The following is a 144,179-nucleotide window of genomic DNA, read 5'->3' as shown; positions in this document are numbered from 1 at the left end:
GATAGTCATGAAAATAAAGAAAACTCTTTGAATGAGAAGGTGTGTCCAAACTTTTGGTCTGTACTGTATATATGTTACTTCAGCCACTGCATTACAATATGGGTATATGTATTTTTATCTTTGGTACTGGATGCCATGTTTTGTTATTCCATTAAGATGCGGGTCTTTATTTAGGAATTTCTGGGTTCCATTTTCATTCTCATTGTGATCCGGGTTTGCATTAATATATAGGGATGAATTCTAGTCCCTCATAGGGTTTCTATTATATACAGTATTCTAACATCTTGTATAATGGTGGCTTGAGTAAAGATTGTTATTTTTTTATATATATATATATATATATATATATATCTTTGGATGTGCACTTTTTAGATAGTGCTTCTTTTCTACTACATGTTTATGATTGTTTGCATGGGCTATTAGTATTGCACTCCTTCATACTATTACTGTGCCCCGCTCTCTTTGTGTAGTGCAATAATTGTGCACTGTATACATCTGTTATTCATCTGGCCATCTATTGCTGATTTCTACCTATATAAACCCTTCAGTCATGCACATTGTGGTCTGAGCAAGATTATTTAATCTGTTCCCTGGTTTTGCTATGGCAATTTTTTTACATGGACCATTTACAAGTTTGTTCTCAGATCAACTTGTATTCTGATACTACCATCTGATGCCACTATTGTGCCACTATTTCACTAATGGAGTCCTAGCTAGGTGTTTTAGTCTTCAAATGGAGGTGTGGGTTCAAACCAGTGTCAGAATACCTTTGGCCCATAATTCAGCAAATTCTGTACATCATGTCATATATAACACTGCCTTTGATCATTTTGAGCATAATAACAGAGCACGTTTTCTTTGCATGTATGTGGGCTGTTTTGCAACCAAAGGAATGTGCAAAGCCTGAAAGCAAATGCATTCTCTAATCCATTATGAGAGAGTATTTGGGTTTAACAAGACACAGAACAGTTATCATTCTGAGAAATGTCACAAAGTCAGCAAAATGTTTTGCTCTGTAACTGGAGGCTACATGTTTCTATTAGCAGTATTGTACCGTTCATTACCTCTAACTAAAGAGTGTGTAGAAAAATACATAGAGTCTGCATCCTGTTCTCAACTGAGATGCAGATAGAATTGTATCCATTGTGTTCAGCCAAGACAATCCTCTGTATGGGTGCTAATACATGTCTGATCCACAGGTACTACAGCGTGGTTATCGCCAACTGTGGGCTGCACATGTACTTGGAATCTGAAACTATGCCAAATGTTATGGTTCTGGATCTGCTGTGCCTACTGAACAGTTTTTTTGGGCTTGTTGCTACTACTAAAGACATTATCTTGGCAGCCCCCTGGTCTTCACCCTTTAACCCCTATACAGGAATCTGAACTCTGCTGCAGGGGAACCACCAGGTCTTTATCTCCTGAAATAGTCGTAGCACAGAGGCTGCTGACCCATAGGGTTCAAGAGACACCAGTGAAAAGCATATGGAGTTCTTGCAATCCAAAATCAGTCCAAGGGTTAGGACAGGCAGCTCAGGCCCAGTACGATAAACAGGCAGAGGTCAGGTCAGGCAGCAAAGGGTCAAATCCAGAGACAGGCAGAGTTTGGCACAAAGACAGGCAAAATAAGGCAATGGCACACCTTAGAAGGACATTAGGCAACTAGAATCTTTTGCTCAAGCACCTGTGGGAAACAGGGGAAGGTACCTAATATAAGATAAGGTCGCAGTCATTAGCTTGGGAAAACTGGGTTGTCTCACTTCAGCAAATGGCATTTGTCATGTAAAGAAAGTTAATACAAGGCACTTACTAATGTATCGTAATTGTCCATACACTGCTCATTTCCAGGGGTTATGATCACCTTTGCACACTATAGTAAAAAGCGCTGACCTCTCTGGTGGCTGGAATCGTGGGAGCATGCATAGGCACACATGCACAGCAGCTCCCATCCCAGCCACCTCATATCTGTGCTGCAGTGATGGCCATAGCCCCTGAAAATAAGTTTATAATGCGATAGAAAAATGAATCAAGCCAGCAAAGGAAGCAATATGGACAATCGCAATACATTAGTAAGTGCCTTGTATTAACTTTATCTACATGATAAATGTCATTTACTGAAGTGACAACTCCTTTAAGTGCAGGGACTTTAACCCTTTAAGAGCCAGAAGAGGAGGGCATACCCTATAGGTGAAGAGGGGCATAGCAGGCACTTTGCAGGACTCAGTCTGTGTGGAGTGGATGGACCTGGGCTGCTCTGGTGTCGTGCCCACTGGAAGGAAGCAAGGACACAGACCGCTAGATCATGGGAATGGTAGGTGATTGCTCAGGTGGCCATGTACACTTGGAGAAGAGCTGCAGCGGTGGGCATGGACCTCTGGCTTAACACCAAGTACAGGAGCAGCCCTGAAATTGCATCCTAATGTTGTCACGGTCCCTCAGGTGACTGATGTCAGGAAATCAAGGAGACTGGCTGAGCGTGTAGGAATCTAACAGATTCCTGGATTTCTCTTGATGCAGTGTTGATAGGGTTAATGACCACCTTTTTCTCAGCTGTTTAGTGGTCATCACTTCTACCCCTTATAGTCTGACCCCAACCTTCTGACTATGCGGTAGATAGCTTCCTTTGGGTTTGGCTGAGCTGGTGGGAGTTTGTCTCTGGAGTTCCTGCTCCTCCGTCTCTGCAGAAGTTAAGTGTCGCGTTTGTTTGTGTTTGTTATATTCCCTGTTTGTATCTGGGCCTGAGACAGAGACTTCCATTCGTCCATCTGTGGAGGAATGGGTTGTCTCTGGTCCTAACCTTTTTCCAGGGCCTTATAGGGAAATAAGGGCCTAGTTATCCAGCATATGACTGTTCCTACCTTCAGGTTGTTAGGGCCCGGATTAGGGTTGGTTAGGTGGTGACCTGTTTCTTCCCTAGTTTCCAGGCCCAATTACTGTTCCCCTTCCCTCCTGTGTTCAGTGTGAAGTTTTCCCCCCACACTGAGTGTGACAAATGTAGCCAAATAAATTACAGAAAGCATCAGAAAGGTTTGTGCAGCTGCTGATGTAGTTAGATCACAATGGATTATTTAGACAGGAACAAAGTTGTACAGCGCAGCCGTGTAAACTTGTTTAAGGGTGACCATACAGGTAGTGGTGTGTGCCATGTGGCCAGGAACTGCATGACAAAAACCTGCATACAGTTTAACCAAATTGTGTTTTTTGACCACACAAAAAATATATGTGAAGTCCATCAAACCAGTGGTATGTGTATTGTAAGGGTATTTTTAAGTACTGATTGGTTCTGTTTACTACTCTGTATAATACTCCCCCAAAACTAAAAACCCACTAGCCAATAGCTGCTGGTGGGGGTCTTGTGGGGCAAAATTAACTCACTTACACCAAAACAAATCAAAATACCCACTACTAATAAATCACTAACAGATATTAAATAATAATAACTTTATTAATTTACATCAAAATAGTGAAAATGTAAAATCAATCACAACAGCGGCATACACATATAGAAAAAGGAGGATACAATGGTTCTATTATGTGATCTTATGAATCAAACAAGCATAATTCAACTTAATAAAGTGCTCATCATCACATCTCATGGGTACACAATAATAAAGTGCATGGTGCTGGCTAGTACAAACTGCATATGTCCCAGGGCAGCAATACATAAAAACTAATCGTGGAATCACATATTATAAACACAGAAAGATCCCATAGTTGTGAAATACAGACCAGTATGCCTCCACCAAGGCATGATGAATGGAGAGCACATGTGTGTCAGGCTCTGCTTCACTTTGTGAGCCCTGTTCTCTAGATAGGAGCAGGTCTCAGAGGTGGGACCCACATCAATCAGACATTGGTGGCACATCCTAGCAATATACCATCAGGTTCCCAGATGGGACAACCCCCTTTAACCCCTTAAGGACCTAGGACGTACCGGTACGCCCTATTTCCCGAGTCCTTAAGGACCCAGGACGTACCGGTACGTCCTGACTTAAAATCTGTATTCCGGCGCCCCAGGGGTTAATTGGAACGGGATTTCGGCTGAAATCATTCAGCCGGCATCCCGTAACAATGCAGGGGGGGGTCATTTGACCCCCCCGTATCGGCGATCGCAGCAAACCGCAGGTCAATTCAGACCTGCGGTTTGCTGCGCTTTTTGCAGTTTCTGATCGCCGCGGTCCCTGACCGCGGGGATCAGAAACTTTAGAGTGGCTAAAATCATTATTTTTCACCCCCCCCTGCACCCCTGCACGATTTTATGCCGGAGGGTGGTGCGGGGGGGGTGTCGCAGGCGGTGGGGGCGTTGCGGGAGGCGGGCGGTGCGGCAGGCGGGATCGCGATCCCCCGCCCGCCTCCCCATGAACGATCGTTGGCTTCTAGTGGGTATACCAGGGTGCCAGCACATTGCTGGCACCCTGGTATAAACGGCTGACATCTGTGAAGATGTCAGCCGTTTAACCCTTTCCATACCGCGGTCCGTACGGACCGCTGTATGGAAAAAGTTAACTGTCATCGGTCAGGGAGCTCCCTCCCTCTCCATCGGGGGGCTGCTGTGCCTTTGCAGCCCCCCGATGGAGAGGGAGAGAGCCCCCAGAGAGCCCCCCTCAGCCCCGTCCTTACCCTTCCCCGTCTGCGAAGTTCTGAGCAGACGGGGAGGGTTCCCATGGCAACAGGACGCCTGCTCAGGCGTCCTGCTGTCCATGGTGCTGAACAGATCTATGCTAAAAGCACAGATCTGTTCAGTGTAAGTAAAATACAGTACAGAACAATATATATTGTTCTGTACTGTATTATACAGACACCAGACCCACTGGATCTTCAAGAACCAAGTGGGTCTGGGTCACAAAAATGTAAAAAAAAGTGAAAAAAGTTAAGATAAAAAAAAAAACATTTATCACTGAATAAAAATTAAAAAAATAAAATAAACTACACATATTAGGTATCGCCGCGTCCGTAACGACCTGATCTATAAAATGGTCATGTTACTTTCCCACGGTGAACGCCATAAAAATAAAAAAATAAAAACTATGAGAAAATTGAAATTTTGCCCACCTTACTTCCCAAAAAAAGTAATAAAAGTGATCAAAAAAGTCGCATGTACGCCAAAATAGTACCAATCAAACCGTCATCTCATCCCGCAAAAAATGAGACCCTACTCAAGATAATCGCCCAAAAGCTGAAAAAACTATGGCTCTTAGACTATGGAGACACTAAAACATGATTTTTTTTTTTTCAAAAATGAACTCATTCTGTAAAACTTACATAAATAAAAAAAAAGTATACATATTAGGTATCGCCGCGTCCGTATCGACCGGCTCTATAAAAATATCACATGACCTAACCCCTCAGATGACCACCGTAAAAAAATAAAAATAAAAACAGTGTAAAAAAAGCCATTTTTTGCCATCTTACGTCACAAAAAGTGTAATAGCAAGCGATCAAAAAATCATATGCACCCCAAAATAGTGCCAATCAAACCGTCATCTCATCCCGCAAAAAATGAGACCCTACTCAAGATAATCGCCCAAAAACTGAAAAAACTATGGCTCTTAGAATATGGAGACACTAAAACATTTTTTTGGTTTTAAAAATGAAGTTATTGTATAAAACTTACATAAATAAAAAAAAATGTATACATATTAGGTATCGCCGCGTCCGCGACAACCTGCTCTATAAAAATACCACATAATCTAACCTGTCAGATGAATGTTGTAAATAACAAAAAAAAAAAAACGTGCCAAAAAAGCTATTTCTTGTTACCTTGCTGCACAAAAAGTGTAATATAGAGCAACCAAAAATCATATGTACCCTAAACTAGTACCAACAAAACTGCCACCCTATCCCGTAGTTTCTAAAATGGGGTCACTTTTTTGGAGTTTCTACTCTAGGGGTGCATCAGGGGGGCTTCAAATGGGACATGGTGTCAAAAAAAACAGTCCAGCAAAACCTGCCTTCCAAAAACCGTATGGAATTCCTTTCCTTCTGCGCCCTGCCGTGTGCCCGTACAGCGGTTTACGACCACATATGGGGTGTTTCTGTAAACTACAGAATTAGGGCCATAAATATTGAGTTTTGTTTGGCTGTTAACCCTTGCTTTGTAACTGGAAAAAAAATATTAAAATGGAAAATCTGCCAAAAATGTGAAATTTTGAAATTGTGTCTCTATTTTCCATTAAATCTTGTGCAACACCTAAAGGGTTAACAAAGTTTGTAAAATCAGTTTTGAATAGCTTGAGGGGTGTAGTTTCTTAGATGGGGTCACTTTTATGGAGTTTCTACTCTAGGGGTGCATCAGGGGGGCTTCAAATGGGACATGGTGTCAAAAAACCAGTCCAGCAAAATCTGGCTTCCAAAAACCAAACCGCGCACCTTTCACTCTACGCCCTACTGTGTGCCCGTACAGTAGTTTACGGCCACATATGGGGTGTTTCTGTAAACGGCAGAGTCAGGGCAATAAAGATACAATCTTGTTTGGCTGTTAACCCTTGCTTTGTTAGTGGAAAAAATGGGTTAAAATTGAAAATTAGGCAAAAAAATGAAATTCTCAAATTTCATCCCCATTTGCCAATAACTCTTGTGCAACACCTAAAGGGTTAACGACGTATGTAAAATCAGTTTTGAATACCTTGAGGGGTGTAGTTTCTTAGATGGGGTCACTTTTAGGGAGTTTCTCCTCTTGGGGTGCATCAGGGGGCTTCAAATGGGACATGGTGTCAAAAAACCAGTCCATAAAAATCAGCCTTCCAAAAACCATATGGTGCACCTTTCACTCTACGCCCCGCTGTGTGGCCGTACAGTAGTTTACGGCCACATATTGGGTGTTTCTGTAAACGGCAGAGTCAGGGCAATAAAGATACAGTCTTGTTTGGCTGTTAACCCTTGGTTTGTTAGTGGAAAAAATGGGTTAAAATGAAAAATTTGACAAAAATATGAAATTCTCAAATTTCCTCCCCATTTGCCAATAACTCTTGTGCAACACCTAAAGGGTTAACAATGTATGCAAAATCAGTTTTGAATACCTTGAGGGGTGTAGTTTCTTAGATGGGGTCATTTTTGGGTGGTTTCTATTATGTAAGCCTCGCAAAGTGACTTCAGACCTGAACTGGTCGCTAAAAATTGAGTTTTTGTAAATTTCTGAAAAATTTCAAGATTTGCTTCTAAACTTCTAAGCCTTATAACATCCCCAAAAAATAAAATATCATTCCCAAAACAATTCAAACATGAAGTAGACATATGGGGAATGTAAAGTCATCGCAATTTTTTGGGGTATTACTATGTATTACAGAAGTAGAGAAACTGAAACTTTGAAATTTGCTAATTTTTTTCAAATTTTTGGTAAATTAGGTATTTTTTTGTGCAAAAAAAATAATTTTTTTGACTTCATTTTACCAGTGTCATGAAGTACAATATGTGACGAAAAAACAATCTCAGAATGGCCTGGATAAGTCAAAGCGTTTTAAAGTTATGAGCACTTAAAGTGACACTGGTCAGATTTGCAAAAAATGGCCTGGTCCTTAAGGTGAAAATGAGCCCGGTCCTTAAGGGGTTAAGGTACATTATTAAGTGACAGTTGGTTAGGCCAGAACACCTTTACCTTATGTTATCTGTAGGTGACATCTACTACATTACTTGTAGTCAGAGTCTATAAGCACAGATAATGTTGTAGATGTTACCTGCAGTCCTATGTAACACCACCAGATAACAGTGATAACTCTCTGAATACAGATAATGTTGTAGATGTTACCTTCAGTCCTTTGTAACACCACAGATAACAGTGAAAACTCAGAGTACATATAATGTAGTAGATGTTACCTGCAGTCCTATGTAACACCACCAGATAACAGTGATAACTCTCTGAATAAAGATAATGTAGTAGATGTCACCTACAGTCCTATGTAACACCACAGATAACAGTGAAAACTTTGAGTACATGATCAACCATGGGCATTAAAGCATTACAAAAACCCAGAATTGTTCAGGATGAAATGTTCAGTGGTATGAGGACCAAAAAATCCAGGGTGTTTCCTATACATGAAAATATCAAAGATATGATCTTATACAAATGGTTTGATCCAGAAAAAAAGATTGGGTTCAGAAACCGTTTGTTATTTAATGCATCTGAATCTAAAATCTATGAGGAAATGCCTAAGGTTGATGTTCAGGTGGCAAAAGTAGTTAAAAAAACATCTTTACCATTTGAGGATTCCTCACAATTACGAGATCCTATGGAACGGAAAGCGGCTTGTTTGCTGCGGAAAGCCTGTGAGGAGTCTATGTTTGGAATGAAAACCAACATTGCAGCCACATCGGTTGCTAGGTCCATGTTTTTATGGCTAAACGAATTGGAAGAACATTTAAAAAGTAAAACACCAAGAGAAGAAATAATTAATTCCATTCCCCTCCTCAGATCAGCTACGGCTTTCTTAGCAGATGCCTCTGCTGAGTCTGAGATTTGCCGCAAGAGACGGGGCTCTATCTAATTCTGCTAGACGTGCCCTGTGAATGAAATCTTGGTCAGGAGACAAAACCTCAAAATCTAAGTTGTGTTCCATTGCCTAAGTTGTGTTCCATTGTTCCCTGTGGAGAAAGAAACCATAAACCATCCCTTTGTTTAATATAATCCTCAGTATAGACCTTATAGGGGTAAGGGCAAATCAGGACGTTGGCGCTACCCCAAAGGGGGAAGAGGTAGGGGGTTCCTCCTTAACCCTCAAAACAGACAGCAGGACAAGCAATGATTCCAGAGTAGGAGGAAGATTTAAAGTTTTTTCTACCTCAGTGGAAGAAAATAACATCAAATCCTTGGGCCTTAAATTTGCTAGAACAAGTTTAGAATATAGAATTTTCTTCAACCCCTCCACAGAAGATTCAGATCGCCTCCTCTTACACTTGTGTTCTCACAAAAATCTGGCAGGGTATACAGAGCCTACTAGAAGCAGGAGTTATAATACTGATTCTGTAACAGGAAAAATGGAAGGGGTTTTATTCAAGACTCTTTCTAGTAAAAAATCCTGACGGTTCTTGTCAAACTATTATAAATTTAAAAGAATTAAACAATACAATCCTATACAAAAGATTCAAAATTAAATCAATTGTGTCCACAGTTCCACTAATACTGTAAGGCTCTTTCATCACGTCAGTAGACTTAAAAGGCACCTATTACCACGTTCCAATACACAAAAACTGGCAGAATTTCTTAAGATTCACAATAAAAGGTTCAGCAGGGTCAGTGTGTCACTTCCAGTTCACAGCTCTTCCGTTTGGAATATCTTCCGATCCAGGAATTTTTACAAAACTGGTGGTAGAAATGATTGCTGTCTTCAAGGAAAAAGTGACCGTCATCCCTTATCTAGATAACTTTCTGGTTATTGGAAGAACAGAGGCAGAAACTCTCATACCGATTTCTTTTTTTTTCCCCATAAAAAATGTGGAAAATCTGGGATGGATAGTAAACATGGAAAAATCCTTTCTGTGGCCTGTAACAGAAAGGAAGTTTTTGGGCATTCAGTTGGATTCGAAAGCATGATCCTCATTTCTTCCACAGGAAAAAATAACGGATCTAAAAAATAAAATAATAAAATTCCAGACTCGTCATTCTTGTTCCATAAGGGAAGCAATGAGCATTCTAGGTCTCCTTACATCCTGCATAATCGCGGAGGCATGGAGCCAGACACACACCAGAGTTATTCAATCCTGGATTTTAAACAGCTGGAACTAAAAACCGTACAGCATGTACAAGAGAATCTTCATTCCCAGATCAGTCAAACTGGATTTGAACTGGTGGAGAGTCAGGAAAAACCTTCAACAAGGAGTCCCTTGGAGCAAGGCACAATGCGAGCAAGTCAGGTTGAGGTGCAAAAGTGGGAAATCACTACTTTCTGTAAGAATAATGTCAGACAACACTACGTCAAGCCTATATGATCGAGGGAAGTTGAGGAAAGTTACGATCCCTAAGTGTGTACAATCGCCAAGTTGTCCAGTCTCCCTTAAAGGGAACCTGTCATCAACTTTATGCTGACCTCACTGAGGGTAGCATAAAATAGTAACAGAAATGCTGATGTCAGCGATGTGTCACTCATGAGCTAATAGTAAGTGGTTGCTGAGAACCAGCCTCATAATCATTGCAGCACAGGCCTTGAAAGAGTCATGGTTATCCATAATCTCCTGCTCTCTCACCCATCTGCTGCTGATTGGCAGTCCTCTCCTAGAGAGAAAGGGAGAAAACTAGGTAGAAGCTTGCCAATCAGCAGGTGGGCAGGGAGAACAGGAATTTATGAATAACCAGGACTCTTCTCAGGTGGCCGTGACTCTTTTCCAGGCCCAGTCTGCAATGATAGTGATGTTGGTTCTCGCCAACCACTTACTTTTAACTTTTAAATGACAGACCGCTGAAATCCACTCACCTGTCTCTACTTTATGCTGCCGTTAGTATGGGCAGCATAAAGTTGATGACAGGTTCCCTTTAAGTAGCGACTCAGCGAGCCATGGTGGAGGCATACTGGTCTGTATTTTACAACTATGTTGGGCTCTTTCTGTGTTTGTAATATGTGATTCCACTATTGGTTTTTATGTATTGCTGCACTCATCTTCCACTGCCCTGGGACATATGTAGTTTGTACTAGCCAGCACCATGCACTTTATATTTATTATTGTGTACCCATGAGATGTGATGATGAGCACTTTATTAAGTTGAATTAAGCCCATTTGATACATAAGATCACATAATAGAACCGTTGTATCCTCCTTTTTCTATATGTGTATGCCGCTGTTGTGATTGATTTGATATTTTTACTATTTTAATGTAAATTAATAAGGTTATTATTTAATATGTGTTAGTGATTTATTAGTGGGGGGTATTTTGATCTGTTTTGGTGTGAGTTAATTTTGCCCCACACGACCCCCACCAGCAGCTATTGGCTAGTGGGTTTTTCCTTTTTGGAGGATATTTTACCTGTTAAGAGTTTGTTTTCTCTTACAGAAGTATATGCTCCATAACATGGACTTTCGGACTCGTGAAGCGACCTGGAAAACCCAGGCTGAGGAGATTTTTAATGGCAGCGGCAGCCATATACACAATGTTGAACAAAGGAACATAAGAGGATTGACGTTTTAAGTGTATGGTGGAATTGTCACGGCTGCATGTGAGCAACAATAGTATACACAGTAAAAGAGCTACTGACCGGACCCAAACTAGGGAGGATAAAGGGTGACCCCTGTCAGACCCTCAAAGCTCTCCCTATTCTGCTAAAGCACATGCCCGGATCCAAATGGCGGAACGAGGCATGCCCACGTGCCTAAGACTGATGACCACTGTAACCCCTACAATAGTGGAAGGGGCACGGCCACCGGTGCCCTACTCAGTATATGGAGGGAACCGTGGCCACCTCAGATCCAGTCAGAAAATAATCAGGTACACAACAATGTCTGTACACTTAGCTGAAGGTGTTGCAGCCGCAGAGAAGATGGATCCAAGGACAGCTGGCAATATCCGGAGTGCTTGCTGCAGCAGAACACAGGTCCAGTGAACTGATAGCTACAAGTGAAGATACTAAAGCAAGAGCTACAACTGAAATGAGAACTATAATCCACGCCCTACAATAGGAGGAGGGGTGATATAAAGAGAGGGAAATCAAACGCATGAGGAACAGCTGGGAGGAAGGAAACCAAAAGTAAACAGAGCAGTGAGAACTCCTCCCAGCTCTAGTAGTGACATCATCACAGGGGTGGAGAAACAGAGCTGTGAGAACGTCCCAAAGCTCTGGTAGTGACAGGAATAGAATGTCAATGGAACAGTATGCAATGAAAAATTTTATCCCACGAGGATTAAGAGTTCAAGTGTTTCCATCATACGGCTTAGAGGTTGATGAATTCAATCAAAAATGGGAGGAAGCTTGTAATAATTTCTTTAGTCTTTATGAAATTATTGATTTCAGCAAATGACATCCTTCTGAATGATATTGATAAAGAGATTACGACTGCTGAGACACAGCTGAATCAACAACTCACTGCGAATGAGATGGAGAAAAAAGTGAAATTGAGGAGTCATATAAGATCTGGGAGAAGCAGATTAAGGAACATAAAACCAAAAAATTCCAGAGGGATCTGAAGGATTTTGAACAAAACAGGGTATATAGATGGAAAAGGATCCCCAATGAAACAAGAAGTAGGAGCGTATCAGTTTCATCATACACCTCTACTGATGTTGAAGGTAATAGTCAAGAAACACGCAGAAAATCCTACCATACCAGACTTGGAAGAAAACGCAAGGAAGACACCCCATATCGCCCGTTGAATAAGAGGAACTATTAGGGTGAAGGAGAAACTACTAACCAAAAACTTCAGGTAATTAATTTATCTGATATTGAGCTAACTGAATCTCAGATGGAGGTACTGGGTTTTGGTCTTAACTTTGTTCCTGAAAGAAAATTTTATTTATTTAAAGCAATCAAAGATGTGAATATGTTCACACGAAACCTTTTTTAACATTTTTAAAAAGATTTATCACAAGAAGAAAACTAATTGTGCTACATATGCAGAAGAAGAACGGACTGCCATCAACACCCTGTGTGGCCTACTGGAGGAACAGGAAGGGTGAGTAGGATACCTAGATCCAAGAAATTTCCCCCATAAAACTATATACCAACATTGATTTATTTGTGAAATTGGTAGCGAAAGACATGAGGAAGATAACGGGGAACACCTCAAAGAGCAATCTCACTAAACAGCAGATAGCTATAAAAGAACTCAGTCAAATGAAAGGAGTAGTGATCAAGCCTTCTGATAAAAGAGGTAATGTGGTCATTTGGCCCACAACTCCTTATAAGAGAGAAGCTTTTCGACAGCTAGGTGATGTGACCTGTTTCAAACAATTTACATATAATTTCCTGACAGGTAATCAGAATGAAACATTAAAAACTTTACAGAAAGCGTTGGATGAGGGAGTGATCTCTCTCAAGGAACGTAAGTGCCTATGGAAGGAAAATCCGACTGTGACAACATTTTATATGTTGCCTAAGATCCACAAAAATGCAAAAAACCATCTCTGGACAGCCCATAGTCTCAAGTAACAACAATTTAACTGAACCGATCTGTAAAATGATTGACCACATTCTAAGACCATTGGCAGAAAATCTTCCCTCATATTTAAAGGACACCGGTGATCTTCTAAGGAAAGTGGATTATTTACAATTGGAGAAGGATATGCTACTGGTCACCTGCGATGTGGAATCACTCTATACTTCAATTCGCCGTGAGGACGGGATGAAGGTGGTCACTCATTACTTGGAAGCCTCGGATATTGACTGTGATTATTGTCTGTCTATCCTTTCTCTATAAAATTTTGCACTCCGACATAACTTTTTCATGTTTAAGAGCTCCTATAACCTACAGCTTCAGGGGACAGCCATGGGGCTGTGGGAAAGGGAGATCATTTTGACCGAACCCATTAAACATGTGGAGAAGGTACATCTATGGAGCAGATACATTGATGATGTGCTAATGATTTGGCAAGGTACACAGGAGGATTTAAATCTATTTATGGAGTCATTAAATTTTATTGACAGGAATAATTAATTGACATACAAAGTCGGTACTGACAATATGGACTTTTTGGATGTTTTGTTGCAGGTGGATGAGAATGGTTATATACACACTGATATCTTTCGGAAACTGATGGCAACTAATAGCTTCTTCCATGCCAAGTCAGCACATCCCAAGAAGCTCATTGAAAGCATTCCGACGGGTCGATTCTTGAGATTACGGAGAATATGCTCAAGTGATGTTACCTTTGAAAGACGAGCTAGAGAACTGGAAGATAGATTTAGGGCGAGAGGATACAGTGACACCACAATAAAGAGGAGCCTCTTACGGGCGAAGACTTGTTCCAAAGATATACCATACACATGTAGAGGCACTTCTGATTCTATTTTCATATAGTGCAATACTACTGGTTGCCTTCTCTTGACATGTGTATATTGGTCAGTGACATTAAAATATAGCTTTTATTACTAACTGATTAAAATGGAAATGAACTACCTAGCCTAATGTTAAAACTATCTAATAGGGCCTCTGATATACCGTTTATTTAGCTAGCTGTGCTATAATAGTAGTGGCCTGGTAGCGGCGCGCTTGCTCCAGTTGCCACTCAGTAATACCAAGCGGAGTCTATATTAATGTATAACGGACAGAGGTCTATATAGCCTAAAAACTTATACACTGCCCCCCGACATGTTTCGCCATATACATGGCGTCTTCAGGGGCACGGGCAGTCTACTATAAGATGCGAGTGACGCGACCTATTTATAACCTCCTCTTTTGTGACGTACTCCGTCACTGACTGGGTATTTTGTACCTTGTTGTATTGTTCCTAGTATCGGGTTTCCCGATTCGTCAGTTGTTCTTATGGGTCTGCTTTGTTTTGGTGACGTCTGTGATCTCGCGATATGATCCGAGGTCTCGCGCATGTCACCGCACTTGGATTTTTTGTCAGTGCTGTTCTGCTGACGAAACGTTAGCCGATGCTGTAAGTTATAAATTTGGCACAAATATCTATAGTTCTTATGGGCACCTACTTTCATTCAGATGATCTAACTTTATTATACTACATTTGATAGAGATTTCGTATGCTGACCTGCTGATAGTTCTGCGCATGCTCCCATCCTTATACATATCTTCAAAGTATATCTTCAAAGTATATTCTGTCATTACTATGGGGCTTTTATCGATTCTCCTGCGCTTGCTCTGACACTTAGTTTTTGATATGCTATATTAGCTAATAGTGTTTTACTTGGTAATAGCATAATATCTCTACTTTATATGCTGAACAATATTTGGTGTAATTGATTATTGATATTGATGAATATCATCACTGAATTATTAAATCTTTGTTTTAGATTATTTTCAAATATTTATTTTTTATATAACATTTTTATTTTTTGATATTTTGTTACCCGTATTTTACCCGTATTTTAACATATTATTTTTCTTCTTATTTGTTATTTTTTATTTATTTTTTATTATTTTAATATGAATTTATAATATTTTAATAATATTTTGTTATCTGTATATTAACATATTTTTTATTATTTTGATATGAATTAATAATAGATGCTTTTTCCTTTTTCTTTTCTTTTTAGGTGGAATTGAGTCTACTCGGAGGTAATTTATTTTATATAATTATTAATTTTTATTTTTTCTATTATTTATTGTTGATGGTTCTTCGCTTGTCACTTATCTATTATTGTATGGCAGGTGGTCTGATTTTAATTTATTATTTATTATTTCTTTTTGTTTTTATAACTGTTAATAATAATTATTATTATTAGCGATATTGATAATGTCATTTTTACAAGAAGGATGCATAGGTAAATCCTTCATTGAGTCCCTGGGGTGAAAGACTTTTGAGTCTATATATCCAGCGTGTTTCTTCACGCTGTAATTTTTTGTCTAAGATGTTCCTGTTGTAATTCTTCCAATATTTGGACTGCTTCTTGTTCTCGTCTTATCATATCTTGGGTATCTTTTTCTTTATTTTTAAATTCTTTATGTAGAGCCAGTTTTCTGGCAAAAAGATTTATATCTTTTACCCAAGTGAAGCAGTCAAAATATGGTGCTGGTGTGTACGAGAGTCCTTTTTGTATAAGTCTTTCATGTTCAGAATCCAGGGAAATATTTGATACATTGATTATTTGCATCTCAGAGGTGCTGTGGGGGGGCACTATGTCTTCGGTTGATATCCCCACTTGTCCCGGTCTCTTAACTGTGTTCCCGATGCTAAAAAAGACGTTGGGATTGGGGTTGGCGGAGGCTGATACGGAGCAGTATTTTGCGTTCCTATTGGTATCTGTGTAATCACAAAGGGAGAGGACAAGGCTGAAGAGAATAATGATGGTGGAGCTACATCGGCTCCTCTTTCTGGATTTTGCACGGACCTTCTCTCTGTGCTCTGTGCTGGATGTCCTCCAGATCTGCTTTGTTGATTTTCTGCACATTTTGATGTAGTGTTATAATTGTATCTTTTTTGGTACTGTCCTGTTTTATTCTTAGCCTTCCTTTTGGTGCCTAGTTTTGCGGTGCTAGAGCTTGAATCTGATTCAGAGATTTCTGACTCTGATATATCCGTATATTGGATTGGTTTACGGTAGCTGAATTTACCGCTTCTATAACCAGTATTATTTTTATTATTATAGATATTACCAGATTCAAAGTCAGTTTTATCTCGATTATATTTGCAATGTTTTCTCTCCTTAATTTCGCTTTGGAGATACTCTACGTTTTTCTGTAGTTTACTTTCTAGTTGTATATACTCAGGGTGTGTTTGAAATGTTTTAATATCAGCTATTTCCTTTTCTAGCTGTTGGGAGATTTTTACCATATGCTTCTTTTCATAATCTAACAGGTACGCTTGCATGCGCAGCGAATTCTCCGTTAGAAGAGTCTCCCACCCTTTAGTAAACTCTGGGTCGTCCTGATGTGAGTTAGGTGTTATGTTTATACGGATACCTCTATATACCAATTTTTCTTGTAGATAGGTATCTAGGCTCCTAACTTCCCAGATAGAACGTACATAGTTTTTGTAGGTTTTATTTAGCTCTCTAAATGCTTGATTGATATCAAGAAGAGTTATTGGTAAGCTTTCAGTAGAAAAAACTTGATTAGCTTCAGCTAATGTTATTTGTGTGGAATGATGGCTTGATAAAAAACTAGCCATACTTAGCTGGATTTATAGCATCCGTTTCTTTCCTATGCTTATTTTGGGGTATGAATAGGGTTTTCCCCTATTGTTTGAACACTTGTTCCAAAGATATACCATACACATGTAGAGGCACTTCTGATTTTATTTTCATATAGTGCAATACTACTGGTTGCCTTCTCTTGACATGTGTATATTAGTCAGTGACATTAAAATATAGCTTTTATTACTAACTGATTAAAATGGAAATGAACTACCTAGCCGAATGTTAAAACTATCTAATAGGGCCTCTGATATACCGTTTATTTAGCTAGCTGTGCTATAATAGTAGTGGCCTGGTAGCGGCGCGCTTGCTCCAGTTGCCACTCAGTAATACCAAGCGGAGTCTATATTAATGTATAACGGACAGAGGTCTATATAGCCTAAAAACTTATACACTGCCCCCCGACATGTTTCGCCATATACATGGCGTCTTCAGGGGCACGGGCAGTCTACTATAAGATGCGAGTGACGCGACCTATTTATAACCTCCTCTTTTGTGACGTACTCCGTCACTGACTGGTTATTTTGTACCTTGTTGTATTGTTCCTAGTATCGGGTTTCCCGATTCGTCAGTTGTTCTTATGGGTCTGCTTTGTTTTGGTGACGTCTGTGATCTCGCGATATGATCCGAGGTCTCGCGCATGTCACCGCACTTGGATTTTTTTGTCAGTGCTGTTCTGCTGACGAAACGTTAGCCGATGCTGTAAGTTATAAATTTGGCACAAATATCTATAGTTCTTATGGGCACCTACTTTCATTCAGATGATCTAACTTTATTATACTACATTTGATAGAGATTTCGTATGCTGACCTGCTGATAGTTCTGCGCATGCTCCCATCCTTATACATATCTTCAAAGTATATTCTGTCATTACTATGTGCCAGTAACGGGCGAAGAACACGAAGAGGGAGACTTTGCTACAGAATCGAATAGCTCCTAGAAAGATGAACGATGATAAGATCAGATTGATCACTTCCTATAATTCTGGTTGTAGGGATGTTCTAAAGATCCTGCGCAAATATTGGGACATCTTACTTTCCGATGACACTTTGAAATTACATTTACCTAGTTACCCCGCGTTGACATAGACGAGAAAAAAATCTTTGTGATACTTTGGTCCGCAGTCATTATGAAGGTATTCATTCAGCTAAAGCTTTTGGATCCAAGGCACCACGATGAGGCTGTTGACCCTGTGGTGTCTGTGTAGCATGCCCTAATATTGAACGCACACATTCACAGACAGTTCTGGAAGCAAAGATTACCAAATCACATACGCAATAACTTGCAATACAATTGGGGTCGTCTATGTGGCCAGTTGTCCATGTAACCTGCTATATGTGGGACTTACCTCACGAGAACTCAAGAGACGTAGAAGAGAGAGAACATGTCCTAGGTATTGAGGAGGAAGATTTGACAAAACTCGACGATTCCCCGCCATTTTAAAGTTAATCATAGGTGTAATGGCTCGCTACTTAAGGTAAAAGGGGTTGACAGGGTTCTCATTAGCAAAAGGGGAGGAAATTGGAAACGCTTGTTGGTACAAAAAGAGGCCAATTGGATTTTCCAGTTGGATACAGTCACACCCCATGGTCTGAATGATAACCTTAGTTTTGCTTCATTTTTATAGTGTTAATTATTACGTTGATTAGTTCCTCTTTTCTTTCTTTGTCGTTCCATTTTGATTTTCTTTTCTGTTTCCCTCTTCTTTTCTCTTTTTTTGTTTTCTTTCCTTTTACATCCGGTCCACATTGTGTTTGTGTTGGTTTTAATTCTTATTTTATATTCTAATTATATATTTTTTTTATTTATATATATATATATATATATATATTTATTTATATATATATATATTTATTTAGGGAGACTGGACAACTTGGCGATTGTACACACTTAGGGATCGTAACTTTCCTCAACTTCCTTCGATCATATAGGCTTGACGTAATGTTGTCTGACATCATTTAGGCTCGGATTTTAGTTTGACTTCACCATGCTCTGAAGAATAATCTATTAATGTTATAATTAAATATATATTTTTTTTTGTTATATACAGATACATAAGATCACATAATAGAACCATTGTATCCTCCTTTTTCTATATGTGTATGCCGCTGTTGTGATTGATTTTACATTTTCACAATTATGATGTAAATTAATAAAGTTATTATTATTTAATATCTGTTAGTGATCTATTAGTGGGGGGTATTTTGATCTGTTTTGGTGTACTCTGTATAAAAGTTTACAAGTTTTCCTTGTAATGAAGTGGGTTAGAGATAGTAACCATACCCCACTGTGCTGATAAGGACACATTCCTGAGTGATCTCAGAGACATGCGTGATGCACACTGGAGGAGGGGCTGATAAGAATGTGTGGTCTGCACTAACAATTAATTGGGATTCGACCAGGCACTTCATCCTAGGTAGGATGTAAGTATTGATTTGCCTTATCTTTTGTACACCCTTGGGTGTCGGTCATGTGTTATAACGTGGTAGCACTGGCGGATCCAGGGGGGAACAACGGGGCAATTGCCCCCTGAGCTGCTCAGAAATGGGGGGGGCGGCGTCGGGACACAGGGAGATGAGCGCTTCCATTGTGGAAGCGCTCATCTCCATAGTCATCTGTATCGCCGTCCTCAGGACAGCAATACAGATGCCTGTGTTGTGGGGCAGGAGAGGGAGAGGCGTGTCCCTTCCCCTTCCTCTGATAGGCCGCAGGCACTAGGCCAGCAGCCTATCAGAGGCTGCTGGCCACCTGAGCCGTACAGCGCGGGACACAGGCCGGAAGAGGCCTGCATCGCATCGCTGCCAAGGTGTTAAGTAGAAGTGTTTATTTATTTTTTATATGTACAATAGTTTTACTGGCACATTGGGGGGGGGGCTCTTGTTACTGGCACATTGGGGGGGGCTCTTGTTACTGGCACATTGGGGGGCCCTCTTGTTACTGGCACATTGGGGGGGCCCTCTTGTTACTGGCACATTGGGGGGGTCCTCTTGTTACTGGCACATTGGGGGGGCCCTCTTGTTACTGGCACATTGGGGGGGCCCTCTTGTTACTGGCACATTGGGGGGCCTCTTGTTACTGGCCATTGGGGGGGCCTCTTGTTACTGGCACATTGGGGGGGTTCTCTTGTTACTGGCACATTGGGGGGCCCTCTTGTTACTGGCACATTGGGGGGGCCTCTTGTTACTGGCACATTGGGGGGCCTCTTGTTACTGGCACATTGGGTGCCTCTTGTTACTGGCACATTGGGGGGGCCTCTTCTTACTGGCACATTGGGGGGGGCTCTTGTTACTGGCACATTGGGGGGGCCTCTTGTTGCTGGCACATTGGGGGAGCCTCTTGTTACTGGCACATTGGGGGGGCCCGCTTGTTACTGGCACATTGGGGGGGCCCGCTTGTTACTGGCACATTGGGGGGGCCCGCTTGTTACTGGCACATTGGGGGGGCCCGCTTGTTACTGGCACATTGGGGGGCCCGCTTGTTACTGGCACATGATGGGGGGGCCCGCTTGTTACTGGCACATGATGGGGGGCCCGCTTGTTACTGGCACATGATGGGGGGGCCCGCTTGTTACTGGCACATGATGGGGGGGCCCACTTGTTACTGGCACATGATGGGGGGCCCGCTTGTTTCTGGCACATGATGGGGGGGCTCTTATTACTGGCACATGATGGGGGGCATCTATGGGGGCACTTCTTACTGGCACAATTATTGGTGGGCACTATAGGGGCATCTACTGAGGCCACAAAGAAGGGGTATTTTAAATGGGGGGCTCTGTACAGTAGCATTTTATACTGGGACACATTATGGTGGGTACTATGGGGTAGGGGGGAGAGGAGTACTATGGGGTCATCTACGGGGGGCACTAAGAAGGGATATTTTATACTTGCAAATTATAGGGGACACTGAGGGAATTTACTGGGGCCTTATATATGGGGCATTTTATACTAATACATTATGGGGGGCACTAGGAGGAAGGGGGCAGAGGAGCACTATGGGGGCATTTTACTGGGGGCACTATATAGGGGTATTTTATACTGGCACATTATGGGGGCACTATGGGGACATTAGCTCACCTGGGGGCATTATAAGGAGAATTATTTATACTGGGGGGGCATTATGGTGGGCTTTATTACTCCCCCATAGTATGAGCCCCCTAGTAGCAGCACCAGCCTCTCCCTGCTCTGCGACCCCACTGCCCCTTCTCCAAATCTTTATTATGAAATCTTTCTCATTAGGATAAAACACATCAGCTCCACCAAGCCCCCCAGCCAAAGTGTTGAAGTGGCGTCCGAGATCCCCAAGGGCCAAGCCAAGTAATTGTAAGTTTTCATGTGAAATATGTTTGTTATACACATATAGCATACACTGTGCCACACAATATACAGTATACCTCTACACTGTGTAGTCTGTTCTATAAGCTACATTGTTTTGTGGCGGCAGACAGAAAATAATCTGGAAGTGCCCCTCCTGAGACCAGGCTCTGGATCCGCCACTGCATTGTTGACAGCCATGGGTTATAGCATGGCCAACCGGATCCCTACCCCACATTTAGTGGTGGTGATTTGTTTGTGTTATCGTATATTTAATCACTTGGTAAATATATTTATTCACTAAGCTTATTCATTCTCAAATCTTTTGAATTCACTTTACGTTACATTATGAGACTAGGTACATTGCTGGTGTCATGATGCCATACTATCAAGCAGTAATCATTATACTTGCTGTACCAAATGGTGTTTTCTACATATTGATTGTCCATTTTATACAAATATTTTCTTCCCAAAATGACAGATATATATTGGCCGGAGACAGGGAGAATCTTGCTCCCATCGGGCAGCCCTGTGTCTGTTAATAAAAATCTGAATCTGAAGGAAAAATAATTATGTGAAAACAAAAATTAATGCATATTCCAAGGTGGTAAAATAAAGCTGCAATTGAACCAGAGTGGAGAACTGATGTATAAAGTGTTAGCACATTGCAAGTAAGCCAATTTAAAGGGGTTGTCTCACTTCAGCAAATACCATTTATCATGTAGAGAAAGTATATTGCTATTATCCATATTGCTTCCTTTGCTGGCTAGATTCATTTTTCCATCACATTATACATGGCTCGTTTCCATGGTTACTGAAAGGAATCCATGTTTTTATATGTTAAAACTAATTCTGTTTTCTGCTAAGTTTCTGTTCTCTGTAACCATGAATCTTATCTCTTTGGCACTACTCCTGGACAATACCCCAAATATGGAAGTTCCGCTTTTTGCTCTATTTGCCTGTAGAACATGTTAATATATGATAGGTTGAATAAATAACTTACGTTGATATGCTAATAAAGGGGGTAAAACCCCCTCTATATAACCTGTGTGCACTAATAATAAACTTCAGAGCATTCATTCAGTACATCATTGTTGTGTCTGTTATTCCCTACTGAGTGAATCGCTCTCCTGACGTCAGAACAAGACTCAAACCAAGCCGATACTAGAAGTTCGGTACCAGGGGTACCAAGTGGGATGTTGAGATTTCCTAACAGTTTGGGGGCTCGTGTCCGGGATCGAGAAGGTCATCCTTGGGTCCGGTAAGAAAGACATCTGTTATTGTCCTCTGGCCGATCCGAGGACCACGTCTCGATCTAGTAAGTAGAACCCAGAACTTCTAGTATAACTACTGTATCAGGGATACAGGGAACAGACTCCGGGAGTCTGGGGAGAAGTGACCCGGGGACTCCGGGAGTCCGCCGGGAGGATCACTCAGAAAATATAGTGCGCACTAGAAAATATTGTCTCAGGGAGACAAGGACGGAGCTTGGTTTGACTCTTTTTAAATTGTTTAGAGTATAAGAATATTAGAGTTGATATAAGGATACTGATGTCTGGGTGGTAAGTGTAAGGACTTAAGTTGACTATTTGCATAGAGTTATAAGGATATTGTATTGTTGTTTTACTGTGTTGCGGAGGTCTGCAAGATGCCCCACCCCCCGGCTAGGAGCAATCCGTTGACCCGGGGATAGGTGAACACAAGTGGCGGACCAAAACAACAAATTATATGTTTGATGAAACTCTCTGATATTTTGTGATCAGACCTGAGTCCTTCATCTATGTTGACAGGATTTGTCTGAGCCTTCACGGTTCAGTACAGTCAGTCCTAGAGAAGTGGCATCATTAAAATATCAGACGTAATGGGGACACAAGGGTCAAAAACAGATTACCCCAAACCTGAGACGGGAGAAACATGTAAAGTTTATGTTGCACGGTGTAGTCCCACAAATTACTTCCTAGTTAACCCATGGGTAGACAATTTGGCAGGATGTGATATTAATGGAGAATTGAAAGTTAAAATGTGAAAAAGAATTTTACAGAGAAAGTGTGGCCCCGGACAGCAGGTCGCCTGGCTGGTAACAGGGATGAAAATCTGTAAGAATCTGTGAAGTTAGAGCCTACAGACTGTGGACATCAGAACTCCTGTGATGGTGAAGGGGGGGTTCTAATGAGTGAGAAAACAGAGCAGTGTCAGGATGTTAATTGATGGCACTAGCAAGAAAGAAAGTGCCCCAGTGTCTGCAATCAGAAAGGCGCTTGTGTTAAATGTTCAGAAATGAACTGGTTTAAGTTTTGTTACCCTAATGATATGTGTGTGTTTAAATCTGGAAGATCCTAGCACTAGCATTAGAGATTAGAGCAGTAGAAGATGGTCAGTTAATGGATAAGTATTGTACCTAGTGTGAGCCACAGAACATGAAGGTGTTAGAAAGATATCTCTGTTGAAGTAGTTCTACTTTCCAGAGTGTGAGAAGACACAGTATTGTCTGGTGCAGTATCTGTAAAAGTTTGAGGAATATTTAAGACGGTTGAACGTTCTGTGGTGGGCTGATTCACTTTCCCTGCCTTAACAGAGAAACATTCCTGAGATAAGAGAAGCAGGCAAAGAAAAAAGGGGGGAGGGAATCATGCAGAGTAAGTGATGTTATATGTGTAATAACATTATACAAGACGAAGAATTGTTTAATAATTTTCTTTCTTCTTTCCCAAGCAGTGTAATGTGGGAATCCAGCTTTTAACAAAAATTATTATATATGTGCAACACTAACTAAGACCACATGGCATATAAGATGATTTGGGTTTAACAAAATTACTGTATGATTATAACATGTATATTGTCTTCTTATAAGAGTTGCTTGAGTGAAGACCAGAAGACATTGGAAAACACAGCACAACAGCGACATAGACCATCAGCAATTCTGGGTGTGGTGTGGCTATCTGTTTCCAGGAAAGCTGTGTTTGTCTGTGCTGCAAGTTTTGGGATGAAACAAAGAAAACTATGTGGCTGGGTTGGAAGACATAAATGATTCAGTGGAATGTGAATGGGTGTGGCTTTGAGTTGTAGTTAAGTCGAAAATGTGTGAAGACTGATGAATGTTTTTAGCAGAGCTTTGTATGCAATTCATATTTTATGTATAAGGGCATGGTTATGAGCTGTTTGTGAAAAGGAGTACATGAAAATGTGAATGTGTATGGAGTACGATATTAGTTTTCATATAATATGCGCATTGAGAATTTTATTTTATTTTTCTTGGAAGATTTTTGGTTTTTATTGGTGCCAACAGTGTTGATTGAGCTGTACATTTTTTTTTAAATTGAAGTCAATGAAAAGTTTCTTATGGGCCCTTTGTGTGTTCATGTCTGTATTGTCAGATCTGTTTGTTTCAATGTTTGAAGTTACGTGTTACATGTTAAGTGTTGTGCTTAACATCAGAGCTCTGTTCTCATGGACAGCTGGGACACTACTGACTGACAAAAGGAGGACCACAGCGTCTGACTAAAAGGGGTGGACTTAGATGACTGAGAGTGGGAGGAAGGAGAGTAGGATTCATGGTAGATAGCAGTGCAACTTCAAGTGTGTTAAGTAAGGATTTGTACAAAGGACCATTGAGAAAATCTGAGCCCTCTATGGGAATTAATGGGGTATTGACAAAAACTTACAAAACTGACTCACTACCACTCGAGACCACGGACAGGGAATACATCACAAATCATGTCTTCAGCATTATACCAGATTGCCCAGTCAGCCTGTTAGGGAGAGATTTGTTCATTAAGCTTGACTTACAAGTGACAGCCAAAAATCAGGGCATAAGAGTACACTCAGACCTCATTCCAAGCTCTACACCCGTGCCACTGATTCTTGCAAACATCCAGGACCACCCAGAACTTAACAACATTAACCCTGCATTATGGTCCTCAAATGAATATAACACGGGGCTCATAGATTGCACACCTTACAAAGCTACTGTGAAACCAGGTGTCATCTCAGTGTTCCAGAAACAATACCCATTGTCCACAGAGAAAATTAAGGGCTTGAGGCCAATGATCGAGGAATTTTTAAACAAGGGCATTTTGGACGAGGTGATTTCACTCTTCAGCACTCCCATAAATCCTGTGGCAAAAGCAGATGGTTCAGTTCGCTTTGTGCAGGATTTAAGGGCCATCAACATCATTGTGCCTATAGCCCCTGTTGTACCTGACATCACTCAGTTATTATCTGCCATCCCAGCAGACGCTGTTTGGTTCAGTGTGATAGATCTGAAAAATGCATTCTTTTCTATCCCAGTTGACAAGCGGACCAGACTACTTTTTGCTTTTTCCTTCGAAGGGCGACAATTGACCTGGGGCAGGATGCCCCAAGGATATGCTGATTCACCTGTAGTGTTCAGTATCGTCCTCCAAATGACTTTAAAACCATGGCACCCCCCCCCCCCCAAGGTTCCATGTTGTTGCAATATGTGGATGATTTACTGTTGTGCAGTATGTCAGTGGAGGCCAACATTGAGGATGGTATATCTCTGTTACAATGGTTGTTTGAATGTGGACACAAAGTGTCATTAGGGAAATTCAATGGTGTAAAAAGCAAGTTGAATACTTGGGATTTGTCCTCACAAAGGGAGAAAGGAGGATCAGTCCGGAGAGAGTCCAGTCTGTGGCGGGCCTGGTCACCCTGCACTCCAAGAAGGAAATGCTGTCCTTCCTTGGAATGATTAACTATTGCAGACAATGGATCCCCGACTGTTCCTACTATGACAATGTCTTGAGGCAGGCAACATTGGAGGACAAACCAGAATTGATAAGGTGGTCTTCAGAAATGTACAATGCATTTGATTATTTGAAATGTTCATTAATGTCAAGTCCAGGATTGGGCCTCCCTAACTACAAACTGCCCTTCCACATGTTTGCACGACAAAATTGTAAAACCATGGCGGGCGTACTGACACAAGAACATGGAGGCAAGTTGCGCCCATGTGCATTTTTCTCGAAGGTAATGCCCACAGATTGCCTCACAGACACACATGACTGTTTATAGGTCCTAGAATATAAAACTTCTCCAAGACATGATTTGTCATCCACACCCATTGAAGGAGCTCCAGAAGTTTTTGTGGACGGGTCATGCACCAGACCAAATGACACCAAATACTGTACAGGCTATGCCATTGTTATGCTCCCAGATGTCGTCCTAGTGGCGAAACCCATAAAATTTCAGTCTGCACAGGCAGCTGAACTCATCGCCCTTGCTAGGGCATGTATTCTACATGCTAACAAACCTGTCACCATCTACACTGACAGTAGGTACGCACATAGAGTAGTGTGGGACCATGGTATGATTTGGCAGAGAAGAGGGTTCACGGCAGCAGATGGTAAGCGTATCTCACACTCACAGTTGGTCACAGATCTACTTGAAGCCATCAGACTACCCTCACAATTAGCAATTGTCCACTGCAAGGCACACACGAATGGCAAGGATCATGTCTCACAGGGCAATGCGCTGGCAGATAAGGTGGCAAAACAAGTGGCCAAATGCAACCCCACAGGTCCGTGTAACCTTTGGGAGATGCCATGTTTGGTACCCCCAACCCCTGAGATGTCACAGATGCTTACTAACCTTCAAAGATACGCCACTGAACAGGAACAGCAAGAATGGTGTTATCCAGTATTGAAAAAAAATCCTAAGACAGGATTAGTCTGCAAAGAGGGGAAGCCATGCATTCCACAACACAGTGCTTCCATCTTCATAGCACATTACCACGGAGTAGGACATAACAGCATTCACCTCTAAACTCAACAAGGAAATTGCTAAATTACTACAGATGGAATGGAAATTTCACATTCCATATCGCCCACAGAGCTCAGGAATTGTGGAACGCATGAACAGGACAACCAAAGATAAATTGAGGAAGGCCACCGCAGGTACCTTTGAAAAATGGAAAGAGATCCTACCCATAATACTTGCAGAGATAAGGATGACACCTAATAAGAAGTTAGGGTTATCACCATTTGAGATACTCATGGGAAGACCTTTCCCCACCCCCTGCGCCAGACGCCCAATGATAGTACAGGAAGGGGACCTTGATTTAATAAAGGAAGAATGTCACCAAATTGATACAGGTACTTACCGTATTTATCGGCGTATAACACGCACTTTTTCCCCCTGAAAATAGGGGGCAAATCATGTATGCGTGTTATACGCCGATATTCACTGCGCTGTATGAGCCGGGAGACAGGAGGGGCTGAAGTCCGTAACTAGGGGCGGGGCCCGGTGCAGTCACTGTACTCTTACACCGGGCCCCGCCGCTCACCGAAGTATTTATAAACGTGAATCCTTATCCTGTTATTAGGCTGCCCTCTCCCATGTTCCCATGTCCCCCCTGTATCCCCACAGCACTTACTTAAGCTCCCATAGCAGGCAGAGCGGACGGCAGCAGTAACGTCACTCACTGACGTCGAGCGCCTGCTCCGCCCCCTTTATGAATGAAGCAGGCGGAGCAGACGCGCGACGTCAGTGAGTGACGTTACTGGTGCCGTCCGCCCTGCCTGCTATGGTAGCGTGTGAATCGTAAGTGCTGTGGGGATACAGGGGGGACATGGGAGAGGGCAGCCTAATAACAGGATAAGGATTCACGTTTATAAATACTTCGGTGAGCGGCGGGGCCCGGTGTATTGGGGGACACTGTTATGAGGGGGATCTGTGGATGACATATAGCAGTGTCATCCACAGATCCCCCCCATAACAGTTCCATCCACAGATCCCCCCACCCCATAGCAGTACAATTTGAAATGGACACTGTTATGAGGGGGATCTGTGGATGACATATAGCAGTGTCATCCACAGATCCCCCCCATAACAGTTCCATCCACAGATCCCCCCACCCCATAGCAGTACAATTTGAAATTTATTTTTTTTTCCTGAAATTTCCCTTAAAATGAAGGGTGCGTGTTATACGCCAGTGCGTGTTATACGCCGATAAATACGGTAATAAAACTGAGGAAAAAATTGCTTGTAAGTCTCCCTCTTATCCACAGGAACCCACCCACCCATACAGGGTGGGGGATGAGGTGGTGATCAAAACACTGAAGAAAGGAAGAGCCCAAGGTGATTTCGTATATGGCCCACCTACTACCGTGGTCGCAGTAACCAGAACAGCTGTGCTGACTGAACAATCTCCAACGTGGATTCACGCCACCCGAGTGAAGCTGGTGAGAGCAAGAGAGGAGGCAGAAACGGAGGCAGACAGCCCTGACCTCCAACGAGGCCCAGAGGTACTAACGGGGGCAGACAGCCCTGACCTCCAACGAGGCCCTGAGGTACTAACGGGGGCAGACAGCCCTGACCTCCAACGAGGCCCAGAGGTACTAACGGGGGCAGACAGCCCTGACCTCCAACATGAAGATCCTCTCCCCCTGTTTTGGGAAATGGTCGAGATTAAGATTGCAATGGCCTCGATGACTTTATTGAGTTTACTAATCAATAGTAATTGTAGTAATAGGTGTAGTAGCATTATGTGTTATTCCGTGTGTGAGAATAATGCTAGAAAAGGGGATCTCTAATATGTCATTTTATCAGACTACTCTACCCCAGGAGGATTGAAGCCCAGATGGGTATAAGAATTACCTAATATCATATAGAGAGAAAAAGGACTAGAAAGGAAAGAACCATGTAGTGTGACACACTAAAGGTTCTAAGAGGGGATTTGAAAATAATCCATGTTTTTATATGTTAAAACTAATTCTAAGTTTCTGTTCTCTGTAACCATGAATCTTATCTCTTTGGCACTACTCCCGGACAATACCCCAAATATGGAAGTTCCGCTTTTTGCTCTATTTGCCTGTAGAATAGAACATGTTAATATATGATAGGTGATATATAAAATTGATATGCTAATAAAGGGGGTAAAACCCCCTCTATACAGGGAGTGCAGAATTATTAGGCAAGTTGTATTTTTGAGGATTAATTTTATTATTGAACAACAACCATGTTCTCAATGAACTCAAAAAACTCATTAATATCAAAGCTGATTATTTTTGGAAGTAGTTTTTAGTTTGTTTTTAGTTTTAGCTATTTTAGGGGGATATCTGTGTGTGCAGGTGACTATTACTGTGCATAATTATTAGGCAACTTAACAAAAAACAAATATATACCCATTTCAATTATTTATTTTTACCAGTGAAACCAATATAACATCTCAACATTCACAAATATACATTTCTGACATTCAAAAACAAAACAAAAACAAATCAGTGACCAATATAACCACCTTTCTTTGCAAGGACACTCAAAAGCCTGCCATCCATGGATTCTGTCAGTGTTTTGATCTGTTCACCATCAACATTGCGTGCAGCAGCAACCACAGCCTCCCAGACACTGTTCAGAGTTCAGTTCAGTTTTCCCTCCTTGTAAATCTCACATTTGATGATGGACCACAGGTTCTCAATAGGGTTCAGATCAGGTGAACAAGGAGGCCATGTCATTAGATTTTCTTCTTTTATACCCTTTCTTGCCAGCCACGCTGTGGAGTACTTGGACGCGTGTGATGGAGCATTGTCCTGCATGAAAATCATGTTTTTCTTGAAGAATGCAGACTTCTTCCTGTACCACTGCTTGAAGAAGGTGTCTTCCAGAAACTGGCAGTAGGACTGGGAGTTGAGCTTGACTCCATCCTCAACCCGAAAAGGCCCCACAAGCTCATCTTTGATGATACCAGCCCAAACCAGTACTCCACCTCCACCTTGCTGGCGTCTGAGTCGGACTGGAGCTCTCTGCCCTTTACCAATCCAGCCACGGGCCCATCCATCTGGCCCATCAAGACTCACTCTCATTTCATCAGTCCATAAAACCTTAGAAAAATCAGTCTTGAGATATTTCTTGGCCCAGTCTTGACGTTTCAGCTTGTGTGTCTTGTTCAGTGGTGGTCGTCTTTCAGCCTTTCTTACCTTGGCCATGTCTCTGAGTATTGCACACCTTGTGCTTTTGGGCACTCCAGTGATGTTGCAGCTCTGAAATATGGCCAAACTGGTGGCAAGTGGCATCTTGGCAGCTGCACGCTTGACTTTTCTCAGTTCATGGGCAGTTATTTTGCGCCTTGGTTTTTCCACACGCTTCTTGCGACCCTGTTGACTATTTTGAATGAAACGCTTGATTGTTCGATGATCATGCTTCAGAAGCTTTGCAATTTTAAGAGTGCTGCATCCCTCTGCAAGATATCTCACTATTTTTGACTTTTCTGAGTCAGTCAAGTCCTTCTTTTGACCCATTTTGCCAAAGGAAAGGAAGTTGCCTAATAATTATGCACACCTGATATAGGGTGTTGATGTCATTAGACCACACCCTTTCTCATTACAGAAATGCACATCACCTAATATGCTTAATTGGTAGTAGGCTTTCGAGCCTATACAGCTTGGAGTAAGACAACATGCATAAAGAGGATGATGTGGTCAAAATACTCATTTGCCTAATAATTCTGCACTCACTGTATAACCTGTGTGCACTAATAATAAACTTCAGAGCATTTATTCAGTACATCATTGTTGTGTCTGTTATTCCCTACTGAGTGAAGCGCTCTCCTGACATCAGAACAAGACTCAAACCAAGCCGATACTAGAAGTTCGGTACCAGGGGTACCAAGTGGGGACGTTGAGATTTCCTAACAGTTACCACCACCCTGCAATCCATCAGCGGTGGCCGTGCTTGCACAGTATGGAAAAAAGTACCGGCCTATGCTCACTGCTGCAATCCTGGCCATGGGAGATGCCCGTGCTTTTTTCCAATAGTGTGCAAGCACGACCACCACTGATGAATTGCAGGGTGGTCGTAATCATGGAAATGAGCATTGTATAATGTGATGGAAAAATGAATCCAGCCAGCAAAGGAAGCAAAACGGACAATCACAATACATCAGTAAGTGGCTGGTGTTAGTTTTATCTACATGATAAATGTCATTTGCTAAATAGAGACAACCCCTTTAATCCTGAATGCCATAAAAAGGTGTCCAGAAACTTTAAAACGTCCTTGATGTCCTTTATGAACCCCATAGTACGGATTGCAGTAATTTGTCCAACCAGGGGCAGATCTCTTATTTTTGTGTGATTTAGGTAACTCGTGTAAAATTGGGTAAATAGGAAATCAAATTAGCCTGTTTTTGTTTTAAAATTTCCAATGTTATGCCTTGTTTGAGTAAGGCCTCATGCACACGAACATTGGGTTTAACGGTCCGTATTTTACTAATCCGTTGTTCCGTTTTTTGTTTCCGTAAAGACTGTTTCCATTCTGCTTTAACGCAAAAACATGTCCATATTGTTTCTGTATGTCATGCGTTTTTTGGGGATCGGAAACGGAAATGGAAGCAAGAACTAGTCCGAACTTTGTCCAGACTCCATTTTATACAGCTTTTTGCAGCATTGAGAGCTTTGTTAGAAGTCAGTGTTTTGTTTGCATTGGTTTCTGACTTTGGCTATCTGTTGTATCATGGCTGACGACTTTGAGGAAGAGTTTCTCCTGTGCTGGCGGCTTTCTTAGCACGATGTACAGCAGCCAACTATGCTGACCAACGAACCGAGGAGAAGGAGACAGTGGGTTCACCCAGTTGTCTCTCAGAGGAGCAGGAAGGACCACTTCCACACACTGTACATGGATTTGCGACAGCATTCTGAGAAATTTCATGGGTTTTGTCGTTCGTCTGCGAGCAGTTTTGACATTTTGTCAGCATCTCTGCGCCCTGGCCTCACCTACCAGCAAACAAATATGATGCGCTGCATTTCTCCAGAGGAACGGCTCATTGTTAGGGCTCATGCACATGAACGTATTTTCTTTCCGTGTCCGTTCCATTTTTTTGCAGACCGTATGCGGAACCATTCATTTCAATGGGTCCGCAAAAAAAAACGGAAAGGTACTCCGTGTGCATTCCGTTCCGTATGTCCGTATTTCCGTTCCGCAAAAAAATAGAACATGTCCTATTATTGTCTGCATTACGGACAAGGGTAGTACTGTTCTATTAAGGGGCCAGCTGTTCCGTTCCACAAAATACGGAATGCACACAGACGACAACCGTATTTTTTGCGGATCCGTTTTTTGCAGACCGCAAAATACATATGGTCGTGTGCATGAGCCCTAACGCTGAGGTATGTATATTTATTGCAATGGTTCTTTAAATAATGTGTTCTGTCACGAAAAGGTAGGGCCCTAAACTCCACCCACTTCTCTATCCCTACCTACTTGCACGGTCCATCCTAACCGACGGGGTACAACTGGGCGGCAGTCCCTAGCTCACGTACGTCTAGGGGCCTAAAGGAAGGAAATAACGAGGGAAGAAAACAAAAGACAAAGACAGAACACACAGAAGCGCAAAGTTTCCCAGGGTGGGAAGTACCACAACAGGAACAACTGGAAGCTGAGGTCAAGAGCCAGGAGGTAACACAGGCACAAAGGGTTAATACAAAATTGAAGTCAATACAAGCTGAGGTCAGGAGCCAAGAGATTGCGTCAGTACAAGGGGTAACACAAGGTCAAATACAAGCCGAAGGCAAACAAACAAAGTCACACATGCAGAGAACGCTAGTGAGGTAATAAGACCAATTACAGGCAACCTGTGGCCTGTTTAAATAGGTCTAATTGATGGTATACGTGATGTGGCCAGCGTCACGTGACCCATGTCCATCAGATCTAAACACCTGAGCGCCGACTCATTGCCATCGGTGCTCAGTTCCCCCCCTGCTCGTTGTCTAGGGGATGCAGGACGCCGGCCACGCTGAGGAGGCGTGCGCGGCCGGGTCCTCCCTGCTCCCTTGTTACTATAGAGACGAGGAAGCCGGCCGCGTCCTCGCTCCTGGATAGGATGCCAGCAGCGCTGTAGGGACCGAGCGCGTCGCCGGCTCCCCGTTACAGTGTTCATATTATTTGGGATATTAAATGTGTTAGACTCGCTTTGTTATGTGTAAATGTCTGGGGTCATTCATTGAACTGTTGTAAAGTAGAACTGGCTTAGTTGCCCGTAGCAAACAATCATATAAAACCTTTCAGTTTGGACAGAAAGGTGAAATCTGATACTTTGCTATGGGTGACTAAGCCAGTTCTACTTTACACCAGTATGATTAGGGCCGTCTTTAATATTGATTGGACCCTGGGCAAAAATTTAATTGGGCCCCCTGGATCCCGCCTTCCCACACCCTTGTATGCAATCACAGCCTCCACCACAACACACGCACAAAAAATCCACACACCTCGTAGAGTACAGTAAATTACTACAAATACTTCCAGTTCTGAAGACTCCAGCGGCTCAGGATCAGTGCCCTGGGCAGCTGGGCTTAGGGCTGGAAGTGGGCACCGCTCTGCAGGAAGGAGACCGGGGCTCGGCTCACCCTAGCGTTACAGTGCACCCCAGCACAGAATGCAGTATAGCACCCTATAGTATACAGCACCCTGCAGTAAAGCACCCTATAGTATACAGCACCCCACAGTATGCAGTATAGCACCCTATAGTATACAGCAACCCACAGTATGCAGTATAGCACCCCACAGTATACAGTATACAGCACCCCACAGTATATAGTAGAGCAGTATAGCACCCCACAGTATACAACACCCCAAAATATACAGCCCCCCACAGTATAAAGCACCCCACAATATACAGTATACAGCACCCCACAGTATACAGTAGAGCAGTAAAGCACCCCACAGTTTACAGCACCCATAGTATACAGTAGAGCAGTATAGCACCCCACAGTATATGGATTTCAGTTCTTAAATGTTTATATGTGTGTCATGGAAAATGTTTTTATTAATTTTCCCATTTCACCACGCAACAAAAAAAAAAATTTGTCTGCTACTGGGCAAAAACCATTTGTCCTATACTAAATCGAGTGTGCGGATTACAAATCCGAAGTCAGAATTGTTGTAACACGTCATGAAATTTTGTTATGCATAGGTATGCCTAAATGAATGAAGCACTTGGAAAGCATTGAATAATTTTACTCTAATAATTACCTGATTTACATCAAAGTTTGCGTAGTAAACCGTTTATGAAAATGTAATGGAATAACTACATTTCAAAAAGTATTGTTTTTCAGTTTAAAAGTCTTACTTGAGCTTTTGCGTTTGTGAACGGTCATATTTTCCGGTTGCAAAAACCAGCAGTAGTCCCCAATCATGTTGGGATTCCAGCGGCCTTGATACCTGTTCTCCATTGTAGAAATATCTTTATGGAACCACTCTCCATGTTCATCATTCATAAGGTATTCAAAACCGATTTTACAAACTTTGTTAACCCTTTAGGTGTTCCACAAGAATTAATGGAAAATGGAGATGAAATTTCAGAATTTAACTTTTTGGGCAGATTTTCTTTTTTAATCAATTTTTTTCCGCTAACAAAGAAAGGGTTAATAGCCAAACAAAACTCAATATTTATTGCCCTGATTCTGTAGTTTACAGAATCACCCCATATGTGGTTGTAAACTGCTGTACGGGCACACAGCAAGGAGCAGAAGGAAAGGAATGCCATATGGTTTTTGGAGGGCAGATTTCACTGGGATCATTTTAAGCTACCATGTCACATTTGAAGACCCCCTGATGCACCCGTAGAGTAGAAACTCCAAAAAAAGACCACATTTTGGAAACTACGGGATAAGGTGGCAGTTTTGTTGGTACTATTTTAGGGTACATTTGATTTTTGGTTGCTCTTATTACACTTTTTGTGAGGCAAGGTAACAAAAAATAGCTGTTTTTGGCACCGTTTTAATTTTTTGTTATTTACAGTGTTCATCTGACAAGTTAGATTACGTGGTATTTTCAGAAAGCAAGTTGTTACAGATGCGCCAATACTAAATATTAATTTTTTTGGTTGTTTGTTTCAGTTTTACATAATAGAGCATTTTTGAAAAAAAAATTGTTTTTAGTGTCTCCATATTCTGAAAGCCATATTTTTTTTATTTTTTGTGCGACTGTCTTATGTAGGGGCTCATTTTTTTTAGGTATGAGATGATGGTTTTATTGGTACTTTTACTGTGCTTATGCCTTTTTGATTGCTTGGTATTACACTTTTTGTGATGTAAGGTGACCAAAAAATTCCTTTTTTGACACACTTTTTATTTTATTTTATTCACGGTGTTTACATGAGGGGTTAGTTCATATGATATTTTTATACAGCAGGTTCTTATGGACGCGGCGATACCTAATATGTATACTTTTTATTTAGGTTTTACACAATAATATCATTTTTTTAACAAAAAATTTTTATTTTAGTGTCTCCATATTCTGAGATCCGTAGTTTTTTTTTATTTTTTGGGTGATTGTCCTAAGTAGGGTCTTATTTTTTGCGGGATGAGATGACGGTTTGATTGGAACTATTTTGGGGTGCATATAACTTTTTGATAGCTTAGTATTACACTTTTTGTGATGCAAGGTGACAAAAAATGTATTTTTGTACACCGTTTATTTTTATTTTTTTACGGTGTTCACCTGAGGGGTTATTTCATGTGATATTTTTTATAAAGCAGGTTATTACGGATGTGGCAATACCTAATATGTATACTTTTTTATTTTATTTTAAGTTTTACACAATAATATAATTTTTTAAACAAAAATAAAATTCATGTTTTAGTGTCTCCATAGTCTGAGAACCATAGTTTTTTTAATTTTTTGTGCGATTGTCTTAGGTAGGGTCTCATTTTTTGCGGAATGAGGTGACGGTTAGATTGGTACCATTTTGGGGGATATACGCCTTTTTGATCGCTTTGTGTTGCACTTTTAGTGATGCAAGGTGACAAAAAATGTTTTTTTAGCACAGTTTTTATTTTTTATGGTGTTCACCTGATGGGGTTAGGTCATGTGATATTTTTATAGAGCCGGTCGATACGGACGCGGCGATACCTAATATGTCTACTTTTATTTTTTTCCCTATTTTCTTTTTTTTTTATTATCTTTATTACTTTTTTTTACAAACATTAAATATTTCTCTTTTTTTTTTTTTTTACAAACAGTTTACTTTAATATTCATACAATAAAACCACCCCCCTTCCCTAAACCACTGCTTGTTCCAGAAAAGAACCACTGCTTGTTTTAATTGCATATAGTAAAACCTCAACTCCATATTGTTCAATTGAAACTTATCTTTAAGATCTTCATAGGGAATTATATCCCCCTCGTACCATACCTGTCCCAACTTATATATTCCATATTTCCACCAAACTCTCTTTTTGGAATTATCATCGGCGAGTTCCACAAAATATAGTTTAGGCCGGGTAATAAACACATCTTTACCAGTGAGATACGACCTGCCATCGAGACATATAGTTTTTTCCATATCTCTATTTTTTTTCCTGATTTCCTTTAATTTTGGGGCTACGTTCATCTGGACATAATCCCTGGGGTTTGGGGTGATATAAATACCTAAATATTTAACCGGTTCATTAGTCCTCTTGATTTCCAGTGGTCCCGGTCTAAAGTCATTCAACAGGTCAATCGGGACACAGGCCGATTTGGACCAGTTTATTCTAAGTCCAACATATTTACCATACTGGTCGAAAACTTGGAAAATCTTAGTGAGCCATGTGAACCGACAAACAGCATGATATCATCTGCATAGAGAGCAATTTTTTCCTCATGTGTGCCAAACTTAAATCCTACAATTTCTTTGTCTTGTCTGATCATATCTGCAAGAGGTTCCATCACTATAGCAAAAAGCAGAGGAGAGATAGGACAACCCTGTCTGACCCTGCCAATACGCATATTATCGGAGTATTCTCCATTTATTAACACCCTTGCAGAAATGTCAGTATATAGTAGCTTTACCCAGGAAACAAAATTTTCACCAAATCCCATTTTCCTCAATGTATTAATTAAAAAAGGGCCATTCTACAGTGTCAAGGGCCTTTTAAGCGTCTATGGTTACAATCATTCGTTCCCCGCAGTTTGTAGGTTCAAGTTGAGTATTCACATAACATTGCATGATATTATCCGTTGTAGTCTTTCCTGCCATGAATCCCGTTTGATCCTCATGAATAAGTCCCGAGACCACACTCCTGAGTCTAGCTGCCAGTACCCTGGCTAATATTTTATTATCCGTACTAATTAAAGAAATGGGGCGATATGAGTCCAGAAGAGCTGGATCCTTTCCAGGTTTTAAAACAAGTGTAATTAGGGCTTCTCGTAGGGAGTCTGGGAATTTCCCATCTTCCAGATGTCATCAACACAGATGTCATTTGATCCAAATGGAAAACATGTCAGATCAAACCACGTGTTGCCAGTCTCACCGCTCTCCTGCCACCTGTTGAAAGAAAATCCCAAAAAAACCTTTTAAAGGTAGTCTCTCTTTTGACCCTGCTACACTGGGACTAGGTAGGGGCTGGGGAAAGCAGTACAAACATACCTTTTGTTGAGCTTTTATTATCAGGAGTAGTATGAATATTAGAGGTTGTCCAGTCCCAAAATAAATAAAAATATTTTGATGTGTTCACCCCTGCATATACAGTATATGCCCCCCACTTCCTGTTTTTCATGTATGTGCTTTCTTTCCCCCTGTCTGGGCATCAGAGTATGGCTACTTTCACACCAGTGTTTTTGCTGGATCCATCATGGATCAGCAAAAACATTTCCGTCATGATAATACAACTGTCTGTATCCGTTATCAACAGATCCGGTTATATTATCTTTAACATAGCAATGACGGATCCGTTTTCTTTTGTGTCAGAGAAAACAGATCCGTCTCCATTGACTTACATTGTGAGTCATGACGGATCCGTCTTGCTCCGCATCCCAGGATGCACTCAAAAACCTTGCTGCGCTTTTGTGTGCGTCATGGAAATGCAATAAAACGGAACTGAATGCGCTCTGGTGTACTCCGTTCCCTTCAGTTCAGTTTTGTCCCCATTGACAATGAATGGGGACAAAACTGAAGCATTTTCCTCTGCTATTGAGACCCTATGACGGATTTCAATAGCGGAAAGGCATAACGCTGGTGTGAAAGTAGCCTATCTTGACAGATCTGTTTACATTCAGTGCTTCACTACCTAGCTTTATTTCTAAACAAGCCTGGCTGCTCTGCAGAGTGATGAGTCACAGGCTGGACCCGCCCCAACACTGTTAAGTCTGCAGTAAACACACCTACTACACCTGCTGAGGCCATGTTGCTACACCCTGTGACACAGTGAGAGGTTTGGTCTGGGAAAACAGTTTTTTTCCTCCCAGCATGTGCTGCTGGGCTGGTTTACAGCCAGGTGAGGTCAAATACCGGACTGGATTTTAAATGCTAGTCCGGGTTTTGGCAGCACCTGGCTGTCCTTAAATAGGCAGCTGGGCTCAGAAGCCATGTCTTTGTGCTGGGATCTGGGAGCCTTGTGTCTGGATGAAGGCTTGCTACCTGTTTGGCGTGAAAACAGGTTGGTGCTGCAAGGTGACTTTTTGTTTGATTATGACTGCTTGTTTTGTCACTTGTCTAAAGTGTGAATAAAACACTGAACTGTTTGATCCAAAGAACTTGTTGCGGCATTCACGCAAGTCTTTAGTTTTTTTCGCCTGAGATAAAACCGTAGCATGCTACAGTTTGCTCTTTTGCCTGATCAGTCAAAATGACTGAACGGAAGACATCCTGATACTCTCCATTCAGAATGCATTAGGATAAAACTGATCAGTTCTTTTCCGGCATTGAGCCCTTTTGACGGAACTCAGTGCCGGAAAAGAAAAACGCAAGTGTGAAAGTACCCTAATACAGATAGTTAGTGGGAGATAGTCAGTGTAGGTTAGATAGGGATATAGTGTAGCTGTTGCAGTGCAGGGTGTTAGGTAGTGTGATAGGTTCTGCTGTCTATACATACATGCAGACCTGCTAAAATGTGAAGTCTCACGTATTGCGCCAAAATATTCGCATCATTAGTACCGATTAGCGCAAACGCAAATATATTGGAGCACTCTATCTGCATATAAAGCTTTTGTAATGTTCTGCCGTGCTAACCATTTTCTCCAGTCTCAGGAAACTTCTAGCAGCTTGGAAAATGTAGCAAAAGTGACCCATGCCTGTATTGTGCGCGCATTACATGAATATTACATTGCCGATTTTTGTCAATCAAGAAAATAATCTCGACTATATGACGAATATTCGCCCAAATATTCGTGATATATCGTGAATTCGAACATAGCCCCTGCCGCTCATCACTAATTACTAACAGTCCACAGGCTCTTCTCCAAGACTGAAATAAACAGCTTAAATAAGGAAGCACATCTGTATCTAATTCATTTTTTTTTTTCATTACAGGTTGATTTGTGACAGTGTTAAGCAGAGTACCATGATTGTAGTCCTAGTCAAAAGAGAACATAAATTCCTAAATAATACAATTATTCATATAACATTTTCAGTCTTATATGTGATGTCGTCTTGTTCTTTATTGGACTACGGTATAGCGACCTTTTTGTTGGTGCTAGGAGCCTGCTTTACATGACCAAAAAAATATTGTATACTGTATGTTAAGTGTAGAAGAAAAAAAATAATCTGACAGGTGAGGATAGAGATGGAATAAACAAAAGGATAGATAACTAAGAAAAATGTTGATTATCTGGATGCAATTCTATTGTACAGTACAATATAGTCTGCTGAGTCTGTAATGTAGCTTGTGGTGTGTGATACTGCCTGCTGTGCTGTGTATCTAATCCTACCTTGTACGATACTGTCTGGTGTGGTGTGTATCTAAGCATATCATGTCCAATACTGTTCACTCTGCTTCTGTATCTATCATCAGTAATACAGTCTTTCCTGTTCCTGTATCAAAGATTCTCATGTATGATACTGCCTCCTGAGCTGTGTATCTAATCCTACCTTGTATGATACTGCCTACTGAGCTGTGTATCTAATCCTACCTTGTATGATACTGCCTCCTGAGCTGTGTATCTAATCCTACCTTGTATGATACTGCCTACTGAGCTGTGTATCTAATCCTACCTTGTACGATACTGCCTACTGAGCTGTGTATCTAATCCTACCTTGTACGATACTGCCTACTGAGCTGTGTATCTAATCCTACCTTGTACGATACTGCCTACTGAGCTGTATCTAATCCTACCTTGTACGATACTGCCTACTGAGCTGTATCTAATCCTACCTTGTACGATACTGCCTACTGAGCTGTGTATCTAATCCTACCTTGTACGATACTGCCTACTGAGCTGTGTATCTATTCCTACCTTGTACGATACTGCCTACTGAGCTGTGTATCTAATCCTACCTTGTATGATACTGCCTACTGAGCTGTGTATCTAATCCTACCTTGTATGATACTGCCTACTGAGCTGTGTATCTAATCCTACCTTGTACGATACTGCCTACTGAGCTGTGTATCTAAGCGTACTTTCACACTTGCGGCAGAGGATTCCGGCAGGCAGTTCTGTCGCCGTATGCCAACTGATGGCATTTGTCAGACGGATCAGGATCCTGATCCGTATGACAAATGCATTGAAATGTCAGATCCATCTCTCCGGTGTCATCCGGAAAAACGGATCCGGCATTAATTCATTTTTAAAAAATTTTGAGGTCTGAGCATGCGCAGACCACAATGCCGGAGAAAAAAAGCCGGATCCACCATTCCGGCAAGTGTTCCGGAATTTTGGACGGAGATAGAATCGCAGCATGCTGCAGTATTTTCTCTGGCGAAAAGACGTAAGAGGGACTGAACTGATGCATCCTGAACGGATTGCTCTCCATTCAGAATGCATTAGGGCAAAACTGATCAGTTCTTTTCTGGTATAGAATAACGCTAGTGTGAAAGTACCCATAGGTTTTTATCTCCGTCCAAAATTCCGGAACACTTGCCGGATCTGGCATTTTTCCCCATTGACATGCATTAATGCCGGATCCGGCACGGTGATGGATCATGTGATGAGCGCAGTGACATCATCAAAGGTCCTTTTCCTGTGCACAGCAAAGATGAAGACAGAAGAGATGCCGGGCTGCGCGAACAAGTTGATTAAGGTGAGTTACTTTTTTTTAACCCCTCCAGCGCTGTTTTACTATGCATTCTGTATTAAGAATGCTATTATTTTCCCTTAACCATGTTATAAGGGAAAATAATAATGATCGGGTCCCCATCCCGATCGTCTCCTTGCAACCGTGCGTGAAAATCGCACCGCATCCGCACTTGCTTGCGATTTTCACGCAGCCCCATTCACTTCTATGGGGCCTGCGTTGCGTGAAAATCACAGCTCATGTGCACAGCCCCATAGAAATGAATGGGTCCGGATTCAGTGCGGGTGCAATGCGTTTACCTCACACATTGCACCCGTGCGGAAATCTCACCCGTGTGAAAGGGGCCTAAGTGACATTTATCATGTAGAGAAAGGTAATACAAGCCAGTTACTAATGTATTGTGATTATACATATTGCTTCCTTTGCTGGCTGGATTCATTTTTCCATCACATTATACACTGTTCGTTTCCATGGTTACGGACCACCCTGCAAGCCATTAGTGGTGGTCGTGCTTGTAACTTACTGAAGTGAGACATCCCCTTTAAGAGATGTAGAAGGACTGGACATAAATCCATGAGACACATTCATTCCTGATCTGAGTGTCAGAAGTTGCCATGAACTTGTATTCCCTCTGTGACTTAAAATTCTGCTTTAGGGCTCTTTCACACCTGCGTTATTGTCTTCCGGCATAGAGTTCCGTCGTCGGGGCTCTATGCCGGAAGAATCCTGATCAGGATTATCCTAATGCATTCTGAATGGAGAGAAATCCGTTCAGGATGCATCAGGATGTCTTCAGTTCCGGAACGGAACGTTTTTTGGCCGGAGAAAATACCGCAGCATGCTGCGCTTTTTGCTCCGGCCAAAAATCCGGAACACTTGCCGCAAGGCCGGATCCGGAATTAATGCCCATTGAAAGGCATTGATCCGGATCCGGCCTTAAGCTAAACGTCGTTTCGGCGCATTGCCGCATCCGACATTTAGCTTTTTCAGAGTGGTTACCATGGCTGCCGGGACGCTAAAGTCCTGGCAGCCATGGTAAAGTGTAGTGGGGAGCGGGGGAGCAGTGTACTTACCGTCCGTGCGGCTCCCCGGGCGCTCCAGAGTGACGTCAGGGCGCCCCAAGCTCATGGATCATGTGATCACATGGATCACGTCATCCATGCGCATGGGGCGCTCTGACGTCATTCTGGAGCGCCCGGGGAGCCGCACGGACGGTAAGTATACTGCTCCCCCGCTCCCCGCTCCTACTATGGCAACCAGGACTTTAATAGCGTCCTGGGTGCCATAGTAACACTGAACGCATTTGGAAGACGGTTCCGTCTTCAAATGCTTTCAGTACACTTGCGTTTTTCCGGATCCGGAGTGTAATTCCGGCAAGTGGAGTACACGCCGGATCCGGACAACGCAAGTGTGAAAGAGGCCTAAGTATCGATACTTTCATGTCTGTGATGTTGTGGTCATGGATACAAAGTGCTTAGGTACAGGCAAATCTTTCCTTCCTTTATTGTGTGGCGATGGGAGTTCATTCTTGTTCTGAGTTTTGACCAGTTCTATAATCCTCATTTATAAGGGCTCATGGCAGGGGCGTAGCTATAGGGGGGTGCAGAGGTAGCAGTCGCTACCGGGCCCAGGAGCCTGAGGGGGCCCAAAGACCCTTGGGCCACATAAGAAGACACCGGTATTATAGAAAGTGCATGCTGGTCAAGTTACTCCTCTGGCTCAAGGGGGTGCCGTTTAAATTTTTGCCTTGGGCAGCACGAAGGCCTTGTGCTTCCTGCCCCTGACCACAAAGCACTGAGGGAAGGGGGGCCCCAAGCTGAACTCTTGCACCAGGGCCCATGAGCCATTACCTACGCCCCTGGCTCATGGGTGTGCTGCCCATTCCGTACATCATGTACGGGCACCGTCCATGTGGCTGGCGCAGACCCATTCAACTTGAATAGGTATGTGATCTGTCCGCACCACAAAAAATAGAACAAGTGCTTCCCTGCCTCCGCTCTGCACCGCATCTTCCGGGTTGCGGACCCATTCAAGTGAATACGGGCACTGGCCACCAACAGCCATGTGCACGAGCTCTAATTGCTCCAACAATGTACTGCTGTTTGTTACTCCTCCATTCACACTGACCTGCTTTACATCACTCTTCAGATACTGTCTTAAAGGGGTTGTCCAACCCCTATAATGACCCCCTTCGATAGGTTATACTTACCCCGGACGGCCGGTGCTGCTGCATCTTCCCGTGACGCGGATCAAAACATCCGGCGATGGGGGGAGGGGGCCTGCTATTGGCTGCTTCCCCATTATCGGATGTTTTGATCCGAGCGACGGGGAGATGCAGCGGTGGCCGTGCGGGGATCAGAAGCGATGCTGGTTCCACGGAGCGGGGTAAGTATAACCTAACTGAGGGGCCAGAGCATGGGGGGGGGGGGGCATTATAGGGGTTGGACAACCCATTTAAGAGACTCTTGACGAAAAGGTCCAAGGAGCCTGGAAAGCTTGCAAATCTGTCATCTTTTTAGTTAGCCATTAATAGGTAATAACCTCTGGGGAATCTCAAACTTTTTTCAATTTCTAAATGATCATCAGCTGAAATGGTTAACAGGTATGTGTGCAGGCAGGTCGTTGGAGCCAAGCACAGGATCGGATTGGACTCAAAGTGACTTCCGTGATCCCCCGGTCATGCCTGTGGCGCCGTACTTGTAGGACAGGTCTCGCTACATGCTGCACCCTATGGCCGGTGTAGCTATAGCACAGGAGTGGCCCGGAGCGCCCTTTCCCGGAACACAGGACACCGCCGCCCCACTCACATCACACTCTCGTTTCTCTCAACTTCGCCCTTTACACAAAACCGAAACTGACAGCAGCAGCAGCAGCGCTCTGGGGGCGGGGCTGGCACACGTGCTCCCGCTGTCGATGTGACGTCACCTTGCTTTAAAAAAAATATCATCCGACTCTGCTACCCTGAAAGTGAATAGGTTTTAGAGAAGCCCCTCCCAGCAACGTCATGGCTACGGCCCCGCCCCCTGGCCTGGCACTGGGGAAAGGTATAGATTAGGAGAGGAGAACGGAGCGCGGCGCGGTTCATTATTGTTCACCGAGCTCTGGCGAAGCGTGTTGACAGTCACCCGTGCGGAGATGGCATGTGGAGAATCGGAGTTCAATATCCTGCTGGCGACCGACTCGTACAAGGTGAGAGCTGTGGGGGGGTCGGGAAGGATGCTGAGCCGCACCACTTATAGCGGGCTCATGGCCTCCTCGGTATGTCGGTATGGACCTGGGGCCGGAGAGCATACTGGGGGTGAAGGTCAGGAGCGGTCCCCGGCTGTCCCGTGCACTGGATGGGGACTTCCTCTCAGCCAAGGACTTCTGCCCACCACACATTGTGTAAAGCCCTGACTTGTGGTTGTGCAAGGCTCTCCTCACATGCTCCTGACTTCCCTCTCATGGTGGTAGTCACTTACCTCAGGTGGTTTCATACTGTCTGTGGTTTCTCTGGGTTGTTTTCTAAATTCAAAGTAAGTCTATGGGGGGAAAAAACCCTCCCATATTTACTGTGGGACTAAGACTTCGTTCACACGAGCGTATCGTAGGTGCGTTTCCTGGGCTGACTGCACCAAGTTAGTATCCGTAAGGACTTGTGTTGAGCGAACGTGTGTTTTAAGTTCTGCGTCCAAAGTTTGGGTTCGGGTTATCGAAGAATCCCGTTATAGATTCCGCTACCACGGACCATTACGGAATTTCGAATCCATAATGGGATTCTTCGATAACCCAGAACTTAAAACACAAGTTCGCTCAACACCAGTAAGGACGCCTGCACGCGAGTGCGGTTGAATGCACATAAGATCTGTACAAACTTCCGTGCGTTTCCGCCGCATATCCGCCCCAAAATCCGCTATTTCTAATGGCGGATTAGATGGGATTTTGCCGAAGATCGCACCCTTCCATTGAAAAGGGTGAAAGCCGCAAACATAATTGACTTGCTACAGATTTCTGCACGGGAAAAATCTGCAAAGTGTACGTGAGATTTGTGCAATCGCTGCAGTTTTTCTGCGCGTATTCTGCAACGTGTGCAGCTGGCTCAAACCCATGGTCTGTCAGGATCAAATTCGCCATAATATGCTTGCGTGAAGCTGGCTGCAGGTATCTCGTAAATGAGATTTTCCGTAGCGATGCTGCGTTCTTTGACCACAGCAGTGATGTTTGGCATATGATGGGATGTCATGACTGTCACTATGGAGGAAGCCACATTCGTGACGGTATACCCCTGTACTAGTCATTTCCACACGCGTTATGTGCCAGACTAGATCTGCTGCTTTCTATGGTTACAGTAAGTGGTAGTACCGGCAGCAGTCATTTCATGGTGTAAGTACACAGGTCATCAGTTGTAAAATGACAGTTAATAAGGGAACATGTGTTGTCTGTGCATGAAAATCACTCGAACGTCATAAGGCTTTGTTCACACTTGCCTCATGGGTTATATTTTTACACAATTTATGGCCTATCGAGGGAAGCTGATTTTACAACTGACCCTGACAGATCCTTTCGTGTACAATGCTGCAGAATACCTTTATATAAATAGTACATACCGCCTCATACCCTGTGTACAGTGCTGCAGAGTACATTACAGCTTTATAGTAGTAGTGTATACCGCCTCATACACTGTGTACAGTGCTGCAGGGTACATTACAGCTTTATAGTAGTAGTGTATACCGCCTCATACACTGTGTACAGTGCTGCAGGGTACATTACAGCTTTATAGTAGTAGTGTATACCGCCTCATACCCTGTGTACAGTGCTGCAGAGTACATTACAGCTTTATAGTAGTGTATACCGCCTCATACCCTGTGTACAGTGCTGCAGAGTACATTACAGCTTTATAGTAGTAGTGTATACCGCCTCATACACTGTGTACAGTGCTGCAGAGTACATTACAGCTTTATAGTAGTAGTGTATACCGCCTCATACCCTGTGTACAGTGCTGCAGAGTACATTACAGCTTTATAGTAGTAGTGTATACCGCCTCATACCCTGTGTACAGTGCTGCAGAGTACATTACAGCTTTATAGTAGTAGTGTATACCGCCTCATACACTGTGTACAGTGCTGCAGAGTACATTACAGCTTTATAGTAGTAGTGTATACCGCCTCATACCCTGTGTACAGTGCTGCAGAGTACATTACAGCTTTATAGTAGTAGTGTATACCGCCTCATACCCTGCGTACAGTGCTGCAGAGTACATTACAGCTTTATAGTAGTAGTGTATACCGCCTCATACCCTGTGTACAGTGCTGCAGGGTACATTACAGCTTTATAGTAGTAGTGTATACCGCCTCATACACTGTGTACAGTGCTGCAGAGTACATTACAGCTTTATAGTAGTAGTGTATACCGCCTCATACCCTGTGTACAGTGCTGCAGGGTACATTACAGCTTTATAGTAGTAGTGTATACCGCCTCATACCCTGCGTACAGTGCTGCAGAGTACATTACAGCTTTATAGTAGTAGTGTATACCGCCTCATACCCTGTGTACAGTGCTGCAGGGTACATTCCAGCTTTATAGTAGTAGTGTATACCGCCTCATACCCTGTGTACAGTGCTGCAGGGTACATTACAGCTTTATAGTAGTAGTGTATACCGCCTCATACCCTGTGTACAGTGCTGCAGAGTACATTACAGCTTTATAGTAGTAGTGTATACCGACTCATACCCTGTGTACAGTGCTGCAGAGTACATTACAGCTTTATAGTAGTAGTGTATACCGCCTCATACCCTGTGTACAGTGCTGCAGAGTACATTACAGCTTTATAGTAGTAGTGTATACCGCCTCATACCCTGTGTACAGTGCTGCAGAGTACATTACAGCTTTATAGTAGTAGTGTATACCGCCTCATACCTTGTGTACAGTGCTGCAGAGTACATTACAGCTTTATAGTAGTAGTGTATACCGCCTCATACCCTGTGTACAGTGCTGCAGGGTACATTACAGCTTTATAGTAGTAGTGTATACCGACTTATACCCTGTGTACAGTGCTGCAGAGTACATTACAGCTTTATAGTAGTAGTGTATACCGCCTCATACCCTGTGTACAGTGCTGCAGAGTACATTACAGCTTTATAGTAGTAGTGTATACCGCCTCATACCCTGTGTACAGTGCTGCAGGGTACATTACAGCTTTATAGTAGTAGTGTATACCGCCTCATACCCTGTGTACAGTGCTGCAGAGTACATTACAGCTTTATAGTAGTAGTGTATACCGCCTCATACCCTGTGTACAGTGCTGCAGAGTACATTACAGCTTTATAGTAGTAGTGTATACCGCCTCATACCCTGTGTACAGTGCTGCAGGGTACATTACAGCTTTATAGTAGTAGTGTATACCGACTTATACCCTGTGTACAGTGCTGCAGGGTACATTACAGCTTTATAGTAGTAGTGTATACCGACTTATACCCTGTGTACAGTGCTGCAGGGTACATTACAGCTTTATAGTAGTAGTGTATACCGCCTCATACCCTGTGTACAGTGCTGCAGGGTACATTACAGCTTTATAGTAGTAGTGTATACCGACTCATACCCTGTGTACATTACAGCTTTATAGTATGAGGCGGTATACACTACTACGTGTGGCTTGTTGCCTTTTCCAGCCGCTGGATTCCCGGTTGTACTTTCCCTTCTGTTTATAGCCCTGCAATGTAATGTAGTCTTTGGAATCTCAGTCCAGGGCAAAGTGCTCACCAAGGTCAGTGTTGGCATGTCCTCCGTGAGCGGCGCTGCCTGTACGCAGCTTCATCTTCTAAACTGTCCCATCATCCATGTCTGGTGCCAGGGTAGTGTTCTCCTCCGTCTCTCAAGTGTCACAATGGTCGTCTTCTCACTGACATATTCCCTTTGAGCATACACGCTGCTTTATGAACGGGTGACCCTATGTTTGCTGAGTGTCATCTTGTATTGATCTAATTCTGGCAGGGACGGGCATGTACAGTGCCTTTTTTTCTTTAGGCCTCATTCACACAGCTGCATTTTGGCTCCGTATATACTTCGTCATACAAAGCCATTAGGGTACTTTAACACTAGTGTTGTTCTTTTCCGGCATAGAGTCCTGTCCTAGGGGCTCAATACCGAAAAAGAACTGATCAGTTTTATCCTAATGCATTCTGAAATTTTTTCCATAGGAATGTATTAGTGCTGGATCCGGCATTCAAAATACCGGAATGCCGGATCCGTCCTTCCGGTCTGTGCATGCGCAGACTGAAAAAAGGTGAAAAAAAATAAATGCCGGATCCCTTTTTCCGGATGACACCGGAAAGACGGATCCGTCATTTTAATGTATTTGTAAGATCCTGATCAGTCTTACAAATGCCATCAGTTTGCATAAGTTTTGACGGATCCGGCAAGCAGTTCCGGCGACGGAACTGCCTGCCGGATTTCTCTGCCGCAAATGTGAAAGTACCCGTACCCTTATTTTTATAAATGGAGGCCTTAGATTTATTCTAACAATTTCTAAACTTTCCTAAAATGTCATAAAAGTACATGTGCTTTGTAGTGTATGCATTTAATACGTTAAAGGAAAATCAAATTCCAGCAATATCAATATACATAGATATATAATGGGGTAAATAGTTGTAAACAATTCCAGCATATAGAGTAACCCCTAAAACAACAATTCCTAGTTTACCAAGATATGAGGCGAGGATATAAAACACTAATGGATATACATATATATATCGACTGGATGCAAAAAGAAAGAAAAGAAAAAACAACAATAACGTGGTACAGACATATACAAAAATACGATTGGTCAGGGTTGACTGGATAGTCATACACCTAAACTACCTCGACGCGTTTCCCCCATAGACAATGCCATGGGATCATCAGGAGGTATAATACAACATTAGTCTATACAGAGTAAATGCAACCATATAGATACTGGCATGGAGCCAGGTCACATGCCAGTATCTATATGTTTGCATTTACTCTGTATAGACTAATGTTGTATTATACCTCCTGATGATCCCATGGCATTGTCTATGGGGGAAACGCGTCGAGGTAGTTAAGGTGTATGACTATCCAGTCAACCCTGACCAATCGTATTTTTGTATATGTCTGTACCACGTTATTGTTGTTTTTTCTTTTCTTTCTTTTTGCATCCAGTCGATATATATATGTATATCCATTAGTGTTTTATATCCTCGCCTCATATCTTGGTAAACTAGGAATATCCCTGCTGTACCCCAATAGGGACCTGTGAGGGGTAGGAGTCTAGGTACGTGGACAGGGGGCCTCCACCATCAGGAGCCCTCCCTGGGCTGAGGTTATAGGACAGGGGTAGCTATAGGGACAAATATCCCCGCACCCCAGGTTACCAAGTATACTGGATGCGATTATAGGATACACTATTCTGTTTATATATTATTTGCGTTATAACAAGTGGACCCAAGTGGGATCCCTTTTAAGGTATACCAACAAAATTGTTGTTTTAGGGGTTACTCTATATGCTGGAATTGTTTAATACGTTAAAGGGGTTATCTGAGCAGTGGTGATGATACTGGTCCCTGCCACTGGATTCAGTCTGTGTGGCTCCCGGACTGGCACCTCCGATCTCCTCTGCGCCAATGTCAACATCCGTCGATGGGGCGAGGGAGGGGGCATGTGACCAGTGAGCCTTGTGATTGGCTACAGCAGTCACTTGTTGACATCTGCACAGAGGGGAGCAGAAGTGCTGGTCCAGGAACGACTGAATCCAGCGGAGTATCATCACCACTGCAGGTCAGCCACGTCACGCAGATCAAAACATCCTGCGATGGGGGAGGGGGCTGGAAGCCAATAGTTGGCCGCGATGGGGATTAGCCTCCCTAGCGTCACTTGCGATGCTAGGGAGGCTCTTTCCTGTCCCGCTATTGGCTGCCCCAACAACCCCCAGCAGTGAGCCTGGTGATGCCACCAGCACTAATTGGCGATATTCTGCCCTAAAGCCCGCCAGCCCATTAGTGCCGGTGACGTCACCAGGAACACTGCTAGGTGGAAGCCTTTGCCTAGCAGTGTGAGAATGTAAACAAACAGCATAAAATGCTCCACTCATACATGCTGAATGGGTGAAGTAGAGGTTATGTCCGGGTTCAGCTCTGAACCCAGACAACCCCTTAATTATGTTAATTAGTTTCACTCCATATGGATTACTGCAAAACTCACTCTGGCCTGCCGTAGCCTTTCTAGACAAGTGTTAGATGCAACAAACTAGATAAATGTGGCGCAAAGTACGCCAAGGCCGACTCAACCAAAACTGCCTTCCTTTATTCCCTTCCGATACATTCCCCTTTTGTTGCGTACACTGCAGTGCAGCTTTGCTTCTAGGAAAAGGCTGCCCCATATCTTAAAGAGGACCTTTCACTAGAATAAAACATCTAAACTAAGTATACAGACATGGAGAGCGGCGCCCAGGGATCTCCCTGCACTTACTGTTATCCCCGGGCGCAGCTCCGTTCTCCCGGTATAGGCTCCGGTATCTTCATAGTTAGGCTCCACCCAGTGGAACCTGCCGGCGTCTCATTCTCCCATGCTGTAGCGCTGGCCAATCGCAGCGCTCAGCTCATAGCCCGAGAGAAAAAAAAAGCCTCTCAGGCTATCAGCTGAGCGCTGCGATTGGCCAGCGCTACAGCCTGGGAGAAGGAGACCCCGGCAGGTTCCACAGATATCACTTATAGATGGGTGGAGAGAGGGATGTCCATTGTATCTAGAGCCGCCACTGTGGGCCATAAAGCATATCTCTAAATGCTGTTAACAGCTCAGGCAAGATGGCAGCCCCTATAGTCATGTTCAGGAAACAGAATAACAAAAAAAACGTCAATCAGAAAGTAAATTTCGATTAGATAAAAAAAAGCATATGTTACTATGTGGTTTTAACTGGCAGAAAAAAAATGTTATATAAGGCCTCATGCACACGACCGTTCAGTTTTTTTTTTGCGGAATGGAAACTGCAATTTGCAGAACGGAACAGACGACCCATTGTAGAAATGCTTATTCTTGTCCGCAAAACTGACAAGAATAGGACATGCTATATTTTTTTTGCGGACTTGTCCGACGGATGTGGACAGCACACTGAGTGCTGGCCGCATCTTTTGCGGCCCCATTGAAGTGAATGGGTCCGCACCCGAGCCGCAAAAACTGCAGCTCGGATGCGGACCCGAAAAACGGTTGTGTGCATGAGGCCCAAGTCTGATATATGGGAGGAATTTAGAGAGGTTTAAAGGGGTTTTCCGGGCTTTTACTGTTGATGACCTCTCTTCAGGAAAGATCATCAATATCAGGTTGACGGGGGTTCGCCACCCCCACCGATTAGCTGTATGAGGAGACAGCACAAGCAGTGTGCACGTGCCATCTCCCTTCTCTTCTTTTCAGCTGCTGACAGACAGCAGCGGTGAGCGGGAAGAGAGAGGAGAGACGGCGCGTGCGTACTACGCACACCATCTCCCCATACAGCTAATCGTGAAAGTCCCAGGTGTCTGACCCCCACCAATCTAATATTGATGACCTTTCCTGAGGAGAGTATGAGATAAAAGTTGAAGAACAGCACCCACGGATCTCGCCGACCACACCGGAATGCCCAAACACGTCCTCAGCGGTCTACAGATGCGCAATCAAAACACGGTCACGGCAGCATCTCTGGTTCCATCTTTATTTCTTGTACTTAAAGGGAGTCTGTCATCAACATTTCACCTTTGTAACCCTTCCCATAGCTTTTTAGCATCCTTACAGTTAATAAAAACGTTACCTTTAGCATCAATTCTGGACTTGTAAAAGCGGCAAAAAACATCTTTGTAGCATATGCAAATGAGGGCTCGCCAGTGCCCAGGGGCGGCGTTACCATCGTAGGTGCCCTGCTACCTCAGCCTTTTCTTCGCTTACCCCCGCCCCTTCCTTCCCTCCGCCCGCCCATCCTTTCCCTCTGACCGCCTATCTACTAACTTGTTTCGCCGAGATCCCGCGCCTGCGCACTCAGGCCGGCGCATGCGCACTGCGATGCCCATTCCTTGTACGGCATCACAGTAATTAATGCACATGCGCCAGCTTTGCGCTGTTAGCCGGCGAATGCGCATTAATTACTGTGATGCCGTACAAGGAATGGGCATCGCAGTGCGCATGCTGCGGCCGACGGACTGAGTGCGCAGGCTCGGGATCTCGGCGAAACAACAAGTTAGTAGATAGGCGGTCAGAGGGAAAGGATGGAAGGGGGGGAAGCGAAGAAAAGGCTGAGCTAGCAGGGCACCTACGAGGGTAACGCCGCCCCTGGGCACTTGCGAGCCCTCATTTGCAAATGCTACAAAGATGTTTTTTGCCGGTTTTACAAGTCCAGAATTGATGCTAAAGGTAACGTTTTTATTAACTGTAAGAATGCTAGAAAGCTATGGGAAGGGTTACAAACGTGAAATGTTGATGACAGACTCCCTTTAAAAAGAATGTGTACACAACAGCAGCAACGTTTCGGCTACATGGTAGCCTTTTTCAAGCTAATAACAAGTGACTCTAACATTCTATATATAGTAAATATAGGCCCTCCCCAAATGGTAGGAGACCAATCCAATGGGTGTCACAACCCCCAAACACACCTGCATATAATCTGGCTAACCAATCCCTCATGTAACCTCCCATAGTAATAAACCTGTGTCTACCTCATCCTGGTGTCCACATGCAGAGAGCTAGGCTGCAGACTGGCGCTCCTCTCTCCCAACTGCGCATGTCTAACAGCTCATCACTGAGTGCACCACTCCTCAGCCGCGCTCCGCTCACGTCATGCCGCATCATCGCATAGCGATCATGTGAACATCACATGATCGCATTCCAAATACCGCCCATTTGCTCCGATACAAACAGCTGTCAAGCGTTATTAGCTTGGAAAAAGGCTACCATGTAGTCGAAACGTTGCTGCTGTTGTGTACACATTCTTAAAGATGGAACCGGAGATGCTGCCGTGGCCGTGTTTTGATTGCTTTCCTGAGGAGAGGTCATCAATAGTAAAAGCCCGGACAACCCCTTTAAAGGAATTGTTCATCTTTACTAAAGGTCCCTTTACTGCGGTTGTGGTTGGGCATTCCGGTGTGGTCGGCGAGGTCCGTGGGTGCTGCTCTTCAAATTTTATCTCATACTCTCCTCAGGAAAGGTCATCAATATTAGATTGGCGGGGGTCAGACATCTGGGACCCGCACCTACAAGGAGAACGGAGCTGGGGAGAGTTGTGGCTGGAGGACCCCGGGGTCCGTCCACCACTAGGCGCAGCTCTCCGCCTCTCCCATTGAAGTGAATAGGAGCGCACCACGCATGCGTGGCCACTGCTCCCATTCATTTCTATGGGGCTGCTATTTTTGGGGGCTCCATAGAAATGAATGGAGGGCGGCTGCGCATTGCACCCTCCTCCACTTTCTCCGCCCCGTTCTCCTTGTAGGTGCGGGTCCCAGAGGTGGGACCCGCACCTACATCAGACAATGGGGGCATATCTTAGCAATATGCCCCCATTGTCTAAGATGGGATAACCCCTTTAACACTGCACTATTCTGGTTAGGGCGAGTTCGCACTTGCATTAGGGAATTCCGTTATAAGAGAATACTCGGACGGAATGCAGAACGGAAGCTCTGTGTGCTTTTATTGTGTAAAAAAACCTGATTTGATACATATGCAAATTAACATAAGAGTCATACCTTAGGGCTCTTTCACACTTGAGTTGTTGTGTTCCGGCATAGAGTTCCGTCGTTGGGGCTCTATGCCGGAAGAATCCTGATCAGTTTTATCCTAATGCATTCTGAATGGAGAGAAATCCGTTCAGGATGCATCAGGATGTCTTCAGTTCAGGACCGGAACGTTTTTTGGCCGGAGAAAATACCGCAGCATGGTGCGCTTTTTGCTCCGGCCAAAAATCCGGAACACTTGCCGCAAGGCCGGATCCGGAATTAATGCCCATTGGAAGGCATTAATCCGGATCCGGCCTTAAGCTAAACGTCGTTTCGGCGACCACACCGGAATGCCCAAACACGTCCTCAGCGGTCTACAGATGCGCAATCAAAACACGGTCACGGCAGCATCTCTGGTTCCATCTTTATTTCTTGTACTTAAAGGGAGTCTGTCATCAACATTTCACCTTTGTAACCCTTCCCATAGCTTTTTAGCATCCTTACAGTTAATAAAAACGTTACCTTTAGCATCAATTCTGGACTTGTAAAAGCGGCAAAAAACATCTTTGTAGCATATGCAAATGAGGGCTCGCCAGTGCCCAGGGGCGGCGTTACCATCGTAGGTGCCCTGCTACCTCAGCCTTTTCTTCGCTTACCCCCGCCCCTTCCTTCCCTCCGCCCGCCCATCCTTTCCCTCTGACCGCCTATCTACTAACTTGTTTCGCCGAGATCCCGCGCCTGCGCACTCAGGCCGGCGCATGCGCACTGCGATGCCCATTCCTTGTACGGCATCACAGTAATTAATGCACATGCGCCAGCTTTGCGCTGTTAGCCGGCGAATGCGCATTAATTACTGTGATGCCGTACAAGGAATGGGCATCGCAGTGCGCATGCTGCGGCCGACGGACTGAGTGCGCAGGCTCGGGATCTCGGCGAAACAACAAGTTAGTAGATAGGCGGTCAGAGGGAAAGGATGGAAGGGGGGGAAGCGAAGAAAAGGCTGAGCTAGCAGGGCACCTACGAGGGTAACGCCGCCCCTGGGCACTTGCGAGCCCTCATTTGCAAATGCTACAAAGATGTTTTTTGCCGGTTTTACAAGTCCAGAATTGATGCTAAAGGTAACGTTTTTATTAACTGTAAGAATGCTAGAAAGCTATGGGAAGGGTTACAAACGTGAAATGTTGATGACAGACTCCCTTTAAAAAGAATGTGTACACAACAGCAGCAACGTTTCGGCTACATGGTAGCCTTTTTCAAGCTAATAACAAGTGACTCTAACATTCTATATATAGTAAATATAGGCCCTCCCCAAATGGTAGGAGACCAATCCAATGGGTGTCACAACCCCCAAACACACCTGCATATAATCTGGCTAACCAATCCCTCATGTAACCTCCCATAGTAATAAACCTGTGTCTACCTCATCCTGGTGTCCACATGCAGAGAGCTAGGCTGCAGACTGGCGCTCCTCTCTCCCAACTGCGCATGTCTAACAGCTCATCACTGAGTGCACCACTCCTCAGCCGCGCTCCGCTCACGTCATGCCGCATCATCGCATAGCGATCATGTGAACATCACATGATCGCATTCCAAATACCGCCCATTTGCTCCGATACAAACAGCTGTCAAGCGTTATTAGCTTGGAAAAAGGCTACCATGTAGTCGAAACGTTGCTGCTGTTGTGTACACATTCTTAAAGATGGAACCGGAGATGCTGCCGTGGCCGTGTTTTGATTGCTTTCCTGAGGAGAGGTCATCAATAGTAAAAGCCCAGACAACCCCTTTAAAGGAATTGTTCATCTGCACTAAAGGTCCCTTTACTGCGGTTGTGGTTGGGCATTCCGGTGTGGTCGGCGAGGTCCGTGGTTGCTGCTCTTCAAATTTTATTTCATACTCTCCTCAGGAAAGGTCATCAATATTAGATTGGCGGGGGTCAGACATCTGGGACCCGCACCTACAAGGAGAACGGAGCTGGGGAGAGTTGTGGCTGGAGGACCCCGGGGTCCGTCCACCACTAGGCGCAGCTCTCCGCCTCTCCCATTGAAGTGAATAGGAGCGCACCACGCATGCGTGGCCACTGCTCCTATTCATTTCTATGGGGCTGCTATTTTTGGGGGCTCCATAGAAATGAATGGAGGGCGGCTGCGCATTGCACCCTCCTCCACTTTCTCCGCCCCGTTCTCCTTGTAGGTGCGGGTCCCAGAGGTGGGACCCGCACCTACATCAGACAATGGGGGCATATCTTAGCAATATGCCCCCATTGTCTAAGATGGGATAACCCCTTTAAGACTGCACTATTCTGGTTAGGGCGGGTTCGCACTTGCATTAGGGAATTCCGTTATAAGAGAATACTCGGACGGAATGCAGAACGGAAGCTCTGTGTGCTTTTATTGTGTAAAAAAACCCGATTTGATACATATGCAAATTAACATAAGAGTCATACCTTAGGGCTCTTTCACACTTGAGTTGTTGGGTTCCGGCATAGAGTTCCGTCGTCGGGGCTCTATGCCGGAAGAATCCTGATCAGTTTTATCCTAATGCATTCTGAATGGAGAGAAATCCGTTCAGGATGCATCAGGATGTCTTCAGTTCAGGACCGGAACGTTTTTTGGCCGGAGAAAATACCGCAGCATGCTGCGCTTTTTGCTCCGGCCAAAAATCCGGAACACTTGCCGCAAGGCCGGATCCGGAATTAATGCCCATTGGAAGGCATTAATCGGGATCCGGCCTTAAGCTAAACGTCGTTTCGGCGCATTGCCGGATCCGACGTTTAGCTTTTTCTGAATGGTTACCATGGCTGCCAAGATGCTAAAGTCCTGGCAGCCATGGTAAAGTGTAGTGGGGAGCGGGGGAGCAGTATACTTACCGTCCGTGCGGCTCCCGGGGCGCTCCAGAGTGACGTCAGGGCGCCCCACGTGCATGGATCACGTGATCGCATTGGACACGTCATCCATGCGCATGGGGCGCTCTGACGTCATTCTGGAGCCCCCCGGGAGCCGCACGGATTGTAAGTATACTGCTCCCCACTACTACTATGGCAACCAGGACTTTAATAGTGTCCTGGCTGCCATAGTAACACTGAACGCATTTTGAAGACTGATCCGTCTTCAAATGCTTTCAGTTCACTTGCGTTGTTACGGATCCGGCGTGTAATTCCGGCAAATGGAGTGCACGACTGATCCGGACAACGCAAGTGTGAAAGAGGCCTTACTTGTGTGACCAGAGAAGAGTCCTATTTTCAAGCTCTGACTCATCTCAGGTTAATTTGCATTTGTATCAAATCAGTTTTTTTACACCATAAAAGCACACAGAACTATGGGGACTGGGTATTGCGGATGTGCGATCTAGCTGCCCATGTCCTCAGCTCTATACCCAAAATCCCGGTGACAGGTTTCCTTTAAGAGGCATCCTGTTTTGATCCGTCATAATTGAGGTCTATGGGCAAGAATAACAAGTCTGTCTGGTTTCCGTCCTACGTAACCAGATGGGTCAGTTATCATAGTCAATGGTTCGCTCAGCAACACAACAGTCGCAACAAATCCATCCAAGTTGGATTTTTGGCGACTGTTGCCGTGGAGCATGTCACAGTGCGACACCATAGACTATCCTTACAATAAATTTCGCACGACACCTCTTGCAATGTAGATGTACCCCTTCTGTCAAACGACAAATGTCGCCATGTAAAAAAGCATCGATTCAAAACAGAGGTAAACTTTAAGATGAAGGTTCTGGGTGCATCGGCTACGTGTCTCCTGGAAGTTCTCTATTCCGGCCAGACCGCAGCTAACAGGAGTTTGCATGGGGCGCCAGTTGAGCATATGTTCTGAGTCTGTGGCATCGATGGATATAGCTGAGCGTTGTATCTGGCTGGAGTACTCCTTTACTGAATGTAGCACTGCTGATTCGAGGGGTATTTCCATCCATTATGGGCTTCTGTGGCATATGCTGTAAATGTCCGGGATGGAAATCCCCTTTCAGCTCAATGTATATTATGAGACAGCTTTTTTTCCCCTTCTGCTTCTTTTCACACAGCCATAAATTCTGAGCGACTTTAGGACCTGCTTGGAGTTTAAGGCTAAGTTTACACGTTCAGCTTTTTTTTATGTAGTTTATAAAGCCAAGGCCAGGAATGGATCATAAATGGAAGACTGATTGAGTCTTCTCCTTTTTTAATCCTTCCCTGGCTTTTCTTCAGAAACCACATAAAAAAAGCTAAACGTGTAAACTTAGCCTTAAACTTCCAAGAAGGTCCTAAAGTCTCTCAGAATTTATGGCTGTGTGAAAAGAAGCAGAAGGGGGAAAAAAAGCTGTCTCATAATATACATTGAGCTGAAAGGGGATTTCCATCCCGGACATTTACAGCATATGCCAGAAGACCGCCCCCTATTGGCAGCTGCTGGTAGACAGAATTTTATCTTTTAAGATTTGAAAAGGTTAAAAATGTGTCCTGGCCTAGTATACATGGATGCGATTTGGAGCTAAACACAGAGGTACTAATCTTATCTTTTGGTACGTTAAAAATTATTAAACTGTCAGTTTTTCCTGTGCATTTTGAATCGGTGTGTGCATTAATTTTCTGGCGGTTTTCCTTGAATTTTATTTTTTTGGGGATTAATTTCATACGCTTATTTAATAAAATTCTAACCCTGCAGTGCCCCCAGTACAAGGCGGTGAAATGTCACTTACTTGCGTGACTCGCCTGCTCCGCCTCCTTCATTCATAAAGTGGGCGGAGCAGGTGCGTCACGTGAGTGAGTGACGTTACACCGTCTTCCACTCTGCCTGTTACCTGAGCTTCATTGTAAGGTAATAAAGATGCGCTGAGTAAAAGTTACTGCCAGAATAGCGGGGCCGGGGCTGCTATGGGGAGGGGGATCTGTGGATGGCACTGCTATGGGGAGGGGGATCTGTGGATGGCACTGCTATGGGGAGGGGGATCTGTGGATGGCACTGCTATGGGGAGGGGGATCTGTGGATGGCACTGCTATGGGGAGGGGGATCTGTGGATGGCACTGCTATGGGGAGGGGGATCTGTGGATGGCACTGCTATGGGGATCTGTGGATGGCACTGCTATGGGGATCTGTGGATGGCACTGCTATGGGGAGGGGGATCTGTGGATGGCACTGCTATGGGGAGGGGGATCTGTGGATGGCACTGCTATGGGGAGGGGGATCTGTGGATGGCACTGCTATGGGGAGGGGGATCTGTGGATGGCACTGCTATGGGGAGGGGGATCTGTGGATGGCACTGCTATGGGGAGGGGGATCTGTGGATGGCACTGGTAAGGGGGATCTGTGGATGGCACTGCTATGGGGAGGGGGATTTGTGGATGGCACTGCTATGGGGAGGGGGATCTGTGCACGGCACATACCGCATAAGATGCTATATAGTGTCATCTATAGATGTCCCCCCCCCCCCTTCTCCATAACAGTGCACCGATCCCCCCTCCCCCCCTCCCCATAACAGTGCACAGACCCCCCCCCCCCTCCCAATAACAGTGCACAGATCCCTCCTTCCTCATAGTGCCATCCACAGATCCCCTCCTTCCCCATAGCAGTGCCATCCACAGATCCCCCCCTCCTTCCCCATAGCAGTGCCATCCACAGATCCCCCCCCCTCCCCATAGCAGTGCCATCCACAGATCCCCCCCCTCCCCATAGCAGTGCCATCCACAGACCCCCCCCCCCTCCCCATAGCAGTGCCATCCACAATTTGTTTTAATATGGCATTTGAACATAATTTTTCAAGTAAAATCATATAAACCTTTGTTCTGTAATTTAGTTTTTTTCCCTCGAATTAATTATTGACAACTAATCGATTATTCAAATAATCGTTAGCTGCAGCCCTAATAATGATGCTGCATACTGTACATAGCAGTACAGTAAAAGGGAGTGAGGTCACATTGTTTCTTGGCCGCAATTAAACTCACAAAAAATCCCTGCAGGTCCTGCTGCAATCTTTGCCGTTATTCTGTGGGTCGGTATGATCACCACATTTACAGTATACAGTTCTATGTTTTATTACTTTTTGAACAACAACAACAACAAAAAAAAAAAAAACTTGAATAAAATTATCCTTATGCTGTGGTAATGTGTGTGTTTTTTTAGTTGTTTTTTTTTTCACTTTATAGTTCGGGTTATTATGGATTACAGCAATACCAGTTTTTCATATGATCAGTTTAGGAATGCTGAATCCAGGACAGTGAAAGTAGGTTTAAAGGGATATCCCATCTCAGCCATTCATGACTGAGATCAGCATACCTGCGGTTGCGGGGATTACGGAAACGGACCGGCTGTACTGCACTGTATCTGTAGTTCCCGTTAGCACAGCATAGCACAACCCTGTCATCTGTTTTAATCTAACCACTTCTGCTGCAACATTTGATGGGTATACCAGTTGGCTGAGATGAAATTGGAATGACTTTCTAGATCAGGGGTAGGCAACCTCCGACACTCCAGCCGTTGTGACACTACAACTCCCAGTATGCATACTTGCTCTTCTCAGAACTCTCATAGAAATGAATGGTTCTGGGAATTGTAGTTTCATAGGTTGCAGACCCTTATCTACAAAATAACATTTACACCCTATTTATTTAGGTCAGTGTTTTCCATTATCATTTATTTAAAGGGGTTGGCCACTTCCTAGTTGGGCTACTTTCACACTCGCATTTGGTGCGGATCCATCATGGATCTACACAGACGGATCCATTCAGATAATACAACCGCCTGCATCTGTTCAGAACGGATCCGTTTGTATTATCTTTCAATGGTGTTCAAGACAGATCCATCTTGGCTATGTTAAAGTCGATGGGAGACGGATCAGTTTTCTATTGTCAGTGAAAACTGATCCGGATCCGTTTGGCTCAGTTTCGGCAGACGGACACCAAAGCGGAACGGAGGCAAACTGATGCATTCTGAGCGGATCCTTTTCCATTCCGAAAGCATTAGGGTAAAACTGATCCGTTTTGGACCGCTTGTGAGAGCCCTTAACGGATCTCACAAACGGAAACCAAAACGCCAGTGTGAAAGTAGCCTTTAGCTAGTTATTATCATTCACAGCGGCCCTGAGTGATTGGAAACACTGTAGCTGTTCAGCCCTGTGCACTTGGACTGGCTACGTTTTATTCCGCTATCTTTCCAATTACTTTCCATTTCTCACTAGATACCCTGCTCGCCACTGAACTTCAAACCACACACAGACAGGCGCCCTGCTTCCCAACATGTTTCCAATCGCTCAGGGCCGCGGCAATAGATTACAACTAGCTAAGAAATAACTATAAGCCTGCTCAAACACAGAGATTTTTAAATAGTGTCACAGTCCATTAGAAATAGTAAATCAATAAGGTCAGTTTAAAGGAGCGTTAATACAAGGTGGGTTTTTAATTAGCAGCACATAAAAAGGGCGAAATATGGTCTAAAGACCAGGGGCCAGATTTATCATTAGCTCAAGTCAAAATAATGGAGTGAGAAAGTCGCACGTTTTTGGAGCAGAATGGAGACTGAACGGAAGCAAACTGGACCGCTTGTGAGAGCCCTGAACGGATCTCGCAAACGGAAAACCAAAACGCCAGTGTGAAAGTAGCCTTAGGCTGAGTTCACACGGGCGAGATTTCCGCGCGGGTGGTGAACGCATTGCACCCGCACTGAATCCGGACACATTCATTTCAATGGGGCTGTGCACATGAGCTGTGATTTTCACGCATCACTTATGCGTTGCGTGAAAATCGCAGCATGTTCTATATTGTGTGTTTATCACGCAACACAGGCCCCATAGAAGTGAATGGGGCTGAGTGAAAATCGCAAGCATCCGCAAGCAAGTGCAGATGCGGTGCGATTTTCACGCATGGTTGCTAGGTGACAGTCTATTCACTGTATTCTTTTCCCTTATAACATGGTTATAAGGGAAAATGATAGCATTCTTTAATACAGAATGCATAGTAGGTGGTCCATTGAGGGTTAAAAAATAATTAACTCACCTTCTCCTCTTGATCGCGTAGCTGCCGGTCTCTTACTACTTTAATCGTGAGCTGCCGGCTAAAGGACCTGTGGTGACGTCGGATCACATGGTCCAATCACATGATCCATCACCAATCACATGATCCATTATAACCATGTTATAAGGGAAAATAATACAATCTACACAACACCGAACCCAAACCTGAACTTCTGTGAAGAAGTTCGGGTCTGGGTACCACAGTCAGTTTTTTTTATCACGCGCGTGCAAAACACATTGCAACCGCGCAATAAAAACTGAACAGAACGCAATCGCAGTCAAAACTGACTGCAATTGGGTACCTACCGGACACGCTCGTGTGAACTCGGCCTTAGGCCTCATGCACACGACCGTTTTTTTTTTGCGGTCCGCAAAACGGATTTCCGTTGTTCCGTGATCCGTGACCGTTTTTTCTTCCGTGGGTCTTCCTTGATTTTTGGAGGTTCCACGGACATGAAAAGTGAAAAATAAAACTAAGTCAAGTTTCCATTGAAAATGATAGGAAAAACGGACACGGATCACGGACACGGATCACGGAGTACTTGTGTGCATCTGTGATTTTTCACGGACCCATTGACTTGAATAGGTCCGTGAACCGTTGTCCGTGAAAAAAATAGGACAGGTCCTATTTTTTTCACGGACTGGAAAAACGGATCACGGACGCGGAAGCCAAACGGTGCATTTTCCGATTTTTCCACGGACCCATTGAAAGTCAATGGGTCTGTGAAAAAAACCCGAAAACGGAACAACGGCCGCGGATGCACACAACGGTCGTGTGCATGAGGCCTTAGTGTTGCAGCCACCACAAGAGGAACAGATCAGCATTTCGTGATGTGTGTGTTAATGTAGCATCCTCATTCTTGTGAATCATCCTTATTCTGGATTATATCACTTCTAGAAAAGCACATGATTTGAAGAAAAGAGAAACTGAAAGTGCATGGAGTGCTGGGAAAGTATTGTGCAAGACACCCACCAGCTGCCATACTGGGTTGCCCAATGAGATTATATACCGTATATATATACCGTATATAATATGAGTTGAGTAAAAGATCCTGTCTTCTGTGTCTATATAAGACTGGGTAGATAAGTGAGTGGCCTTTGGCGGTCTTGGCCGGTGTACTGCTCTTGGAAAGAGTTTCTGGTTGTTGTAATGCCTGGCACTTGTGCCAACAAGAAATCTACTTTGTTTTTAGCATTATTTAGCACAGGCATGCTCAATCTGTGGCCCTCCAGATGTTGCAAAACTACAACTCCCAGCATGCCCAGACAGCCTACAGCAGGGCATGGTGGGAGTTGTAGTTTTACAACAGCTGGAGGGCCACATGTTCAGCATCCCTGCTTTAGCATAGCTGAAGTGACCAGGAGGCCCACATAGATGTTTTTCACCTTCCGCACAAATGGGCAGCTGCTAAGCCATCAGGATGTTCTGACAACTTTAAGCCTTTAAACCAACATTTTATTGGAAATTGCTGACTCGGACCTTCATACATATTTCGTGAATGAAACTTCTATCTGGTCATTAATTAACCACCTCAGCCCCACTAGCTTAAACACCCTTAATGACCAGACCACTTTTTACACTTCTGCACTACCCTACTTTCACCGTTTATTGCTCGGTCATACAACTTACCACCCAAATGAATTTTACCTCCTTTTCTTCTCACTAATAGAGCTTTCATTTGGTGGTATTTCATTGCTGCTGACATTTTAACTTTTTTTGTTATTAATCAAAATGTCATTTTTCACTTTCACTTGTAATTTTTTTTTAAAAAAACGACATCTATATATAAATTTTTCTCTAAATTTATTGTTCTACATGTCTTTGATAAAAAAAAAAATGTTTGGGTAAAAAAAAAAAAATGGTTTGGGTAAAAGTTATAGCGCTTTTTGAAGCAGCTCTGACTTTCTGAGCACCTGTCATGTTTCCTGAGGTTCTACAATGGCCAGACACTACAAACACCCCACAAATAACCCCATTTCGGAAAGTAGACACCCTAAGGTATTCGCTGATGGGCATAGTGAGTTCATAGAACTTTTTATTTTTTGTCACAAGTTAGCGGAAAATGATTTATTACATTTTTTTTTTTTTTTTTCTTACAAAGTCTCATATTCCACTAACTTGTGACAAAAAATAAAAACTTCCATGAACTCACTATGCCCATCACGAAATACCTGGGGGTGTCTTCTTTCCAAAATGGAGTCACTTGTGGGGTAGTTATACTGCCCTGGCATTTTAGGGGCCCTAATGTGTGGGAAGTAGTTTGAAATCAAAATGTGTAAAAAATGCCCTGTGAAATCCTAAAGGTGCTCTTTGGAATGTGGGCCCCTTTGCCCACCTAGGCTGCAAAAGTGTCACACATGTGGTATCGCCGTACTCAGGAGAAGTTGGGCAATGTGTTTTGGGGTGTCATTTTACATATACCCATGCTGGGTGAGATAAATATCTCGGTCAAATGCCAACTTTGTATAAAAAAAATGGGAAAAGTTGTCTTTTGCCGAGATATATCCACGGATCGGATCCGCAAAACACATACGGACGTCTGAATGGAGCCTTACAGGGGGGTGATCAATGACAGGAGGGTGATCAGGGAGTCTATATTGGGTGATCACCCCCCCTGTAAGGCTCCATTCAGACGTCTGTATGTGTTTTGCGGATCCAATCCGTGGATCCGTAAAACATATACGGACGTCTGAATGGAGCCTGACAGGGGGGTGATCAGGGAGTCTATATGGGGTGATCACCCCCCTGTCATTGATCACCCCCACCTGTAAGGCTCCATTCAGACGTCCGTATGTGTTTTGCGGATCCGATCTATAAAAAACATATGGACGTCTGAATGGAGCCTGACAGGGGGGTGATCAATGACAGGAGGGTGATCAATGACAGGAGGGTGATCAGGGAGTCTATATGGGGTGATCACCCCCCTGTAAGGCTCAATTCAGACGTCCGTATGTGTTTTGCGGATCCTATCCGTGGATCCGTAAAACACATACGGACGTCTGAATGGAGCATTACAGGGGGGTGATCAATGACAGGGGGATGATCAGGGAGTCTATATGGGGTGATCAGGGGTTAATATTCAGTCCCATCAGGCTTATGTCTGGCTGCACAGGGACCTTGGTTGCATTGCTTTTCCTGATTCATGAATGTAAGTGACTTACTGCGGTCTTTCGTCCTCTCAGTCTGGCCGGCGGTGTGTCTGCTCCTTTAACTAAGGGAGCACCACCGCACCGGAACGTTTCTATCGGCTCCCCACGCGGCAGTCTCTCAGGTTGCAGGAGTCAGCGCGACTCCGCTCTCGACACATTGTAATGTATAGCATGGGCCGCTGTGCTCGTAGTGAGGCAGGGGTGCATGCAAGTCTGGGTTTGTTTCTGGTAGGCTCTTGATTCATCTGGTCTGCTGCAGCCTCCAGGCAGCAGGGGATGGTGGTTAAAAAAAAGAGTTAAAAGTGGGAGTTTTGGTTGAGAAAAAATAAATAAAAAGGGGCAGTTTGAAGAAAAAAAGCAAAAACAAATACAAGGGGACTCTTTAAGGTTCCGCAGCGTGTGTCACAAGTTAATTGCCCATCTTCTCTAGTGGGGTCATCTCAAGCAGTGTGTGTTACTTATCAATTATTGGGTCAATTGTCTACAGGTTTTTCTTTCATATATGCATCCATAGGTTTGTGGCTCCTTCTATCCACCAGTTGCACGGCTTCGTACCAGCAGACGCAGCTATTCTTAGTAGACACATTTAGCATCAGGGTCAAAGTAAACTATTGTGCATCACGGGAGTAGATTTAAGACTAGGGGGTTGGTACAGTTGCTAATACTCCGTTTTTAACATGTTCAGCTACGTTCAGTCATTTCATCAGCAAGGTAGCAGTTGCCAGGTACAGTAGCATTGTGTGTGCGTAATTACATTCCACTTACAAAGTTGGTTATGGCAAGTCTGTCTGTCGGACAGGTCTCTCACGTGTCTATTATATCCTCGGTTAGGCTCTAGCCTGTCACGGCCACAGACTCGATAAAAAAAGAAAAATAAAAAACCTTAAGTCCTGTCACGTTTACAGGCATGAATTCGATACGTCTGTCACATCTACAGACACGTTAAGTCCTGTCACGGCCACAGGATACGGTCCTACACTGTATGCCTCGTCCACTCTCATGTCTGTCTACACTCATTTGGGGCTTGCAAGGCTACTTGGGTCACATTCTATTCTGCTATGTACACATCTTCCCATATTCAGTCACTTCGGTGAAGGGGTGCTCTGCATGCTGGACGGCATCTCGCGTGCTGGTACGGCGGTTCTTTGCACATCGGTGGTCCGTGATACTGGTGAATGGCACAAACTGGTGTTGGGTATTCATCTTCTACATTAATCATGTTGTGTTTTAGTAGGATGTCTCAAGAATCATTGATGGGCGATACATCGTCATCCCGTGGGAGCGTGGTGTCACATTCCGCAAGAGACTCCACACCATCATTAAGGTCATGGACTGTGCCCAAGTTGATGGCAGAGTTATCCAAAAGAGGCATTCCATTTCCAGCTTCTGCAAGGAAGGCGGAACTGTTCCGTCTTCTGTCTTCAGTTCCTGAGGTCCAAAATCCGCAGGTAGTGTCCATGGACACTATTCGGACCTTGCTTATGCAACTGCACGCGGCCATCAACTCCATGGCGTCATCAATGTTGAACTTTCAGGCCAGGCTAGAGGCGGTCGAGGCAGGCGATACATCTGCCAGTTTGGTGTGCCAAAGTCCGGCAGGTTCTTCTAGCCCCCATGCTAGTGTTGCTGGTGGTCAGGTTCTGTACCCCCCTATCGCACCGTTCCACTTCGTTCCAGCCAACATTCGACAGGAAATAATTGACGGCAAGGACGTGAACTTAGCGTCCTTACTCATAACAGATGAGGTGCCAGACAACAAGACCATAGTCTGTGGGGAGATCTCGGTGGTCCTCAAATCAAAGGACGTGAGGTTGTATGGAAACCAGCATACCAGAGTTTCTTAGCCTTTAGTCTGTACAGGGATGTTTGTCTTATCCTGTTAGGGTCCCATCCACATGCAGACTAGGTACAGTATGTTATCAATGGTCTTTCCGCAGGTTTCCATACAGGGCTATTGGCTCTTCTCTTTTTGCAGGTCTCTCCACAAGCAGACCGCGTACCATCACCAGTGCCCAGGCTCGACCAGCTAGTGATGGACTAACGGTTCATCTCGCCACCGCTAGGTCCCTTATGACTAAAGCTTTGTCCTGTAACACCCTGAGGATAAATAAGAAGGCATGGACCTCGTTCTGTAATTTTAAGAGAACCCATTCTTCGGCAGGAGTGGGCAACATCTCTTACTTACTGGCCTTTGCCGCATTTTTGCCACTCTCACCACAAGCTGTCATTTAGCACCATTAAGTTATACCTGGCTGGGATTCAACATCCTTTGTAACTACGGCATCCTAATCAACCCTCCTTGTTTTCAGCCTATCCATATAGAATGCTACTGTAGGGTATCCAGAAGGGGTCCGCTGTGGCCTGCCCTACACGACAGCCATTTACAGGGTCAATGTTCAGATTGCTTCAGTAAGCACACTAGTTTATTGATCAAGACAACCATGTACCTAGCGTTCCACGGCTTCCTCAGACCAGACGAAATCACATGCGCCACAACATGCAAGAGCTATCTGAGGAAGGATTAGCTGTCATGGGATGGGTCATGCTAAGTTCTTACTTTAACGTCCACAAAGACGTCCCGGGTCAGCTCACAGAGGTTAGATACTTCCCCACTGGTATAAGTGGTGCAAGTTATGGCAGTGCAGGATTGGACGCGCTTTACCGAAGCAACCCCAGGGGATGCTCTTCTGCTAAAGCTGGGTTCTGCGCCTTTGAGTTGTCAGAACTTTCTCAAATTCATTCGAATATTATTGAGGAATGTTGGGGTCAGTCCCAGTTCCATCACAGGGCATTCCCTTCGCACTGGTGCGGCTTCGCCGCCTCCAAGCACAACGTCTCAGTGCATGTTATTAAGAAGTTGGGCAGATGGCAGTCAGCTTGTTATGCATGATATATACCAAATCCGCAGTCTGAAATGTTTTAATGCTTTCAGGAATCTGGTATTGTAATTTTGTTAATAACACTATTGCCCTGAGCTATGTTTGTTATTTTTGGCCCCTTTAGCCTACCCTCCGTACAGCAGTCTCTGCATACCCCTACTGCCCAGCATAGCAGGTAGGTAGGCGTACCCATCCCGAGCCGACCCGAATACAAGTTATAGGCAAATGGCTATTTGCCGCATTTGTGTCAGGGGAGGTGGGGCTATACTGCTTATAAGCCGCAGCCTCCTCCTCACCTTACCGGCGGCTCGTTTCTGCCCCACCATCCCAAGTCCCCTTATTCTAACTACTCAATGGGGTGGGCCCTTTTAGCCTACCCTCCATACAGCAGTCTCGGCATACCCCTACTGCCCAGCATAGTAGGTAGGCGTACCCATCCCGAGCCGACCCGTATATCTATATATCTCTCTTGGATAACCCCTTTAACATTTTTTTTAATTTTTATTATAGGTAAAGCAAAACAATAATTTCATTGTAGTATACTGGACATGGGGAGTAGAGTTTATGTACATGAACATATATGCGGATAAATGGACAGTGTGGCAGTGTTTATATTGTACACTCCCCTGTGTCAGGGACTGTCCTCCCGTAGCTATGATTAGTGATTAGCGAATAGACTGCAGATGAAGTGGTACCTTGGAACCGAACCCAAGTTCGGTAATTTTTTATTTATTTTTTTAACAGTAGAAATTAATTTTTGAAGTTATCACCCGAAGTCTCGCGAGTAATACCCAGAGAAGTAATAACTTCGGCTCATTGGAGCCAATACATTCTAATACTGTACGGAGCTCGCTAAATCTCAGCACTTAGGCTGGAGCTACACTCACGACATTGCATCTAATGATTGTCAAAAAAAAAAGAGCTGAGTGGAGACTCGCAAGCTGCTGATTTTTTTTATTTTTTTTTTGTGATCACAGGAGTTGCATGTTGTCATGTAGCTCCAGCCATAGGGACATCAGCACTTTCTCACAGGGTGATACCATTGACCCCAAAGCTAGCAGTTATTAAAAATTAATGAGCGGGTCTTTAAAACTCAGTTTGTTGAAAATGATAGGTTTTTTCCATGTATCTTTATTTCTATTATAGTTTGTTGCTTTTTCTTTTTGCAAGGTTACACATTACAAGCAGTACCCACCAAATACAAGTAAAGTATATTCTTACTTTGAGTGTCGGGAAAAGAAAACAACAGAAAACTCCAAGTTCAGGAAAGTGAAATATGAAGAAACAGTCTTTTATGGTTTGCAGTACATTCTAAAGAAGTATTTAAAAGGTACGGACACTGGTTGAAACCATTTCTGCTCTGGTTATTTGTATACCATGAAACATGTAATTCCACCAAGGATCTTTTGAAATGTATTATTCTGCATTGCCTCTTCACAGCAAATGTACAGACTAGTGTTGAGCGAACTTCTGTTTTCCAGTTCGGCGTACAAGGTTCAGGTTATCTAAGAATTCCGTTATGGATTCCGCTACCATGGGCTATAACTTATGGCCGTGGTAACGGAATCCATAACGGAATTCTTGGATAACCCGAACCTTGTACGCCGAACTGGAAAACAGAAGTTCGCTCAACAATAGTAGGGTGCATTTACAGAGACCAGCATTTTCACGCAGGTCTTTGTTTCGCATTGCGCTGCTGGTGGGTTAGGGTGAGTTCACATCTCTGTCAAAGAGATCCGGCAGACTCTTCAGGTACACAGCAGCCTACTGGATCTGACCGGATCTGGCATTGCTGGATTCTCTACTTCACCACCGGATCCCCATTGACTGTAATGAGGTCCGGTGGAGGTCTTGCTCCTTTCCAGCATAAATGGTAAGTTTCATCCAGACAAAAGCAGTTTTTGGCCATCATTTGTGCAGGATCAGGCAGCCGGATCCCCTTGACGGAGATGTGAACGATGCCTTAGCCTAATTTATCATGAGGCATACTTTTATATTGTTGCACGAGCAGTTAAAAAGGGGACTTGCAGCAATTTTGACATCTGAAATGGTCGCAAGTCTCTTGACAAATAACCCCCATAGTTACTGCTCCGTGGTCACCCGCCGGCCCGCACCGCGCTGCACTTTCAGCCCTGACACATCGTCAGGACATAGTGCAAGTATGCGTACTCTATGACCCGAGGCTGTGTGACGTCAGGACGGCAGTGCAGCGCGAGGAGAAGACTGAGGGGCTGTGGAGCAGCGCCCCTACAGGAAAGGTAAATATTGGCACTGGGGGAACGGAGCTGATGGCACGGGGGATAGTGGAGATGATGGCACTGGGGGGAACTGATGCACTTGGGCTGATCGCACAGGGGGGAACGGAGGTTGTTGGGGACTGATGGCAAGCGGTCCGAGTTTTTATAAAGGAAAACAGTCTATTACCGTAATTCATTTTTTCTTATTAGATTACTCGATTAATCGTAAAAATCTGTAGAATATTTGATTGCTAAAATCGTTTACTGCAGCCCTTCTCCTCATTAACACTTTTGTTTTCTGACCCTTGGTGTTTTCATCAAATTGCAACCTGCTCAGGGTATGGTGTTTTTTGTCTTGTTTGTTGTTTCCCATAGTCTTCTTTATAGGAAAGAAAAAAGTTTGAAGTAAAAAGCACATTTGACTAACCAACACCACCCAAATAAAAGCTTTTTACAAATGCATAAATTCCTTGGCGTGCTTTACAACCAAAAAAAAACCCCAAAAGATTTCTAGACTTAATTATTACAAATAAAAGAATAGTCTAGTATTACAACCTAGAGGAACCACCTGACTTTAGATGGGTTGTAAAGATTACTTAATATTAAACTTGTTCTTAATAAACATGCCAGTGAGTAAGCACTTTTCTTCTCTTATGTAAAGGGAAGACTTGCCACCCACATAGGAATAATAGCCAGTACCTTATGTTGTACTTTTTCAAGAGTGTTAACTGGATATTCTGGTTTTATGAAGTCTAAGCTCTATTATCAGGATAAAAATAAAAAGTAAGACAGCACTACCTGTTAAGATGTTCTCAATAAGTCCATTCAGTGGCGGTGCCAGTGGTGTCTGATCCTGACCTCTGGGTCCCAAAGTACGAAAATAGAAGAAAAAACCGCAGCACTCCAACTTCTCAATGCAATTCTGTGTTTATTTCTCACCCAGCATGCAACGTTTTGACTCCAGTGAGCGTGATAGACTGGGGTCGAAACGTCGCATGCTAGGTGAGAAATAAACACATAATTGCATTGAGAAGTTGTAGTGCTGCGTTTTTTTCTTCTATTTTTATCATCCGGATAAATCATCAGTTGCAGGTTGATGGGGGTCCGACTCCCAGCACCCCTTCCGATCAGCTGTTTGAAAGGGCCGTGGCATCCTGCTTCCTCTTAGGTGTTTACCTGCAATCTGTCTATTGTCCTGGTGGTGCAGTGTAATTACAGCTTCCTCTCCTGTTATTTATGTCCACAAAACGACATGATTACCCGAGGTTCACAACTGGTTCAGAGGTTCCAGCAAAGGAAAAAAAAAAGGAAGAAATAGAGCTGCATCCAGTGATACTTTGTCCAGCAAAATGCTGGTATTCATGTCAGAAACCCAAGCCACCCCATTATAGTGAATGGGATCTGTCTGGCAGTGAGCAGCATGTGCCAATTCCAGAGGTTCTGGTATTCTGTTCCTATGCCAGAACAATATACCAGGATAAAAGCACTGATGTCTACTTGCCCTAAGTAGTCTGCATAGCTCCTACCTAGAAAATTAAAACAAATTAGTAAAACAGGGTATGTGCTACTGTCTGATTGTAACTGGCAGGTAAAATTTTGGTGACACATTTCCTTTAAAGTCATTGTATTGCCAGCTTAACTCAGCCCAACGGAGGACTATTCCCTTTGCATGTTATGGTCGAAAGTCTCCTACGTAAATGCATGGTAATAATTTTAGATATTTTTATCTGGCTTCACCAGTATTAAATCAACTGTACTTGATCCACAAGAACCTACTATATCATAAAACAACTGCTGGTAGGTTTTGTGTTAGGCTGAGTTTACATAGTCTGTCAACCAGACAAAAAAAATCTCCAAAACCTGACATTTATGCCAGAAAGTGGGCGAATCACCTCTGGACCTCATTACGGTCATTGGGGATCCGGCGGCGAAGTAGAGAATCGGGCAATGTCAGATCCGGCAGACTGCTCTGTGCTGGAACAGCCTGCCGGATCTCCTAGCTGAGATGTGAATGAGGTCTTAAAGGTCATGTAAACCCTAAATGTGAGAGTGCCTTTCCTTTGTATTAGTATGACAATAATAAACTGATGAAAATAAATGGCCGACAGTCAGCAGTAAGCAAAAGAATAGCCAGCATGATCTTGGGAGACATGTGCAATTTGTAGTTACATTTCAACCTATATTTATTTTCCCTTCTTAACAGGAAAAGTGGTGACCAAACAAAAAATTCAGGAAGCCAAAGAGGTATATAGAGAGCACTTCCAGGATGATGTCTTTAATGAGACTGGGTGGAATTACATCCTTGAGGTAAGACTTGGTTCTGATTTCTCAGATGTAAGCTGCATTGCTTTGCTTCATGAAACTTTGGGGCTGTCACATCTGAATATCTATGACCTATTGATGTGCTGTAAGTGTTCAATTGGTATTTGAGACCATATGAAGATTTCCCCCTCCACATAACTTTAAAGTTCCATGTTACAAGAGGAAGGTAGTCAAATGTATCTATAATTCGCATGGGGAAGACTTGTAGCTCCTTTTGCAGGCGCTACAAATATTTTTTTTTAATCTAAATCTCTATTGATGATTTACTTCTGATCAATTGATGAAGATGGAGAAATGCATTCATTCCAAATTGTAACAACGGCTGCTGTGCACCGCTGTTCCCCTGCTTACCACCGCGGTACCAGGTGCCGTGTTCAGCGGTGATCTGCTGCCAGTGTTTTCTTTCAGCCCTGGCCACAGCATGCTTGTTTCCTGCAGCATTTCTTTGAAGAGCCCGACTGCACGTGTTCCGCTGCATCAGCTCTGCTGCGTCTACAACCGGGTTCCTCGTCTGTGGGCCAGTACACCATCCAGGTTTGTACCCTGGCTGCCGAACTTGCATGGAACAATGAGGCTCAATTGGCGGTGTTCTGGGAGGGCCTTTCTGACCGAATTAAGGATGAATTAGCTGGTCACGACTGTCTAATCTGAATGACCTGATCACTTTGGCCACAAGGATAGATATGCGTTTCAGGGAACGTTCTAAAGAGGTCGCATGCACCAGAAGACCACCTCATTTGGCTCCATCCTTCCAGAGGCCGATTCTTCCTCTAGTGTCCACCCCATCTGAAGAGCACATGCAAATAGAGCGCCTTCGATTGTCTGACCAGAAATGTTTACGCCGCAGAGCACCTGTGTCTGTAGTGTGGCGGCAAGGCCCACTTTGTGCGTAATTGTCCACAGAAACCTGGAAACTCCAATGTCTAGGATCAGTTGGAGAGGTGGTCCTAGACAAGGAGAAGTCCTCTCTGAAACTTTCAGTTCCCGGTGACACTCTCACAAGGGAGAAAGGCCTCTGTCTGTGGCTTTTGTAAATGGACTGCCACTTTTTGAACCTGTGCTTTCTGTTACTATGCCCCTTAACTTGCAAATAGGGGTTCTGCATTCAGAGATGATCTCCTATGTGCTGCCAGCTTTCGTGAATCCGGTTATCCTTCGTTTTCCCTGGTCGTGTCGGCACACTCCAGTTTTGGACTGCCACTCCAGTCAGATTCTGCGTTGGGGATCATCCTGTCAGTCCACCTGCTTATCGGAGGTCTGACCTGCTTCCTCGCCTACTGTACCTGTAGACCTGCCTGGACTTCCGCAGCAGTATGCCAGTTTTGCGGATGTCTCCTCATCGTCCATATGACTGTCTGATTGACGTTCTGCCTGGTGCTACTCCTCCTCGTGGTAGAGTCTACCCACGCTCACTTCCCGAGACCTGCCTGATTACATCAAGGAGAATCTCGAGAGGGGGTTTATCTGGAAATCTATATCACCAGCCGGTGCCGGGTTCTTTGTGCAAAAAAAAGATGGATCCTTACGGCCCTGTATCGACAATCGAGGTCTGAATAAGGTCACAGTCAAGAATCGATACCCTCTTCCGCTAATCTTCAAACTCTTTGACAGGATCCGGGTAGCTAAGGTCTTCACAAAATTCGACCTGCGCGGCGCATACAACCTTATCCACATTCGAAAGGGCGATGAATGGAAGACTGCTTTCAACACTCGTGATGGTCACTACGAGTATCTCGTCATGCCCTTCGGTCTGTGCAATGCTCCCGCGGTATTCCAGGAGTTGGTAAACAATATCTTCCAGGACCTGCTCTATGTCTACTTGATAGTGTACCTGAACAATATGGTCAAATCTGGAGAATAGATCAGTAATCACTGGAAGCATGTACCGTTAGTTTTACAGCAGTTGAGAGAGAATAGACTTTATGCCAAACTTGAGAAATGCATCTTTGAAAAATCTACCGTACCGTTCCTCAGATACATAATCTCGGATGCCGGGTTGCAGATGGATTCTGAGGAATTAAATGCAGTAATGGACTGGCCCCACTATACAGCGCTTCCTCGGATTTGCTAATTTCTATCGTCAGTTCATCCCGAATTTTTTATCTTACATCTCCGCTCTTGCTAAGAAAGGGGTGAATGCCAAAGTCTGGATTCCTGAGGCTGAAGCCGTCTTCGTTCAATTAAAAAGGTCCTTTGCTTCTACACCTGTTCTGCGTCATCCCGATGTCTCCTGTCAATTCTTTTTAGGCTCCATAGGAGCCGATGCTGTTTTACTACAGAAAAGTTCCAAGTGCAAGATGTTTACATGTGGATTTTTCTCCAAGCACTCCTCCCCTGCTGAGAGGAATTGCTGTATAGGAGATAGAGAGCTTCTGGCCATAAAACTTGCTTTGGAGGAGTGGCGTTATCTATTGGAGGGCGCCCAGCATCCAGTGATAATCTTCACCGACCACAAGAACCTGCCATATCTGCAGACGGCCCAGCGTCTGAATCCTCACCAAGCCAGATGGGCACTCTTCTCACATTTTGATTTTGAGCCTCACTTTCGCTCGGCTGAGAACATTAAGGTGGTTACTCTGTCTCGGACTTCTCCGACCAACAGGAGGAGCCCTAGTACATTGTAGATCCTGCTCGCTTGAATACAGTGGCTCCTGTCCTGGTAAGACCTCCCTACCGGGAAGACATTTGTGCCATATGCCAAGAGAAAACTTATTCTAGCTTGGGGGCACAACCCCAAACTGGCTGGTCACCCTGGGATCCACAAGACCACAGAACTTTTGTCTCGCCACTACTGGTGGCCCACACTGTCTAAGGATGTGCGTATTTGTGCCTGCCTGCACCGTCTGTGCTCAGAATAAAGTCTTCAGGACCAAACCACCCGGGCTGTTACCTGTTCCTGATGCCCAATGGCAACACATTGCCATGGACTTTGTTACAGATCTGCCATCTTCTGCCAGATATACAACTATCTGGGTAGTCGTGGACCGGTTCTCCAAGATGGCGCACTTTGTTCCTTCGGCTGGACTTCCCTCGGCTGCTGAACTTGCTAAACTGTTTGTGATATTCCGCTTGCATGGTCTACCTTGGCATATTGTTTACGATTGCAGAGTCCAGTTTACCCTAAGCTCTGGAGAGCTCTTTGCCGGCGGCTCGAAATTGAGCTTCTCTTCTGTTTATCATCCCCAGACCAACGGGGAAGTGGAGAGGGTCAATCAAATATTAGAGAACTATCTCCAGCATTTTGTTTCAGCCCAACACGACAACTGGGTACAATTGCTACCTTGGGCTGAATTCTCCTATAACAACCACTCTAGTGAGTGTACTGGATCCTCTCCGTTCTTTGTCGTTTATGGACAACACACTCGTACTCCTCTTCCTGTTCCTACATCTGTACCATCTGTGGATTCCCCTTTTTAGGGATTTTTTGAAGATTTCGCATGACTGCAAGAACTGCATTAACAAAGCAGCATGAAAATGAACGCAGACAAGAGAAGAAGATAACCACCTCCGTTCTCGTCAGGAGATAAGGTTTGGCTCTCCTCTAAAAATCTCCGCTTAGGGTACTTTCACACTAGTTTTTTGTTTTCAGGTATTGAGTTCCGTCACAGGAGCTCAATACCGGAAAAAAAAAGATCAGTTTTATCCTAATGCATTCTGAAAGGAGAGCATTCCGTTCAGGATGCATCAGTTCAGTCCCTCTTATGTATTTTGGGCGGAGAAAATACCGCAGAATGCAGCAGTTTTCTCTCCGGCCAAAAATACTGATCACTTGCCAAAATGCTGGATCCGGCATTAATTCACATTGAAGTGTATTAGTGCCGGATCCGGCATTAAGTGCGTAGACCTTTTAAAAATGCAAAAATAAAAATACTGGATCCGTTTTTCCGGATGACACCAGAGAGACTGCTCCAGTATTTCATTGCATTTGTTAGACTGATCCGGATCTTTTTGACAAATGCCATCAGTTTGCATCCGGATTGCCGGATCCGGCAGACAGTTCCAGCGACGGAACTGCCTGCCGGAATCCTCTGCTGCAAGTGTGAAAGTACCCTTAAGGGTTTCAAGTTTGCTCCTAGGTTCCTGGGACCCTTTGAAGTATTGAGGAGGATCAATGAAGTGACACATAAGTTACCTCTCTCTCTATCTATCTATCTATCTATCTATCTATCTATCTCTCTCTCTATCTCTCCTTAATAAAATCTGTAGTAGTTAATCGCTTCTCAACGGCTCCTTCTACTCCAACTCCGGTATCTGGAGATTCTGGCGAGATATTCGAGGTCAAAGACATTCTGGACATCAAGAAGACCTACTGTCTCGTACACTGGAAGGGCTTTGGTCCTGAGGAGAGTTCTTGTGAACCAGAGGAGAACATTCATGCTCCGAACTTGGTAAAAAGGTTTCTGTCTTGTCGTGGACTCAAGAAGAGGGCATAAGGGGGGTACTGTAACAGCGGCTGCTGTGTGCTGCTGTTCCCCTGCTTGCTGCTGCGGTCCCAGGCGCCGTGTTCAGCGGTAATCTGCTGCCAGTGTTTCCTTTCAGCCCTGGCCACAGCATGCTTGCTGCTTGTTTCCTGCAGCATTTCCTTAAGGGCCGACGCGCATCACTTCCTGTGCTTTATGAGTTAGATCATGTGACCTTGCTGACCAATCCTAGCCCTCCTGCACATATATCAACCCCCTTCCCAGATGCCTCAGTGTCAAGGTCCTTGTGTTCTCTTAAGGTTCCTGATATCCGCTTGTGTTCCTGACTCGTACTTGTATTCCTGGACTCTACTTGTTTGGTCCCTGACTGTTTGCTTTGACTCTCCTGTTGCCGTTCTGGATTGCCTCACCTGTACCTGTGCTGACTGCCCTGACCTGTTGCCTGTTTGACTTTGCCTCTGCCTCATCCTTCGGTCCTGCAGTGTTGCTCCTGCTGACAACGCCTGTACCTCTGGTACCTTTCTCGGGTACCTCCTGGTCCACCTGGACCTGCTGCCTCGTGTGCCAATCCTTAAAGGGACACTGACAGGGCCAATAAGCATATTGAGGTGTATATATATGGCAGTACAGGTCTTATAATGGGTATTACAATCATCTAAGTATCCCCCCTGTCCACATTATACATACAGTAAACTTAAGTTTTATAACCTGCTCCAACGGTCTTCAATCTGCCCAAGGGGCGGCGTTTCACCTCTCTTGCGCCCAGCCAGCCTCCCCCAACTGCCGCTTTGAAGCGCCGCCCAGCTCATGAATATTCAGTTTGCTGGGCGGCTTCTGCGGTCCCCGCTCTGAAGCGCTGCGCTTAACAGTGCCCGGCGCATGCGCCGGATCTTATGAAGTCCGGTACAGTAAGCGCCGCCCAGCTCATCAATATTCACTTCGCTGGGCGGCGCTTACTGTCCCCGACTTCACAAGATCCGGCGCATGCGCAGGGCACTGTTAAGCGCAGCGCTTCAGAGCGGGGACCGCAGAAGCCGCCCAGCAAACTGAATATTCATGAGCTGGGCGGCGCTTCAAAGCGGCAGTTGGGGGAGGCTGGCTGGGCGCAAGAGAGGTGAAACGCCGCCCCTTGGGCAGATTGAAGACCATTGGAGCAGGTTATAAAACTTAAGTTTACTGTATGTATAATGTGGACAGGGGGGATACTTAGATGATTGTAATACCCATTATAAGACCTGTACTGCCATATATATACCTCCAATATGCTTATTGGCCCTGTCAGTGTCCCTTTAAGAGGAAGCCACCTGGTGTTCCCCTCAGGAAAGCCTATCCCCACCATCAGGGGTACTGTGAAGATCGAGGGGTTCACTTAGACAACACCCTTAGAGGAGGTAGGACACGTGGCACAGTGGGTTAACACCCGCTGGTTTGACACAAATTTCAATGTTGCAGTTACTTCACATATGATGTCCAGAATAAATAGCCATATTCAGCCCTGATATCCTTTTTTAAAGTGGTTCTCCAGGCTTTTAAGATTGATGACCTATCCTCAGGATAGGTCATAAATATCCAATTGGGAGGGTGCTGGGTGTCAGACTGCCGCTGATCAGCTCTATGAAGGGATGGCACGCACAGTGTGCACATGCTGTCTTCCTTCTCTCTTTCTGTTCACTGCTGCTTTGCCATAGACATACAGCGGAGAGCAGGAACAGAGAAGGGAGACGGCACGTGCGCACGCCTTCTCTTCATGCAGGTGTGCTGGGTGTCGGACCCTTTTAAGTCATGGTGACCAAATTCAATGTGATTTCAAACTTCCCCCAGATTTCCACTGTAGGGTAGCAGAAATCTGAAGTTGTTCCCTACTCCCTGGCACCTTTTTTATTAGAATTCAGCTACAAGTGGATGGACTTCTTGGCATAGCTGGTGATTATCACCCAGCAGTGTCTACCTGCCCACCTCTTTCCGAAACTGGGAACGTAAGCAGGGGCAACTGAGAATTTGAGAATGGTGTAGCCCAAGCCCCAATATATGTTTGTCAAATTTGTGATCCAGCCCCAGTGCTAAAAGCATATTTGGATGGACATTACATTCACATATACAAGAGAATGCAGCACTACCTACCTATTACATCCAGCGATGTCTCTTTTGATGTAAACGTTCTTGGGTTCCTCACTTTTCTATCATCCTTCTTCTCTTAGTTTATAAAAATAAATAAATAAGCCTCAAAAATACGTTGCTTGGTGGTGTCGCAGGTCCCGACGGTGAAGTGGGTACAGTTCACACAGGTAAAAGTGTTTCTTTGGATAGGACCGCGCTACCTCTGGAATCACAGAGAATCCACAATCGAAGCCAGCAAGATATTCACAAGCATGGGGAAGCAAACAGGCCAGTCAAAACCTCTCCTCCTCTCCTTTCCAGGCTTCTATGGAACACCAAAATTGCATCCAATAGTGAAGTACCGTCATGCAAGTCGGAGTAAAAACGGTTTTATTATACTCACAATGCACACGTATAAACAAGCAGTATACAATAGATCAAATCACCCGACCCGGGTTTCGCTCGGTTGAGCTTCGTCAGGGGTCAGCCGAGCGAAACCCGGGTCGGGTGATTTGATCCATTGTATACTGCTTGTTTATACGTGTGCATTGTGAGTATAATAAAACCGTTTTTACTCCGACTTGCATGACGGTACTTCACTATTGGATGCAATTTTGGTGTTCCATAGAAGCCTGGAAAGGAGAGGAGGAGAGGTTTTGACTGGCCTGTTTGCTTCCCCATGCTTGTGAATATCTTGCTGGCTTCGATTGTGGATTCTCTGTGATTCCAGAGGTAGCGCGGTCCTATCCAAAGAAACACTTCTTCTCTTAGTGCCCCAACTGTTGAAAACGGTCCTACCCAGCCAGCACTGCCCTCCCCAGTGTAATTAGGTTGCGGCCACTTCCTGGATGATGTGCCGTACATTCGGCACGTGATCCCAGCCTGCCATGTATGTGGGTTGCAACTGCGCAGTCAGGCAGCCTTGGACACTGGATCACATGAAGAGGGGACCATTAAAAAAATATATATAAAAAAATCTAAGCATTCTGTATAACCCCTTTAATTATAAAATTCTGATAACATTTCCATCATGTAGTAGTGTGTATGTAGAGTATTTGTGTTGCTCTTTTTGTATACGGATTATAGAAAAAGGACAGTGACAGGAGAAAATGGTGTTATAAAAGCAGTCCTCAAGTAACAGGAAATTGCATTAGATGCTGATATAGAAAAGAAATCTTAGTAAAATCTGGACAGGTCTCTTTACCACATGCACCATACTGGAGTGACCTCCGGGAATCTGGCATTTAAGCTCTGCCGCCCAGTGCTATCTGTAGGATTGGAATTTTTCGGCTCCCTTCATTCTAAACCAAGAACATTGTGAAGGACAGATGAATGGGGTTTGCTGTGTGTGTATTATTGGCTATGCCGTTAACCATTTCTATATCTGTTTTACAGAAATATGATGGCCATCTGCCAATTGAAGTTAAGGCTGTGCCTGAAGGTAGTGTAATCCCCAGAGGGAATGTACTGTTCACAGTAGAAAATACAGATCCTGAATGCTACTGGCTGACAAACTGGATAGAGGTTTGTTTTAGTCATCTAGTTAATACTGCTCCTTCTGTACTGAATGTTCTCATGTTATAATTCATACATGGTGATCAAGGTGTGTACTAAATGTATTTCTAGCTTTTGAGATTGCTAGAATGGTGACCTAGAATTATTTTTCACTATGTAGTAATTAGGGCTGCAGTAAACTAATATTTTAGTAATCTAGTATTCTATTGATGATGATTTTTTTAATAGAGTAATCTAATAAGAAAAACCTTCTTAAAATAACGTATTGCTTTATAAAAACAATATTTGTATTTATTAAATCTGATTTTCATCATCAGATCAAACTACACCCCCTTCCCCCCCCCCCAAGTCAGGCAGCCTTGCCCTCTAAGTCTCCCCATGCTGCAAGCCCGCAATCAGACCGCCTGCCACCATGATCACACCCTCCCTTGCTGCAGTGCAATGAGAGCCAGACCACCATGCCATCCATTGCCATGTCCCCCACTGCCATCAGATCAGCAGCCCCTCCATGCAATGTGCTTCTTTGATGGCACTGCCATCAGCCCCTCCATGCCATCCAGATTGCCATGATGTCCCCCTTCCCCTGTGCCTCCATGCCATCCACTATGTCCCCCATTAACCCCTCTCCATCCCCCCCACCGCCAATAACATGCCATTGCCAATTCATAGGTGCCCCCAGTTTCCCCCATGGCCTGCCGCTGGTGCTGCTAACTTTATACTTGCCTTTAATGGCAGTGCTACGTGCGCTGGCACATGGAGTCCGCAGGAGATGTGTTTTCATCCCAGCATGCACTGGGACCTGACGTCACACAGTCAGCCAGCGCTGCTGACGATGTGTGTACGCAAGGCCCTGCTGCACGGTGCCGAGTCGGAACTCGGGAGGCCACGGAGCGGTGAGTGAGAAGCTTCATTTCACTCCCGCTCCGTGGTCATGTGATTTAAACGATTCCCTGCATCGAGGATTTTTGTGCCTCAATTTTATCGATTTAATCAATGAAGCGTTTCAGCCCTAGTAGTAATGCTCAGTATCTTCCATATCCCTAGCTTAAAGTGGCACATCTCCATGTGTAATCGGGGATGTGCGACTGATAATCGGTAGAACTGAATAAGGGAGGAATGACTGTGGTAGTGATCATTCCTCCCTGTGACTCTGGAAGTAATGTTGAGGGACGGGTCTTAAAAAGCATGAACACCAGCTAAAACTTTGAAGTTTTTATTCTCTGTTCTGTATGTTCAGGTACTTTACTTTGATTTCAGCTCTACTAGTTCTTACATGTTGGTTGATCTGTTTTTATATAGACCATCCTTGTGCAAACATGGTACCCAATCACTGTTGCCACAAACTCCAGAGAGCAGAAAAAGATTCTTGCCAAATATTTATTGGAAACCTCTGGTAGTCTGACAGGTCTGGAGTACAAATTACATGATTTTGGCTACAGAGGGGTTTCTTCACAAGAGGTAAGATGCCACAGTCATGTGTTGCACTTGTTTGTACAGTTATATTTACCCCTCAGGTGTCTACAGGATACCTCCAAGCTACATCCTTTCCATTACATTCTTTCTTATTTTTTATTTTTTTTCTCCTTATATGACAAGAAGTCAGACAGAGAAAACTGTGTCCCCTTCTAGGGACACACTAGATTCCATGTCCAGTGGCGTTGTGCAACCAGTGTACAGAATGCTCTTTATGCTCTTAAGTGTTCCATACACTGTATGAACTTGACATTAACAGGTTAAAGGGATTTTCCCATCTCAGACAATGAGGGCGTACCACTTTGCCGGCTGCATTTACGAGATAAGTGCGGGTCGCACTTCTGGGACCTGCACCTATCAGACAATGGGAACATATCCGAGCAAGATGGGAAAACCCCTTTAACCTACAAGTGAAGGTGTGCAGTTCTTTTTGCAGAATAAGTTTATTTAGCGTTAACATAATTAAATGATGAGGTGAGATGTTTGTAATACCATGAGTTTCCACGCACACTGTTACAATAAATACTTAACTGCATTCTATCTCACATTTTGTGTCCATTGAGATAGAATATAACATTCCAGCATATGGGACCCAAATACATCCTTTCATATTTTCCCTCCTCCACGACAGCACCGTGAGAAAGAGGATCCGCCCCCAAAGACAGGAAACCTTCACAATAAAAAAAAAGGTGGAGATCCTCCTCTCCCTCAGTGTGGTTTTCTGTCTGAGGGGAAGCCTGCATGTCATTAAGAAGAATTGCACTGAAGATATCTGTATCTCTCCCAATCCCTGCTCCATACCAGTGGTCCCGGCAACATCACTGATGCACGTGGGGGGGATCAGCAGAGACGCCACAACCTCTGGAGGGAGTCCCTTGGGGGTTGAAGGCCTGGCGGCATCACTGATGCGCTATAGGCTGGCAGCCTGAAGAGGGGAAGAGCGGAGCTTCCGGGCCTGACCGGCGGTAGGAAGTGATGTCCATGACGCATGTGCGTACTGACGCGGCGTGTATGGATCATGTTACACACACGAGAGGCGTGCGCTCTGAAATGGTGTGGGCCCCCGCAGTATAAAACACCAGAGGGTGTTTGGAATTTTGTCCTTGGTTGGCGTATCCTTTTCCCTGGACAAGGGAGTTGGTTCAGTGTGGAAGCGGAGCCAATATGGAGGAGGACAAGATCTCAGAAGATACCACAGCCAACCCTGCCCTGGTACTTAAGTGGTATGATTTGACAATGGAAAATATGCTTAGGTTTTTTTATCTAATTCTTTTTCCCTGTCACTTCTTACCTCTAGGGGAAACCTAGAAAGGTGATGGCTAAAAAGAGAAATAAAAAATGTGTGCTTTGTAAAGCCGCCTTGCCCCCCCTGAAAGGGACAATAAGTTATGTCAAGTCTGTATAAATAAAACTGTGGCAGAGGAGTCTATCTCCTTCTATAAATGTCTTCAGGCCTTGGTTAGATCTGAAGTCAATTCATCCCTAGCAAGCAAGAAGCCCGTAGAAAGAGGTTCTAAACGTGGCCGTCATATTTCCCCGGTGCATCGGTCCTCTTCTGATTCCGAAATTGAAGAAGCGGATATCTTAGATTCTGATTGTTCCTTGGTTTCTTCCTCGGACGAGAATGAGGAAGGAGGAAGATCCTGCTTTCCAGCTGAGGATACGGATAAATTGTTAAGATCCCCACAAAGTGACTTCAGACCTGAACTGGTCCTTAAAGTGGTTTTTGGAAATTTTCTTTAAAATGCCTTCTAACATCCTAAAAAAATAAAATGACATTTACAAAATGATGCCAACATAAAGTAGACATATGGGGAATGTTAAGTAATATTTTATGAGGTATCACTTTCTGTTTTTAAAGCAGAGAAATTGACATTTAGAAAATTGCAAATTTTTGGTAAATTTTTTTAATTTTATAAATACAAAAATTGAAGACGGTCGGCACTCCTCTGGCAGAGTCGTGGTGCCCGTGTCCAGGGTATGAAAGCCCACTCACAATATGAAGCAAAGGACCGGCACTTCACTGATGAACAAATCTGTGGCTTTATTGAAGCATGGAGGAAACAGCGCTTATTTTATAAATAAAGGTGAAATATATCGACTCAAATTTACCACTGTCATGAAGTACAATGTGTCACAAGAAAACTCTCTGAATGGCTTGGATAAGTAAAAGCGTTCCAAAGTTATTATCAAATAAATTGACATGTCAGATTTGCAAAATTAGGCTCTGTCAGGAAGGGGGTAAATGGCCCGGATGTGAAGTGGTTAAAAAAAAATAAAAATAAAAATAAAGGTGATTATGATGTATAAAAGTTTGTTGGCGGAGCTTCTCTCATGCTTGGATGCTCACACTGAGGGAAAAGAGGATCTTCGCCTTTTTTTAAATTTTTTTATTGTGCAGGTTTCCTGTCTTTGGGGGCAGATCCTCTTGATCACGTTGCTGTTGTGGGCTCCAATTACTGTAAGTAATCTTTTCCCATTATAAATTAAAAAACAAACACAAAAATTGTGCGGGTTTCCCAAAAAAATGTGTGAGTTGGTATCGGACGTTTCGGTCCGTCCCATATAAAAAAAAAGACCAATACGCGAAGCTTGGAAGAAAACTAAGTAGAACAATGATAACAAGGGGTCAGAGATACCCGTACCATGGGTATGGCAGGATCAGTAATCACATGATAGTTTGGGGTCACATAGGGGAGAATACCTCGATTCAAAGTATAGCTAGTAATCACATAATAGAAGGTTAAACCATAGGTAGCACACTAGCTTAATTAAAGATTGTATACAGGCATAAAGCAAGATGACATATTCCAAGATATGGTAAAATGATATTGTTAGGGGTATGGTAACAGAGGATCCAGACAACAATGGTATACAAGTGTGCCTTGTATTGCCTATGGCGGTTTATAAATAGAGGGCATAGCGGAAGGGGTTTAGGGCAAGGAGGACATAATGTCTGGAGGGAGGAAGCACGGTGTAGGAGGTGCCGGGCTAGCTAGGGAGGCGCTGGTGTCGGGGAGACGAGAAGTGCGCCTGCGCTGCAGATGTCTTGTGAATGGGCGGCCATATTAAAGGGGTTGTCTGGGTTCAGAGCTGAACCCGGACATACCTCCATTTTCACCCAGGCAGCCACCCTGACTTGAGCATTGGAGCAGTTCATGCTCCAAAGCTCTCCTTTGCCCTGCGCTAAATCGCGCAGGGCAAAGGCATTTTCAAGAGTTACGGTGACGTACCGGGGCTCTCCATGGGGCAGCCCAGTAAAACGGCTAGGGCAGCGCTAAAGCCTGCCCATCAGGAAGCATTCCGTTCAGTATGCATCAGGATGTCTTCAGTTCAGTCACTCTTATGGTATTTGGCCAGTGGCCAAAGTTCCGAAACACTTGCCGGAATGCCAGATACGGCATTAATTTCCATTGAAATTCCCTATCTGCGCATGTGCAGACCTTTTAAAAATTTGAAAAAGAAATAAATACCGGATCCTTTTTTCCGGATGACACCGGAGAAACTGATCTGGTGTTTCAATGCATTTGTCAGCCCGATCCGGGAAAAACAAATGCTAACCGTTTGCATACAGATTTCAGGATCCGGCATGCAGTTCCGTCAATGGAACTGCTTGCCGGAATCTAACAACACATGTGTGAAAGTACCCTAAGATCATCTAAATTCTTTTTATTTATATTCTTTCATTTCTTCATTCTTATTTACTTATTTTTTCATTTTTTTTTAATGCTTTCATTCTGTCAATTGTCATTTTGTCACTTTTTTTTTTTTTTATTATTTCCCATTCACACACCCATTCTGCTCACATTCATATTTTCTGTTCTCCCGTTTTTTTTTTTTTTTTTTTTCATTTTCCTTCTTTCTTTATTCCACAGTTCATTTAGACCTTGTTCTCTACCTGCTCCTTATCTAGTTTTCTCATATACAACACTATTCTCCCATTCCTCTTTCCTCCTTATCCATGCCCTTTACCAATATGGTGCCTGGTATTGTCCTTCACAGTGCGCATGCATGGTCCCTAACAGGTGCTCACCAGTACTTAATATGGCCGCCCCTTACCTAGACTTTCACAGCGCAGGCCTGCTTGCCGTCCCCTGGCTGCCTGACACCAGCGCCTCCCCAACTAGCCCGGCACCTCCTATACCGCGCCTCCTCCCTCCGGACATTGCGTCCTCCTTGCCCTACACCCCTTCCACTGTGCCCACTATTTAAAAAATAACTGCAATAGGCAATACAAGGCACCCTCCAGCAACACGTGCCTCACCCCATATACCCCTAGGTGAGTTCATTTCTTTGTACTCCCCAATGTCCTATTTTTCCTTGTTTAGCCCTCAGCATCTTGCTCTTAGACTTTTACTGTCGTTCTCTGGTCTCTCTAACTTCCCTTTGCCCAAAATGTTACTGTATACCATTGTAGTCTGGACCCTCTGTTGCCATACCCCTAACAATATCATTTTATCATGTCTTGGAATATGTCATCTTGCTTTATACCTGTATACAATCTTCAATGAAGTGAGTGTGCCAACTATGGTTTAGCCTTCTATTATGTGATTTATTAGCTATACTTTGAATAGAGGTATCTCCCCCCTATGTGGTGATTGACTATTGAAGTGATAGAGCTAAAAATTGAAAACAAAAAAACTTTATTCAGTAACACTAATTAAAATGTCAGTAAAACTAGCTGTCTGTCTTTGACAAGTAGTGGGAACTTTGGGTGAACGTTATATAGTGTGTGGTTCCCACTAAAGTAAGGGCGCAAACATATAGGGCACACTTAACTCATACATCATCCACACACCTACTAGCCCTCTGCTGATAACCTGAGCTTGCTATTGCTCACTTTAATCCGACTGCCACTAGAGATGCCTGTAAAGACTGTTTGCCCTACATACAGCCAGGTCCGTAAATATTGGGACATCACCACAATTCTAACATTTTTGGCTCTATACACCCCCACAATGGATTTGAAATAAAATGGACAAGATGTGCTTTAACTGCAGATTGTCAGCTTTAATTTGAGGGTATTTACATCCAAATCATGAACGGAGTAGGAATTACAACAGTTTCCATATGTGCCTCCCACTTGTTAAGGGACGGAAAGTAATGGGACTATTGGCTTCTCAGCTGTTCCATGGCCAGGTGTGTGTTATTCCCTCATTATCCCAATTACAATGAGCAGATAAAAGGTCCAGAGTTCATTTAAAGTGTGCTATTTACATTTGGAATCTGTTGCTGTCAACTCTCAAGATGAGATCCAAAGAGCTGTCACTATCAGTGAAGCAAGCCATCATTAGGCTAAAAAAACAAAACAAACCCATCAGAGAGATAGCAAAAACATTAGACGTGGCCAAAACAACTGTTTGGAACATTCTTAAAAAGATGGAACGCATCGGTGAGCTCAAACACCAAAAAACCTGGAAGACCACGGAAAATAACTGGTGAATGACCGAAGAATTCTTTCCCTGGTGAAGAAAACACCCTTCACAACAGTTGGCCAGATCAAGAACACTCTCCAGGAGGTGGGTGTATGTGTGTCGTAAAGTCAACAATCAAGAGAAGACTTCACCAGAGTGAATACAGAGGGTTCACCACAAGATGTAAACCATTGGTGAGCCTCAAAAACAGGAAGGCCAGATTAGAGTTTGCCAAACGACATCTAAAAAAGCCTTCACAGTTCTGGAACAACATCCTATGGACAGATGAGACCAAGATCAACTTGTACCAGAGTAATGGGAAGAGAAGAGTATGGAGAAGGAAAGGAACTGCTCATGATCCTAAGCATACCACCTCATCAGTAAAGCATGGTGGTGTTAGTGTCATGGCGTGGGCATGTATGGCTGCCAATGGAACTGGTTCTCTTGTATTTATTGATGATGTGACTGCTGACAAAAGCAGCAGAATAAATTCTGAAGTGTTTCGGGCAATATTATCTGCTCATATTCAGCCAAATGCTTCAGAACTCAGATGGACAATGACCCAAAGCATACTCAGGGCTCCAGATGGCGACCAAAATGGTCGCCAATGCGACTTAGAATTTACAAATGGCGACAAGACTTTTTAGTCTTGTCGCCATTTGCGACTAGACCCGCCGCCGCAGCTCTGCTCAATACAGCGGCGGCACAGGAGATGATCGTTCTCAGCAGCGCAGGAGGAGTCTCTCCCTCCCCCCTGTGCTGCTGCTGCCGCCGCCTCTGCCAATAAGAAGAGGCAGGAGGAGGAGGAGGGGAGGAGCTGTGGCCACTGCGCCACCAATGAAGAAAACTGACCTGTCATACAAATACAGGAGGCGGGTGCCGGAATCAAATAGCCGGCACCCGACCTTTGTGACAGGGAGCTGCGATCAGCTGCAGTTGAGTTAACCCTTCAGGTGCGGTACCTGAGGGGTTAATTGTAGCTGATCGCAGCCCCCTGTCACAAAGGTCGGGTGCCGGCTATTTGATTCCGGCACCCGCCTCCTGTATTTGTATAAGAAACGTTGGTGGCACAGTGCGGCCCCCCCCCCCCCTCCCCTCCCCAGTATAATAAACATTGGTGGCTCAGTGGGAAGTGCCAATGAGGGTTAAAAATAATAAAATAAAATTAACTCACCTCCTCCAGTTGATCGCATAGCTGCCGGTCTCCTGTACTTACTTCTTTCTTCAGGACCTGTGGTGACGTCACTGAGCTCATCACCATGGTAATGGATCATGTGATGAGCACAGTGACGTCACCACAGGTCCTGAAGAAAGAAGTAAGTACAGGAGACCGGCAGCTATGCGATCAACTGGAGGAGGTGAGTTAATTTTCTTTTATTATTTTTAACCCTCATTGGCACTTCCCACTGAGCCACCAATGTTTATTATACTTGGGGGGGGGGGGGGGGGGGGGAACGCACTGTGCCACCAACGTTTCTTATACAAATACAGGAGGCGGGTTAGGGTTGAGTAAATAATTTTTTTAATTTTTAACCCTCATTGGCACTGCCCACTGCGCCACCAATGTTTATTATATTGGGGGGGGGGGCACACTGCGCCACTAATGTTTATTATTTTGAGGGGGGGCGCACTGCGCTACCAATGTTTATTATATTGGGGTGATGGGGGGGCGCACTGCGCCACCAATGTTTATTATACTGGGGTGTTGGGGGGGCGCACTGCGCCACCAATGTTTATTATATTGGGGTTATGGGGGGGCGCACTGCGCCACCAATGTTTATTATATTGACCTTCTACTAAGCATTCTGTATTCAGAATGCTATTACTTTCCCTTATAACCATGTTATAAAGGGAAAATAATACAGTGAATAGACTTTCATCCTAGGAACCATGCGTGAAAATCGCGCCGCATCCGCACTTGCTTGCGATTTTCACACAGCCCCATTAACTTCTATGGGGCCTGCGTTGCGTGAAAAACGCACAACAGAGCATGCTGCAATTTTCACGCAACGCACAAGTGATGTGTGAAAATCACCGCTCATGTGCACAGCCCCATAGAAGTGAATGGGTCCGGATTTAGTGCGGGTGCATTCCGGTATTTTGAATGCCGGATCCGGCACTAATACATTCCTATGGGGAAAAATGCTGGATCCGGCATTCAGGCAAATCTTCATTTTTTTTTCGCCGGAGATAAAACCGTAGCATGCTGCGGTTTTATCTTTTGCCTGATCAGTCAAAATGACTGAACTGAAGACGTCCTGATGCATCCTGAACGGATTACTCTCTATTCAGAATGCATGGGGATAACACTGATCAGTTCTTTTCCGGTATAGAGCCCCTAGGACGGAACTCTATGCCGGAAAAGAATAACGCTAGTGTGAAAGTACCCTAAAATATTAAGTTTAAATCCCCCCTTTCCCAATTTTACATATAAAATATATAAACAATAAATAAATAAACATATTACATAGCGCTGTCCAAACTATTAAATTATTCAAAAATATCTCCTAAGCGGTGAGCATTCGCCATTTTTTAGTCAACTTGTCACCCCAAAAAATAGGATAGGACGGTTCTATTATGGGCCGAATGTTTCATAAAATGCGAAATGCACGCGGCTTTTTTTTTTGTTTGTTTTTTTTGCGCGGTATTGAGTATCGCAATACTTTTTTATGGTGACGAAAGCGAATCAAAATTTTGGTTTCAAAACAACCCTACGCCGATCTGATCGGCATAGCGTTGTCACGATACCAAAATTTTGATTCAGTTTCGATTTGGCGACTAAAAATTTGATTTGGCTCCTAAATTTTTCAGTTCAGGAGCCAATGGCTACTAGGTATTTTTTTTAGGCTGGAGCACTGATACTGCAAAAGCAACCAAAGAGTTTTTTAAGAGAAAGAAGTGGAATTTTATGCAATGGCCAAGTCAATCACCTGACCTGAATCTGATTGAGCATGCATTTCACTTGCTGAAGACAAAACTGAAGGTAAAATGCCCCAAGAACAAGCAGGAACTGAAGGCAGTTGCAGTAGAGGCCTGGCAGAGCATCACCATGGATGAAACCTAGCATCTGGTGATGTCCAGACTTCAGGCTGTAATTGACTGCAAAGGATTAGCAACCAAGTATTAAAAAGTGAAAGTTTGCTTTATGATTATTATTATTCTGTCCCTTTACATTTTGGTTCGTTAACAAGTGGGAGGCACATATGCAAACTGTTATAATTCCTACACCGTTCACCTGATTTGGATGTAAATACCCTCAAATTAAAGCTGACAGTCTGCAGTTAAAGCACATCTTGTTCGTTTCATTTCAAATCCATTGTGGTGCTGTAAAGAGCCAAAAATGTAAGAATTGTCTATGTCCCAAGATTTATGGACCTGACTATGTTTCCTACTGTAATTGCCCTGAATACTAAAGGCTACATAACTACTTTCTGTTTCTAGATCACTCAACGCGTTTCATAGCTGGACATTGCCAGCAATTCATCAGGAGTCAGCGCGTAGAACTAGTGAAACAAAATAACAAAATGTATCAAGCACATGAACGCTGCACGCTACTGATGACTAGCGGCAGCTAAACGTAGTCCTGCCGCAGCCTCCACAGTGCTCTCCTTAATCCAACAACCCCTCCCCCAGGCGGAGCATTGCAGCAGTCCGTCCAATCAGACGAGGGGGTGTGAAACAACACACCTCCTCCTGCTGCCTTGGTAAGCGCAAAGAGCTGGAGGATGCAAACAAGGATACAGTTTATAGTAAATATATTGCGTCTGTGGACTGTCTTTTTGAGGCATAATAGACATATAGGTCAGGGCAATAATAGCGATCATTGAGGCAGAGAATAGATCTCATATCACAGTGAAAGAAGTACCCTGAATTGACGAGACACATTGTAGTGTCTCCCATAGATACTGAGACCATCGCATAAAAGTATCCAGCATAGTGGACAAGCCTTCCTCCAAGGGGACTTCTCCCCAAGGGGGACATACAAAGAAAATGACTCTCTGTATCACCCTTAATAAACTGTGTGAGCGCAGAACAAGTGAGATCCGTGTGTTAAAGTCATGAACAGGGATATACTGTATACCGCAGTTTATCATGCCAATCAATAGAGATGGCATATACACCTGTCCTTTGAAGGTGTGAGGAGGTGGACCCCCAAACTGATTACTGTTTCTTATAGACAGTAAGGAGAGTAAAGTAAAGGAATACAGTGGCACTGCAAGTCGATAAATCACCTGTGCCCCTTACTCCATTGCAAGTCACAGACCCGCGGCTCGGCAAACAGACCCTGAAGATGTGGTGCTCAGCGTGGATGCGAGTAAACACTCAATAAATGGTAGGTAGATAAAAGGAACGCGGCACTCGCCAGGATCTGATGAAATATCAAGACTTTATTGCTTCTTCATAGCAGAGTGTGCAGGCTGGGGAGCGGAATGGCCACACCACAGGGCCATTCCGCTCCCCAGCCTGCACACTCTTTGCTATCTACCTACCATTCATTGATTACTGTTTCTGCCATACCCATGGTACAGGTAACGCTGACCCCTTGTTATCATTGTTATACTTATAGTTTTCTGGCAAGCTTCGCTTATTGCGCTATTTGTCTCTCCTTTTTTCTAATATATATACTTTTATTTTTTGCGACTCATTGAGAAAGGTCCAGACCGAAACGTCTGATACCAAGTCGCACATATTCTTTGGGAAAGCCGCACCATTTTTGTTTGTTTTTTCCTTTATTATGGAAATATGAAAGGATGTATTTGGGTCCTATATGCTGAAATGTTATATTCTATCTCAATGGACACAAAATGTGAGATACAATAAATACTTTAACTGCATTCTAACCAAGGCTGTGGAGTCGAGGAGTCGGAGGCAATTTTGGGTACCTGGAGTCTGAGTCAGCAAAAAATTAACCGACTCCGACTCCTATTAGATTTAAATTGGAATAAAATAAAAAAAAGTTTAAATGTCCCAATTCACAAAAATTTATAATTTAATTACTGTATTTTTCGCCCTATAAGACGCACCTGCCCATAAGACGCACCTAGGTTTTTGAGGAGGAAAATAAGAAGACATTTTTTAGCCAAAAGGTGTGCTTTTGGTGGGTTTTGAACTAATGGTGGTCTGTGGATGACACTATTATGGGGGCATCTGTGGGTGGCACTGTTATTGGGGCATCATTGTGGGGGCATCTGTGGATGACACATATATATAGCATCTTATCTTATGTTTCATCTACAGATCCCCCTCATAACAGTGTCCCTGTGTAGTGAATTGGGGCCGGCATCTGTTTCTGTAATGGCAGCGGGGCCCGGTGCCTGCTTCATTCATAAAGTGGGCGGAGCAGGCGCGTGACATAGTGAGCTACGCTACGAGCGCCCACCCGGCCTCCTGACTGCCAAGAAGTTAGTAGTAAGTAGTACAGCGCTAGATTTAAGATGATTGGAATACTTTAACAATACCCACAAGTTAGATATGATTACCATATACTACAGTGTGCGGGGCCCGGTGTAGTAGAATACAGTGACTGCACCGGGCCCCGCTGCCATTACAGAAACAGATGCTGGCCCCCAGCCCCTCCTCCCTCTCAGCCTATTCACCGGACGGTGGCAGCATTCGCCCCCATCAGACGCACTGCTATTTTTCCCCCACTTTTGCGAAAAATACGGTACTTCTCTACTGTAAGAATAAAGGCCAATGCATGCAGTGCGTCACGTTACCGCAAAGCGAACACGTTAAGTGACCATGAAGAAGCATGCTTTTCATATGCTTCACTATATGGCACGCAACGCACAGTTAAGGAGCGGCAATACTTATACTTTCCGCTGTTACAGGGAACGCAACGCCCATGGTTAACCTAGCCTCTCACTGATTAAAGTTAGTCTGTCACCTCCATATGGCCATATACAGTGCTTACATGGCTCTGTAGCACACCTATACAGGATTGTAACGGTACCCTTGTTCTTTTCTTTAGACTTGCACCAACAGGAAAAACTAAGTTGAATTCATATGCAAATGAGCATTCGCAAGTGCCCAGGGGCGGCGTTCAGTGTGTAGGTGCCCAGGCTGCTCTGCCTTCTTTTCACTTTACTCCTCCCCAGCCTCTTCCTTTGCCCGCCCTCCAAGTACTTTACGTCATCGCTAGGTCCGGCCAAGATCCCACGCCTGTGCACTGCTTCGCCGGGCTGGGGCATGCGCACGGTGATCCCCATTGTGGGCACTGCATCGCTTCACCTAGTGCGCATGCCCTCAGCCAGACCTATCGATGAGGCAAGAGACTTGGAGGGCGGGCAAAGGCAGTGACTGGGGAGGAGTAAAGTGAAAAGAAGGCAGAGCAGCCTGGGCTCCTACACACTGAACGCCGCCCCTGGGCACTTGCGAATGCTCATTTGCATATGAATTCAACTTCGTTTTTTCCTGCTTGTGCAGGTCTAAAGAAGAGAACAAAGGTACTGTTACAATCCTGTATAGGTGTGCTACAGAGCCATGTAAGCACTGTATATGGCCATATGGAGGTGACAGACTCCCTTTAAGTAAATATGTTTTTTGCAGGACTAGACACTTGTATAAGTGAAGGGAATGGATAGTCAATAGTTCAAGACTGAAGCTGTAAACCATTGGAAAAACTGCTGTCATTTAGCTAAGGCTATAAAAACCTTGTAAACTCCGATTGTTAGCTTAAACTTTAAACATGACTATGGGATTCTACTAGGGAAATCCTGTTTTAAAATAAATGCCCCGTCCTGGATCCCCCCACTGCCCGATCTTCAGCAGAAGATCAGCTCACAAAGGAGAAGGCAGCGGCTCCTAGCCAGTAGTTCTGTGGTAATGACATGTATGTTGCCTTTCTTTCCTTCAAGGAATGTATAAAATACATTCGCATATTAAATACAGAGGAGTCGGAGTCGGAAGTACCAAAAACTGAGGAGTCTGAGTCGGACCATTTATCTACCGACTCCACAGCCCTGATTCTAACAGTGTGCGTGGAAACTTTCTCATGTTATATGGGGATCCGTCCCTGTTATCCACTGCACCTCATACCAAAAGGGTGTGCACTGTCCTCATTTTTTCTACATCTTTGTAGTACCATTCTGATGTCACTCTTTCCTAGTAAATCAATTAATAGTGCCTTGGTTAGGTCTACTTTAATTTGTGCTGTCTGTGAAATATAAAGCTAAGCCGCCTTCATCAAAGCTGTCTGGGAGATTTATTAGCATTATCACAAAATAAAATCCAGAATCGCACAAATGTGCAGAGTTGTAATCCTTGTCATTGGTTTAATCCTTCAAGGATCACTAGTTTAATCACGACGTTACTCTAGTATGTATGGAAAAAAGATTGCAACTTTACATAATGTTTGCTGCTACTTTTTCTGTTATGGAGAAATAGGCAAAAAATGGTGCAACCTACTGTAAGGCATATTGTAGGACATTGAGAAACACTGCATGCTTGTTTTCGCAATTGCCTTAGGGCTCTTTCACACCTGCGTTCTTGTCTTCCGGCATAGAGTTCCGTCGTCGGGGCTCTATGCCGGAAGAATCCTGATCAGGATTATCCCAATGCATTCTGAATGGAGTGAAATCCGTTCAGGATGCATCAGGATGTCTTCAGTTCCGGAACGGAATGTTTTTTGGCCGGAGAAAATACCGCAGCATGCTGCGCTTTTTGCTCTGGCCAAAAATCCGGAACACTTGCCGCAAGGCCGGATCCGGAATTAATGCCCATTGAAAGGCATTGATCCGGATCCGGCCTTAAGCTAAACGCCGTTTCGGCGCATTGCCGGACCCGACATTTAGCTTTTTCTGAATGGCTGCCGGGACGCTAAAGTCCTGGCAGCCATGGTAAAGTGTAGTGGGGAGCGGGGGAGCAGTGTACTTACCGTCCGTGCGGCTCCCGGGGCGCTCCAGAGTGACGTCAGGGCGCCCCAAGCGCATGGATCATGTGATCACATTGGACACGTCATCCATGCGCATGGGGCGCTCTGACGTCATTCTGGAGCGCCCCGGGAGCCGCACGGACTGTAAGTATACCGCTCCCCCGCTCCTACTATGGCAACCAGGACTTTAATAGCGTCCTTGGTGCCATAGTAACACTGAAAGCATTTTGAAGACGGTTCCGTCTTCAAATGCTTTCAGTACACTTGCGTTTTTCCGGATCCGGAGTGTAATTCCGGCAAGTGGAGTGCACGCCGGATCCGGACAACGCAAGTGTGAAAGAGGCCTTAATTTTGTAGCAAGAATAAACTTAATAACCAAAGATGATAATAATAATAATAATAATAATTTCATGCACTTATACAGTATAGCGCTGACATATTCTGCAGCGCTTTACAGTCATTAGTAGGGCTGCAGTAAACGATTATTTTAGAAATCGAGTATTCTATCGATTATTTTTACAATTAATGAATAAAAAATGAATTAATAGACTGTTTTCCTTTTATAAAGACTCATCAGACCCCCTGCCATCAGTCCCCAACACCCTTCGTTCCCCCCTGTGTGATCAGCCCAAGGGCTTCAGTTCTCCCCAGTGCCATCGGCTCCACTATCCCTCTCCGTGGTCACATGACACCAAAAAATCCTCAATGCAAATTTTTTGCATCGAGGATTCGTTTGTGTCGAATTACTCGATTCAATTGAATAATCGTTTCAGCCCCAGTCATTAGCATCAAGCTGTCCCCAATGGGGCTCACAATCTAGCTGATAAAATGAAAATATTCCTTATGCAACCAATGTTGCGTGTAGATTACAGTCAAAGTATGAATATAATCATATATTGGTGGTGTGACCCACGTCAGGTAACCATAGCTTTTCCTTTATATTAAGACTGCAGGAATTGGGGCTTCAGCTCACCTTGTTAACTTCAAGGGCACAGATACTGTAGCTGGGATTTGCTTGATAAAGAGATACTATGGAACAAAGGACCCAGTACCTGGATTTTCTGTGCCAGCTGCAGAACACAGGTGAGTTCACAGTTCCACGAAATATTCACATTGGAAACTTGAATATCAATAGCCAAATTGTACAATCATGCAGTCAGAGTAATTAAAGCCGACACGTTTTGGTAACCATGTGCAGCCCCAATGTAGTAATTTTGGAACATCTTTTCTTATTACACTTTTGTGTGTTAGGGCTTGTTCACACGAACGTATGTGTTCCGTTCCGTGCATTGGGCACCACAATTCGCGGTCCCCAATGCACAGAGAACGTTCGTGCAGGCTCCGGGACGGATCAAACTTGAATGTGTCCGCATCTTTCCGTTCCGCAAAAAGATAGAGCAAGTACGGAACGGAACCCCATGAAAGCACTCCATAGTGCTTCTGTAGCGTTCCATTCCACATCTCTGGATTTGTGGACCCATTGAAGTGAATGGGTCCGCATCCGTGATGCGGAATTTACACGGAACGGTGTCTGTGTATTGCAGATAAAAGCACACCGAGCTATAGGGACTGGGTATTGCGGATGTGCTAGCGGCCATCTAGCAGAACCATGACTACATTTCTATATAAATTTTTCTCTAAATTTATTGTTCTACATGTCTTTGATAAAAAAAAATGCAATAAGTGTATATTTATTGGTTTGCGCAAAAGTTATAGCGTTTACAAACTATAGTACAAAAATGTGAATTTCTGCATTTTGAAGCAGCTTTGACTTTCTGAGCACCTGTCATGTTTCCTGAGGTTCTACAATGCCCAGACAGTAGAAACACCCCACAAATGACCCCATTTCGGAAAGTAGACACCCTAAGGTATTCGCTGATGGGCATAGTGAGTTCATGGAAGTTTTTATTTTTTGTCACAAGTTAGCGGAAAATGATAGATATATATATATATATCTTTTTTTATTTTATTTTTTTTTTTTATTCTATTTATTTATTTATTTTCTTACAAAGTCTCATATTCCACTAACTTGTGACAAAAAATAAAATTTTACATGAACTCACCATACCCCTCACGGAATACCTTGGGGTGTCTTCTTTCCAAAATGGGGTCACTTGTGGGGTATTTATACTGCCCTGGCATTTTAGGGGCCCTAAAGCGTGAGAAGTAGTTTGGAATCCAAATGCGTAAAAAATGCCCTGTGAAATCGTAAAGATACTCTTTGGAATTTGGGCCCCTTTGCGCACCTAGGCTGCAAAAAAGTGTGACACATGTGGTATCGCCGTTCTCAGGAGAAGTAGGGCAATGTGGTTTGGGGTGTCTTTTTACATATACCCATGCTGGGTGAGAAATATCTCTGTAAAAGACAACTTTTCCCATTTTTTCATACAAAGTTGTCATTTTACAGAGATATTTCTCTCACCCAGTATGGGTATATGTAAAAAGACACCCCAAGGTATTTCGTGAGGGGCATGGCGAGTTCCTAGAATATTATTTTTTTTGGCACAAGTTAGCGGAAAATGATTTATTTTTTATTTTTATTTTTTCTTACAAAGTCTCATATTCCACTAACTTGTGACAAAAAATAAAATTTTACATGAACTCGCCATGCCCCTCACGAAATACCTTGGGGTGTCTTCTTTCCAAAATGGGGTCACATGTGGGGTATTTATACTGCCCTGGCATTTTAGGGGCCCTAAAGCGTGAGAAGAAGTCTGGAATATAAAGGTCTAAAATTTTTTACTCATTTGGATTCCGTGAGGGGTATGGTGAGTTCATGTGAGATTTTATTTTTTGTCACAAGTTAGTGAAATATGAGACTTTGTAAGAAAAAACAAGAAAATAAATCAATTTCCGCTAACTTGAAAAAAAAATCTTCTATGAACTCACCATGCCCCTCAAAAGTGATCTTTATAGTGCCGCAGCGATTTTACGGTGTTTTTGCAGTGATCAGAAAAAATAAAAAATTCTGTCACTGCGGTGGGGCGGACTGAACGCAAGTGTGCGCACAAGATCAGGCCTGATCGGGCGAACACTGCGTTTTTTGTAGAGCCTATAGAACATGTCCTATTCTTGTCCGCAATTGCGGACAAGAAAAGGCATTTTCCATATAGTTCTGGCAATGTGCGGATCCGCAAAATGCGGAAAGCACATTGCCGGTGTCCGTGTTTTGCGTATCCGCGGTGTCTGTGTTTTGCGTATCCGCAAAACACATACGGACGTCTGAATGGAGCCTTACAGGGGGGTGATCAATGACAGGAGTGATCAGGGAGTCATATGGGGTGATCATCCCCCTGTAAGGCTCCATTCAGACGTCTGTGTTTTGCGGATCCGTGGATTCACGGATCCGCAAAACACATACGGATGTCTGAATGGAGCCTGACGGGGGGTGATCAGGGAGTCTGGGGTGATCAGGGGTTAATAAGGGGTTAATAAGTGACGGGGGGGGTGTAGTGTAGTGGTGATTGGTGCTACTTACAGAGCTGCCTGTGTCCTCTGGTGCTCGATCCAAGCAAAAGGGACCACCAGAGGACCAGGTAGCAGGTATATTAGACGCTGTTAACAAAACAGTGTCTAATATACCTTTTTGGGGTTAAAAAAAACCTGCATCTACAGCCTGTCAGCGAATGATCACCGCTGGCAGGCTGTAGATCAACTCGTTTATCTCCCGATCCTGTGAACGCGCGCTCCTGTGTGTGCGCGTTCACAGGAAATCTCGCGAGATTTCGCATCTCGCGTGAAGGAGGAACAAATCGACCGCCGCCAGAACGCATCTCTGCGTTAGGCGGTCCGGAGGCAGTTAAGGGTTTGATGCTCTCATTAGCAACAATGTGGCCGAGATACTGTATATCTAAGGGCTCTTTCACACTTGCGTTCTTTTCTTCCGGCATAGAGTTCCGTCGTCGGGGCTCTATGCCGGAAGAATCCTGATCAGTTTTATCCTAATGCATTCTGAATGGAGAGAAATCCGTTCAGGATGCATCAGGATGTCTTCAGTTCCGGACCGGAACGTTTTTTGGCCGGAGAAAATACTGCAGCATGCTGCGCTTTTTGCCCCGGCCAAAAATCCTGAACACTTGCCGCAAGGCCAGATCCGAAATTAATGCCCATTGAAAGGCATTAATCCGGATCCTGCCTTAAGCTAAACGTAGTTTCGGTGCATTACCGGATCCGACGTTTAGCTTTTTCTGAATGGTTACCATGGCTGCCAAGACGCTAAAGTCCTGGCAGCCATGGTAAAGTGTAGTGGGGAGCGGGGGAGCAGTATATTTACCGTCCGTGCAGCTCCCCGGGCGCTCCAGAGTGACGTCAGGGCGCCCCACGCGCATGGATGACGTGATCGCATGGACACGTCATCCATGCGCATGGGGCGCTCTGACGTCATTCTGGAGCGCCCCGGGAGTCGCACGGACTGTAAGTATACTGCTCCCCCGCTCCCCACTACTACTATGGCAACCAGGACTTTAATAGCGTCCTGGCTGCCATAGTAACACTGAACGCATTTTGAAGACGTCTTCAAATGCTTTCAGTTCACTTGCGTTTTTCCGGATCCGGTGTGTAATTCCGGCAAATGGAGTACACGCCGGATCCGGACAACGCAAGTGTGAAAGAGCCCTTATATCTGAGCCACAGCTCTGGACCTAGAATGGAAAGAAATTCTGGAAGCCGACTATTAAACCAGAGAGGGGTATGGGTATGATATTGGGGATTCCCATAGTGGAAGAGGATACGGGTCCACACTTGTCTGCCGTGTAAGTAGGAAGGGATGATACTCAGCATGACTGGGGTCTTTTAGTGTGAACTAGTATTATACCATCCAAATTTGCACTGTTTGCTGGTAAATGTAGGATTTGTCTGCAACAGTGTCAATTGTCTGTACATATGGCACGCCACACACAGTAAGACAGTGTTGAAATCCTATGTTCATGCAATCCCTCTTACAGTTATCAAACAGGAAAAGATGTTGCGTTAATTATAGACACAATTTCCAGTTTCTCACAACATCTGCTTATGGTTGTTCACGTTTTCTCTTCATATGTTACAGTACAATTACTGCCTGGGGAAAAGACCATGAGAAGGATGCTTTCAAACACATTGTAACACAGTTTTCTTCAGTACCTGTTTCTGTGGTCAGTGATAGCTATGATATTTACAATGCCTGCGAGAAAATCTGGGGAGAAGATTTAAAGAGCTTAATAGAATCAAGAAGTGCAGATGCTCCTTTGATAGTTCGGCCAGACTCTGGAGATCCCCTTGATACAGTTATAAAGGTAAGATTCAGGGCCGGCTCCAGGATCATGTGGGCCCTTGGGCGATAGTCTCAGTGGGCCCCCTTACACAGTGGTAACTCTCGGAGTACAGATAATACAGTAGATATCACCTGCAGTCCTATGTAACAGCATAGATAACACAGTCATGGCTATCTGAGTACAGAAAATGTAGTAGTGTTACCTGCAGTCCTATGTAAAACCACAGATAACACTAGTGCTGATAATGTGATCGTGTTACCTGTAGTCCTATGTAAACCACAGATAACACTAGTGTAGATCATGTAGTAGTGTTACCTGCGTCCTTAGTGTGCCTCTACCACAGACTCCATGCTGGTGGTGCTGCCTCCTCTTCCATCTTCATCTTGCCCCGCACAGAATGTCCTGATGCAGCTGCGTCAAGACAAAGGGAACACTGTGGGCATGGTGATGGTGACACACACACACAGGGACAGACACACACACACACACACACAGGGACAGACACACACACACACACACACACACAGGGACAGACACACACACACACACACACACACAGGGACAGACACACACACACACACACACACAGGGACAGACACACACACACACAGGGACAGACACACACACACACACACACAGGGACAGACACACACACACACACAGGGACAGACACACACACACACATACACAGGGACAGACACACACACATACACAGGGACAGACACACACACACACACAGGGACAGACACACACACACACAGGGACAGACACACACAGGGACAGACACCTGTGTAATCATCAACCAAATTCTATCTAAAAGGGAATTCCACCTTTAGTTATGCTCCAACCTTTTGTTACCTTCTAATATGACCCCCACTGATTCCCAGTACTGAGGGAACATGGACTGAGGTTTAAAAGGGAATTATCAACATGTACCACAAGGTGGTCTAAACCGTAACCCATTAGGCACTGGCTAGACTGTGGGATGGAGTCTAAGCAATGCCTCATGCACACTGCTGTTATGCGTCCGTTCCGTGCATTGGTAACCACAATTTGTGGTCCCCAATGCACTGGCAACGTCCGTGCGGCGGCCGGGACAGATTGAGACCCATTCAACCTGAATGGGTCAATGATCCGGCCGCACCGCACAAAAAAAAACATGTTCTATTTTTTTGCGGTGCGGAGGCACGGACGGAAACACCACAGAAGCACTCCGTAGTGCTTCCCATTGAGCGATTGCAGACCCATTCAAGTGATGCCCACGGCCGGTGTGCATGAGGCCATAGACACAGAAAGGGGCACACACACAGGGACAGACAGACACACACATCATGGCCCTCAGAATACACCCAGATCTGTATGATAAACCCCTTTAATTGCACCAGATTCCACTCCACTTGAACCCCACTGCCCCTGAGTGCTCCACCTGCCCACTCATATATGAGCTCCATATGCTTCCCCTCATGAAGTTCTGTGTTCTCCAGCAGCACATCCTACCTCACTCTGCATCTTGCAGGCACCCACAGCCCCTCCTCCTTCCACAAGCTGCTGCTGCCGTCAAGGTTTGTCATGTGACCATGAAGGAGCATGTGACCAGTGATGTCACAGAACTCCTTCTAACAACTACATTCTAGCATAGGATCAATCATCTACCGAAACTCCATCTACCGTGTTCTGAGTTCTGGGGCCGCTTACCCCAGCAGTGCACATGGCGAAAATTGTCTGCATTGCTGGGGTAAGCTGCCCTAGAATTCAAAACAGGCAGGACACAGCTGCAGGAGTGCGCAGGCACAGTGGGCCCCCTCCAGGAGCAGGGGGCCTCGGCGTTTGCCGGGTGGTGGCGCCGGCCCTGGTAAGATTGAGTAGAACATATTTCCAACATTCTGCATTATTGCATGTATAGTTTCTTTACATATGGTGTGTGATAGATAGATATATAGATAAATCCACATATATTATATATCTATCTATATTATATATCTATATCTATCATATCTATCTCTCTTATACAGTCAGGTCCATAAATATTGGGACATCGACACAATTCTAACATTTTTGGCTCTATACACCACCACAATGGATTTGAAATGAAAGAAACGAGATGTGCTTTAACTGCAGACTGTCAGCTTTTAATTTGAGGGTATTTACATCCAAATCAGGTGAACGGTGTAGGAATTACAACAGTTTGCATATGTGCCTCCCACTTGTTAGGGGACCAAAAGTAGTGGGACAATTGGCTTCTCAGCTGTTCCATGGCCAGATGTGTGTTATTCCCTCATTATCCCAATTACAATGAGCAGATAAAAGGTCCAGAGTTCATTTCAAGTGTGCTATTTGCATTTTCAATCTGTTGCGGTCAACTCTCAAGATGAGATACAAAGAGCTGTCACTATCAGTGAAGCAAGCCATCATTAGGCTGAAAAAACAAAACAAACCCATCAGAGAGATAGCAAAAACATTAGGCGTGGCCAAAACAACTGTTTGGAATATTCTTAAAAAGATGGAACGCATCGGTGAGCTCAGCAACACCAAAAGACCCGGAAGACCACGTAAAAAATCTGTGGTGGATGACTGAAGAATTCTTACCCTGGTGAAGAAAACACCCTTCACAAGAGTTGGCCAGATCACGAACACTCTCCAGGAGGTAGGTGTATGCGTGTCAAAGTCAACAATCAAGAGAAGACTTCACCAGAGTGAATACAGAGGGTTCACCACAAGACGTAAACCATTGGTGAGCCTCAAAAACAGGAAGGCCAGATTAGAGTTTGCCAAACGACATCTAAAAAAACCTTCACAGTTCTGGAACAACATCCTATGGACAGATGAGACAAAGATCAACTTGTACCAGAGTGATGGGAAGAGAATAGTATGTAGAAGGAAAGGAACTGCTCATGATCCTAAGCATACCACCTCATCAGTGAAGCATGGTGGTGGTAGTGCCATGGCGTGGGCATGTATGGCTGCCAATGGAACTGGTTCTCTTGTATTTATCGATGATGTGACTGCTGACAAAAGCAGCAGGATGAATTCTGAAGTGTTTCGGACAATATTATCTGCTCATATTCAGCCAAATGAATCAGAACTCATTGGACGGCGCTACACAGTGCAGATAGACAATGACCCAAAGCATACTGCAAAAGCAACCAGAGTTTAAGGGAAAGAAGTGCAATGTTATGCAATGGCTAAGTCAATCACCTGACCTGAATCCGATTGAGCATGCATTTCACTTGCTGAAGACAAAACTGAAGAGAAAATGCCCCAAGAACAAGCCGGAACTGAAGACAGTTGCAGTAGAGGCCTGGCAGAGCATCACCAGGGATGAAACCCAGCGTCTGGTGATGTCTATGCGTTCCAGACTTCAGCCTGTAATTGACTGCAAAGGATTTGCAACCAAGTATTAAAAAGTGAAAGTTTGATTTATGATTATTATTCTGTCCCATTACTTTTGGTTCGTTAACAAGTGGGAGGCACATATGCAAACTGTTGTAATTCCTACACCGTTCACCTGATTTGGATGTAAATACGCTCAAATTAAAGCTGACAGTCTGCAGTTAAAGCACATCTTGTTCGTTTCATTTCAAATCCATTGTGGTGGTGTATAGAGCCAAAAATGTTAGAATTGTGTCCATGTCCCAATATTTATGTACCTGACTATATATCGTATCTGACTATATATCGTATCTGACTATATAGCGTATCTATCTATGTATCGTATATACAGTCCTGATCAAAAGTTTAAGACCACTTGAAAAATTGCAAAAAATCATATTTTACATTGTTGGATCTTAACAAGGTTCTAAGTAGAGCTTCAACATGCAACAAGAAGAAATGAGAGTGAGACAAACCATTTTTTGAGCATTTAATTAATTGAAAATAACGATTAAACTGAAACAGGCTGTTTTTCAGCTGATCAAAAGTTTAGGACCACATGCCTTTTAAAAGGCCAAATCTGTGCAAAGATGTGGATTCATTGTCATTTTCTGTCAGGTAGTCACATCTTTTGAACGCAGTCGGGTTATTGAACTGCATAAGCAGGGTCTCTCACAGCGCGCCATCGCTGCTGAGGTGGGACGCAGTAAGACAGTCATTTGGAATTTCTTAAATGATCCTGAGGGTTATGGAACAAAAAAGTCAAGTGGAAGACCCAAAAACAAAATTCACCAGCACTGAGCCGGAGGATCCAATTGGCTGTCCGTCAAGACACTGGATGATCCTCGACCCAAATTAAGGCCCTTACTGGTGCTGACTGCAGCCCCATAACCATCAGACGGCATCTGAGACTGAAGGGCTTCAAAAACAAAAAAACGTCTTCAAAGACCTAGTCTCCTTGAACGCCACAGAACTGCTCGTTTGGACTTTGCAAGAGAGCACCAAACATGGGACATTCAAAGGTGGAAGAAAGTTTTATTCTGTGATGAGAAAAAATTTAACCTTGATTGGTCCTGATGGTTTCCAACGTTACTGGCATGACAAGCAGATCCCACCTGAGATGTTTTCTACGCGCCACAGTGGAGGGTGCGCCATAATGGTCTGGGGTGCTTTTTCCTTCAGTGGAACAATGGAGCTTCAGGAAGTGCAGGGGCGTCAAACGGCCGCTGGCTATGTCTAGATGTTGCAGAGAGCATTCCTCATGACTGAGGGCCCTCGTCTGTGTGGTAACGACTGGGTTTTTCAACAGGACAACGCTACAGTACACAATGCCCGCAGGACAAGGGACTTCTTCCAGGAGAATAACATCACTCTTTTGGCCCATACTGCGTGTTCCCCTGATCTAAATCCAATTGAGAACCTTTGTGGATGGATGGCAAGGGAAGTTTACAAAAATGGACAACAGTTCCAGACAGTAGATGGCCTTCGTGCGGCCGTCTTCACCACTTGGAGAAATGTTCCCACTCGCCTCATGGCAATGCTTGCATCAAGCATGCTGAAACGAATTTTGAAGTGATAAGCAATAAATGCAGAGCTACTCATTACCGAGTTCATGTTTGGAAGTTGGATTTCTGTTTTGGGGGGGTTTAGTTTTTTATTGGAGTTGTGGTCCTAAACTTTTGATCAGCTGAAAAACAGCCTGTTTCAGTTTATTCGTTGTTTTCATTAAATTGAATGCTCAAAACATGTTTTGTCTCACTCCCATTTCTTCTTGTTGCATGTTGAAGCTCTACTTGGAACCTTGTTAAGATCCAGCCATGCTAAATATGATATTTTGCCATTTTTCAAGTGGTCTTAAACTTTTGATCAGGAATATATATTGGTACAGTCTTTGCAATGCACATGTGGGTATTTTTGGCTATGTTTTTTTTTAAGTAGCATTTTGGTTTCCTAGGTGCTAGACATTTTAGGAAGAAAATTTCCTGTGCAAGAAAACTCAAGAGGCTACAAAGTTTTGCCACCTTACATTCGTGTTATCCAAGGAGATGGTGTGGATATAAACACTTTGCAAGAGGTGAGGGCTGTGCTACAGTGCGTGAACTTATGCCTTTGGAGATACTGCAGCTAGAGTTTGTGTAATAGATTATAAGGGGAAGTTATGTTAAACTTCTTGCGTTTCTCACTGCTAACTGTTCCACATAAAAATAGTAGAAAGCAGCTTCCTAAAAAAAATATAACAATTAACAAATATAAATAAATATGCAGTTGGCTTTCTGCCCAGTAATAAAAATTGAGGCAAGGATAAGCATTGGACTGTGTAATAGTGGGAGCACAAATGCTTAGTCAGATTACATTTAATCAAATGTATATTCTGTACCTAATATTGTTTTTATTTCAATACATGATGACTGTTCTGTGGATTTAATGCTGTATGTTGGTTTCAGATTGTAGAGGGAATGAAGAAACAAAAGTGGAGTATTGAGAATATTGCGTTTGGATCTGGAGGGGCTCTCTTACAGAAAGTTACCCGAGATTTATTAAACTGCTCTTTTAAGTGCAGTTATGTTGTGACCAACGGCCTTGGGGTATGCAGTTAAATTTAATTCTGGATTTGCCATGTTAAAGGGGTTGTCGGCTGATGCCCTCTATTCATTCCTATGGAAGCACTGACAATGGCTGAGTGGCGCGCTCAGTTATTTCTGTCAGTCCCATTGAAATGAATAGGAAGTGCACTGCGAAAGAGCGCACACAGCTCCATTCACTTTTATTGGGCTTCCGGAAATAGCAGAGTCAGCTCTCTGCTATTTTTGGCTCTCCCGTAGGAATGAATGGAGGACAGCCGCACATACGCATTGTGCCCTCCGTTCTAAAGGTAGGTGCAGGTCCCAGAGATGGAACTCGCACCTGTCGGACATTGGGGGCATACAGTTGCAAGAAAAAGTATGTGAACCCTTTGAAATGATATGGATTTCTGCACAAATTGGTCATAAAATGTGATCTGATCTTCATCTAAGTCACAACAATAGACAATCACAGTCTGCTTAAACTAAAAATACACAGAATTAAATGTTACCATGTTTTTATTGAACACACCATGTAAACATTCACAGTGCAGGTGGAAAAAGTATGTGAACCCTTGGATTTAATAACTGGTTGAACCTCCTTTGGCAGCAATAACTTCAACCAAACGTTTCCTATAGTTGCAGATCAGACATGCACAACGGTCAGGAGTAATTCTTGACCATTCCTCTTTACAGAACTGTTTCAGTCATTATCTTGGGATGTCTGGTGTGAATCGCTTTCTTGAGGTCATGCCACAGCATCTCAATCGGGTTGAGGTCAGGACTCTGACTGGGCCACTCCAGAAGGCGTATTTTCTTCTGTTTAAGCCATTTTGTTGTTGATTTACTTTTATGCTTTGGCTCGTTGTCCTGTTGCAACACCCATCTTCTGTTGAGCTTCAGCTGGTGGACAGATGGCCTTAAGTTCTCCTGCAAAATGTCTTGATAAACTTGGGAATTCATTTTTCCTTCAATGATAGCAATCCATCCAAGCCCCGACTCCAGCAAAGCAGCCCCAAACCATGATGCCCCTACCACCATACTTCACAGTTGGGATGAGGTTTTGATGTTGGTGTGCTGTGCCTCTTTAGCTGACACTCTAGGATTCTTCTTCACCTCATTGAGCAGTCTGCGCTGTGCTCTTGCAGTCATCTTTACAGGATGGCCACTCCTAGGGAGAGTAGCAGCAGTGCTGAACTTTCTCCATTTATAGACAATTTGTCTTACCGTGGACTGATGAACAGCAAGGCTTTTGGAGATACTTTTTTAACTCCTTCCAGCTTTATGCAAGTCAACCATTCTTAATCGTAGGTCTTCTCTTTTGTACGAGGCATCATTCACATTAGGCAGTGCTTCTTGCAAAAAGCAAATCCAGAACAGGTGTGTGTTTTTTTTATAGGGCAGGGCAGGTGTAACCAACACCTCCAATCTCATCTCATTGATTGGACTCCAGTTGGCTGACACCTCACTCTACTTGGCTCTTGGAGATGTCATTAGTCTAGGGGTTCACATACTTTTTCCACCTGCACTGTGAATGTTTACATGGTGTGTTCAATAAGAACATGGTAATATTTAATTCTTTGTGTTATTAGTTTAAGCAGACTGTGATTGTCTATTGTGACTTTAGATGATCAGATCACATTTTATGACCAATTTGTGCAGAAATCTATATCCTTCCAAAGGATTCACATACTTTTTCTTGCAACTGTATCAAGGTCTGAGGTGAGACAACCCCTTTAAGAAGTTCGTGTGTGTGTGTGTGTTTTGTTTTTTTTTTGTACACCTATGGATCATATATTTGTCTGCAGGTAAATGTGTTTAAAGATCCTGTGGCCGATCCAAACAAAAGATCAAAGAAAGGGCGACTGTCTCTTCACAGAACCCCCACAAACGAGTATGTGACTCTTGAAGAAGGCAAGGGAGATCTGGAAGAATATGGACCGGTAAGTGAAGCATCAGTCTACATCCTCATTAAATGGTTGCTAATCCCTGAGATGTACAAACTGCTGCTTTAACCCATAGAGGACCAGCGGCGTACATGTACGGCGCTGTGATTGGGCGGGTGCAGATGCGCCAGCCTGATCCACGGCAGGGGTCCGGCAGTCACTGATAGCCGGACCCCTGCTGCATGTGCCAGCATCGGTGAAATCACAGATGCCGGCGCATTAACCCTTGATGTGCCTGCATGTGCCAGCATCGGTGAAATCACAGATGCCGGCGCATTAACCCTTGATGTGCCGCAGTCAGAGCTAACCGCGTCACCTGCGATGTCCTTGTGGGTATTGGAGCTTCCTTCGGTCCCCATGCTGCTGTGACAGGGACCCGATGGCAGGCAAGGCAGCCCAATGCCTTCCTTAGGCATCGTGGCTGCCCTCCGGGAGAGCCTGTGAAATCTAGCCCCCTGGATCTCACAGGCAAACAGGCTGTAAGTGTATTACAGTCTGTAATACACTTATAGCCAAAGAATCACAATACAGAAGTATTGTGATGCATTGTAAAGGGGATCAGACCCCAAAAAGTTGAAGTCCCAGAGTGGGACAAAAAATAAAGTGTAAAAAAAAGTAAGTTTCAAGTAAAAAAAAAAGCGTCCTTTTCCCAAAATAAAGTAAAATAAAATTGTAAAAAAAATTGGGGAAAAAAAGAAAAGTAGATAAATTAGGTATCGCCGCGTCCGTATCAACCGCCTCTATAAAAATACCACATGACCTAAATACCACATGACCTCAAATGAACACCATCAAATAAAATAAAAACTGTGCTAAAATACCGTAGTACCAATCTAAGTCACCTCATCCCACAAAAAATTATTCCCTAACTAAGACAATCGCCCAAAAAAATAAATAAAAACTATGGCTCTCAGACACTAAAACATGATTTTATTTTTTAAATGCTGTTATTGTGTAAAACTTTGTGTGTGTATATAAAAAAAAATAAAAAATAGTATACATATTGGGTATCGCCGCATCTGTAACAACCTGCTCTATAAAAATACCACATGACCTAATCCCTCAGGTGAACACCGTAAAAAATAAATAAATAAAAACTGTCAAAAAAGCATTTTTTTTTCACCTTACATCACAAAAAGTGTAATAGCAAGCGATCAAAAAGATGTGTATGTGTGTGTATATGTGTATGTGTGTGTATATATATATATATATATATATATATATATATATATATATATATATATATATATATATATATATATATACCCTAAAACAGTACCAATCAAACCGTCATCTCATCCTGAAAAAAGAGACCTTACACAAGACAGTCACTCAAAAAATAAAAAAAAATACGGCTTTCAGAATGTGGAGACACAAAAAAAATGTTTAGTATTGTCGCGTCCGTAACAAACTGCTCTATAAAAATACCACATGATCTAACCTGTCAGATGAAAGTTGTAAATAACAAAAAATAAAAACAGTGCCAAAAAGGCTATTTTTTGTTACCTTGCCTCACAAAAAGTCTAATATAGGGCAACCAAAAATCATATGTACCCTAAAATAGTACCAACAAAACTGCCACCTTATCCCGTTGTTTCCAAAATGGGGTCACTTTTTTGGAGTTTCTACTGTAATGGGGTACATCAGGGGGGCTTCAAATGGGACATGGGGTCAAAAAACCAGTCCAGCAAAATCTGCCTCCCAAAAACCATATGGCATTCCATTCCTTCTGCGCAATGCCGTGTGCCAGTACAGCAGTTTACGACCACATATTGGGTGTTTCTGTAAACTAAAGATTCAGGGCCATAAATTTAAAGTTTTGTTGGCTGTTAACCCTTGCTTTGCTTTGTAACTGGAAAAAATTTATTAAAATGGAAAATCTGCCAAAAAAGTGAAATTCTGAAATTATCTCCATTTTCCATTAATTCTTGCGGAACACCTAAAGGTTTAACAAAGTTTGTAAAATCATTTTTAAATACCTTGAGGGGTGTAGTTTCTAAAATGGGGTCATTTTTGGATGGTTTCTATTATGTAAGCCTCACAATCGTGGCACCCCTGCTTATCCACCAGAATCGTGGCACCTCTGCTTATCCGCAATGTGGAACTGGAACTAAACATCTCTGTCCACTGTCTAGTCACCATACCTGGTCGTTGGCGCAATGCTGCCATTTCAAAAGAATTGAAGCCGTGCTGCAGTAGGTGGGCATGGCCACCACACCATGGACAGAGCTGTGTAGGATTTGTTCCTGGCACAACGCTGCTGATTACTGGGTGTTCCGGAATTAGGAGCCTCACTGATATTGAAGACCTATCCCATCATAAAGAGTTAGATCTCAGAGAAACCTTTTAAGAAGCTTTCTAGCTGTATTCTGGTAGTAAGAGAACAGTGATGTATGTGGTTTGATCAGTGTCTAGCTGTTGCTAGGTCAAGGGCAATTTCCCATAGAGTCAAAGACCTTTGTAATCTGAGACAGACTGGTTGCTAGGATGGCACTGCACTACTGCAGCATGTAAAGTGTTAGAGAGTGTATCCATAGTCACCAACAACTCAACAGTTCTGCTCATAGCTGTAGAAAAAGGGCAAAGGATCTTTACCGCAGTCCACTTCTTGGCCTGCGTTGTGAAATAGATTTCCTCAGATTAAATGTAGGTTAGAGATATTGTGTCCCTGAATAGCCATTGTGGGAATTTACCATGTTTTGTTTTTAGTTTCATGAATTAGAACAAAATGAATAATTTCTCTTCCACGCACCCAGATCTATTTTATTTGTAAAAAAATTTCCCAGGGACAATCCTGTAGACTGCTTTGTAGTCCATGCGGTCCATTTGACACTGGCCTTAATCATGTTGTAAAGGATCTCTTACTGCCGTTATTTTTGTTTCTCTTCTCTTATGGAAATACGGTATATGTGATCCTAGCCGTATCTAGATATTCAGTAGTAATGATGATGAGATACCTCCCAGTGTATTAAAGGGGTATTCCCATCACAATGATCACTGTTTAATCTGTTAATGATGTGCCTGTGATCATTTTTGTAAATATATTGTATTGGCAAATTCCCACCCTTCTTGATAAAATGTCCCAGTGTATTAAAGGGGTATTCCCATCACAATGATCACTGTTTAATCTGTTAATGATGTGCCTGTGATCATTTTTGTAAATATATTGTATTGGCAAATTCCCACCCTTCTTGATAAAATGCTTGCCCTCCTACCTCATTGATGTCATATGGCATATCCCATAGATACGTCCACCGCTCGCCTCCCGAATTCATGGGCCGTGCTTGCGCAGAGGGCACTTTATTTTCACCCAGCCGGCTGCTCATTGCAGTCCTGCATGTGCAAGGCTTATTTCTTTAGTGCCGCGTCTCATACAGAGCCACGCATGCCCTGTATGAGACGCGGCACTAAAGAAATAAGTTTTGCGCATGCACTGCAGCGTGAGCTCTCAGGGGTGAAAAAAAAAGTATTCTGTGCAAGCGCGGCCCAGGGATTCAGGAGAGAAGCGATTGCTATGTGTGATGTCAGAAAGAGGCGTGGCAGGGCGTCACTCAAACTGCCTAAGCCCGCCCAGCCTTAGAAGCAGGAAACCAGGAAGTGAACCACAGGTTATAGAGCAGGAGGAGCTGAGCAGACTGATATATAGTTTTCTGGGAAAAGATTCAGTGAAACTTGTCATTTATTTATGTAAATTCCTGCGCTTTCTGGGCTTTGAAGACAAGCAGACGGTGATTATAGTTATATAGTGAGGGCTGTCTGTCACTGATGGGACTGCCTACTTGACTTTTAAAGTCCAAAATGAGCAAGAATGTAAATGGGTAAATTACAAGTTAGGCTCCATTCACACGTCCGGAGGGTGTTTTGTGTATCCGCAATACACGGACACGACTATGTGCGTTCCGCATTTTGCGTACTGCACATCGCCGACACTAAATGAATATGCCTATTCTTGCTTGCAATTGCGGACAAGAATAGGACATGTTCTATTTTTTTCGGGAACGGAAATGCAGACCCGGAAGTCCATAGAAATGGATGGGTCCGCAATTCCGTTCCCTAAAATGCGGAACGAAATTGTGGACGTGTGAATGGGGCCTTATACTGACTCTTTTCCTATAAAACTAGAGCATTCTGCTCCGCTTCTCCTGCTCTGTATCATGCTGCCTGGAGATTATGCAGGTTCCCTTTAAGATACAACCGTGCTGCCGTTGTCCTAAACCACCTGAATGATTACAGACATGCTTACAAATCAAGGTTTAGGCTGATCAGCTGAAATGGCAGTGTTTTATGATTAAAAGAAAAGAACGTCTCTATTTAATCCTTCCTGAGATTGGCTTCTAACAGTTGTTGGTTTTATGCAGGATCTTCTCCGCACAGTGTTTAAGAATGGCAAGATAATTGCATGTTACTCGTTTGATGATGTAAGGAGCAATGCCGGACTAAAGAACAAAGAGCTGGAAGAAGAGATTTAATAGATGTATATCATTTTGTATGTAAATCTTAGATAATTCACTGTACAAACCTGTGTGTCAGTTTCTTTGTGTTGTCATTTTTTTTTTTCTATGCGGATTTGTCAATGCTTTTATCTGAATTACTGTTTCCCTCTGTCAATATCTCCTGAAATTACCCATGTCCTTCAGATAATACTCACTTCTCCTTTGTCTTGTACAGCAGAAAACTGTAAAATATATTTAATCCTAAGTGATTCCATGTTGGTGCTTGCACATTTTAATTTTACAAGCACAATTTTACAAAGCCATTGTGTTTTTAGTTCACTTTCCAATGACTTAAGAGTGGGAATTCTTTTTATATTTCTATCATCTCATTTAGTTATATTTTCTAAACTCAAGAAACGACGCAAGATCATTTTTATTTGCCTTATCTAGCTAGCACTAATCTTTTAAGTGTGTCTTATGAAAGAAAACAGCAGCCTTTGTGTGGCCTCTGTGATGACATTTTATAGATACTGTTTCATATGCACTGTATTAGCATAATGTACACTGCCATACTGCACATGAATCTATTTGGTACACATTCACTTTATAAAGCTTTAGTTGAAAGTCAAATCATTCATCAGCATAATAGGCGTTCATACCAGAAAAGCCAAAGAATAATTGTCCATACAGTTGTCACGTCCAATTACAATAAACCTCCCAAAATGTCATCCAGCATTTCAATCAACGTTTGGACTGTTTTTATTGCTGGGCGTAGAAATGATGTTTAATGTATGGGAACTAGAGCCATATTTTAAACAGAGCTTCCAGTATAGTAAGGGCTCGTGCACACGACTGTTTTGTGGTCCATAAATTGTGGATCCGCAAAACACGGATACCGGCCGTGTGGGTTCTGCATTTTGTGGGACGGAATGGCCGGCCCATAATAGAACAGTCCTATCCTTGTCCGTAATGCAGACAATAACAGGGCATGTTATTTTTTTTTGCGGAACAGATACAGAATGCACATGGTCATTTCTGTTTTTTGCGGCCCTATTGAAGTGAATGGTTCCGCATACGGTATAAAAAATGACACGGACAAAAATACATTTGTGTGCATGAGCTCTAAGGCCTCGTGCACACGACTGTATTTTTAGTGGATCAGATGTGGACCTATTCATTTCTATGGGGATGCAAAAGATGCGTACCTCATACTGTATGTCTGTTCTGTACCTCCGCACATGTCTTAAACTCTTCTTGGCCACAATACGAACAATAGGCTTTTCTATAATGGTGTGGGACCGTGCGGGTCTTGGGCTCCTGGTATCTGTGTTTTGCAGATCTGCGGTTTGCAAACCACAAAACCCTTACATTTGTGTGCATAAGATCTTATTGTCATAATGTCACGTTCTCCCCTGTTAGTAAAACATGGCAATACTGCTTCTGGTCTACCTTGAGGCTTGTAAGTAAATAACCAGACCAGTCATGATTTATTGTGTTCTTTAGGTAAGTGCATGGTGGAACCTGTAGTGCAGGTGTTTAGAGCAAGTACTTTCTTGCTATACAGAAACCCACACAATGGCATCTGTTTCTTCTTATTCTTGGTAGGTAAGGGTGTAGGTAATTCATAACATTTGTACTGTATATTATAGATGACCTGTCCCTTTTCTGACATGTCTGTTTTGGTAAATATTTGTATCCTCCATAAAATAATTCTGGTGCTTCTTTTATTTACTGTGTTATGCTCACCCTCTGCTATACCTCCAGGAAATGTGTAAGGGTACTTTCACACTTGCGGCGGAGGATTCCGGCAGGCAGTTGCCGGATCCGGCAATCCAGACGCAAATGGATGCATTTGTCAGACTGATCTGTCTCACAAATACATTGCAATACTGGATCCGTCTTACCGGGGTCATCCGGATAAAAACGGATCCGTTTTTTTTAAAGATCTACACATGCGGAGACCGGAAAGCCGGATCCGTTTTGCTGGAACACTTAAAAAATGTTGGATCCAGCACTAATACACTTTCATATAAATTAATGCCGGATCCGGCATTCTGGCAAGTGATCAGTATTTTTGGCCGGAGAGAAAACTGCATGCTGCAGTATTTTCTCCGTCCAAAAAAATGTAAGAAGGACTAAACGGAATGCTCTCCATTCAGAATGCATTAGGATAAAACTGATCAGTTTTTTTTTCCAGTATTGAGCTCCTGTGACTGAACTCAATACAGGAAAACAAAAACGCTAGTGTGAAAGTACCCTAAGTAAATTGACAACTGCGTATTACCGATTGTGGAGGCGGGGGTACAGTTTCCCTGCACAGTATGACACTTTAAAAACTGCCTGGACAGTGTCTGTGTGTAGAGACATGCCCCCCAACTGGTAATACCCAGTTATTATAGGTACCTAGGAGGTATAACAGATGAACAGTTTGGGGTAGAGCTGTAAGAAAAGGTGCTCAACAATTGGTATTTCATGGGGAATGTACGTATTTACTAAAATAGACATGTCGGGAGAGCTGACAGATCTGATTAACCTACTTTCGTGATTACCATTTTTTTGCTGTATATGAAATGGGACAGCTATGTTAGACTGAAAACTGTTAGGCCTCATGCACATGGCCGTGCCCGCGATATATGGGCACCAGCCATGTGCACACCGCATCATGGATGTGGACCCATTCACTTGAATGAGTCCGCAATCCAGAAGATACTGAGGCACGGAACCCCACAGCAGCACTATATGGGGTTCTCTCTGTGTTTAATGGGTCTGGATCCATCTGCGGCAGCTGCACGGATGGTGTCCATGCATTGGGGACTTCAAATTATGGGTGTGTGCATGAGGCCTTAAACCGATGCATATAGAAGTAAAAATCGCACTACATTTTCAGAGTGATGATATGAATGCGCAGTAGTCACAGGGACTGAGACCCTAAACTAGTATCTTACAATTTGAATAGTAGCACAGAGAGGACGAAACTAAAACCTAACGTAATTTTTTTTAATACACCTAAAACTCCAAAATACACTAACAAAGATACTTTTTTATTTTTCTTAAACATTTCATAAATGGTTAAGTTTTATTTTTCTCCTCGGCTCCACTACACTTTTAAGGTGTGTTCAAACACCTTCCCATTGAACATATTGGGGAAAATGCCACCTTGCACACGTGATGGTTTTTTCTGCTGCTGATTTGCAATCCGCTTCATAAAAGTGATGTTACTTCTTTAAAGGCGATTTTAGCTGTGTTCCCCATTGACGCAAATGGGGAAGGGCTAAAATAGTTCATTTTTTTTTTTTTTTTTTGTGGTTTATTTGCATTTTTTGCCAACGTTTCCACTGCAGATGGCAGATCTGGGGGTTTTTTTTTCAGTTAAAAGAAAATAAAAATAAAAAGTTACTTTTTTTTTTTTTTTTTTTGTGCAGCCAGATGTTAGCTGTCAGTCAATAGCATGGTGTATGGGTATGTTTTTTGGGTCAAGCGTTTTTCCATACATTTCTCAAAAATATGTGACCAAAACAATGAATGGATTTTTAAAAATGAATGAATTTCATGGTGTTTTTAACTAGCCCGAAATAAAATGCCACGAGGAAAAAAATAAACGGGAAGCTTTAGGTGAATTCACATGCAACAGATTTATATGCAGAAAAAACTAAGTCCATTCAACTGAAATGAGGTAGAAACCATGCTTTAGTCTACCATGGACCTATAGAAATTCTGCAGTAAATGAGTTCCTTTTGTATGTTTTAATCTGTTTTACAAATGTTGTGGCAGTTTGCTGTATTTTTCTATTGAAGAGTCTGTTTTCATTGTTTTTAACTTAATTTTCACCTAACTTGCCTTCTTTAGGTTTTCTAGGAGTTGTGTATTTTGATTAAAAACGAGTGTCCTGTTATTTTTACTGACTCCCCTAAGCGGTTATTGTAAAGGCCACGTGAATTATGGTATTGGAGGACTCGATCTCTGCACTGATGGACAGAAGAGTAGTTCTCTAGCTATACAGGACCATTTACTCTAGCACATTATTCTGCACTGGATATTTTTCAGAATTATTACTTCAACTTTAAGAAAAGTTGTATTGTCTGCAGTGTTTTGGAGGCCAATAAAATGTCACCCTGTGACCACTGACCACAAACCATTTAAAGTATGTAGCCTTGGAAGATAGGGAGTGTCTTGTCTGAATTTGCATTGTGTTAAGGTGGACATGTTTTGGCTAATGCTGCTGCTTACGTACAAAATCATGTATGGGTATATTCAGAAGTGGCAGCCCTGACATTGTACAGTCCCATTATTACAATCCGAAGGTCTACACATGTCAACATCCGCCACAAATATGTACAATAATGACTTGCTCATTAGGCTGGGATCACACATTAGGGTGCAAACACATAGTTTACCAGGATTTGATGTATGTTTTTTTTTTTTTACAGATGAAAGTTTTTTTGTTTTTTTTTCCCTTCCACAGGGCTACCAATAATTGCATTGTAAAACTGTGGCAATTTTCCATAAAACACAGGTGGTTTGGCCCTGTGGCACACTACCACAAAGTTTTTTGGCATGCATTAAAAAAACACAATGGGAATTTTTATCAAAACTGATGTAAAGGAAAACTGGATTAGTTGCCAATAGCAACTAATCAGATTCTACCTTTCATTTTCCAAATTAGCTCTGAAAAATAAAAGGTTGAATCTGATTGGTTACTGTGGGCAACTAAGCCAGTTTTTCTTTACACCCGGTTTGATAAATCTCTCCCAATAATCACATGGCCAGTATAACCTGGCAGAGGGAAGAAGCTTTTTGCTCCATAGCTTATATTTAGATAAGTGTATCTGAATCTCTTCCATGTAAAACCCTTGCCATGCAGACAGGATCTGCAACCTCTGATCCCATGAAACGGTGAAATCAGTTTGGTTTATCATAGAGCATTGTCTCTTGGACATGGGAGGGAATGCCTAAACATATGGATTTCATTCCTTAATTTCTGTGGACATTTGTTTAGCTACTTGTTTTAAGGCTTTTTAATCGTCATCCTGTAAAAGTATAAACTATTTTAATAAGTAAATCTAAAGTTTCGTTCCTGCTATTTTTGTATGTGAAAAAAAATAATAATTTGAGATTAAGCGAGAACTCCACTGCTTTCGTTGTACGTAATCATAATTTCAGGTGATTGATTAAGCATTGCTATGGGTCCGCACTAAAGGCCATCTCCTATAATACAACCTTTTTTTCTTTACTCAATCATAGTTTTATTTTCTAGTAAATGGCACCTTATATTTTTAGTGCTACACCCAAGAAATGTTTTTTCTTTCACTTTGCAATGTGAACAGTACAATAATCATTGTCTGTCATTTAGACCACTAATGGGCAACCTGTGTATTCAGGCTCACAGGTTTCCTGCCTGTTCTAAGTCATGTGAGAAGAATGTTTGCAGTGTTCTCTTCTGAATAGAAGCAGGCCTTCATGTTCACAAACCGCATTGGTTTCCTCTTTTGAATCCATATACCATTCATAATTTATATCCGTAAATTTCTACTAAATGAAAATGGACTGCAAGATGTGTATGTATGTTCATATAATTTATTTGATCTTTATGTAGCGTTCAGATGCTTTTTATGTATATATTTCCTTCTCTGCGCTGTTAGATTCGTTTATCTCTAAATTTTGAAAGTTGAGTGCCCTGATATTTCTATTCAAGATGATTGCCAGGCTTTACATTCCTAAAACTATGTGGAATGTTTCAAAATTTCTATCCTTTGTCAAATTTACTATAATGTAACAAAGTTATACAATGCACTAAAATAAATATTAAAGACAATAAAACCCTACCTTCACATTGTAAAAAAAAATGCACTGTTTTGTGTGTGTGTGTGTGTGTGTGTGTGTGTGTGTGTGTGTGTAGGGTTTGCATAGTTTTTGTTCTAAACTGTAAAGCATTACTTATTCTTAACATTTGAGCACGTAAATAGAGAACCGGCTTGGTTTAGTGATATTCTTTTGAGAACATCCTCCCACTTTGCTGATCAAGCAAAAGGGATGGAAATGGCCATTTTGGGACACCATAGAAAAAACTGAGTAAGGGAATGCCTTTAAAAAATGTTATTTTATTACCACCTTACACCAGTAGTAGGTCAAAAAATAATTTTGTACAGTAGTCACTTCACAGCTGCATTCACACCTGTGCTAGTTTTTTCTGTCTGTTTAACATTGTGTGCGTGGCTATTAGGGTGTTTTAATTTTTCCAAAGATGTGATTTTCATATGACTTTGTTTACGCCCCGAGTCTCAGTGATGGAAAAGATATACAGTACAGACCAAAAGTTTGGACACACCTTCTCATTCAAAGAGTTTTCTTTATTTTCATGACTATGCAGGCATCAAAACTAGGAATTAACACATGTGGAATTATATACATAACAAACAAGTGTGAAACAACTGAAAATATGTCATATTCTAGGTTCTTCAAAGTAGCCACCTTTTTGCTTTGATTACTGCTTTGCACACTCTTGGCATTCTCTTGATGAGCTTTAAGAGGTAGTCCCCTGAAATGGTCTTCCAACAGTCTTGAAGGAGTTCCCAGAGATGCTTAGCACTTGTTGGCCCTTTTGCCTTCACTCTGCGGTCCAGCTCACCCCAAACCATCTCGATTGGGTTCAGGTCCGGTGACTGTGGAGGCCAGGTCATCTGGCGCAGCACCCCATTACTCTCCATGGTCAAATAGCCCTTACTTAAGTTTTCCAGATTTTTCGGCTGACTGACTGACCTTCATTCCTTAAAGTAATGATGGCCACTCGTTTTTCTTTACTTAGCTGCTTTTTTTTTTTTGCCATAATACAAATTCTAACAGTCTATTCAGTAGGACTATCAGCTGTGTATCCACCTGACTTCTCTTCAACCCAACTGATGGTCCCAACCCCATTTATAAGGCAAGAAATCCCACTTATTAAACCTGACTGGGCACACCTGTGAAGTGAAAACCATTTCAGGGGACTACCTCTTAAAGCTCATCAAGAGTGTGCAAAGCAGTAATCAAAGCAAAAGGTGGCTACTTTGAAGAACCTAGAATATGACATTTTCAGTTGTTTCACACTTGTTTGTTATGTATATAATTCCACATGTGTTAATTCATAGTATTGATGCCTTCATAGTCATGAAAATAAAGAAAACTCTTTGAATGAGAAGGTGTGTCCAAACTTTTGGTCTGTACTGTATATGCCAAATTTCAAGAAGACTGGATAATATTTAGGGGTTGCACACATTGATCACTTTTATTACTACACTCACTCCTGTACTTGAGGTTGGTCTAAAAACAACTTCAGTTTTAGGATCCCAGGGGGACTCTGCATCAAGCAAGGTGGATGGAAACAGTTGAGTATTCCTCAACGAAAATTGAAAGGAATGAAACGGGTTGCACATTTTGTCAGCCTCATATATGTTCGCTTTTTGCACGAGGCAATAGTAAGTCGATGGGCTCCAAAGAATGATTTGGATATGCTACAGCTTCTGAGCACTTACCCAGATACAGACTTCAAAAAAAACTGCTCTCACAGTTGCTAAAAGACACCTTTTGGTATCTGTCAGAAACAAACGTAGGATTGGCTTTTTGGACGAACGTATTACTCAGGCTGTTAAGGAAAATATGACTCCAATTTTGAAACCAAACCTGCAAAGGAAATGAAACGATACAGGGTAAAAACCTTGGTTTTTGAAGGAAAAGACCTGAGCCATTTCATTACTAATAAAACAAAGACGTTCTTTGAATTGTTTGGGATCCACGATGTGACAGAATACTGCAATGATTCTCTAAGAAGCCATGTGAACGCTCTTAAGGTGGTCAATGATACCGCAGAAAGAGGAATTGCTCTGATAAAAAAAAAAGTTTAACAAATCTGTCAGGGACGAACAACAAAATCAATTCTTGTTGAGGGTAGTCGAGCATCACAGAAAAGTCATCACCAAGCTAACAAAAGAAGGGATTGTATTGTTCAAAGTTGATTAATATAACACGTTTTGCCTATCATACTACCTATTAATCTTAGTAAGTTTGTGATTTTTCTAGTTTTCCCAATAAAAGTAATTAACATTGATAAATTGTATTTTTTGCCTATTTTTACAAAACTGATCAAAGTGTGCAACCTCTAAATACTATTTAATCTTCTTGAAATTTGGCATGTATATCTTACATCACTAAGACTCTGGGCATAAGCAAAGTCTTCAAAAAATTTACATTTTATTTTTTTCCATTACAAAATGAAACCCCCTAGTGGCTATTCTAGCCAGTGAAAATGAAGGATTATAATTATAGGGGACTTTTTGTACCAGTGTACCATAATTATCACAGTGGCTCAGGTTGAATGATAAATCTGGCGCATGAATAACCTGACTGACTAAAACGTTAAGCCAACTTTTGTCTTCCATTCAGATTTTTACAACATAAGTTTTTGGTGCCAAGTGTCATCTTAGGCCACATCCTTTCCCAATAAGCCACTCTATTTTATAGTAAGCCCTTGTGTACATTGAAATTTTTTTTTGTCATTTTGCACCAAAACTGTAGACAAAATCAAGGCACAGATGCAGTTGTAACTCTAAGCCAATATGTTGCGCACACTTGCCCATTGAGGTCTACAGGAGGCAGACTATTAGGGGTAGCAGAAGGACAACATTTAAGACACCAAATTGGGAAGTTTGTATTAAGAAAGGTGGTGATAATGATTGTTTGCCCAAACCATGTTTCCCCCATTTTCAAACACAGATTTCTTCTAGTGGGTTAGGTCTATTGAGCACTCTTGCTGTGGGCAACTGCACATTCTCTAATCTGATCAGTGGGTCCACCAACAATTTGTTAAGATGGGAGAGTTCACACCCATGCTCACTTAAAGGGAGTCTGTCACCACATTTGAGCATATTAGACTGATCAAATAGCGTTATATGTGCCACCCAGAACTTAAAAACGGTACCTTTGTTGTATCTAATGGAGTTTTCTTTCAGCCAAAAATGAACTTTTAAGATTCTGTAAATGCGCCCTCTCAAGTGCCCAGGGTGGCGTCTCAATCGTTCGAGCCCCAGGCAGCACCTCCTCAATGGCTCATAACCCCGCCCTCCGTGTGCCTCTGCCCGCCCGTTTACTCTCCTCCCCTCTCCTTTTCCACTGTGCTACGAATTTGACTGCGCAGCCGAAGTGGAAAAGGAGAGAGGAGAAGAGTAAACGGGCGGGATGAGGTAAGTTTAATTTTTGATTTTAATTTTTTTTAACCCCTCCATCCCTAATTTACTTAGCATTCTGTATTAAGAATGATATTATTTTCCCTTATAACCATGTTATAAGGGAAAATAATAAAGATCAGATCCCTATCGTCTCCTAGCAACCGTGCGTGAAAATCACACCGCATCCGCACTTGCTTGCGATTTTCATGCAGCCCCATTCACTTCTATGGGGTCTGCGTTGCGTGAAAAACGCACAATATAGAGCATGCTGCGATTTTCATGCAATGCACAAGTGATGCGTGAAAATCACCGCTCATGTGCACAGCCACATAGAAATGAATGGGTCAGGATTCAGTGCGGGTGCTATGTGTTCACCTCACGCATTGCACCCATGTGGAAAACTCGCCCGTGTGAAAGAGGCCTAAGAGAGTGGTATGTGTAATAGGCATTTATGATGTGTCACACTGTGAAATTCGCAGGATCCTAAGAATATACTGTGTCAGTGAAAACCGATCCGTCCCTATTGACTTACATTGTGTGCCAGGATGGATCTGTTTGCCTCTGCATAGTCAGGTGGACAAGCAGCGTTTTGGTGTCTGCCTCCAGAGCGGAACGGAGGCAAACTGATGCATTTAGAATGCATTAGGGCAAAACTGATCCGTTTTGGACCGCTTGTGAGAGCCCTGAAACGGATCTCGCAAACGGAAACCAAAATGCCAGAGAGCTGGCTGACCAGGAAACCTATGGGAACATTCAGATGTGGTTCTTGTGTAGCTCCGGAAAATATCACACAGGCAAAAACATTTACCGGTTTTCCTTTACCGTGTTGGATTTTATCAACTGCAGATTCACCAGTGTGGTATATCTCCTTAAATGTTTGTGCCACGGGATTATGTGGGCAAGACAAAACAGGAGTTCTGCAGGAGGATCTAGGGACCTGTAGGTGATATATTCAATAAACGGGACACCCTGGTCTCCACTCATGTTGAAAACATGGAGGGGAAGTCAAATCCATAACCTTTGTCGACATAACCCTGGTCGTCTCCCCCCCCCCCCCCCCCTCAATCCTAGGTAAGGTGACTGGGACCAAAAAAATGGCAAAAACCAAATATAGATGGATTAATTTCCTAAAATTGGTCTTACCACAGGGCCTTAATGAAACAATATCAGTTGCTTCCTCTTTTACCTTTTTACATTTAGGAGGTGCATGTCTTTGTTATATATGTTTCAGTAATCAACATCTTGGTGTGTACATCTCTTCTGTATATACTTCAACAAGTAATACCTTGGTTTGGAACATTCACAACATGACTTTCTGATTTAGGCAAAATTCTGTCCGATGACTTGGCCAGGAGATGCGCTTGCTAGGACTCCATGATGACATGATACTGTCCCCTAATGTGAGACATGCAGTTCTTTCTTGGAGGCTGAGCATGCGGTCACGTCATTGAGGGGGAGTGACGCCAACCCTGCCCCAAAACGCCCCTATGTGTAATTTAATGATAGAAGAAGTTAAGGGTGGATGTGCCCACTTCCTCCTGATTGGTCCATCAGCAGTGTGGAGGAGTTACTGGGAGGCTTCTGATCTGCCCATCTAATCATGAGTGGTTTACTAGGAGGTGTGATGTAATGGGAGGCGGGACTTGGCCTTTAAAAAACTGAGTAAAGCTGGGGCAACTCGCCACTGCCTCTCTGAATAGCCATCCTGCACAGACCTAGCTCCATGTACTCCTTGACCCAATCTAGGTGACAAGAGGAGGAGAATATGGTCTACAATTAGGATGAGGGTGCAGACAGGCTAGGTTTAGGTTCGAGTACTGGTTGGGGTCACCATTTAAACGGTGAGTGCTCTGCTGGGCCAATAGTAGGGCAGACTTAGGCCTCATGCACGTGGCCCTGGCCTGTATCCATAATTCAGAGGTGCAGTGCGGAACAAAGGCACGGAACCACTATGGAGTTCTTCCGTGTTGTTTTTGTCTGTGCCTCCGCACCGCAAAAAAATAGAACTTGTTCTATTATTTTTTACGGTGCAGACGGATTATGGACCCATTCAAGTTGAATGGGTCTGGATCTGTTGCAGATGCCGCACGGATGGGGCCTGTGCAAATTACGCTCCCCAATGCACGTAACGGCTGCACAATGGCCGTGTGCATAAGGCCTTATACTGTGGACCTAATGATCAGTAGGGGAAAGTGCAGTTGACCTAGCAAGAGTGCTCAATAGACCTAAAGCCTCATGCACACGTCCGTGGAACACGGACCATGAGATACCGGCCTGGATTCATGCTGAGTGCAGGAACGGCGTCATTGGTTAATTTTTCAGTAATATCCATCCTGAGACTGTAATTAAAAACTAGTAACACCATTGTCCCATTTAGTCTTGTCACACATTGGTAATAAGTTGATCTCAAGAACCTTCTATGTAACATGATAGATCTCTACCTCTCTAAGGTTGGTACCCCTAATGTACATTGTGTTAATTGTAATTAGACTGTACTGTGCTTTTAGAGTACTGACATGCCAAACCCTGTAGTGTGCACCAGTGCTGGAAAGGAGAGGAGTCACTGTCCCCACCCTCACCTGCCTCCGGACCGTGAGTAACAGGTTTGTTTCCTATGCACAACAGGAATAAAATCTGTCAGTCATCATCCGGAGATGGGATGATGAGCCTTATTGTACTTCTCCACCTCATAGCGCTGGTACATGCTGTTCTGTGATGGCAGTTAGTACTTTTAGAGTACTGACATGCTGAACATAAGTGACAGACCACTGAAATCAGCGGGTATGTCACTGTACGGTCCTTCCCTCTGTGAGGGCAGCATAGTGTAGGTGACCAGTTCCCTTTAATCCCTTCAAGACCAAGCCAGTTTTTACCTTCAGGACCAAGCCACATTTTGCAAATCTGACATGTTTCACTTTATGTGGTAATAACTTTGGAACACTTACTTATCCAAGCCATTCTGAGATTGTTTTCTCGTGACACATTGTACTTCATGTTAGTGATAAATTCGAGTGAATATGTTTTACCTTTATTTATAAAAAAAATCCCAAATTTACAGAAATTTTGGAAAAATTAGCAATTTAATAAATTTGAATTTCTCTGGTTTTCTGACAGATAGTGGTACCTCACAAAACAGTTATTACTTTACATTTACCATATGTCTACTTTATGTTTGCATCATTTTTTTTAGAACGCTAGAAGGCTTAGAAGTTTAGAAGCAAATTTTTTAGAACATTTCCAAAACCCACTTTTTAAGGACCAGTTCAGGTCTGAAGTCACTTAGTGGGGATTATATAATAGAAACCAGCCAAAAATGACCCCATTTTAGAAACTAAACCCCTCAAGGTATTCAAAACTGATTTTACAAACATTGTTAACCCTTTAAGTGTTCCACCAGAATTAATAGAAAATGGAGGTGAAATTTTTAAATTTTACTTTTTTTTTGCAGATTTTCCATTTAGATCCATTTTTCCTGCAACCCAGCATGGGTTAACAGCAAAATAAACCTCAATATTTGTTACCCTGATTCTTAAGTTTACAAAAACACCCCATATGTGGTCATAAAGTGCTATATGGGGGCACAGCGGGGCTCAGAATGAGAGGAACACTGTGTGGCTTTTGGAAGGCAGATTTCGCTGGAATAATTTTCAGGCACCATGTCGCATTTGAAGACGCCCTGAGGCACCCCAAAAGTGACCCCATTATGGAAAATACACCCCCCAAGGAATTTTTCAAGGGATGCACTGAGCACTTTGGCCCAATAGCCGTTTCATAGAATTTAGAAAGACTAGGCAGTGAAAATGAAAAATGTCATATTTTACAAGAATATCTCGCTTTAGGCCCAAATTTGTCATTTTAACAAGGGGTATCAGGAGAAAATGCACCCCATAATCTGTTACCCATTTTCTCCTGAATACATCAACACCCCATATGTGGTTGTAAAGTGCTGTATGAGCACACAGCGGGGCTCAGAATGGGAGGAACACCGTGTGGCTTTTGAAAGGCAGATTTAGCTGGAATAATTTTCAGGCACCATGTCGCATTTGAAGACACTCTGAGGCACCCCAACAGTGAAAACTGCAAAAACGAGGCTCTAGGGGTGCCAGAACATAAACGGAAATTGAAGAAATGCGTCATTTAATAAAATGACACATTTCAATGTATTCATCTAGGGGTATAATGGGAGTTTTAAAAAAAAATTTAAATTTTTTTTTTTGGGGGGGGGAGCCATTATTGGATTGCCAAATGGAAAAATGCTAAACTGAAAATGTCTTCCCATGGATTAATTAAGAAATAAATGAAATGGACTTAATGGATATCAGTGGAGGTGTGATAAACTTGAAAGCACTCTCCAATGCAGAGGCCTGGTTTAGAGGGGCAGGTCTGACAGTAGTGAGTGGTGTCTTTCCTAATCCCTTTAACCGAGCAAACTCGACACCTTTTTTGGGGTCGCCTTTTTTTTTCTGTGGGGGGAAGTACTCCAGGGAAATGCTGCCCACGTATTATTCTTGATACCCCAGAAGCACTGCTGGATGAAAAACTGCCCTCTCCTTCCTGAACACCAAAAATCTATTTTTAATTATTTTTTCTTTAAATTCCAAGAAGGTCCCCCCATGACCAGCTGTTCTGTGGATGACAAAGGCATTATATAGTGACACTTAGGTTAGGTATATAGCTAATTTTTTGTACCACACCTTAGATTTTCTTAAAGCACTGTAGGGCTGTAGTACCTGGTCTGAAAGATCCACTCAACCCATGAACTTGTTGTAATCCTGGATACACACAGGCTTGATGTTCTGCTCTGTGTTTCCTCGGACTGGGACTGGGGTGGACTGATCTGCATGGATGGTAGTCAACACAAGAACATCCTGTTTGTCTTTGTATTTTAGCAGCATCAAATTTTCTGAGCAAACAGCCCTGCTTTCCCCACGACGCTCTGTCTGATCTATAAAGGATTTAGGGAGCCCTTTTTGATATCTTCTAATTGTGCCACATGTGCCTATGCCTCTGGCAGCAAGGCACTTCAGGAGAGGGACACTATTGTAAAAGTTGTCCAAATACAGATAGTATCCGTGGTCCAGCAGGGGGTGGACTAAATCCCATACTATCTTCCCACTTATACCCAGAACCGGGGGACAATCAGGTGGCTCAGTTTTGGAATCTTTTCCCTCGTAAATACGAAAGCGTAATGTATACCCGGATACACTTTCACAGGCCTTATACAACTTCACGCCATACCTAGCCTACCTTTTTATGTAACTTGGGAGTGTGTGACGGGTGTCTTGACGGACGAACAGGCTGGTGTGACAGGTGTATACCCGGATACACTTTCACAGGCCTTATACAACTTCACGCCATACCTAACCTACCTTTTTATGTAACTTGGGAGTGTGTGACGGGTGTCTTGACGGACGAACAGGCTGGTGTGACAGGTGTATACCCGGATACACTTTCACAGGCCTTATACAACTTCACGCCATACCTAACCTACCTTTTTATGTAACTTGGGAGTGTGTGACGGGTGTCTTGACGGACGGACAGGCTGGTGTGACAGGTGTCTTGATGGACGGACAGACTGGAGTAACAGGTGTCTTGGCGGACGGACAGGCTGGAGTGACAAGTGTCTTGACGGACGGACAGGTGGAAATGACGGGTGTCTTGACGGACGGACAGGTGGAAGTGACAGATGTCTTGATGGACAGACAGGCTGTAGTGATGGGTGTCTGGATGAGGTGATGATGACAGGACTGGACAGGACTGATCTGTCGCTGACTGGGGCAAATCAGGCACAGAAGAGTGGCAAATCGGCACTGAAGGGGTTAATTATGTATGAGGCAGGGGATGAGGCACAGAACTGATGACAGATGACAGGCTGTTGATAAGGCACAGAACTGATCTGTGTCACTGATTGGGGCACAGAAGCAGCTTTTCGGCACACAAGGGATTAATTCTCTCTGGTAAGTAATACTGTACAGCAGCGTTTCACACTATCTCCTTCTCTGATCGCTGAACGATCAGAGACTGAGAAGCACATAGTCCCTCCCTACTCCCCCCCTTTACCTGCCCGGATCCGCTGCGATTAGTCCCTCTGCAGTAATGGACCAATCACAGAGATCGCGGGCAGGTCAGAGCTCCGATTCTGTACCCCGCCCGCGTCACTGGTTGCCTTGCAACCCCAGCATGCCGGCTTCACTGAACTGGAGGCGCATCGCTCCGTGCGCTGACAGTGAAACCCGATCACGTACATGCACGTGGGGATGTAGCAAGGCACCACATTCTCCCACGTACATGTAAGTGATATTGCGGGAAGGGGTTAAAGTATGGGATGATGACCAAGTCATACTCTGCATAATCTCACCCATGCAAATGCAAATGCGAAGCCCAGGGAAGCTCTTTTATATAGCTCTTTCATATATGGAATATATGGTGGGAATGCCCTATACTTTCAGATCTCTCTCTGTGGTTTTGGAAGGTAACCACAGTATTTCCTTACAAAAGGCAACTACAGAAACTGCTACCAGTCTTTTGTCACCTTGCCCCCCCCCCCCCCACCCTCCAAAAAAATGGATAAAAAATGATCAAGAATAAAACATGTTATAGTCAGAAAATGGCAATGCAAAGAAAATGTGTATTTTTAATTTTAATTTTTTTTTTTCAATTAACATAGTACATAAGGCCGAAAAAAGACTGTTTGTCCATCCAGTTCGGCCTGTTATCCTGCAAGTTTATCCAAAGGAAGGCAAAAAAAACCCTGTGAGGTAGAAGCCAATTTTCCCCACTTTAGGGGAATAAAAAATTCCTTCCCGACTCCAATCAGGCAATCAGAATAACTCCCTGGATCAACAACCCCTCTCTAGTAGCTATAGCCTGTAATATTATTACACTCCAGAAATACATCCAGGCCCCTCTTGAATTCCTTTATTGTACTCACCATCACCTCCTCAGGCAGAGAGTTCCATAGTCTCACTGCTCTTACCGTAAAGAATCCTTTTCTATGTTTGTGTACAAACCTTCTTTCCTCCAGACGCAGAGGATGTCCCCTCGTCACAGTTCTGGGGATAAATAGATGATGGGATAGATCTCTGTACTGACCCCTGATATATTTATACATATTAATTAGATCTCCCCTCAGTTGTCTTTTTTCTAAAGTGAATAACCCTAATTTTGATAATCTTTCAGGGTACTGTAGTTGCCCCATTCCAGTTATTACTTTAGTTGCCCTCCTCTGGACCCTCTCCAGCCTGCTATGTCTGCCTTGTTTACAGGAGCCCAGAACTGTACACAGTACTCCATGTGTGGTCTGACTAGCGATTTGTAAAGTGGTAGGACTATGTTCTTATCACGGGCATCTATGCCCCTTCTGATGCAACCCATTATCTTGTTGGCCTTGGCAGCAGCCGCCTGACACTGGTTTTTGCAGCTTATTAGTTTGCTGTTTATTAAAATTCCTAGATCCTTTTCCATGTCAGTGTTACCGAGTGTTTTACCATTTAGTATGTACGGGTGACTTGCATTATTCCTTCGCATATGCATAATTTTACATTTGTCAGTGTTAAACCTCATCTGCCACTTATCTGCCCAAGCCTCCAATCTATCCAGATCCCTCTGTAGTAGTATACTGTCCTCTTCAGTGTTAATTACTTTACACAGTTTAGTGTCATCTGCGAAAATTGATACTTTACTATGCAAGCTTTCTACAAGATCATTAATAAATATATTGAAGAGAATAGGGCCCAATACTGACCCCTGAGGTACCCCACTAGTGACAGTGACCCAATCTGAGTATGTACCGTTAATAACCACCCTCTGTTTTCTATCACTCAGCCAGTTACTTACCCACATACAGACGTTTTCTCCCAGTCCGAGCATTCTCATTTTATATACTAACCTTTTATGTGGTACAGTGTCAAATGCTTTGGAGAAGTCCAGATATACTACATCCATTGATTCGCCACTGTCAAGTCTAGAACTTACCTCCTCATAGAAACTGATTAAATTAGTTTGGCATGACCGATCCCTCACGAAGCCATGCTGATATGGCGTTATTTGCTTATTTCCCTTGAGATGCTCTAAGATAGCATCTCTCAGAAAACCTTCAAACAGTTTACCCACAACAGATGTTAAACTTACCGGCCTATAGTTTCCAGGCTCTGTTTTTGGACCCTTTTTGAATATTGGCACCACATTTGCCATGCGCCAATCCTGTGGGACATTCCTTGTCAGTATAGAGTCCGCAAATATCAGAAATAAGGGTCTGGCTATGACATTACTTAATTCCCTTAGGATACGGGGGTGTATGCCATCCGGTCCTGGCAATTTGTCTATTTCAATCTTTTTAAGTCGCTGATGTACTTCTTCCTGGGTCAGAGAGGACACTTTTAATGGGGAATTTATTTTTACATTCTGCATGTCATCTGACAGTTTATTTTCCTCAGTGAATACATTGGAGAAAAAAATATTTAACAGCTTTGCTTTCTCCTCGTCGCTCTCTGCGACTCCCCCCTCATTACTCTTTAAAGGGCCGACACCTTCAGATTTATACTTTTTAACATTTATATAATTGAAGAACATTTTAGGGTTAGTTTTACTCTCTTTGGCAATTAATCTCTCGGTCTCTAGTTTTGCCGCTTTTATTTGTTTTTTACATGTTCTATTTTTTTCCTTATAGTTTTTCAGTGCTACCCTCCTGTTTTAGTGATTTATATGCTTTCTTTTTGTCATTTATTGCTTTCTTTACAGTTCTATTTATCCACATTGGTTTCTTTTTGTTCCTTAACCTTTTATTCCCATACGGTATGTACCTCTCACAATGAGATTTTAGGATTTTTTAAAGATATCCCATTTTGTGGCTGTATTTTTAATTTTGAGGACTTTGTCACAGTTAGTTAGGCCTATGGCCTCTCTTAGTTGGATAAATGTAGCTTTTTTGAAGTTTGGTATTTTTGTTCCTCCCTGTCGAAACGCTCTTTTGAACGATAATTGGAAGGTTATTACTTTATGGTCACTATTTCCCAGGTGTCCCCCAACCTGCACGTCTGTTGTTCTGTCAAGCCTATTGGTTAATACTAAGTCCAGTATGGCCGTCCCTCTAGTCGGGTCCTGAACCAGTTGAGAGAGGTAATTGTCTTTGGTTATTGCCAAGAACCTGTTTCCCTTATAAGATTTACAAGTTTCAGTTTCCCAGTCTATATCTGGGTAGTTGAAGTCCCCCATAATAACCACCTCATTATGATTTGCCGCCTTGTCTATCTCGTTTAGTAGTAGATTTTCTGTGGACTCTGGAATATTAGGTGGTTTATAGTAAACTCCTATTAGTAATTTATTGTTGTTTTTAGCTCCATGTATTTCTACCCACAGTGACTCCACATGTTCATGTCCCTCACTTATATCTTCACGGAGTGTGGGCTTTAGAGAGGACTTTGCATAAAGGAAGACCCCTCCCACTCTCTGGTTTTGACGATCCTTTCTAAACAGACTGTAACCCTGTACATTAACTGCCCAGCCATAGCTATCATCCAGCCATGTCTCAGTTATTCCCACTATGTCATAGTTCTCCTCACACATCACTAATTCCAGCTCCCCAGTTTTATTAGTCAGGCTTCTGGCATTAGTATTAAAGTAGTTAGTATTAAAGTAGTAAAATAATAACTGGTATTTGCTGTAGTTATGCCGCATTTGGAATAGGACCACAGTGAATGTTGTTATATATAACCCCCCAAAAAAAGCCTTGGCGGAATTGTGAGTATTTTTCAATTTTACCCCACAATTTTTTTTTCAAGTACAAAAATATGGTAAATTAAATGGTGCCATTAAGAAAACATAACTTGTTGCGCAAAAAATAAGCTCTCACATGGCTATGTGAACGGAAAATTAAAAAAGTTATGACTCTTGGAATGTGGGGAGGTAAAAAGAAAATGGGCCCTGTCCTTAAGGGGGTTACTAGAGTCTTTACAGCTGCCAGGTGCGCAATTGGAACAAATCAGAGAATATCCCTATACTAGAGAATGTAATCTCAAAATAAATCAGCATCTCCTTTTGAATTCTATATGGATGAGCATAGGATATACCTAGTTAGAGACCTACAAAGAAAATGGATGGTATAGACAGATCCATCCTTATATGCCCAGACATAGAAGGGTAGTCACTGCTGCATCACTAACCGAAAATAAAATGTATATATATATATTTTTTTTTTTCTTTGAATAGGGCCTAAGTACAGTAACTTGGAATATTCATGTATACGTCAGGATTTGTGTAGTATGCATTATCCATTCTTTTATTTTATTTTTTTCCATGTCCAGGTTGTCTGTAGCTCACTATATAATATGCAATTATTTTAATAATATTTATTTAAAAAATTATGTATTTTGGCAATCATATTTATTGGCTTTTGAACACGTGAAAGCAACTTACCATTGCTTCACAATTCAATAATTTTTTGGAGACGGTCACACGTTCAGGTTTCTTGATGCAGTTTTATAAGCCAAAACCAGGGGTGATTAATCGAGAAGTTGTATCTGTCTTTATATTTTCCTTTTTATGATCCACTCCTGATTTTGGCTTCCAGAACTGCACCAAGATACCTGAATATGTACCATGCCGTTAGATTTTCACATTTATTATGAGAAGACTCCCCAACAAATTTCCAATGTATACAAAAAAAAAACATGGAAGTTACTGTTTTGTAAATGCCACTTTACTTTACAAAATATTCTTCAACCCATGCCTACAGTACTATTATAATTTACAGATCTGAATTACAGGTATGAACTAAAGCTTTAATAGTACTGACATTTATTTTATATATTTGACTTCTAAAGGTTATGACCCAAGTCATGATATGTTGTGCCCTAGTTAGATTCTGCATAGTCCCCTTTCCAGCAGTAGAAAGGTCAGCATAGTTCTGCAGCTAGCCTGGCAAGGATGTCTAAATATAGTCCTGCATCACATTTAGAAGACAACATTAGTGTGAATAATGAACTGTAGCTCTAAATGTGCCTTGAGAAAATGTGCTTAAGAGTTACACTGGGGCCACTTGACTGTTCATCAGCAAAGTATAGCTTTAAATTGCGCCCACAATGGTTATGCTTCTAAAGACACAACTGCATCTACAATACATCATTATGTTGTTCTCATTTCATGTATTAATTATAACAATGACTGTGGTGACCACTCGTGAAGGACATTAAGGTTTATTTCTTTTATACTTTTTCCTAGTACATCATAACGCTCATTTCCAACTCGTATTATTTCTTTAAAAGTAAAAGTTCAGAATATATTCTTTCCTTTGGTTTATGATGTGATGGTTGCCGTTTTAGAAGAATGTTCTAATTGGATTGAGTTGTTGTCCTGTTATGTGGCCTTATAAGACATTTCTTTAGTTTCATTAGGAACTTTTGATCAATGATCAGTCAATTTTATCATAACTTTTTAAAACCCATCTGCTATAAAAATGCAACATTCAGAATGATACACAGAAAAAATTGGGGGGGAATTTATCATTTGCTGTGGTTTTGGAGTCTGTCTTTGCTTTGTAAGGTTGCACCAAATTTATGAACTGGCGCATAGTAATAATATATTTGGAGCAAGTCCAATGTGGTGTATGCCTATGTCTGTAAAAATACATCGGGGGTTTGCCTGGCATAATAAATGAGACTTAAGCTCTAAGAATCAACCAGGGGGCTATCAAACATGCAAAACAACAGTTCAGTGAACCCCACTGGGTATGGAGCTCAGCATACAGATGGTCATGCACCTCTGCCAACGAAGTTGCATTGACAGAAAAGGCTGCAATTTTCATAGCAGTATCAACATTGGACCTCTGCTAATTAGCCTTCACCAATGATTCACGTTTTCTGCTTCATGGAACAGAAGGCAACAAATATCAGAGAACGAACACCCTGCAAACATTGCTGAAAGAACACAAGCTGGTGGTATCAGTGTTATAGACTCGGGTATTCAGTGCGTTGTACCCAATCTTCTGGGTGTTGTAAAAAGTCTACCACTTTCCTCAGCTACAGTATATATGCTGCCAGGAGGACTTATGTCTTTAAAAAAAAAGACACAGTGCCTTCTTCAGATTCCTTACTGGCCACCGCTAAAATTAAAGGGATTGTCTCTATACACTTATTAATATTTTAGTAAACCAACCAATGTCTTATATTTCAGAGCTCAATTCACCAGTTCTTATTTCATATGGCATAACAAACGCCCCAGAATACCGAGGTCTGCTTTACATCCCCTGATAAGATCTGGAGGTCTAGGTGTCCCCGATTTATACAAATATTACCTAGCTAACTTGGCGGAGCAATCGCTGGAATGGTAGTCTCCCAATGCTCCACAGAAATGGATCCAGATAGAGGAATCGTATGTTAGGAACAGATCTTTACCAGCCCTGCTAGCAGCCTACAGTCTGAAAAGGTTTCACCATACTGTACCCTTACCCACCATGCGAGCCACCTTATTTATTTGGGCTCATCTCACCGAATCAATTAAACTCTTCAGGGTTCCTTGGGAAAACACCCCCTTGGAAGCACTGGAATATCATATGCCTAATATGAATCTATAAATGTGGACCTCAAGGGGAATCCATTCTTTAGGCTGTTTATACGTCGACTCAATTCTTGTGGATTTTTCATTTCAACTTGCCACATACCTCCTTCCAAATAACCAGTTTTACCAATACCCGCAGTTGCGCCATCTGCTGGGCACCCTCACTCCGTACCACTTTTCTCAAAGCAGTAATGTCTGCCAGTCTTATTTTGGCACTCCTAAGGCTGAGCATCCTAAGCTATCTATCATATATGCCAGTATCTTACCATGCACTATTGAAACCAAACAACCATTCATGCTGAGGTGGGAACAGGAGTTGAATGTAGCATTTTCTGCTAATCAATGGAGAGCAGCAATGTATTGGTCTTTTAAGAGCTCCAAATGTATAAACCATGTAGAACAAGCCAGAAGAATTCAGTTAAGGTGGTATTTAACCCCTAACAGATTAGCGCACATGGTCCCTAACTATTCCCCTCTGTATTGGAGAGGGTGTGGTAATGTTGGGTCCCCGTTACATATGTGGTGGTCTTGTCCATCAGTCTGCACATTTTGGTCTGAAATTGAGGCTATTATTAAAGTGGTCTCGCATGTAAATATTGCCCTTACACCTGCTTTCCATATTAGGAATAGATCTGGATAAGGTAGCACCCAGAGCAAGATGGGTAGTTGCGCACATTTTGAGTGCAGCTCGCAACGTTATCGCTCGACAATGGAAACTTCATCACATGCCATCTATAGCTGAGGTGATTCAATCAGTTAACCAACATATGCATTGCGAGTAAATTTTCGCTCCCACTGCTAATGCCCGATTGCGCGCCCTTAATCAGTGGGCCATATGGCTCTCCAGCAAATTTGCATCTCCTTTACCTGCATGCATGTGGTAATCTACTTTTACCTTAAGCTACTTCATTCAACCCGCAAATCTTCTTATAATTACTGTGTTCACATATCTATTGGGTCCTTTTTCTACCCCGAGTGGGCATATACCTAGTCTGACATTTATTGTATTGGATGTGTTTCTTGACACCCCACCCCAGTTTGGTATTGTTATTCAAACAAGATATTGTATTCTGCTCAATATAAAAAAATGTATATTGCAATAAAAATGTATTGAACACTTATGTACTATAATCCCAGCTAATCTTAATCTAATTATCTGCAACTATAAAATATATTTTTACTATTACATAGCATAATACCCAAAGATATAAATAAAGCTGTATGACTATACAAGATCAAGATCAGTATATGGCCAATGCATTGAACATCCTATCATTCATAACAAAAATCATTTTATCAACATCATATATATAATAGGCCAGGCACACCGAAATAAAAATGACCATCTTTATTACAGCAACAAGTAATGTCAGTCACAATTTAAAAATATGTTCACCACATATGGAATTCTAAAAAAAACTCCTGGGCATGCTCCCCTACCATAAGGTAAAAACAAAATAACATGATACAATATATACCATCATTTGAAATACATACACATAAATAATGCAGCGTCATGCTCGTAATAAATTACAAGTAAGAAAATAAATTTATAGAAAATACTCAAATAACTCTAAAAACACCACCATTAGCCAATAATGTGCAAAATTATTAGTTTATAGACAGCATGGGGATTTGGTTTTTTTTTTACACTTTTTTCACAATTTTCGTATAAAAAAAAATATATATATATTTTTTTATTTAGGTATATTTTTTTTTTACCACTAAAAAAATATTGTATAATAATAATGTGTGTTTTATAATCAGATGGAGTATGAGGGATCTTTATTCTCTGAGAAGCTGACCCCTGTGAAATATTCTTGATCATAATTAGAATTTTCATCAAAAACTGTGATCCATTGAGAAGCCAAGGAACCTTTCATCTCATGTTCAGCATAGATATATTTTTTGAATTATAATAAATTTGGATTTGGTTTTTGTTCAAATAATCGTTTATAATGAGAATCTCCTACCATGATTTGTCAATTTTGGGAATCCATGAATATATTGCAGATGGACCATATAACGCCATTTATAATAATTGGAGCTCCTTTACTTGAACGCTGAGCACACAATCTCTTACACCAACGAACATTGGAGCTGTTGACTCTAGAGATGTAACCCTAATCCATTGAATCTTATTTTTGGATTCATTTGGACTCCATATACTGGAGCCTTAGTAGACTTTTAGAGGAATGTTTGACTATATTGTTTAGTTATTTATTTTTATATTTGGAATTTGATTATACATATATATTCCGATGCAGCTTTGTGAGAGCCATGAAGCACAGCTCTAAATGCCTGGACTGGCAGAAACACCAATCTAGGCTGTTTAATGCCTTAGATTGCACTGTCAAAAGTGACTGCGGCAACAAAGCAGTATGTGAATAAATGGGTCCGCATCCATGGCCGGTGCCCCGTGTATTGCGGACTCGCCGTATGCAGGCCACAATACGGCCACGGTGGACACACGGTCATGTGAAAGAGGCCTTATGGAATTACTGTAGTTATATGTCCACAAGTGACAGTGAAAGCAAATGTGACAGAAGTGATAGTGCTGACAGCAAGTGATGCAGGGAAATCACAGTGACTCAGTAAATGCCTGATTCTGGGCAAATACAGCAGGGAGTGGCAGAGTGTACAAGCAAGTATGCAAACAGTTAATCCTAGTCACAATGAGTCATTAAATTATTCCTTTTTTTTATCGAACATTTATTAGATTTATTACATTTCCAGATTTCTGGACTCTTGATAAAAGCTACAATGCATTAGATGTACCTACATGCCTATTATTTACAAGGTCTTCCTATATAAACGCTTTCAGTGAACTTATTCCTTTGGTCATGAACTAAACCAGACTGAGCACTAGAATGAGTTCCTAAAAGCCTTCACTGCTGACAAGCAGTGAATCATCTTAAAGTGGTTACTTTAAGGGCTCATTCACACAACCGTAGGCATCCATGCCCATATTGCGGACCGCAGATAGCGGGTCTGCAATATACGAGCACCGCCCGTGTGAGTCCCGTATACCGAATGCGGACTGATTGACTTGAATCTGTAAGATATGCCACGGTGCGGAACGGAGGCACGGATCGGAAGCACTATGAAGTGCTTCTGTGGACTTTTGGATCCATGCCTCCGCACCACAGAAGATAGGATTTGGGGGTGATTTAAATTTTTACGAGGTTTTTTTTATATCTTCAAAACTTTTTTTTTCTTTTTGTTGAGTCCCTCAAGTGGACCACAACTTACAATCAGATGTAAATTGCTCCATTATTCTGTATAGAAATCACTATATCACAGTTCAGGACTGCCATCTAGTGGCCTGAACTTGGATATACTAACAATGAGCCTGGAAGCCTTGTACAGGCGGGGTCATTTTTAGAACAGGGTGCTTTCCCCGATCTCCACTGGGGAAAGCGAGCCAGAAGAGGAATCCCGCGCTTCCAGTTTTTAACTGGAGGGGAACTCATTGCTGTGATAGAAGGGGACATGTGGCATATTCTGGGGCCATGAGGGTGCAGATCTGTGTGAGGAGCTTTATGGGGTTTAAATCTGTGAGGGAGGGTCGTAATTGTGCTGTTAGGACGTTATTACAAGATTTGGGGCCCTACTTTTGATTTTGCCCAGGGCCACATTTTGTCTAAAACCGGCCCTGTGTCCCGCGCATCGTGGACTGCAATTTGCAGTCCACAGCATGGGCACTGGGCACACACGATTGTGTGAATGAGCCCTGACAAAGACAACCCCTTTCAGTTTGAAGCTGCTATTGTAGTCACTGCAGGTTCAACTCCCAGCACCCTCAGCAGGCAACAGATTTTGCCAAGTGAAGCTGAGTCTAGTCAGATATTTCCCCCACATGGTGGTCATGTAATACATGGATAGCTAGAGTTCACCAGAGCCAACTACAATACCTCCCTCGTAATAACTGTACAAAAACGTAAATATCATGGTCTAGAAAGCAAGTTAGGAGTCCAGTGGCTATGACAATCCAGATGACTAGAGTTACCTGAAGCTAGGCGTAGTCAAACAACAGTCCAAGTTCGATAACAGATAAATAGCAATAGTTGTCGCATGAGGCAGAGGCATAGTCAGATAACAGTCCAAGTTCGGTAACAGATGAATGGAAATAGTTGTTCTTCATCACTTCTGTACAGTTTTCAAGATCTTACTGTTTTTCCATTTTCTTTAAAGGATCACTCCAGCCAAACCTAAAAATGAATCCTTTGGCCAAAGTCATGGAGTTATACATGCTTCCAAAGTTTCATCAACCTGAATGGTACCATTACAGAGATCCAGGGGCGGATTGGGAACTCATAGTGGCCCTGGAAATAAAAAGGCAAAAGTGGCACCATGTTGTAGGCAGAGCCACACTGGCAAAAGGTGTGGTCAAGCCAAGTAGGCAGAGTTTTTTATGCGGGGAAATCTGTAGTTTTTATTGATACCATTTTGGAATATGCCTTTTTCATACTTTTTTATTCAGTTTTTTTGGGTGGGGCATAAAACAACAACAACAAAAAAAATCTGCAGTTTTGACTTTCTTTTCCATTATGGAGCTCCCTGTATGGAATAAATAAGTTTATACAGTATTTTAATAGTATAGGCACTTTGTGTCTTTATTTATTTTTTAATTTTTTTAGTTATTAATATGTGGAAAGGGGCTGATTTGAATTTTTATAAATTTTTAATTTTGTAATAGTTTGAAAAACTATTTTTCAATTCTTTTCACTTATTTAACTTGCGTTTGTCAGATTGCTTCTCCCATAGACTGTACATGTATAGCGCAGGTCATTAACCCCTTAAGGACCCTGCCATTTTTCACCTTAAGGACCAGCCTATTTTTTAGCAAATCACACAGCAAATGTGTCACTTTATGTGGTAATAACTTTAAAACAGTTTTACTTATCCAGGCCATTCTGAGAATGTTTTCTCGTCACATATTGTACTTCATGACAGTGGTAACATTGAGTCAAAAAATTTCATTTTTATTTATTAAAAAGTACCAAATTTAACAAAAATTTGGAAAAATTAGCAAACTTCAATTTCTCTACATTTATAATAGATAGTAATACCTCCAAAATTTGTTATTACTTTACATTCCCCATATGTCTACTTCATGTTTGGATCATTTTGAAAATGACATTTTATTTTTTTGGGACGTTAGAAGACTTAGAAGTTTAGAAGAAAATCTTAAAATTTTTAAGAACATTTCCAAACCCCAATTTGTTCAGGACCAGTTCAGTTATGAAGTCACTTTCTGGGGCTTACATATTAGAAACCACCCATAAATCACCCCATTTTAGAAACGACACCCCTCAAGGTATTCAAAACTGATTTTACAAAACTTGTTAACCCTTTAGGTGCCCCACGAGAATTAACCCCTTAAGGACTCAGCCCTATTTCACCTTAAGGACTTTTTGCAAATCTGACCATTGTCACTTTAAGTGCTGATAACTTTAAAACTCTTTGCCTTATCCAGGCCATTCTGAGATTGTTTTTTCGTCACATATTGTACTTCATGACACTGGTAAAATGAAGTAAAAAAATATTTTATTTATAAAAAAATACCAAATTTACCAAATTTTTTTAAAGAATTGCAAATTTCCAAGTTTCAATTTCTCTACTTCTATAATACACTGCGTGCAGAATTATTAGGCAAATTAGTATTTTGACCACATCATCCTCTTTATGCATGTTGTCTTACTCCAAGCTGTATAGGCTCGAAAGCCTACTACCAATTAAGCATATTAGGTGATGTGCATCTCTGTAATGAGAAGGGGTGTGGTGTAATGACATCAACACCCTATATTAGGTGTGCATAATTATTAGGCAACTTCCTTTCCTTTGGCAAAATGGGTCAAAAGAAGGACTTGACAGGCTCAGAAAAGTAAAAAATAGTGAGATATCTTGCAGAGGGATGCAGCACTCTTAAAATTGCAAAGCTTCTGAAGCGTGATCATCGAACAATCAAGCGTTTCATTCAAAATAGTCAACAGGGTCGCAAGAAGCGTGTGGAAAAACCAAGGCGCAAAATAACTGCCCATGAACTGAGAAAAGTCAAGCGTGCAGCTGCCAAGATGCCACTTGCCACCAGTTTGGCCATATTTCAGAGCTGCAACATCACTGGAGTGCCCAAAAGCACAAGGTGTGCAATACTCAGAGACATGGCCAAGGTAAGAAAGGCTGAAAGACGACCACCACTGAACAAGACACACAAGCTGAAACGTCAAGACTGGGCCAAGAAATATCTCAAGCCTGATTTTTCTAAGGTTTTATGGACTGATGAAATGAGAGTGAGTCTTGATGTGCCAGATGGATGGGCCCGTGGCTGGATTGGTAAAGGGCAGAGAGCTCCAGTCCGACTCAGACGCCAGCAAGGTGGAGGTGGAGTACTGGTTTGGGCTGGTATCATCAAAGATGAGCTTGTGGGGCCTTTTCGGGTTGAGGATGGAGTCAAGCTCAACTCCCAGTCCTACTGCCAGTTTCTGGAAGACACCTTCTTCAAGCAGTGGTACAGGAAGAAGTCTGCATCCTTCAAGAAAAACATGATTTTCATGCAGGACAATGCTCCATCACACGCGTCCAAGTACTCCACAGCGTGGCTGGCAAGAAAGGGTATAAAAGAAGAAAATCTAATGACATGGCCTCCTTGTTCACCTGATCTGAACCCCATTGAGAACCTGTGGTCCATCATCAAATGTGAGATTTACAAGGAGAGAAAACAGTACACCTCTCTGAACAGTGTCTGGGAGGCTGTGGTTGCTGCCGCACGCAATGTTGATGGTGAACAGATCAAAACACTGACAGAATCCATGGATGGCAGGCTTTTGAGTGTCCTTGCAAAGAAAGGTGGCTATATTGGTCACTGATTTGTTTTTGTTTTGTTTTTGAATGTCAGAAATGTATATTTGTGAATGTTGAGATGTTATATTGGTTTCACTGGTAAAAATAAATAATTGAAATGGGTATATATTTGTTTTTTGTTAAGTTGCCTAATAATTATGCACAGTAATAGTCACCTGCACACACAGATATCCCCCTAAAATAGCTAAAACTAAAAACAAACTAAAACTACTTCCAAAAATATTCAGCTTTGATATTAATGAGTTTTTTGGGTTCATTGAGAACATGGTTGTTGTTCAATAATAAAATTTATCCTCAAAAATACAACTTGCCTAATAATTCTGCACTCCCTGTACATAGTAATACCTCCAAAAACAGTTATTACTTTACATTCCCCATATGTCTACTTCATGTTTGGATCATTTTGGGAATGATATTATATTTTTTAGGGATGTTACAAGGCTTAGAAGTTTAGAAGCAAATCTTTAAATTTTTCAGAAATTTTCAAAAACCCAATTTTTAGGGACCAGTTCAGGTCTGAAGTCACTTTGCGAGGCTTACATAATAGAAACTACACAAAAATGACCCCATTCTATAAACTACACCCCTCAAGGTATTCAAAACTGATTTTACAAACTTTGTTAACCCTTTAGGTGTTCCACAAGAATTAATGGAAAATAGAGATACAATTTCAAAATTTCACTTTTTTGGCAGATTTTCCATTTTAAGAATTTTTTTCTAGTTACAAAGCAAGGGTTAACAGCCAAACCAAACTAAATATTTATGGCCCTGATTCTGTAGTTTACAGAAACACCCCATATGTGGTCGTAAACCGCTGTATGGGCACACGGCAGGGTGCCGAAGGAAAGGAATGCCATACGGTTTTTGGAAGGCAAGTTTTGCTGGACTGTTTTTTTTTACACCATGTCCCATTTGAAGCCCCCCTGATGCACCCCTAGAGTAGAAACTCCATAAAAGTGACCCCATCTAAGAAACTACACCCCTCAAGGTATTCAAAACAGATTTTACAAACATTGTTAACCCTTTAGGTGTTCCACAAGAGTTATTGGCAAATGGAGATGAAATTTCAGAATTTAAATTTTTTGGCAAAAAAGTGACCCCATTTTAGAAACTACGGGATAGGGTGGCAGTATTGTTGGTACTAGTTTAGGGTACGTATGATTTTTGGTTGCTCTATATTACACTTTTTGTGAGGCAAGGTAACAAGAAATAGCTGTTTTGGCATTGTTTTTATTTTTTGCTATTTACAACATTCATCTGACAGGTTAGATCATGTGATATTTTTATAGACCAGGTTGTCTCGGATGCGGCGATACCTAATATGTATACCTTCTTTTTATTTATGTAAGTTTTACACAATGATTTCTTTTTTGAAACAAAAAAAATCATGTTTTAGTGTTTCCATAGTCTGAGAGCCATAATTTTTTCAGTTTTTGGGCAATTACCTTGGGTAGGGTATGATTTTTGCGGGATGAGATGACGGTTTTATTGGCACTATTTTGGGGTGCATATGACTTTTTGATCGCTTGCTATGACACTTTTTGTGATGTAAGGTGACAAAAAATGGTTTATTTAGCACAGTTTTTTTTTTTTTTTTTTACGGTGTTCATCTGAGGGGTTAGGTCATGTGATATTTTTATAGAGCCGGTCGATACGGACGCGGCGATACCTAATATGTATACTTTTTTTATTCATGTAAGTTTTACACAATAATATCATTTTTGAAACAAAAAAAATTATGTTTTAGTGTCTCCATATTCTGAGCCATAGTTTTTTTATTTTTGGGGCGATTGTCTCAGGTAGGGGCTCATTTTTTGCGGGATGAGTTGACGGTTAGATTGGTACTATTTTGGTGGGCAAACACCTTTTTGATCGCTTGCTGTTGTACTTTTTGTGATGTAAGGTGACAAAAAAATGGTTTGCTTAGCATAGGTTTTTTTTTTTTTTTTGTTTACGGTGTTCATCTGAGGGGTTAGGTCATGGGATATGTTTATAGAGCCGGTCGATACGGACGCGGAAATACCTAATATGTCTACTTTTTTATTTTTCCCTATTGTTTACCAAATTTTTTTTTACTTTATTTGGGGGAAATGACGTTTTTGTTTATTTTTACTTGAAACTTTTAATTTTTGGAGGGGAAAACTTTATTTTTTCAACTTTTTTTTACTTAATTTTTTGTCCCACTTTGGGACTTGAACTTTTGGGGGTATATTCCTTTACAATGCATTCCAATACTTCTGTATTGGAATGCATTGGCTGTATGAGTAATACTGTGAGTATTACTCATACAGCTTCCGGCCTGTGAGATCCAGGGGGCTGGATCTCACAGGCTCGTCACCGGAAGGCAGCGCAAATGCCTAAGGAAGGCATCGCAATGCCTTCCATGCCATCGGGTCCCCCCTACAGCCGCATGGGGACCCGATGGCACCTCCGATCACCGCCACCGCATAAGGTAAAAGCCGCAAACAGCAGGTCGGAATTGACCTGCGGTTTGCGGCGATCGCCGACACGGGAATTTTTTCTGCAACACATCAAGGGTTACCAATTCCAGCATATAGAGTAACCCCTAAAATAACAATTTTATTGGTATACCTTAAAAGCGATCCCGTATGGGTCCGCTCGTTATGACGTAAATAATATATAAACAGAATAGTGTATCCTATAGTCACATCCAGTATACTTGGTAACCTGGGGTGCGGGGATATTTGTCCCTATAACTACCCCTATCCTATAACCTCAGCCCAGGGAGGGCTCCTAATGTTGGAGACCCCCTGTCCACGTACCTAGACTCCTACCCCTCACAGGTCCCTATGGGGGTGCAGCAGGGATGTTCCTAGATTACCAAGGTATGAGGTGAGGATAATAATTAATCATATATATATATATATATCAACTGGATGCAAAAAGAAAGAAAAGAAAAAACAATAACGTGGTACAGACATATACAAAAATACGATTGGTCAGGGTTGACTAGATAGTCATACACCT

At 43.0% G+C, this 144,179-nt stretch overlaps 1 protein-coding gene across 1 annotated transcript; it reads left to right on the top strand.

The window, feature by feature from the left end:
• The first annotated feature begins 44,013 nt into the window (after positions 1-44,013).
• NAMPT (nicotinamide phosphoribosyltransferase) lies at positions 44,014-113,245 on the top strand. Its single transcript, XM_040412753.1, has 11 exons — positions 44,014-44,174; positions 68,839-68,998; positions 72,109-72,212; positions 80,141-80,269; positions 81,560-81,718; positions 95,967-96,103; positions 100,065-100,290; positions 105,593-105,712; positions 106,083-106,223; positions 108,008-108,142; positions 112,504-113,245. The coding sequence occupies exons 1-11, from the start codon at positions 44,121-44,123 to the stop codon at positions 112,612-112,614; spliced, it is 1,476 nt and encodes a 491-aa protein (XP_040268687.1). The 5' UTR covers positions 44,014-44,120; the 3' UTR covers positions 112,615-113,245.
• The last annotated feature ends 30,934 nt before the right edge of the window (positions 113,246-144,179 follow it).

This window comes from Bufo bufo, chromosome 1 (assembly GCF_905171765.1).
Source record: "Bufo bufo chromosome 1, aBufBuf1.1, whole genome shotgun sequence".
Taxonomy (NCBI): domain Eukaryota; kingdom Metazoa; phylum Chordata; class Amphibia; order Anura; family Bufonidae; genus Bufo; species Bufo bufo.
Note: the sequence above shows the minus strand (reverse complement) of the source record. Positions and strands in the feature narration are given on the sequence as shown.

Bases quoted from the DNA above. Each gene is read 5' to 3' on its own strand.
- NAMPT (XM_040412753.1), top strand. From the start codon at position 44,121: ATGGCATGTGGAGAATCGGAGTTCAATATCCTGCTGGCGACCGACTCG. The intron at 100,291-105,592 runs GTAAGATTCAGG...TTGGTTTCCTAG, and splicing joins CCCTTGATACAGTTATAAAG to GTGCTAGACATTTTAGGAAG. The intron at 105,713-106,082 runs GTGAGGGCTGTG...TGTTGGTTTCAG, and splicing joins ATATAAACACTTTGCAAGAG to ATTGTAGAGGGAATGAAGAA.